Here is a 144,179-nt window from a genome sequence, read left to right on the forward strand (position 1 = left end):
GAAAAAGGAGCAGATTTATCTGATAAGATATATTACAAAGTTGCTTATTTTCATGTGTGCCTTTAACCTACTAAATAAAAATTAAAATGACGACTACTCTTTAAGTCAATTTTGCAATTTTGTTTCATTAAACATTCCGCACTGTTTGACTTTTAGAAACTCTTTGGACATTGCATGCTGCAGAATGAGAATCCCCTAATTTTTTTTAAAGCAAAAATGATAGTAAAACACTTTAGAAGACATCTGTGTGTGTTTTGAATTTTCCCTTTAACTTGTATTGTAAAGTACAGACAGTCTTCCAAGTGGAAAATGCCAGAAAAATGTCACTTCTTTTAACTGCTTGACACTTTTAAAATACTGAAGGGGTTAAAGTGTATATGTTTTTGTTATATAATCTGGCAGCAGCATGATGTAGGGACTGAGACCCTGATTCCAGCTATGTAACACTTAGTTTACTGTGTGCAGCAGTTGAGATAGAATCACAGTTTTCTCTGCTGCAGATCTAGCAGAGCCCTGAATGCTGAGCTGTGTGTAACCCCACCCACACCACTGATTGGCTGCTTTCTGTGTACATTATATATTGACAGAAAGTTGCTAATCAGTGGTGGGGGCGGAGTTGGACCAGGAGGCACCTAGTCCTGTAGTGATAATCTCCTGCTGATAAAACACTGATTGTACTGACACAGTAAACGCAGCCTAGTAAGTGACACATCACTGGAATAAGGGTCTCTTCCTCTACATCATGCTACTCACAGATTAAATATCAAAATCCTGCTGACAGATTCCCTTTAAAAGACACTCAAAAGCCTGAGCATATGCCCCAAAAGTCGACTTTACATAGAAGTACATATGTTCATTCTTCTGAGCATTTCATGATAGGTTTTTCAGGAGGTTTCCGTGGCAGAATCTGCCTGAAAAATACATTGTGTGCACATACTCTTAAAGGACATTTACGCCATAAATGTTTAACAGGTGAGAATCATTTCTCAGGGTCCCCCATCTATCAGAAGAACAGGGGTCCCTTGACATCCCAATCAGTCATAAGAATGAAATGAAGAGAGGCACAGACGTGCACCGTCACCTCTATATTTTTTCCCCCCATTCAATCCTTTTCAGTGTCCGCTATATGTGTGTGACAAGACTTTTCCTGCCGTCCTTCAGTATTTTTTGTGCTGCCTATTCTATATTGATAAATGCCTGCACAGAGGACAGCCGGCGCCCATTGTTAGCAGTGAGGGTATACTGGCCTGTGGCGGTGCTGCAGGGGGTCTGGTGATAATGAGCTTCACCAGATTCTCTGAATGTGTTCTGTCACTCGCTAACAATACTTCCTGCGCCTTTTCCTTTCATCTGCTGAGCTGCCGCATTACTCAGGACATTTGTCCCCGGATAGTTGTCTGTGTCTCCCCGTGGTGATGTTAAATTACGTCTGGAATTCTACAGGATTATTCCTTTCAATTTACTTTCTACAGCTTTTGCCGTCCATTTCTCCTTCTTTTTTTTTTCTGGCGTTTACAGAAGACTTAACTTTCACGCCCTGTTAAGAAAATATTTGGCTTCCCGGAGAAACAATAAATCGAATCACACTTTTAGTATCTCTTCCAGGGATAAATATTTAGATGTGACTTTTCCGTCTTTTCTAGGAAACCTACAAATGTATCAGGCTGTGTGCCCACGTAGCGTTTTTCAAGCGTTTATGCTGCGGAATTTCCGCAGCGTAAACGCTTGTGAAACGCTAGGTAATCCGCACCCCATGGTCTCCAAGGGGATTCCGCATGTTCTATGCACATGCTGCGGATTTTTCCGCAGCGTTTATGCTGCGTACAAAAATCTGCAGCATGTCATTTAATTTTGCGGAAGCGCAGCGGAACTCCCGCCATTGACTTGCATTGAGACGCATAGAAACCGCGACTGTACATTTTTACAAGCGGCTTCTATGCGTCTCTATGTGCGGATGGTACCCAGTTCTGGAGGAGAGGAGACTCTCATCCAGACCTGGGTACCATTGTACCTGTAAAAAAAGAATAAAATAACAAATAAAGTTTATATTCACCTGTCCGGCGGCTTCTCTCTGAATGCCGGCATCGCTTGAGGACCTGCGGTGACGTCACAGTCATGTGACCGCAGGCCCTTCACCGCTCTGTCTCGCGATATCCCGGCAGCCAGGAACCAGACAGGAACGAGCGCTGCTGCCACGCCGGGGCCTCGGGGGTGAGTATAGCTTTATTTGTTTTCATTTTTACGGTCACACTGTATAAATCCATGCTGTTTGCAGGGATTTATACAGTGTGACCTAGTTGTCAAGCACTTTCCAAGTGATGCTATCGCCTGGAAAGCGCTTGTCAATCTGCATGCGGAAACGCATGTGAATCCGCATGTATTCTGCAGGAAAAACGCATGCACAATCTGCATGCGTTTTTTCTGCCAGGGAGATGCAGAAATGCTGCAGAAATTTTCTGCTTCATTTCTGCATCGTGGGCACATAGCCTCAGGCTGCGTTTTTCAGAACTAGAAGAGATGAGTTTTTATAAGTAGTAGAGCTGGGACTGTCATTTGTTTTAAAGTCTGCATCTGTTTTGTAAGTAAACCAAGAATGTTATCTTAACGGCTTATACACACATCAGTATTTGGTCAGTATTTCTATTCCAGGAGTGAAACTTACAGAGAAAAACTATGATTGAAAGATTGACACCTGGTCTGTGTTTTGGAGTAACTCCTGGTTTTGGCATAAAACACTGATGAAATACTGATCAAAAATTCTGATGTGTTAATAAAGCCCGTGTGCTATGAGTTTTTGACGCTGCGTATTTTCCTGGTGTCTAAAATGCAGGATCTTACAGTTTCAGCAAAGTGGGTGGGATTTCTAGAAATCGAATGCCCACTGTTCTTTTTTAGCGCTGAACGAGCATGCTCACCACTGCTCGATACTCGATCATCACGGGTGCTTGAGCGCCATACTTGAATTAGACAGCCAATAAACATGCGGGAATTGCTTTCCATGCACGGTAATGCTGTAGCCATGTTGGACACTGGCATTATTGTGATTGGCCAGCCGCATTGTGTCATCGGGTCTTATATAAGACTTGCATTAGATGGGGTAAATCAGCTCTTAAAAAAAGCAAATACATTGTAAGTGCATTTACGCAGGTGTTTTTAGCCTGGTTTAACCCAATAAATAAAAAAAAAGATGTAGGTTCCCCCCTTTTCTTGATAACCAGCCAAGGTAAAGCAGACAGCTGCAGGCGCAGCCAAGGTAAAGCAGACAGCTGCAGGCTTATATTATCAAGCTGGGAAGGTCTCGGGTTATTGGGCCTTTCCCAGGTTCCCAGCAAAAATAAAAAATACCAGCCATCAGCCAACCCAGAATTGGCTCATCACATGAGATACGAAAATTCTGGTGCTTTGCCCGGTTCTTCCTGATTGCCCTAGTGCAGTGGCAATTGGGGTAATGGTAGTTGGAGTTAAAGGATGAAGAAATGGCGCAGAAAAAAGCTGCAACATCAAAAACTCACCAAAAGCTCATAGTGGGAACGTAGCTGCAATGTAAAGATTTTTTTCTATAAAACTGGATTGTGCTGTGGCTGCACAATTCTGTGGCTAAATGAGGGTACTGGTGTCAAAATTGTGGGGCCACTTGCCTCTTTATGAAGGCATGGTTTAAGCTGCAGGTGCAGCAAGGAGGCTCAGCCTTACGATTTCTGCACTTCAGTAAACATCACAGGTTCTCGTTCATTGACAGCAAGTAAAGATCATGAAAACTATAGGGATCTGGTAGATAATTTATATTGAAAGAGAAGGATTTATCTGGAACTTGTTATTCAATGGCACTGAAAGTAAATTCTGCTTTACATCCTGTTTTAACGGTAAATTTTACAAAAAAAAAAAATTACATAAACCTAGGCTTCAAGATTTGTATATAACGTGATTGCATATTAGAAGTCTGCCTTGATGTATTGCCTTCTCTCTAGTGACAATGTTGTACTGGGTAAGTCACTCTCTCTTAATTCGCCTCAAATCGAATTTTTGGGAAAATTTGTCGAATTCGATTTTCAAAAGATCTTCTCTTGAAGAGAAGCTTTGCAACATATTTATTAATTTTTTTCCTTAAAATCACTGATTAAACACTGGCCAAATACTGATACCATTTTTTTTTGGCGCACATGAAAAATCACTGACTTCTGACTACGGCCTAAAGAGTGAGTGAACTCATGAGTCCAATTGTTTTCACTCTCCACCCACCCATCCTGACAGCTGCAGCTTATACTGAGCAGTGTAAGATCTCAGCAGGGAGGAGGATCACTGTCAATCAGACAAAGTGGGCGGAGATTAAGTTCAAACTTTGAAAACTTTCTAAAAGATCTACTTAATAATGTATGCAGTTTGTATTGTGAAATCTTGTGACAAGTCTACTTTAAATGGACAGCCCCAAAAATACTTTTCTATTTAATAACCTCAGATATGTGCACAGTGTCCTGTTTTGTTCAGTGCTATAAAAAATAACAGCTACCATTCCTTCCATTATGTCAGCGGCTCCAGATCTCTGGATCATGTAACTTTTAAACGGTGTTTAAGCTTCAAAAGACAAGTTTTAAATTACAACCCATTCCTATATACTTTGTCCTTCTAAACCTCACACCGGGTTATTAACATTTGCTATTAGCTGGAATGGATCATCACACTTAGAGACATGTGAGATCTTGCTGTGGAGCTAATGGGTATACTTTGCGTACAGTGCGTTACGATTTGGAAAAACTTAAAATATTATTCTAAAAATTATTAATAGTTTTCTGCAGTCTTTATATTAATGGCTCTAGTGATCCACCTAAACCTGTATTTAAATATGCAACTTGGATTAAAAATGAAAGTTTTGTAATTCAGAATTACAAACTGAGTGTTGCACACTTCATCCTTTCCATTTTGGGACAGAATAGATAGAGACTTGACTTACTGAAGTCCTTTACTTCTTCCCTGGTGAAAGTTAATGAAAAAACCCTGAACGGTCCACATAGGAGCGGTATACACAAAACAATACAATATTTGTCATCAAAATGACTTGCAAAGCTGCATTGTTTTGGCTTACAGCGTAACTACAATATTAATTGAGATTGAAAAAAAATGTAATAAATCTTATCAGAGAAATATTCTTCATTACCCATGTATCAGTCACTTCTCCGCTGCACTGATTATTCACTCTGAAAAAATGCTGAAATCTGTCTTCACTGAGGGATCACATTACAGCTGACGCCTATAGATGTATAGGGAGAGGAGAGGGTGGGAAAAGTTAAAGGGAGATAGAGTCAAAGCCCAAAAAAAGTGCTGCAGCTTCTATTGATTAGAGACTGCGGATGTAAAAAATGCAGGATATACAGTTAGGTTCAGAAATATTTGGACAGTAATCGTATCTTTGTGATTTCAGCTCTGCATTCCACTATTTTTTTTAATTTAAAATGAGATGCAATTGAAGACTAGACTTTCATTAGAGGGGTTGAACAAAAATATCCTGTGAAACGCTTAGGAACTGCAACCATTTTTCTACAAAGCCTCCTCATTTCAGGGGCTCAAAAGCAATTGGACAAATTAACTTTATCATAAATAAATTGTTCATTTTTAATGCTTTGTAGAGAATCCTATACAGGCAATGACTGCCTGAAGTCTGGAAGCCATGGACGTTACCAAATGCTGTGTTTCCTCCTTCGTGATGCTTTGCTGCCTTTACTGCAGCTGACTTCGGTTGTTGCTTGTTTGTGGGTCTTTCTGTCTTAAGTTTTGTCTTAAGCCTGTGAAATGCTGCTTGATGGGGTTGAGATCTGGTGATGACTCGGCCATTGCAGAATAGTCCACTTCTTTGCTTTAGCATTATGTTTTGGGTCACTTTCCATCTGTACCTTGATGCATTTGGTTGAATCTGAGCAGAAAGTATAGACCTGTACACACTGGATTCACCTGGCTGCTTCTGTCTTCAGTCACATCATCAACAAACACTATTGACATGGTGCCATTGGAAGCCATGAATGCCCGTGCTATCACACTGCCTCCACCTCTGTGTTATAGAGGATGTGTGCTTTGGATCATGAGCCGTTCCAAGCCTTCCCAATACTTTTTTCTTCCCATCATGCTGGTACAGGTTGATCTTCATTTCATCTGTCCAAAGAATGCTTTTTCAGAACTTGGCTGGCTTCTTCAGATGTTTTTTTGGCAAAGTCTAATCTGATCTTTCTATTTTTAAAGCTGATTAATGGTTTGCACCTTGTGGGGACCCTTCTGCATTTGCTCTCATGAAGTCTTCTCTTTATGGTAGACTTGGACACTGAAAACCTACTTTCTGGAGACTGTTCTTCACTCGGGTAGATTTTGTCAAGGGGTTTTTCACCATGGAAAGGATTCTGCGATCATCCACCACTGTTGTCTTCCATGGACGTCCAGGCCTTTTTGAGTACCCCAGCTCACCAATGCTCTCTTTTTTTTGCAGACTGTACCAAACTGTAGATTTGGCCACTCCTAACATTTATGCTATTTTTCTGATTTGATTTCTTCATTTTTTTCTGCCTAATGATGGTCTATTTCTCTTCCACTGAGAGCCTCTTTGACCGCATGTTGTGGGTTCACAGCAACAGTTTCCAAATGCAAATGCCACACCTGGAATCAGTTGCAGACCTTTTACCAGCTTAATTGATGATGGATTAACGAGGGAATAGCCCATACAGCCCATTAGAGAGCTTTTGAGATCATTGTCCAATTACTTTTGGTCCCTTTAAAAAGAGGCAGGTACATATTAAATAGCTCTAATTCCTAAACCCTTACTCCAATTAGGATGTGAATATCCTCAAACTAAACCTGAGAGTCGACACTTTAAGCCCATATTGATTATATAACTGTATCTTGACTATGCTTTGGTAAACATGTTTTGTATGTCATGTAATGGCCAGAATTAGTGTTATTCCTCATGAACACACACACATGACGGCTAATACTGAAAAATCACTTAATCTGTAATGATTCAACATTGAAAAGCAGAGTACAGCGATCCGCTATATCCGACTATGACATACACAATGAATGGAACAGAGGTCGAGCATGCGCATCTCCACTCCATTCAATACAGGGCACTAGAGTCCTGTTCTCGGGGTCCCAGAGCTTCGATCTGCGGTCGGACCCCCAGCGATCAGCACCTTATCTCTCATCCTATGATTAGGGAATAACTTGATTTTTGAGAATAACACTGTAAAGCTAGTTAAAAATAATGACAGAAATGATCAACGTCACCTGCGGGGGGATTGATAAAGGTAGATAATACGTTTTCCATGGGAAGGGATTGAAACATTGTTTTTTATGCCAAATTTCTCCATGGTTCTTTTATAGAGCAATCAAAAAGCCTTACAATTAACAAAGGAAGTGGGTTTTTTTTTGCCTATTTTTAGATTTAGCGCCCACTGATGCTATAATTTAAGGTTTAGGTGCAGCGTATAGCATGCAGTGGTAGCTGGAAATCACTTCCCCCACAGCAGTCATAGCTCTGCTGAGGACGTAGTAGTGGAAGTCAATGCACCACATACAGTTTCTAAGCTTTGAAGAGGTGGGAGCTCGGCACGCTGTCTGGCATCAGCAATATAGAGATTACATGTTGGGGAACACAAGTAGAAACTCTGCCAACTTCTAGTGAATGACATATTTCCAAGGCAGGACGTCTGGGAAAGAAAAATGACTACAGATATTCCACTATTATCCGGTCCAAGACAAGAAAATGGTGAAAGTATCAGATTTTGCCGGCACTTTCTGCTTTTTTACATATTTTTTTTAGCACAAACTCATCTGCTTCTTTTTTTTTTTTTTGCATATTCCCATTAACCCCTTCCCACCATAATCATTTTTTTTTTTTTTTTTCTTTTTCTCAGTTTCATTTCTTCACTCATTTTTCCCACAATCCATAACTTTTTATCCTTCTTTTGACGTAGCCGTATGGGGACTTGTATTTTGGGAGCACAAGTTAAAGTTTTGAATGACACCATATAATGTACTGAAAAATGTGTAAGAAAAAAAAAACAAGTGCCGTGAAATGGTGAAAAAGCATCATTCTGCCAAAGTTTTTTTTTGCTTTTGGCAAAAGGATTCTTCAGGTCAGTACGATTATGGTGATACAAAAGTTGTAAGGTCTTTTGTATGGTTTAGTTGTTAAAAAAAAAATCAGAACATTGATTTGTGTCGCAGTTTTCAGAGACCCGTAACTTTTTTATTTTAATAGGATGAGGGCTTGTTTTTTGTGTGGCGAGCTGTCATTTTTATTGCCACCATTTTAGGGTAAATTTGATGTTTTGATCACTTTTTATTGCATTTTTAGTGGGAAGTGTTGATGTTTTTTTTTTTTCTTTACGACTTTTGTCTTGAGCGGAATTTTACAAGCATGACCGGACCAAATATGTTTCTTTTTTTTCTGTTTTAAATTTCTCTATTTTTGAATTGGGAAAAGTGGGTGATTTCAACTTTAATTTTAATATATTTTTCAAGTAAAGTACACTTAAAAAAATAATAAAGTACATTTTTATTTTTTTAGTCTCCCTAGGGGACTTGAAAGTCCAATTGTTTCATCACTTGTGCTATATACTGTTGTATTGCAGTATATAGGCCAAGTCTTTTGGAACCCTACGTCTACCCGCAGTCTCATGGAGGCTACTTTTAGGACTGACACACTTCTTGGAGGCTAGACTCGGACTTATTCCATTCTGAGGCCCTTCCCAGGTTCCTCAGATAACTCATGTTGCCTCCTCCTGTTAGACAGCGGCCAGTGAAACAGAAGCACAAATGTTGTGGGGGCAACACATCACATAGCATCAACAGTGGAGCAACAATGAACATGTCTTAAAGGGTAGGGGTGATGAGAAAAATGACCTATTATTTAAGGCAAATTTTCATGTTAAATGTGTTAAAACTTTTTTATATATATTTTTTTCCATTTCATGATCTATATTAAATATGCAAATTGCCTCTTCAGAGAAGAAGAAGACTTGAACTCCACTGCCACCTACTGGAAGTATCAATCCTAAAAGTCAAAAAGTCAATATTGACTCTTTAATGAGTATTATTGACACATTACTTAGGATAAAAGCCAAACCAGAATCTCTATTTGCAGACACATGTTTTGGGGTGTTGCCCCTCCTCAGTGCAAAGCAAGCACTCTGATGTGACTTTATGAAAGGCCTCTGACTGGGTGTCTAAGGGATAACATCTCTCCTTGTGGAGAGTGACATGCCAGTGTAAGGAGCATCCTCCTCAGTGCAAAGCAAGAGATCCAATTTGGCTAGGTGAGGACAATTTGCACATTTATTTTCCCAGAGGAGCACTGTATGGCCTATAAGTCTCCTTACACTAAAATGTTAAGCATGTCACTCTCCAGAAGGAGAGATGTTACCCCTTAGAGCCTCAGTCAGAAGCCTTTCACCTAGCTAAATCAGATCTCTTGCTTTGCACTGAGGAGGGGTCAACACCCCTTAACATGTGTCTGCAAACAGAGATTCTAGTTTGGCTTTTATCTCAAGTCATATTGCAATGCTCGTTAAAGGGTCAATCTTGACTTTTAGGATTGCTACTTCCAATAGGTGACACTAGAGTTCAAGTCCTCTTCCTCTATGAAGAAGCAATTTGCATATTTAATTTCCCAGAGGAGCATTGCATGGCCTATAAGTCTCATTACACTGGCATGTCACTCTCCACAAGGAGAGACGTTACCCCTTAGAAGATCTATATTAAAAATAAAAAATCTTGTCATTTTCACACTTGCCAAAATACACTGATATTTCCTGTTCAGTACTTTTCAGCAGTCTCATTATCATCACAGACAGGATTACAATGAAAGGTAACACTTCCATATACAGTAAATAATATAGGATTCACTATTTCAAAGAGATGATTTCACAGCTCACCTCCTCCCCTTCCCTTCACAATCACCTTACACAGGTTAGAGCATACTCAGAAAATAATTCTATACAAAAGATAGGGTCTGTGTCAGTCTATTGCTGCTCATGTAAATGTGCTCCCACAGGAAGTCTTAAATTAGTCTCTGTGGGTAATATGAAAACGTCAAAATTTTTATATAGATAGTGATATAAAATGAAAAACATCAAACATTTAAAAATATATATTTAAGATAAAAACTCGGTTTAAACAATAATTGTTTTCTGAGGACACACTCCATGTGATGGACGAACGCTGGAGAAAGTCTTTCCTCCCACTAGTGACCTGTCTTACCTCGGAGCCCTGCCAGCTTCATTTCTAAAAACATGTAGGTTAACCACCATGGGCCACGTTGACTTTAATGGGATCTGTTGGGGATTTCAGAGTTTTTGAAGACCAGACGAGTGTTACAGACTGGCTTATTCTTGCCATCAAAAATTCCAGAGGGTCCTGAAAACAAAACTTCAATGGATTCAGATGTGAATTGAGTCAAAGACTGATACAATCAGCCCTAAAGTTATTTGTTTCATCTTTTTTTTTTTGTGATGTTTCTTTTATAGTCTTTGTGATTCACAAAGTGCAGAATATCAACTTCCAAAAAAATTCTAAGCCCTGGAAAAAAAAAAATGTGAAAAATGTGCCGCATATAGGGGAGGATCTCACGGAAAATGATCACCTTTTTCTTGCCGCAAGCCAAATATTTTGGATTAAAACTCCAAGTAGGATTTCTTTTCTCCGAAGCCTTTTTTTTCTTTTTCTTGTTTAGTCCTGACTCTCAGGAAAATGATTTATATGCAATCCAAGAAGCACTGATACATGCCGAGATGCACAAACCAATTAAGGCTCAAAGGTTTTTACAGCAAACTTCCATCATGGACTGCATGCTAATTAGATGAGTGCTAAATCTCCGCAGGAAGACTTGAATGAACAACCTTCATGTTAATGTAGCTTCTGCTAGGAGAACATCACTGTTTTCACTCTGAAATGTTTCAATAAACCAAATTAATTTCAGAAAATGTGCAATTTTTAACCCCTTCCTGCACATATCTGGCACAGGCAGGAGCTACTTCCCGCATGTAACTAGTGCTCGTATATGCTGCACGACTGGCAACCTAAAACGACAAACATATAGGCCGACTGCGCGTCCGATACACACAGAACGATCCCATCTTCCAAGATCAGAACAGAATGTTGCCATTTTTTTTATAATTGTTGTTGGAGTCCAAACTTAATCCCCTTAAGGACGGAGCCAATTATGTCTAATTTTTACAATTCTGACCACTGTCACTTTATGAGGTAATAACTCTGGAACGCTTCAACGGATCCCCCTGATTCCGAGAATGTTTTTTCATGACATATTGTACTTCATGATTGTGGTAAAATTTCTTCGGTATGAATTGCGTTTATTTGTGGAAAAAAAAAACGGAAATTTGACGAAAACTTTGAAAATTTTGCAATTTTCAAACTTTGAATTTATATGCCCTTAAATCAGAGAGATATGTCACACAAACTAGTTAATAAATAACATTTCCCACATGTCTACTTTACATCAGCACAATTTTGGAACTCCAATTTTTTTGTTTGTTAAGAAGCTATAAGGGTTAAAAGTTGACCAGCGATTTCTCATTTTTTGAACAAAATTTACAAAACCATTTTTTTTAGGGACCACATCACATTTGAAGTCACTTTGAGGGGTCTATATGACAGAATATACCCAAAAGTGACACCATTCTAAAAACTGCACCCCTCAAGGTGCTCAAAACCACATTCAAAAAGTTTATTAACCCCTCAAGTGCTTCACAGGAACTGAAGCAACGTGAAATGAACATTTAACTTTTTTTCACACAAATTTTACTTCAGGCCCCAAATTTTTAATTTTTTCAAGGGTAAAGAGAGGAAATTGGCCACAAAATTTGTTGTGCAATTTCTCCTGAGTAAGCCAATACACCATATGTGGGGGAAAACCACTGTTTGGGCGCACGGCAGGGCTTGGAAGGGAAGGAGCGCCATTTCACTTTTTGAATGTAAAATTTGCTTGAATAATTAGTGGACGCTATTTCGTGTTTTGGGAGCCCCTGATGTGACTAAACAGTGGAAACCCCCCCACAAGTGACACCATTTTGGAAACTAGACCCCTCAGTGAACTTATCTAGATGTGTGGTGAGCACATTGAACCCCCAGGTGCTTCACGGAAGTTTATAACATTGAGCCGTAAAAATAAAATTTTCACATTTATCCCAACAAAAATGTTTTTCAGCCTCCAATTTTGCGTTTTCATAAGGGTAATAGGATAAATTGCACTATGCAGTTTGTTGTGCAATTCCTCCTGAGCAAGCCGATACCCCATATGTGGGGGAAAACCACTGTTTGGGTGCACGGCAGGGCTCGGAAGGGAAGGAGCGCCATTTCACTTTTTGAATGTAAAATTTGCTTGACTAATTAGCGGACACCATGTTGCTTTTGGAGAACCCCTAATGTGCCTAAACAATGGAAACCCCCCCCACAAGTGACTCCATTTTGGAAACTACACCCCTCAAGGATTTTATCAAGGGGTATAGTGAACATTTTGAACCCAGAGGTAAGACACAGAATTTGATAACATTAGGTCATTATAATGAATAAGTTGTCATTAGTCTTGAGCGCAACTGCTCGCTACTTGAGTTTGCATGGGGTGCTTCGGTATTCACCAAGTATTGTGGGTGCTCAAGTGACATGCTCAGTCCCCGCACCGCATGTTTCACAGTTATTAGACACCCAAAAAAAAAATACGGGGATCGCTCGTGTATGGCAGGCAATCCCCGCCTGTTTTTTTTTTGCTCTATAACAACCGCGAAAAATGCGGCGCGAGGACTCGAGCATGTCACTCGAGCACCCGCGAAACTCTGTGCATACCCGAGCATCCGATGCAAACTCAAGTAGCGAGCACTTGTGCTCAAGACTATTCGCCATATCGTCATGTTTTTTCTTTACTTTTGAAAAAATCCCAACACAACTGTAACCCTAGCCCTAATCCTAACCGTAACCCTAACACAATCCTAACCCTGGGCTAATCCTAACCCTAACCCTGGACTAACCCTAACCCTGGGCTAGCCCTCACCCTAACCCTGGGCTAGCCCTAACCCTAACCCTGGACTACCCCTAACCCTAACCCTGGACTAAGCCTAACCCTAAACCTGGGCTAACCCTAAGCCTGGGCTAACCCTAACCCTGAGCTAACCCTAACCCTGAGCTAACGCTAACCCTGGGCTAACCTAACCCTACCCCTGGGCTAACAATAACCATGGACTAACCCTAACCCTAACCCTAAACCTGGGCTAACTCTAACGCTGGGCTAACCCTAACCCTGAGCTAACCCTAACCCTGGGCTAACCCTAACTCTGGGCTAACCTAACCCTAACCCTCGGCTAACCCTAACCCAGGGCTAATCCTAATCCTGGGCTGACCTGGGCTAACCCTAAACCTAACCTATTTTTTTTTTACAGGAAAATGCCGGGGAGCCGGGGGACCGTCAGGAGGAGATAAGAGGACGGCGGGTGGGCTCGGGGGGGGGGTTTAATTTCTCTCTCCTCTGACATGTATATCATGTCAGAGAAGAGAGAAATCATTGCAAGCACTGGCACACTTTTTTTTTTCGTGATCGCCGTTATTCACAGATTGGGGGGATCATATTTTCTGGTAGCTGAGACCCCAGAGAATTTCCGACTCTGGGGGGCGCTACAGCCTTATTCCTCAGCGTTGCACTTTCACGGCGCTGGGGAATAAGTACCCTTAACTGCCGTCGTGAAAATACGTTAAAGCAGTCGTTAAGGGTTTAAACCCCATAGGGATCACGCAACTTAAATGCCACTGTGCAACATTTAACTGTTCAAACAGCAGCGATCAGTGCTAACTCGGGTTGCTGCTGACAATGGTGGGTGCTAAGACAGCCAGCATCCTCCGGGTATGAGATGAGCCTTCTTCATGATGTAATGGTATATCATAGGGTGCAAAAATGTTAAATGGGAACTGCACTTTCAAACAAACTTTGCATAAATTAATAGTTCAGGCGATTCCAAGAAACTTTGTAATACATCCAAGAAATGTAGTAATCATTTTTCTTAAATGTCAGAACTGTATTTTTGTACATCTTGAGTTGTTTGGATATTATTCTCACTTTAACAGATGAAAATAAATAATTCAGATGAGGAAATTTACATTTTCAATTTAGCTGTATTATAATTCTGCATGAGGGATGAACGGACATGTGGAAGTTTGGGTTTGTTGGGGTCAACTTTGGCTCAGGTACCAAAACTGTCCCGGAACGTGAATCTGGACCCCATAGAAATCAATGGGAACCCAAACTTTGAAGCTGGAAAATCTCTTTCTCTCCTAGGAAAAGTCCATGTTCGGAGTTTAACACCAGACACTAGATGTCCGGTGTGAACCCCAAACTTTACAGTTCGGGTTTGCTCATCTCTAACCCTAAGGCTACGGTCAACCGAGCATATATTTTCTCATCCGAGAGAATCGGCACGGTTATGCAAATCACACTCTGATCAGAGTTTGATTAGAGTGTGATCATAGTGTGTTTCGAGAAAAAAATGCCTTTATCTTCTCCATTCTTTCAGTCTGTGGAAATCGGACTGCACTCGGATGTCATCCAAGTGCAGTCCTATGGTTTCCATGGATGCATTGACTTGCATGGCCGAGAGCGATCAGAATATCAGATCAAACTCGAGCATACTGCGATTTTTTTTCTCTACCCCCCCCCCAAAAAAGGACATGTGCTCAGCCCCATAGCAAAATATTGATCCCAGTGCGATCTGATGTTTTTTTTTGGATCACACTCGGATCTATACAGTCGTTTTCATGAGATCAAAGAAAGACAAAACTTCACTTTTACTTCCTTAAATATTCAGGTTTTTTAACCTTTTAGACTGACAGCACTGTAGTTGTTCAATAATAAAATTAATCATCAAAAATACTAATTGCCTAATAATTGTGCACACAATTATGTAATAAAGCCTCCTCCACCCTGTCACGCTTATGTCTCCAATAATAGATGTTAGCTCGTCGCTGTAGCATTAGTCAGATGATAATGTCTGTAAAGTGCTGTGGAAATGAATGGCACTATAAAAGTAAAAATAAAGACGTGTACCGCCTCCTATGTGCCATTGTGCTTCTATTGTACGCAGCCAGAACTTTGTGGTTCTTTATGGAGTTCTTTTTTGTTTATTGAGACACTTTCTTTGTGTGAATACAGTGACGACCACACAGCAGCCGGGAAACATGAGTAAGAGGTACCGAACAGAAGAGATTATAATTATGCCGGCTGCTATTTGCTTGAGGTTTTTGCTGCGTTTCATGCAGAACTGGGTGGAGGTGACTCATTCTTTCGAGTCGTCACATTGATCGGCTTTGCTGTCTGTTATGAGTCAGCGCTCTCCGTCCGTCTCCCTCCGATCAGGAGATGATCCCACTGATATCTAAAATTACAGAGAAATATGAATAAAAAATATAGAATGTGCACAAAGCAGGGAGGATCTAAGGTTCCAGCCACATATCAAGGGGCTTGTCCCCGGAGAAACTTTTCTGACGTATTGTTTTTATTTTATTTTATCTTAATATCAGAAAGATCAATAATGATTTTTGCGTGATCTATCATGAATCGGGATGAGCGGACCTGTGGATGTTTAGGTTCAACTGAACTTTTGTCCAAAGTTTGGTTCAGGTACCAGAACTCTATAGGAACTTGATACCGAACTCGAACCCCATAGAAGTCAATGGAGACCCGAACTTAGGTGCTGTAAAAGGGCTGTGGTCATAGCAAGGGCTAAGGGGTCTCTCTCTCCTTCCAGAACTCCAAACACTAAAATGAACTTCCGGGAGAAGTCCGTGTTCAGATTTCGGCACTGGACAGGTACGCATCTCGAACTTTACCGTTGGGGTTCGCTCATCTCTAATTATGAATGTCTGATCAGTGGGGTCTGACTGCTGTAACCCACTGGGATGAAGATGCTAGGAGATCCTGGTGCACCATTGTTTATCTTTTTCTTTGTTTTTAATATTTATTCTTTATTTATTGTATGTGACAAGAAAAAATAAATATTAAAATTACATATTTGTAGTTCCATAGTTTGGTTACATTTTATCTTTCATCTACATGAATGTTTAAAAACATAAAGATCATTCCTATATTTGTAAATATTAGAAAAAAAACATAGGACAAGTAATGGTTAATTTTTGCTACGTTTTTTCCAAATCCCCGATCTGATCAGCGGCATCAGTCACCGGCTTGTAATAAGAAGTGTTACTTGTGGTTACCAGTGAAGTTGCTGAAATCAGTATGGTACTGGACGGCGTCCAGATGACATCACAGTTTCCAGACAATGACAGGGAAAAGCCTCAGACCCTATTTGGAGAAAGTACAGTCCGGTTATTTGTGCCTCATTACGGACGGAGAAAGTGGCAGCAGCATTAGAAATCTTGTATTACAGGAGCAGGAGTGTCGTTCGCATGTGGTGTATTGCAATCTGATCTTGTGGGAGATCATGGTATGGATTCACATGCAATACGTTACCCCGATAATATACAGTGCTGTATATTTTACAATCACGACATTTGGGACATATTTTTTGTTATCGTGGGCTCATGACTTCACATGTACAATGCATGAAATATTGGAAAGCGAGCTCGCCATTAAACACCGGCTCCTGACCGTTAGACCATTCTTTGTATATCGTTGGTCTATATATTACATCTAGTGATGAGCGAGCATGCTCGCAACTGCTCGGTGCTCGCCAAGGTTGCTCGGCTGGAGCTCAGGTCTCCTCCCTGCATGTTTGGCACTCTTTACAGAGCCAATGAACATGCAGGGATTGCCTGCCACTCACTGTAATGCCGCAGCCATGGTGGTTGTGGCATTACAGTGATTGGCTGGCCGCTCAGCGTCATCAGGGCTATATCACACCTGGTACTGTCATGCTCGTCACAGTCACTCCGGAATCAGGCAGTGTAGGGAGAGCTGCCGCTGAGCTAGGGAGAGATTTGCTTGTTTCTAGTTAGTGTAGGTATACCAGACTATATTAGAGACACATATCCATCTCAACAAACAGTCCTTCTAAGGCCTAATCCAGCTGCAGAGATATCAGGCAGGCAGTGTATATAGGCAGGAAGAGTATATAGAAGACTGCAGTGCACATAGCACAAGATGCTCCATTTCAGTTCTGTCTGCTGCTGCTTTTACAGATATTTGGAGAAATAGCCCCAGGTATCAGGGGCCAGGAATATTTTTTTTTTATCTTAATACTGATTATTTGCTTAAAAAGCAATCCAGAGAACACAGTTTTTCTGTGCCACTAGCTTGTTGGCACTGCAGAATACAGCCAGGTCCTTTCCATATTACAGCGCTAAAAATCCAGCTAGTTAAAACTGTGTTTTCTCCGTCACAAGGATCACATATACGTTTTCAGAAAATACTGCCATTTCTGGCCTCCATTTAAATTTTGTTTCAGTGTGTCAGTGAAGTTATTGACACCGGTTTGCTGTTAAAAATAGTTACCTACAGTCCAGCTATTTAAAACTGTGGTTTGTCCGTCACAACGATCACATATAAGTTCGCTCCAAATTCAGCCATTTGTAGGGAGCGTGGAAGACATAGTCCTCCATATAAAAGGGACAAGACACGTCGCAAGGGACAGGGAACTGGACGTGATGGTGATGGTGCATGCAGAGGCCGAGGCCGTGGGCAAGCTTAAATTGTGCCACAACAAACACCCATATCTTCTCGCTCGATCTTCCTGTCCCAATTAATAGGGGACCGCAGCACACCACTATTGAACCCAGAGCAGTGTCAAAAGGTTATTGGTTGGATAGCAGATAATACTTCCAGTCACTTAGCCACCAGCACCACCACCACCACCCTGTCTTCCACACGGTCAAGTCTCAGTAGCCGTGAGTCTGGACCACAAATTCCTCACCCTGATCCTTCTTCCTCCCACCATGCCGAGTGCCCAGACACAACTGATCCCACACTTGGACACTCCGAAGAACTGTTCACTTTTCCATTTATAGATTCAGGCCTCTCGCCCAGCCCACTTGAAGCTGGGCAAGAGGAGATTGCATGTAGCGATGCCCAAATATTTGAGCAGCCACGATCACACGAAGGTGACGGTGGGAAAGTGTCACAAGCGGTGGACTATGATGAGACACAATTGCCAAAAAGTCAGGAGGAGGACCAGAGTGCGGAAGTGGAAGACGAGATGGTGGATGATATAGTAACTGACCCAGCCTGGCAGGAGGACATGCAGAGTGAGGACAGCAGCACACAGGGGGAGGCAGAGCACCCCAACAGGCAGGAAGAAGCAGTGTGGTGGCCGCAGACAGAAGGCGGGCAATTGTTCCCCGTAACACCAACACAACGGACATTGCCAGTACAACTGTTAGGTCTTCCCGAGTCTGGTTGTTTTTTAAAGACTCTGCCGATAACCCCAAAAAGGCCATTTGCACCACCTGCCAGGCCAGCATCAGCAGGGGTAGCAAAACTACCAGCCTGAACACCACCAGCATGATCAGGCACATGGCAACAAAGCACCCGAATTTGTGGGCTGAACCCCAGGGTCCAGGAACAGTGTCTGCGGGTGACACCACTACATCTTCTGCTGTTGTGCGTGGAAGCCAATCCCCTGTCTATAGTGCATGCGAAGATGCCTCCTGCCCTGCACCTGTCATTGCACACTCTCAACTAGCACCGTCAGCAAGCACATCCTTGTCCCAGCGCAGCGTTCAGTTGTCCATACCCCAGTCCTTGGAACGCAAGCGCAAATACGCAGCCAACGCCCCACAGGCCACACTACTAAATCCCCACATTTCACTACTGCTTGCGCTCAAAATGTTGCCTTTTAGGCTCGTGGAGACAGAAGCTTTCCACACCCTGATGGTGGTGGCCATCCCTCGGTACTCAACCCCCAGCCATGACTATTTCTCCTGATGTGCCATCCCCGCATTACACAAGCACGTGTCCCACAACATTAGCCGTGCCCTCAACAATGCAGTTACAGGGAAAGTCCACCTAACCACGGACACGTGGACAAGTGCTTGTGGGCAGGTACATCTCGCTGGGATGGAACACATCCTCCCGACGCTGAGGATTGCGGGCCCTAGGTCAGTCAGGGTTGCCCCCACAGTCTACAGCTCCTGCACCTCATCCACCTCAGCCTCCTCCTCCTCTTCAGCCTCCATCTCTGAAATGACCACATCAGTCACAAGCTGGAAGCACTGCCTCGGCCAAGCGGCAACAGGCTGTGCTGAAGCTAATATGCTTAGGTGACAAACCGCACAATGCTGAAGAGTTGTGGACAGCCCTGAAAGAGCAGGCAGATCGATGGCTGACACCGCTGAACCTACAAACAGGCATGGTCGTGTGTGACAATGGCCGGAAACCTGGTGGCGGCTCTGAGGCGAGGCAAGCTCACACATGTGCCATGCCTGGCCCATGTGCTTAACCTCGTGGTTCAGCGGTTTCTCAAAAGCTACCCGGAGATGCCGGATCTGCTTGTCAAAGTACGCAGCCTGTGTGCCCATTTTAGTAAGTCAGCTACAGCTTCCGCCGCCCTTGCCGTGCTTCAGCATTATTTGCAGCTTCTGGCTCACCGACTGGTGTGTGATGTCCCCACACGTTGGAACTCTACACTGCAGATGTTGGGAAGGATTTGTGAGCAGAAGAGGGCAGATGTTGACTACCAGCATCAACAAGGCCGTTGGTATTCAGTTCAGACTCCACACATAAGACCTTAGGAGTGGACATGGATGTCAGACATCTGTACCATCCTCCAAAACTTTGAGGACTCCACCAAGATGGTGAGCGGCGATGACGCCATAATTAGCATCACCATCCCGCTTCTCTGTCTTCTGAAATGCTCTCTGCTCACAATCAAAGAGGATGCATTGCAGGTGGAGCACAATGAGATGGTGCAAGGAACCATACAGGGTGAGTACACACAGCCCAGCCTCATCTCATCCCAAAGTGGATTGGGTGACAATGAGGAAGAGGAGGAGGAGGAAGAACAGGAGCTAGTTTCATGCGCTATAGACGGTACTACCTGCACAACTGTCATACCATCTGTTCAGCGTAGATAGCCAGAGGACAGAAAGGAGGAGGAGGAGGAGAGCATGGTCAGTCATCCTCTTGGTGAGGACACGGAAGTCTTGCCTGTTAGAAGTCTGGCACGCATGGCTGAGTTTATGTTACGCTGCCTTTCCGGTGACCCTTGCGTTCGCAAAATGTTGGGTGACAGTCATTACTGGTTGGTGACACTTCTAGGCCCACGCTACAAGGAGAACTTTATATCTCTTATTTCTGAGGCGGACAGGTCTACAAAAATGGGGCAGTACCAGAAGGCCCTTGCTGCGGAACTATTAAAAAATTCCCATCTGAAAACGCTGGCAGCAGAGGTCACAGTTCATTGGACAACCAAGGAGTACAGCCGAGAGAGACACAACTCCAATCCAGCAGAGGCAGGGGAACACTGTCAAAGTTCTGGGAGAGTTTTCTCAGCCCCTCCCATCGCACAGGCCCTGAGGCGCGGGGTACTCTCACAAGGCGTGCAAAGTTTGGGAAGATGCTGAGGGAGTACCTTGCCGACCATACCAACGTTCTCCGTGATTCTTCTGTGCCTTATAATTATTGGGTATCCAAGCTAGACATGTGGAATGAACTGGCTCTCTACACCTTGGAGGTCCTCGCCTGCCCTGCCGCTAGCGTTTTATCAGAGCGGGTTTTTAGTGCCGCTGGTGGAATTATAACTGATAAGCGCATCCGCCTATCAACTGAAAATGCTGACAGGCCGACTCTTATAAAAATAAACAAGGGCTGGATTGGGCCAGACTTCTCAACACCACCGAATGATAGCAGCGTAACATAAACTCAAATCCAGTGTCTTTTTTTGGGTGGTGTGTTCCCATGCACCTCTTCACACCCACACATGGGTACATGCTTCCTGATTTTGGCTATTTGCTCCTGTCCTCCTCCTTCTCCTCATCCTCCACCACCAGAGTGACCGTGGTCTGTGAGGCAACACCCACATATTTTTTTTAAAGGGTGTTTATGATGCCCGTAAAATTTTTTTTTATACAGTATGTTCATGTATACCCACCAGGGGTAAACGTTTGTCAGCCCATACACTTAGTGCATGGGCATTACAAGTATAGGAGACCCACTCCTTTCTAATGGGAACATTTTTTTTATCCACGTCTTTTCCAAGGTGCATTGGAGTGCCTCCCAATTTTTGGCAGCCCTTGCATTCACTGCATAGGCCAACACTATGGGAGACCCACTTCCTAATAATGGGATCATTTTTTCATGAGGCTCTCTACGTCTCTTCCAAGGGGCATTGGAGTGCCTCCAAATTTTTGGCAGCCCTTGCATTCACTACATAGGCCAACACTATGGGAGACCCACTTTCTAATAATAGGAACATTGTTTTCAGGAGGCTCTCTATGTCTCTTCCAAGGGGCATTGGAGTGCCTCACAATTTTTGGCAGCCCTTGCATTCACTGCATAGGCCAACACTATGGGAGACCCACTTCCTAATAATGGGAACATTGTTTTCAGGAGGCTCTCTATGTCTCTTCCAAGGGGCATTGGAGTGCCTACAAATTTTTGGCAACCCTTGCATTCACTGCATAGGCAAACACAATGGGAGACCCACTTCCTAATAATGGGAACATTTTTTTTCAGGAGGCCCTCCTCTACGTCTCTTCCAAGGGGCATTGGAGTAGGTCCAAATTTTTGGCAGCTCTTGCATTCACTGCATAGGCAAACAGTATGCGAGACCCACTTCCTAATAATGGGAACATTGTTTTCCGGAGGCCCTCCTCTAAGTCTCTTCAAAGGGGTATTGGGGTGCGTCCAAATTTTCAAAGGGGTATTGAGAGGGGTCCAAATTTTGGGCAGACCTGCCACTCACTGCATATGCAATAACAGTATAGGAGACCCACTCTTTAGTAATGGGAACAACAAAGCATAGCAGGCTGATGGCTCGCTAAGAATAGCGAGGGCCGACTGCTGGCCCTTTAAGAATAGTAAAGGCCGCCTTATGGCCCTATAAAAATAGGTTTTGTGACTTTCAGAGTCCCTCCTTCATAAATGAAATAGGATGTGTCTGATCATGTCTGACACACCACATGGCCAGATAAGGTTGTAAAATGTTAAAATGACATTTCTGGGTGAATGCATTTGTCACGGTTGAAAGCAATGCAAAAGTGCAAAAACGCATCAAAAATGCTACGTGTGAACATAGCCCAAGGTGTGGAGGATTATTTTGGGTTTTGGTTATTTATTTTGCCTTATATACAAGTCATTACCCTGGAAAGGAAGTTCCTTAACATATTTCCCAGGAAATCCATTTTGGTTTCATTTTTGTATGTTTTATTGTGAGTCCGGAAAAGTGTCATAATACTCTGACAACGTTGTTCACAGCAGTGACCTGGGAGTCAGAAATGCTTCCAGAGGTCTTCCCCATGCTGTTCCCATGTCATTTGAGCACTGTTCCTGTGGCGCCCCTGAGGGTTCAGTCGCCACAGGGGTACTGCACCTCAGATCGAGGTGTGGTATCTCCTCTCCGAGGTAAGGATGGAGCATCTCCCGGGACTCAGCCATCCATTCAACACTACACCACTCCTGTCCTGAGGGGGGCTTTAAGGCACCATAGTGCTGCCCCAGCCGGGATAGAGGAGATGGGGGGAACCAAAGATAGGGGGAACCATGTAGTGGGTGAGGGTGGAGGATGCACCTTTAGGTTACACTTACTAATTCATATTTAAATAACGACCATCTTAGGTTCAAGGTCTTTTGATTGTGGTCTTCATCGCTGAATGTGGCTTTCTGCTAAGAACCTGCAGCCTGTTGAGGATACACGGTCCTCGTTCTCTGGCCTTGAGACGAGGAGCGTTCTAGAGTTAACCGCTGTCTCTACCCGGTCAAGGTCCCTACCTAAGAAGGCCTGGAGGGGAGCGGAGGAGATAGGCTCCACAGGCAAAAGGATCCCAGGGGATGCGGACGCAGCGGCGTACGCCACCTGCTACCCTCATTCTGGCCAAGTCAGAGGGACTCCTGCTGCAAGAGGGGTACCAGCCCCCAGATATCTGGCTTTGCTACTTCACGTCTCAGTCAGAAAAGCCTGGCGGCTTAGAGGATCCCACCGGGTAACGGACGGAGTGGAGTCGCCACCCGTACCCTTGTTCTGTGTATAGCCAGAGGGAGACCCAGCCTTGTAACACGCACCACATACGGACAGGAGAGGACCTAGTGGGAAATTCTAGGAACACTCTGGTGCGGGGGTCCTGATTGATGCACCCGAACTACCCGGAGTGTGCTGAACCTCTTCCTGGTGGCTGCAGCGCGCCGTGAGGAGCGAGGAGAAGCCTTGCAGCTGACACCTAACAACGTGAGTAAAGTTTGGAAGACTGCATCCATTGCCTCCGGTCCCTTATTTCAACGCGGCACTACACCTCACCACACCACCCACTACTACTCCCCTGATTCCCTCTTCTCTGCCCTGAGGACCTGCTCCGCCTGTGGGGAGTAGTACCATCTTCTGCTGCCACGACATCCCGCCTCAGAGGACTGCCGCAGCGCTGGTGGAGGATCACCAGAAACCACAGGAGGCGTAGTCATTATATCCACTCGATTACCACCGTCCCTCCTAGCCCCTTATTTTGACTGTGACGACCCTGGGCATGGGCCGGGCCTAGGCCACGACTGCATCCACCCTCCACCAGGAGGCCCGGTTCCGAGTAACCCCATCTCTCAGGGTAGGGCTAGCGAGCGGGAGAGCGAGGCGTCACATTCCCATCGATTTGAGCAATTTTTAGGCTCTCTGCAGACCGCCGGGGGGAGCCGCCTGAAAAATGCTCAAGTTTCCCATAGACTTACATTGGGCTCGTTGCTTGGGTCGAGCTCCCGAGTATTCCAATGTGCTCGACCCGAGCATCGAACACCCGAGCATTTTAGTGCTCGTCCATCACTAATTACATTCTATAATATCCTTGTTAATAATGTTGGTGCCTTTAACGAAGTTTATTACCAGGTTGACGACTGCATCTACAGGTATTTATCACCTAACCGAGCGCGGAGGAGAGAGCGGTGCAGTATGCGAGCGCGAGGGAGATAGCGGCGCAGTATTCGAGTGTGGGAGAGAGAGCAGGGCAGCATGCGAGCGAGGGTGAGAGAGCGGCACAGTATGTGAGTGCGGGGGAGAGAGCGGCGTGGCATGTGAGCGCGGGGGAGAGAGCGGCACGGCATGTGAGTGCGGGGGAGAGAGCGGCACGGTATGTGAGCCAGGGGAGAGAGCTGCGCGGCATGTGAGTCAGGAAGAGAGAGCGCTACGCCATGTGAGAGCGGGGGAGATAGTAGCATGTGAGTGCCGGGGAGAGAGCAGCGTGGCATGTGAGTGCGGGGAAGAGAGTGATGCGGTATGTGGGCCAGAAAGAGAGCGGTGCGGCATGTGAGAGTGGGGGAGATAGTGGCATGTGAGCCAGGGGGAGAGAGCAGAGTGGCATGTGAGCCAGGGGGAGAGAGCAGCGTGGCATGTGAGCCAGGGGGAGAGAGCAGCGTGGCATGTGAGCCAGGGGGAGAGAGCAGCGTTGCATGTGAGCCAGGGGGAGAGAGAGCGGCACGGCATTTGAGCCAGGGGGAGAGAGCAGCGTGGCATGTGAGCCAGTGGGAGAGAGCAGTGTTGCATGTGAGCCAGGGGGAGAGAGAGCGGCACGGCATTTGAGCCAGGGGGAGAGAGCGGCGCGGCATGTGAGCCAGGGGGAGAGAGTGGCGCGGCATGTAAGCGCAGGTGAGAGAGCGGCGCGGCATGTGAGCCAGGGGGAGAGAGTGGCGCGGCATGTAAGCACAGGTGAGAGAGCGGCGCGGCATGTGAGCGCATGCCTTAGACTGCGAGAAAGAGAACCGTGATATGCCATGGAGTTCCAGAGCCCCCACCCTGGATGTGCCTCATCCATCGTCCCCACAGTCCCTATCCCTATTGTACACTTGCTTTGACAAAACGAATGTGTTTGGTCCTGCCAATAAAGCTTCTAGAAATTTGAATTGGGATGGATGGATGGATAGATATGAACCTATTAAGTTATCATAACTTTCACTCACCAACAAGGCACAAAAGACTAAGTAAATTAAAAATTCACTTATACACATAATGACAGACAGACTAGATTTTGGAGAGAGATATGAGATATTAGATGGATATATATAAGGTAAATGGCTTAGGATCAGCCTGTAGCTGTATCAGACCCTAAATAGAAAGAGTAGCATTAACTTGCAATTGAAAAGTAACAAATCATCATTCATGCTGTAGATAGATAAGAGATTAGATAGATATAGTCATAGATAATAGGTGACAGATGACAGTCCTTCCTTCCTTCCCTCTTTCCTTCCTTCCTCCCTCCCTCCGCCTCCTGGTCGCTCACCTGTATTACAGGTAAGGGCGTTGGGCAGGTGAGTCTGGCGCCTGCGCACTGTCGACTTCTTGGTTACGTTGCAGCCGCCTCTCACCTGGGTCCAGCAAAGCGGAAGCGCCATCCGCAGCCTCCTCCGCTCCGGGGCTGTCACCGCTGCCGCCACCTCCAGCTCCTTCCTCCGCCCGGATCCTCCCTTGTCACCTGCCTCCCCCAGCAGGGTCCGTGCGGCCGGCACACAGCGGTCCAGGAGCAGAGCCGCCGCCGTCCATCACTGTGAGTACAACAACTTCCTACAAACTTTGTGACTTCATGTACGAGGGATGATCGGTGGCAGGAGCCGTCTATACACGGCACAGCGTGCGGACTACAACTCCTAGCGGAGTCAAGAGAGTCGTAGTCTTACACCAGAAGTAGAAAGCCACAGGTCGCCGAGCCCTGATGTAGCTGTCAGTGCGGTGTGACCGCTAGGGGCGGTATACATGGGGCTGCAGTGGAGGCGATATATACTGTACACTATGTATATACTGTACGCTATGTATATGTCTGTGTACTGTGTATATACTGTGTACTATGTACTATGCATATACTGTATACTATGTACTATGCATATACTGTATACTATGTACTATGCACATGCTGTATACTATGTACTATGCACATGCTGTATACTATGTACTATGCACATGCTGTATACTATGCACATACTGTATACTATGTACTATGCACATACTGTATACTATGTACTATGCACATACTGTATACTATGTACTATGCATATACTGTATACTATGTACTATGCACATACTGTATACTATGCACATACTGTATACTATGTACTATGCACATACTGTATACTATGTACTATGCACATACTGTATACTATGTACTATGCATATACTGTATACTATGTACTATGCACATGCTGTATACTATGCATATACTGTGTACTATGTATATACTGTGTACTATGTATATACTGTGTACTATGCATATGCTGTATACTATGTATATACTATGTATATACTGTGTACTATGTATATACTGTGTACTATGTATATACTGTGTACTATGCATATACTGTATACTATGTACTATGCACATGCTGTATACTATGCATATACTGTGTACTATGTATATACTGTGTACTATGCATATGCTGTATACTATGTATATACTATGTATATACTGTGTACTATGCATATGCTGTATACTATGTATATACTATGTATATACTGTGTACTATGCATATGCTGTATACTATGTATATACTATGTATATACTGTGTACTATGCATATGCTGTATACTATGTATATACTATGTATATACTGTGTACTATGTACTATGTATATACTGTGTACTATGTATATACTATAATAATAATAATAATAATAATAATAATAATAATAATAATAATAATAGTTTATTTTTATAGCGCCAACATATTCCGCAGCACTTTACAAATTTTAGGGGGGACTTATACAGACAATACAGAATAAGCATATCTCATATCGAACGGAGTGAGGGCCCTGCTCGCGAGCTTACAGTCTATGAGGAAGTGGGGGAGACACAAAAGGTAAAAAGTACATATATTGTATAATGCAGCCTTGATATACTGAATAGGATAAATAATAATACATGGACTGGTCGCCAGCCAGTATGTGTGCAGTCCTGACAGAGGCTTTTATGTGCATGGTTGGTTTGAACCCGAAGTTGAAGAAGATTTTAATATGGGGGAAAGCTGGGATGGACAGAGTGTGTTTAGGTGATACGCCAGTCTAAAGAAATGTGTTTTTAGGGTTCGCTTGAAACTGTGGGTATTGGGAATTAATCGAACTGTCCTGGGTAGTGTATTCCAGAGAATTGGCGCAGCACGCGAGAAATCTTGGAGACGGGAGTGGGAAGTTCGGATTATGGAGGATTTTAGTTTCAAGTCATTTGCAGAACGGAGGGCACGTGTAGGGTGGTAGACTGAGACAAGGGAGGAGATGTAGGGGGGTACTGAAGCATGGAGCGCTTTGTGGGTAAGCGTGATAAGTTTAAAACGAACTCTATATTGGATGGGCAACCAATGCAATGACTGGCACAGGGAAGAGGCATCTGAGTAGCGGTTGGCGAGGAATATGATCCTGGCTGCTGCGTTCAGGACGGATTGGAGAGGGGAGAGTTTAGTAAGAGGGAGCCCGATAAGTAGAGAGTTGCAATAGTCAAGACGAGAATGAATAAGAGCGACAGTAAGAGTTTTTGCCGAGTCAAAGGTGAGAAAAGTCCTGATTCTTGAGATGTTTTTGAGGTGTAGATGACATGAACGAGCGAGTGATTTGATGTGAGGAGTGAAGGAAAGATCTGAATCAAAAATGACCCCAAGACAGCGGGCTTGTAGCTGGGGAGTAATGGTTGAGCCACAAACGGAGATGGCAATATCGGGCACAGGTAGATTAATGGAGGGAGGAAAGACGAGTAGTTCAGTTTTTGACAGATTCAGTTTTAGGTAGAGGGAGGACATAATGTTAGACACAGCAGAAAGACAATCACTGGTCTTTTGTAGTAATGCAGGGGTGATGTCCGGAGCAGAGGTGTATAATTGGGTGTCATCAGCATAGAGATGATACTGAAAACCGAATCTACTGATTGTTTGTCCAATAGGAGCGGTGTATAAGGAGAAAAGAAGGGGGCCTAGGACTGATCCTTGAGGAACCCCGACAGTAAGAGGAAGTAGGGAGGAGGAGGAGCCGGCAAAAGACACAGAGAAGGAGCGGTCCGAGAGATAAGAGGAGAACCAGGAGAGAACCGTGTCCTTGAGGCCAATAGTGCGGAGCATAGTGAGGAGGAGCTGGTGATCCACAGTGTCAAATGCTGCAGAGAGATCCAGGAGAATCAGCAGGGAGTAGTGACCATTAGATTTAGCTGTTAGTAGATCATTAGAGACTTTAGTGAGGGCAGTTTCAGTAGAATGTAAAGAGCGGAAACCAGATTGTAAAGGGTCAAGAAGAGAGTTGTCTGAGAGATAGCGGATTAGACGGGAGTGGACCAGGCGTTCCAGGAGTTTAGAGATAAAGGGAAGATTGGAAACAGGTCTGTAGTTGGCCGTGCAGTTCTGGTCGAGGGATGGTTTTTTAAGTAATGGTTGTATGCTGGCGTGTTTAAAAGAAGAGGGAAAGATACCAGATGAGAGGGAAAGGTTGAAAATTTTAGTTAGGTGAGAGGTGACAGCTGGAGCAAGGGACTGAAGGAGATGTGAGGGAATAGGGTCGCTGGTGCAGGTGGTAGGGCGAGAAGATGCAAGGAGCCTGATCACTTCATCTTCCGTGACTGGTTCGAAGTCAGAAAATGAGCAAGATACAATGTGGCGGGGGGGAGCATGCATAACATTTGGGGATTGGGAGAAAATTTCCTGTCGGATATGGTCAATTTTTTCTTTGAAATAGTTAGCCAGATCGTCAGCGCTGAGGTCGGTGGTCGGGGCCTGTGCTGTTTGATTGAGGAGAGAATGAAACGTGTCAAAGAGTCGTTTAGGATTATTGGAAAGTGAGATGATGAGGTTGTTAAAGTAGGTTTGTTTGGAGAGGTGAAGGGCAGAGTTATATGTTTTCAGCATAAATTTATAGTGGAGGAAATCTTCGGGCAGATTTGATTTTCTCCACAGCCGTTCAGCGCACCTGGAGTACCTCTGGAGAAGACGTGTTTGAGGCGTGTGCCAGGGTTGTCGCCGTCTATGCCGAATTGTTCTTTGTGTAGGAGGTGCGGCTTCATCCAGGGCGCATAGCATTATTTTGTTATAATGCTTCAATGCAGATTCGGGACATGAGAGGGAGGAGATTGGGGCCAATGATGATTGCAACCTTTTTATAAATTTCTGGGTGTTAATGGCGCGTAAATTTCTATAAGTGTGGACGGTGGGAGTGTCTTGAGTAGAGTCACAGTTCTTGACAGAGAATGAAAGAAGATTATGGTCAGAGAGTGGAAGGGGAGAGTTAGTAAAGTCATGTACTGAGCAAAGCCGGGAGAAGATCAGGTCCAATGTGTTCCCGTCCTCATGTGTAGGAGAATTAGCAAGCTGTGAAAGGCCGAAGGAGGAGGTTAATGATAAAAGATGCGTGGCAGATGGGGAAAGAGGATCGCCAATTGGGATGTTAAAGTCTCCCATGATTATCGTGGGGATGTCGCAGGATAGAAAATTTGTAAGCCAGGCAGCAAAGTGATCCAGGAATTGACGGGGGGGACCTGGGGGGCGATAGACAACCGCCACTCGCAGGGAGAAGGGCCGGTAGAGTCTGACTGTGTGGGCCTCAAAGGACGGGAAGATAAGGGAGGGTACAGGGGGGATAACCTGAAAAGTACATTTTGTTGAAAGAAGCAGACCAACACCTCCACCTGATCTGTTGTCAGGTCGCGGGGTATGAGAGAAATGTAGGCCACCATAGGAGAGAGCTGCAGCGGCGGTGGTGTCCGACTGCTGGATCCAGGTTTCAGTGAGAGCCAGAAGGTTGAGGGAATTAGAGAGGAAAAAGTCATGGATGTAAGAGAGTTTATTACAAGCTGAGCGTGCATTCCAAAGGGCACAGTTGAATGAGACAGAAGATATGCAGGGAATATTAATGAGATTAGCAGGGTTTCTGAATGTAACAGGGAAAGAGTTAGTGTTATTATTACTGGAGGGTCCTGGGTTGGGAGAAATATCACCTGCGACTAATAGAAGGAAGATACAGAGAGTGAGCAGATGATTGAGTGATTTGTGAGAGCGTTTCCTGCGTTGTATGGTGGGAATGAATGGATCTGCGTGGTATAACATTGTGAAGAGAGCATGACAACTGTACATAGGAGAAGAGAGGAGTGAGGGATTAATATGGATGAAGTGTGCCGCATTTGTGGGTGAACGGTGAATGTGGATGATTGTAGCAACCAGAGTATAAATGGCACAGATACAAATGGTGAATACTGTTTGCCAAAAAGATGACCTGGAAGCAAGTTTGTTGGTTTGTCTTGCATGTCTTACCTGTCTCCTGCCCTGTCCAACTGCCATTTTCTAACTGCCAGGGCACTTTGCTAAAATATGGCACTTCGATAAAGTATGCATAAATGCTATATGCATAAATGCCCCCGCATAAATGCCTCCCCTTAACTAAGTCTCAATATATAGGGACGTATCTGCTTAGATCTGCACAGATTTAACTCATTAACAATCAATCACTAGCTTAAAAGACAACAGGAGACCATAAAGTGCAGGGAAAAAAAAAAAAAAAACAGACTAGTAAACTCGGCATGGATCATAAACTCTTAAAGTAAGTGTGATGACCTTTAAGTATCATGGAATAAAAAAGCTAGAGGAGTGAAAAGATATATACCAGAAATTGATAGGCTGCAGAGCATTGCATGGAGATATAATGCAGTTTTCAGGACAGATCACGCAAGCAGTGAAAAATATATACCAGAAATTGATAGGCTGCAGAGCATTGCATGGAGATATAATGCAGTTTTCAGGACAGATCACACAAGCAGTGAAAAATATATACCAGAAATTGATAGGCTGCAGAGCATTGCATGGAGATATAATGCAGTTTTCAGGACAGATCACACAAGCAGTGAAAAATATATACCTGTAAGAAGAGAAGAAAGATGAATATTAGCAATGCCATTTTCTAACTGCCAGGGCACTTTGCTAAAATATGGCACTTCGATAAAGTATGCATAAATGCTATATGCATAAATGCCCCCGCATAAATGCCTCCCCTTAACTAAGTCTCAATATATAGGGACGTATCTGCTTAGATCTGCACAGATTTAACTCATTAACAATCAATCACTAGCTTAAAAGACAACAGGAGACCATAAAGTGCAGGGAAAAAAAAAAAAAAAACAGACTAGTAAACTCGGCATGGATCATAAACTCTTAAAGTAAGTGTGATGACCTTTAAGTATCATGGAATAAAAAAGCTAGAGGAGTGAAAAGATATATACCAGAAATTGATAGGCTGCAGAGCATTGCATGGAGATATAATGCAGTTTTCAGGACAGATCACGCAAGCAGTGAAAAATATATACCAGAAATTGATAGGCTGCAGAGCATTGCATGGAGATATAATGCAGTTTTCAGGACAGATCACACAAGCAGTGAAAAATATATACCAGAAATTGATAGGCTGCAGAGCATTGCATGGAGATATAATGCAGTTTTCAGGACAGATCACACAAGCAGTGAAAAATATATACCTGTAAGAAGAGAAGAAAGATGAATATTAGCAATGCCATTTTCTAACTGCCAGGGCACTTTGCTAAAATATGGCACTTCGATAAAGTATGCATAAATGCTATATGCATAAATGCCCCCGCATAAATGCCTCCCCTTAACTAAGTCTCAATATATAGGGACGTATCTGCTTAGATCTGCACAGATTTAACTCATTAACAATCAATCACTAGCTTAAAAGACAACAGGAGACCATAAAGTGCAGGGAAAAAAAAAAAAAAAACAGACTAGTAAACTCGGCATGGATCATAAACTCTTAAAGTAAGTGTGATGACCTTTAAGTATCATGGAATAAAAAAGCTAGAGGAGTGAAAAGATATATACCAGAAATTGATAGGCTGCAGAGCATTGCATGGAGATATAATGCAGTTTTCAGGACAGATCACGCAAGCAGTGAAAAATATATACCAGAAATTGATAGGCTGCAGAGCATTGCATGGAGATATAATGCAGTTTTCAGGACAGATCACACAAGCAGTGAAAAATATATACCAGAAATTGATAGGCTGCAGAGCATTGCATGGAGATATAATGCAGTTTTCAGGACAGATCACACAAGCAGTGAAAAATATATACCTGTAAGAAGAGAAGAAAGATGAATATTAGCAATGCCATTTTCTAACTGCCAGGGCACTTTGCTAAAATATGGCACTTCGATAAAGTATGCATAAATGCTATATGCATAAATGCCCCCGCATAAATGCCTCCCCTTAACTAAGTCTCAATATATAGGGACGTATCTGCTTAGATCTGCACAGATTTAACTCATTAACAATCAATCACTAGCTTAAAAGACAACAGGAGACCATAAAGTGCAGGGAAAAAAAAAAAAAAAACAGACTAGTAAACTCGGCATGGATCATAAACTCTTAAAGTAAGTGTGATGACCTTTAAGTATCATGGAATAAAAAAGCTAGAGGAGTGAAAAGATATATACCAGAAATTGATAGGCTGCAGAGCATTGCATGGAGATATAATGCAGTTTTCAGGACAGATCACGCAAGCAGTGAAAAATATATACCAGAAATTGATAGGCTGCAGAGCATTGCATGGAGATATAATGCAGTTTTCAGGACAGATCACACAAGCAGTGAAAAATATATACCAGAAATTGATAGGCTGCAGAGCATTGCATGGAGATATAATGCAGTTTTCAGGACAGATCACACAAGCAGTGAAAAATATATACCTGTAAGAAGAGAAGAAAGATGAATATTAGCAATGCCATTTTCTAACTGCCAGGGCACTTTGCTAAAATATGGCACTTCGATAAAGTATGCATAAATGCTATATGCATAAATGCCCCCGCATAAATGCCTCCCCTTAACTAAGTCTCAATATATAGGGACGTATCTGCTTAGATCTGCACAGATTTAACTCATTAACAATCAATCACTAGCTTAAAAGACAACAGGAGACCATAAAGTGCAGGGAAAAAAAAAAAAAAAACAGACTAGTAAACTCGGCATGGATCATAAACTCTTAAAGTAAGTGTGATGACCTTTAAGTATCATGGAATAAAAAAGCTAGAGGAGTGAAAAGATATATACCAGAAATTGATAGGCTGCAGAGCATTGCATGGAGATATAATGCAGTTTTCAGGACAGATCACGCAAGCAGTGAAAAATATATACCAGAAATTGATAGGCTGCAGAGCATTGCATGGAGATATAATGCAGTTTTCAGGACAGATCACACAAGCAGTGAAAAATATATACCAGAAATTGATAGGCTGCAGAGCATTGCATGGAGATATAATGCAGTTTTCAGGACAGATCACACAAGCAGTGAAAAATATATACCAGAAATTGATAGGCTGCAGAGCATTGCATGGAGATATAATGCAGTTTTCAGGACAGATCACGCAAGCAGTGAAAAATATATACCAGAAATTGATAGGCTGCAGAGCATTGCATGGAGATATAATGCAGTTTTCAGGACAGATCACGCAAGCAGTGAAAAATATATACCAGAAATTGATAGGCTGCAGAGCATTGCATGGAGATATAATGCAGTTTTCAGGACAGATCACGCAAGCAGTGAAAAATATATACCAGAAATTGATAGGCTGCAGAGCATTGCATGGAGATATAATGCAGTTTTCAGGACAGATCACACAAGCAGTGAAAAATATATACCTGTAAGAAGAGAAGAAAGATGAATATTAGCAATGCCATTTTCTAACTGCCAGGGCACTTTGCTAAAATATGGCACTTCGATAAAGTATGCATAAATGCTATATGCATAAATGCCCCCGCATAAATGCCTCCCCTTAACTAAGTCTCAATATATAGGGACGTATCTGCTTAGATCTGCACAGATTTAACTCATTAACAATCAATCACTAGCTTAAAAGACAACAGGAGACCATAAAGTGCAGGGAAAAAAAAAAAAAAAACAGACTAGTAAACTCGGCATGGATCATAAACTCTTAAAGTAAGTGTGATGACCTTTAAGTATCATGGAATAAAAAAGCTAGAGGAGTGAAAAGATATATACCAGAAATTGATAGGCTGCAGAGCATTGCATGGAGATATAATGCAGTTTTCAGGACAGATCACGCAAGCAGTGAAAAATATATACCAGAAATTGATAGGCTGCAGAGCATTGCATGGAGATATAATGCAGTTTTCAGGACAGATCACACAAGCAGTGAAAAATATATACCAGAAATTGATAGGCTGCAGAGCATTGCATGGAGATATAATGCAGTTTTCAGGACAGATCACACAAGCAGTGAAAAATATATACCAGAAATTGATAGGCTGCAGAGCATTGCATGGAGATATAATGCAGTTTTCAGGACAGATCACGCAAGCAGTGAAAAATATATACCAGAAATTGATAGGCTGCAGAGCATTGCATGGAGATATAATGCAGTTTTCAGGACAGATCACACAAGCAGTGAAAAATATATACCAGAAATTGATAGGCTGCAGAGCATTGCATGGAGATATAATGCAGTTTTCAGGACAGATCACACAAGCAGTGAAAAATATATACCTGTAAGAAGAGAAGAAAGATGAATATTAGCAATGCCATTTTCTAACTGCCAGGGCACTTTGCTAAAATATGGCACTTCGATAAAGTATGCATAAATGCTATATGCATAAATGCCCCCGCATAAATGCCTCCCCTTAACTAAGTCTCAATATATAGGGACGTATCTGCTTAGATCTGCACAGATTTAACTCATTAACAATCAATCACTAGCTTAAAAGACAACAGGAGACCATAAAGTGCAGGGAAAAAAAAAAAAAAAACAGACTAGTAAACTCGGCATGGATCATAAACTCTTAAAGTAAGTGTGATGACCTTTAAGTATCATGGAATAAAAAAGCTAGAGGAGTGAAAAGATATATACCAGAAATTGATAGGCTGCAGAGCATTGCATGGAGATATAATGCAGTTTTCAGGACAGATCACGCAAGCAGTGAAAAATATATACCAGAAATTGATAGGCTGCAGAGCATTGCATGGAGATATAATGCAGTTTTCAGGACAGATCACACAAGCAGTGAAAAATATATACCAGAAATTGATAGGCTGCAGAGCATTGCATGGAGATATAATGCAGTTTTCAGGACAGATCACACAAGCAGTGAAAAATATATACCAGAAATTGATAGGCTGCAGAGCATTGCATGGAGATATAATGCAGTTTTCAGGACAGATCACGCAAGCAGTGAAAAATATATACCAGAAATTGATAGGCTGCAGAGCATTGCATGGAGATATAATGCAGTTTTCAGGACAGATCACGCAAGCAGTGAAAAATATATACCAGAAATTGATAGGCTGCAGAGCATTGCATGGAGATATAATGCAGTTTTCAGGACAGATCACGCAAGCAGTGAAAAATATATACCAGAAATTGATAGGCTGCAGAGCATTGCATGGAGATATAATGCAGTTTTCAGGACAGATCACACAAGCAGTGAAAAATATATACCTGTAAGAAGAGAAGAAAGATGAATATTAGCAATGCCATTTTCTAACTGCCAGGGCACTTTGCTAAAATATGGCACTTCGATAAAGTATGCATAAATGCTATATGCATAAATGCCCCCGCATAAATGCCTCCCCTTAACTAAGTCTCAATATATAGGGACGTATCTGCTTAGATCTGCACAGATTTAACTCATTAACAATCAATCACTAGCTTAAAAGACAACAGGAGACCATAAAGTGCAGGGAAAAAAAAAAAAAAAACAGACTAGTAAACTCGGCATGGATCATAAACTCTTAAAGTAAGTGTGATGACCTTTAAGTATCATGGAATAAAAAAGCTAGAGGAGTGAAAAGATATATACCAGAAATTGATAGGCTGCAGAGCATTGCATGGAGATATAATGCAGTTTTCAGGACAGATCACGCAAGCAGTGAAAAATATATACCAGAAATTGATAGGCTGCAGAGCATTGCATGGAGATATAATGCAGTTTTCAGGACAGATCACACAAGCAGTGAAAAATATATACCAGAAATTGATAGGCTGCAGAGCATTGCATGGAGATATAATGCAGTTTTCAGGACAGATCACACAAGCAGTGAAAAATATATACCAGAAATTGATAGGCTGCAGAGCATTGCATGGAGATATAATGCAGTTTTCAGGACAGATCACGCAAGCAGTGAAAAATATATACCAGAAATTGATAGGCTGCAGAGCATTGCATGGAGATATAATGCAGTTTTCAGGACAGATCACACAAGCAGTGAAAAATATATACCAGAAATTGATAGGCTGCAGAGCATTGCATGGAGATATAATGCAGTTTTCAGGACAGATCACACAAGCAGTGAAAAATATATACCAGAAATTGATAGGCTGCAGAGCATTGCATGGAGATATAATGCAGTTTTCAGGACAGATCACACAAGCAGTGAAAAATATATACCTGTAAGAAGAGAAGAAAGATGAATATTAGCAATGCCATTTTCTAACTGCCAGGGCACTTTGCTAAAATATGGCACTTCGATAAAGTATGCATAAATGCTATATGCATAAATGCCCCCGCATAAATGCCTCCCCTTAACTAAGTCTCAATATATAGGGACGTATCTGCTTAGATCTGCACAGATTTAACTCATTAACAATCAATCACTAGCTTAAAAGACAACAGGAGACCATAAAGTGCAGGGAAAAAAAAAAAAAAAACAGACTAGTAAACTCGGCATGGATCATAAACTCTTAAAGTAAGTGTGATGACCTTTAAGTATCATGGAATAAAAAAGCTAGAGGAGTGAAAAGATATATACCAGAAATTGATAGGCTGCAGAGCATTGCATGGAGATATAATGCAGTTTTCAGGACAGATCACGCAAGCAGTGAAAAATATATACCAGAAATTGATAGGCTGCAGAGCATTGCATGGAGATATAATGCAGTTTTCAGGACAGATCACACAAGCAGTGAAAAATATATACCAGAAATTGATAGGCTGCAGAGCATTGCATGGAGATATAATGCAGTTTTCAGGACAGATCACACAAGCAGTGAAAAATATATACCAGAAATTGATAGGCTGCAGAGCATTGCATGGAGATATAATGCAGTTTTCAGGACAGATCACGCAAGCAGTGAAAAATATATACCAGAAATTGATAGGCTGCAGAGCATTGCATGGAGATATAATGCAGTTTTCAGGACAGATCACGCAAGCAGTGAAAAATATATACCAGAAATTGATAGGCTGCAGAGCATTGCATGGAGATATAATGCAGTTTTCAGGACAGATCACGCAAGCAGTGAAAAATATATACCAGAAATTGATAGGCTGCAGAGCATTGCATGGAGATATAATGCAGTTTTCAGGACAGATCACACAAGCAGTGAAAAATATATACCTGTAAGAAGAGAAGAAAGATGAATATTAGCAATGCCATTTTCTAACTGCCAGGGCACTTTGCTAAAATATGGCACTTCGATAAAGTATGCATAAATGCTATATGCATAAATGCCCCCGCATAAATGCCTCCCCTTAACTAAGTCTCAATATATAGGGACGTATCTGCTTAGATCTGCACAGATTTAACTCATTAACAATCAATCACTAGCTTAAAAGACAACAGGAGACCATAAAGTGCAGGGAAAAAAAAAAAAAAAACAGACTAGTAAACTCGGCATGGATCATAAACTCTTAAAGTAAGTGTGATGACCTTTAAGTATCATGGAATAAAAAAGCTAGAGGAGTGAAAAGATATATACCAGAAATTGATAGGCTGCAGAGCATTGCATGGAGATATAATGCAGTTTTCAGGACAGATCACGCAAGCAGTGAAAAATATATACCAGAAATTGATAGGCTGCAGAGCATTGCATGGAGATATAATGCAGTTTTCAGGACAGATCACACAAGCAGTGAAAAATATATACCAGAAATTGATAGGCTGCAGAGCATTGCATGGAGATATAATGCAGTTTTCAGGACAGATCACACAAGCAGTGAAAAATATATACCAGAAATTGATAGGCTGCAGAGCATTGCATGGAGATATAATGCAGTTTTCAGGACAGATCACGCAAGCAGTGAAAAATATATACCAGAAATTGATAGGCTGCAGAGCATTGCATGGAGATATAATGCAGTTTTCAGGACAGATCACACAAGCAGTGAAAAATATATACCAGAAATTGATAGGCTGCAGAGCATTGCATGGAGATATAATGCAGTTTTCAGGACAGATCACACAAGCAGTGAAAAATATATACCAGAAATTGATAGGCTGCAGAGCATTGCATGGAGATATAATGCAGTTTTCAGGACAGATCACACAAGCAGTGAAAAATATATACCTGTAAGAAGAGAAGAAAGATGAATATTAGCAATGCCATTTTCTAACTGCCAGGGCACTTTGCTAAAATATGGCACTTCGATAAAGTATGCATAAATGCTATATGCATAAATGCCCCCGCATAAATGCCTCCCCTTAACTAAGTCTCAATATATAGGGACGTATCTGCTTAGATCTGCACAGATTTAACTCATTAACAATCAATCACTAGCTTAAAAGACAACAGGAGACCATAAAGTGCAGGGAAAAAAAAAAAAAAAACAGACTAGTAAACTCGGCATGGATCATAAACTCTTAAAGTAAGTGTGATGACCTTTAAGTATCATGGAATAAAAAAGCTAGAGGAGTGAAAAGATATATACCAGAAATTGATAGGCTGCAGAGCATTGCATGGAGATATAATGCAGTTTTCAGGACAGATCACGCAAGCAGTGAAAAATATATACCAGAAATTGATAGGCTGCAGAGCATTGCATGGAGATATAATGCAGTTTTCAGGACAGATCACACAAGCAGTGAAAAATATATACCAGAAATTGATAGGCTGCAGAGCATTGCATGGAGATATAATGCAGTTTTCAGGACAGATCACACAAGCAGTGAAAAATATATACCTGTAAGAAGAGAAGAAAGATGAATATTAGCAATGCCATTTTCTAACTGCCAGGGCACTTTGCTAAAATATGGCACTTCGATAAAGTATGCATAAATGCTATATGCATAAATGCCCCCGCATAAATGCCTCCCCTTAACTAAGTCTCAATATATAGGGACGTATCTGCTTAGATCTGCACAGATTTAACTCATTAACAATCAATCACTAGCTTAAAAGACAACAGGAGACCATAAAGTGCAGGGAAAAAAAAAAAAAAAAACAGACTAGTAAACTCGGCATGGATCATAAACTCTTAAAGTAAGTGTGATGACCTTTAAGTATCATGGAATAAAAAAGCTAGAGGAGTGAAAAGATATATACCAGAAATTGATAGGCTGCAGAGCATTGCATGGAGATATAATGCAGTTTTCAGGACAGATCACGCAAGCAGTGAAAAATATATACCAGAAATTGATAGGCTGCAGAGCATTGCATGGAGATATAATGCAGTTTTCAGGACAGATCACACAAGCAGTGAAAAATATATACCAGAAATTGATAGGCTGCAGAGCATTGCATGGAGATATAATGCAGTTTTCAGGACAGATCACACAAGCAGTGAAAAATATATACCTGTAAGAAGAGAAGAAAGATGAATATTAGCAATGCCATTTTCTAACTGCCAGGGCACTTTGCTAAAATATGGCACTTCGATAAAGTATGCATAAATGCTATATGCATAAATGCCCCCGCATAAATGCCTCCCCTTAACTAAGTCTCAATATATAGGGACGTATCTGCTTAGATCTGCACAGATTTAACTCATTAACAATCAATCACTAGCTTAAAAGACAACAGGAGACCATAAAGTGCAGGGAAAAAAAAAAAAAAAACAGACTAGTAAACTCGGCATGGATCATAAACTCTTAAAGTAAGTGTGATGACCTTTAAGTATCATGGAATAAAAAAGCTAGAGGAGTGAAAAGATATATACCAGAAATTGATAGGCTGCAGAGCATTGCATGGAGATATAATGCAGTTTTCAGGACAGATCACGCAAGCAGTGAAAAATATATACCAGAAATTGATAGGCTGCAGAGCATTGCATGGAGATATAATGCAGTTTTCAGGACAGATCACACAAGCAGTGAAAAATATATACCAGAAATTGATAGGCTGCAGAGCATTGCATGGAGATATAATGCAGTTTTCAGGACAGATCACACAAGCAGTGAAAAATATATACCTGTAAGAAGAGAAGAAAGATGAATATTAGCAATGCCATTTTCTAACTGCCAGGGCACTTTGCTAAAATATGGCACTTCGATAAAGTATGCATAAATGCTATATGCATAAATGCCCCCGCATAAATGCCTCCCCTTAACTAAGTCTCAATATATAGGGACGTATCTGCTTAGATCTGCACAGATTTAACTCATTAACAATCAATCACTAGCTTAAAAGACAACAGGAGACCATAAAGTGCAGGGAAAAAAAAAAAAAAAACAGACTAGTAAACTCGGCATGGATCATAAACTCTTAAAGTAAGTGTGATGACCTTTAAGTATCATGGAATAAAAAAGCTAGAGGAGTGAAAAGATATATACCAGAAATTGATAGGCTGCAGAGCATTGCATGGAGATATAATGCAGTTTTCAGGACAGATCACGCAAGCAGTGAAAAATATATACCAGAAATTGATAGGCTGCAGAGCATTGCATGGAGATATAATGCAGTTTTCAGGACAGATCACACAAGCAGTGAAAAATATATACCAGAAATTGATAGGCTGCAGAGCATTGCATGGAGATATAATGCAGTTTTCAGGACAGATCACACAAGCAGTGAAAAATATATACCTGTAAGAAGAGAAGAAAGATGAATATTAGCAATGCCATTTTCTAACTGCCAGGGCACTTTGCTAAAATATGGCACTTCGATAAAGTATGCATAAATGCTATATGCATAAATGCCCCCGCATAAATGCCTCCCCTTAACTAAGTCTCAATATATAGGGACGTATCTGCTTAGATCTGCACAGATTTAACTCATTAACAATCAATCACTAGCTTAAAAGACAACAGGAGACCATAAAGTGCAGGGAAAAAAAAAAAAAAAAACAGACTAGTAAACTCGGCATGGATCATAAACTCTTAAAGTAAGTGTGATGACCTTTAAGTATCATGGAATAAAAAAGCTAGAGGAGTGAAAAGATATATACCAGAAATTGATAGGCTGCAGAGCATTGCATGGAGATATAATGCAGTTTTCAGGACAGATCACGCAAGCAGTGAAAAATATATACCAGAAATTGATAGGCTGCAGAGCATTGCATGGAGATATAATGCAGTTTTCAGGACAGATCACACAAGCAGTGAAAAATATATACCAGAAATTGATAGGCTGCAGAGCATTGCATGGAGATATAATGCAGTTTTCAGGACAGATCACACAAGCAGTGAAAAATATATACCTGTAAGAAGAGAAGAAAGATGAATATTAGCAATGCCATTTTCTAACTGCCAGGGCACTTTGCTAAAATATGGCACTTCGATAAAGTATGCATAAATGCTATATGCATAAATGCCCCCGCATAAATGCCTCCCCTTAACTAAGTCTCAATATATAGGGACGTATCTGCTTAGATCTGCACAGATTTAACTCATTAACAATCAATCACTAGCTTAAAAGACAACAGGAGACCATAAAGTGCAGGGAAAAAAAAAAAAAAAACAGACTAGTAAACTCGGCATGGATCATAAACTCTTAAAGTAAGTGTGATGACCTTTAAGTATCATGGAATAAAAAAGCTAGAGGAGTGAAAAGATATATACCAGAAATTGATAGGCTGCAGAGCATTGCATGGAGATATAATGCAGTTTTCAGGACAGATCACGCAAGCAGTGAAAAATATATACCAGAAATTGATAGGCTGCAGAGCATTGCATGGAGATATAATGCAGTTTTCAGGACAGATCACACAAGCAGTGAAAAATATATACCAGAAATTGATAGGCTGCAGAGCATTGCATGGAGATATAATGCAGTTTTCAGGACAGATCACACAAGCAGTGAAAAATATATACCTGTAAGAAGAGAAGAAAGATGAATATTAGCAATGCCATTTTCTAACTGCCAGGGCACTTTGCTAAAATATGGCACTTCGATAAAGTATGCATAAATGCTATATGCATAAATGCCCCCGCATAAATGCCTCCCCTTAACTAAGTCTCAATATATAGGGACGTATCTGCTTAGATCTGCACAGATTTAACTCATTAACAATCAATCACTAGCTTAAAAGACAACAGGAGACCATAAAGTGCAGGGAAAAAAAAAAAAAAAACAGACTAGTAAACTCGGCATGGATCATAAACTCTTAAAGTAAGTGTGATGACCTTTAAGTATCATGGAATAAAAAAGCTAGAGGAGTGAAAAGATATATACCAGAAATTGATAGGCTGCAGAGCATTGCATGGAGATATAATGCAGTTTTCAGGACAGATCACGCAAGCAGTGAAAAATATATACCAGAAATTGATAGGCTGCAGAGCATTGCATGGAGATATAATGCAGTTTTCAGGACAGATCACACAAGCAGTGAAAAATATATACCAGAAATTGATAGGCTGCAGAGCATTGCATGGAGATATAATGCAGTTTTCAGGACAGATCACACAAGCAGTGAAAAATATATACCTGTAAGAAGAGAAGAAAGATGAATATTAGCAATGCCATTTTCTAACTGCCAGGGCACTTTGCTAAAATATGGCACTTCGATAAAGTATGCATAAATGCTATATGCATAAATGCCCCCGCATAAATGCCTCCCCTTAACTAAGTCTCAATATATAGGGACGTATCTGCTTAGATCTGCACAGATTTAACTCATTAACAATCAATCACTAGCTTAAAAGACAACAGGAGACCATAAAGTGCAGGGAAAAAAAAAAAAAAAACAGACTAGTAAACTCGGCATGGATCATAAACTCTTAAAGTAAGTGTGATGACCTTTAAGTATCATGGAATAAAAAAGCTAGAGGAGTGAAAAGATATATACCAGAAATTGATAGGCTGCAGAGCATTGCATGGAGATATAATGCAGTTTTCAGGACAGATCACGCAAGCAGTGAAAAATATATACCAGAAATTGATAGGCTGCAGAGCATTGCATGGAGATATAATGCAGTTTTCAGGACAGATCACACAAGCAGTGAAAAATATATACCAGAAATTGATAGGCTGCAGAGCATTGCATGGAGATATAATGCAGTTTTCAGGACAGATCACACAAGCAGTGAAAAATATATACCAGAAATTGATAGGCTGCAGAGCATTGCATGGAGATATAATGCAGTTTTCAGGACAGATCACACAAGCAGTGAAAAATATATACCTGTAAGAAGAGAAGAAAGATGAATATTAGCAATGCCATTTTCTAACTGCCAGGGCACTTTGCTAAAATATGGCACTTCGATAAAGTATGCATAAATGCTATATGCATAAATGCCCCCGCATAAATGCCTCCCCTTAACTAAGTCTCAATATATAGGGACGTATCTGCTTAGATCTGCACAGATTTAACTCATTAACAATCAATCACTAGCTTAAAAGACAACAGGAGACCATAAAGTGCAGGGAAAAAAAAAAAAAAAACAGACTAGTAAACTCGGCATGGATCATAAACTCTTAAAGTAAGTGTGATGACCTTTAAGTATCATGGAATAAAAAAGCTAGAGGAGTGAAAAGATATATACCAGAAATTGATAGGCTGCAGAGCATTGCATGGAGATATAATGCAGTTTTCAGGACAGATCACGCAAGCAGTGAAAAATATATACCAGAAATTGATAGGCTGCAGAGCATTGCATGGAGATATAATGCAGTTTTCAGGACAGATCACACAAGCAGTGAAAAATATATACCAGAAATTGATAGGCTGCAGAGCATTGCATGGAGATATAATGCAGTTTTCAGGACAGATCACACAAGCAGTGAAAAATATATACCTGTAAGAAGAGAAGAAAGATGAATATTAGCAATGCCATTTTCTAACTGCCAGGGCACTTTGCTAAAATATGGCACTTCGATAAAGTATGCATAAATGCTATATGCATAAATGCCCCCGCATAAATGCCTCCCCTTAACTAAGTCTCAATATATAGGGACGTATCTGCTTAGATCTGCACAGATTTAACTCATTAACAATCAATCACTAGCTTAAAAGACAACAGGAGACCATAAAGTGCAGGGAAAAAAAAAAAAAAAACAGACTAGTAAACTCGGCATGGATCATAAACTCTTAAAGTAAGTGTGATGACCTTTAAGTATCATGGAATAAAAAAGCTAGAGGAGTGAAAAGATATATACCAGAAATTGATAGGCTGCAGAGCATTGCATGGAGATATAATGCAGTTTTCAGGACAGATCACGCAAGCAGTGAAAAATATATACCAGAAATTGATAGGCTGCAGAGCATTGCATGGAGATATAATGCAGTTTTCAGGACAGATCACACAAGCAGTGAAAAATATATACCAGAAATTGATAGGCTGCAGAGCATTGCATGGAGATATAATGCAGTTTTCAGGACAGATCACACAAGCAGTGAAAAATATATACCAGAAATTGATAGGCTGCAGAGCATTGCATGGAGATATAATGCAGTTTTCAGGACAGATCACACAAGCAGTGAAAAATATATACCTGTAAGAAGAGAAGAAAGATGAATATTAGCAATGCCATTTTCTAACTGCCAGGGCACTTTGCTAAAATATGGCACTTCGATAAAGTATGCATAAATGCTATATGCATAAATGCCCCCGCATAAATGCCTCCCCTTAACTAAGTCTCAATATATAGGGACGTATCTGCTTAGATCTGCACAGATTTAACTCATTAACAATCAATCACTAGCTTAAAAGACAACAGGAGACCATAAAGTGCAGGGAAAAAAAAAAAAAAAAACAGACTAGTAAACTCGGCATGGATCATAAACTCTTAAAGTAAGTGTGATGACCTTTAAGTATCATGGAATAAAAAAGCTAGAGGAGTGAAAAGATATATACCAGAAATTGATAGGCTGCAGAGCATTGCATGGAGATATAATGCAGTTTTCAGGACAGATCACGCAAGCAGTGAAAAATATATACCAGAAATTGATAGGCTGCAGAGCATTGCATGGAGATATAATGCAGTTTTCAGGACAGATCACACAAGCAGTGAAAAATATATACCAGAAATTGATAGGCTGCAGAGCATTGCATGGAGATATAATGCAGTTTTCAGGACAGATCACACAAGCAGTGAAAAATATATACCTGTAAGAAGAGAAGAAAGATGAATATTAGCAATGCCATTTTCTAACTGCCAGGGCACTTTGCTAAAATATGGCACTTCGATAAAGTATGCATAAATGCTATATGCATAAATGCCCCCGCATAAATGCCTCCCCTTAACTAAGTCTCAATATATAGGGACGTATCTGCTTAGATCTGCACAGATTTAACTCATTAACAATCAATCACTAGCTTAAAAGACAACAGGAGACCATAAAGTGCAGGGAAAAAAAAAAAAAAAAACAGACTAGTAAACTCGGCATGGATCATAAACTCTTAAAGTAAGTGTGATGACCTTTAAGTATCATGGAATAAAAAAGCTAGAGGAGTGAAAAGATATATACCAGAAATTGATAGGCTGCAGAGCATTGCATGGAGATATAATGCAGTTTTCAGGACAGATCACGCAAGCAGTGAAAAATATATACCAGAAATTGATAGGCTGCAGAGCATTGCATGGAGATATAATGCAGTTTTCAGGACAGATCACACAAGCAGTGAAAAATATATACCTGTAAGAAGAGAAGAAAGATGAATATTAGCAATGCCATTTTCTAACTGCCAGGGCACTTTGCTAAAATATGGCACTTCGATAAAGTATGCATAAATGCTATATGCATAAATGCCCCCGCATAAATGCCTCCCCTTAACTAAGTCTCAATATATAGGGACGTATCTGCTTAGATCTGCACAGATTTAACTCATTAACAATCAATCACTAGCTTAAAAGACAACAGGAGACCATAAAGTGCAGGGAAAAAAAAAAAAAAAAACAGACTAGTAAACTCGGCATGGATCATAAACTCTTAAAGTAAGTGTGATGACCTTTAAGTATCATGGAATAAAAAAGCTAGAGGAGTGAAAAGATATATACCAGAAATTGATAGGCTGCAGAGCATTGCATGGAGATATAATGCAGTTTTCAGGACAGATCACGCAAGCAGTGAAAAATATATACCAGAAATTGATAGGCTGCAGAGCATTGCATGGAGATATAATGCAGTTTTCAGGACAGATCACACAAGCAGTGAAAAATATATACCAGAAATTGATAGGCTGCAGAGCATTGCATGGAGATATAATGCAGTTTTCAGGACAGATCACACAAGCAGTGAAAAATATATACCAGAAATTGATAGGCTGCAGAGCATTGCATGGAGATATAATGCAGTTTTCAGGACAGATCACACAAGCAGTGAAAAATATATACCTGTAAGAAGAGAAGAAAGATGAATATTAGCAATGCCATTTTCTAACTGCCAGGGCACTTTGCTAAAATATGGCACTTCGATAAAGTATGCATAAATGCTATATGCATAAATGCCCCCGCATAAATGCCTCCCCTTAACTAAGTCTCAATATATAGGGACGTATCTGCTTAGATCTGCACAGATTTAACTCATTAACAATCAATCACTAGCTTAAAAGACAACAGGAGACCATAAAGTGCAGGGAAAAAAAAACAAAAAACAGACTAGTAAACTCGGCATGGATCATAAACTCTTAAAGTAAGTGTGATGACCTTTAAGTATCATGGAATAAAAAAGCTAGAGGAGTGAAAAGATATATACCAGAAATTGATAGGCTGCAGAGCATTGCATGGAGATATAATGCAGTTTTCAGGACAGATCACGCAAGCAGTGAAAAATATATACCAGAAATTGATAGGCTGCAGAGCATTGCATGGAGATATAATGCAGTTTTCAGGACAGATCACACAAGCAGTGAAAAATATATACCAGAAATTGATAGGCTGCAGAGCATTGCATGGAGATATAATGCAGTTTTCAGGACAGATCACACAAGCAGTGAAAAATATATACCAGAAATTGATAGGCTGCAGAGCATTGCATGGAGATATAATGCAGTTTTCAGGACAGATCACACAAGCAGTGAAAAATATATACCAGAAATTGATAGGCTGCAGAGCATTGCATGGAGATATAATGCAGTTTTCAGGACAGATCACACAAGCAGTGAAAAATATATACCTGTAAGAAGAGAAGAAAGATGAATATTAGCAATGCCATTTTCTAACTGCCAGGGCACTTTGCTAAATTATGGCACTTCGATAAAGTATGCATAAATGCTATATGCATATATACTGTGTACTATGTATATACTGTGTACTGTGTACTATGTATATACTGTGTACTGTGTATATACTGTGTACTATGTACGTACTGTGTATATACTGTGTACTATGTACGTACTGTGTATATACTGTGTACTATGTACGTACTGTGTATATACTGTGTACTATGTACGTACTGTGTATATACTGTGTACTATGTACGTACTGTGTATATACTGTGTACTATGTACGTACTGTGTATATACTGTGTACTATGTACGTACTGTGTATATACTGTGTACTATGTACGTACTGTGTATCTACTGTGTACTATGTACATACTGTGTATATACTATGTACATACTGTGTATATACTGTGTACTGTGTACATACTGTGTATATACTGTGTACTATGTACTATGTATATACTGTGTACTATGTACATACTGTGTGTGTACTGTGTATATACTGTGTACTATGTATATACTGTGTACTATGTATATACTATGTACTATGTATACTATGTATATACTGTATACTATGTACTGTATATATGTGCTATATACTCTGCTATCTACCGTATATATGTGCTATCTACTGTATATATGTGCTATATACTATTATGTACTGTATACTATGTGCCATGTATTGTGCTATATACTGTGTATATACTCTATACTCTGCGCTGTATACTAGGTGCTATATACTGTATATGAAGCTCGCTCTCCTCCTCCCTCTAGATAAGTTGAATTTCATAACTTTGTGTCACTTGTGTAAGTTCCTTTTTTATTCAATATAACTTTTTTGTTACTAGTTAACCCTTCCTGTGCCTCCTCCAGGTGGTAGGTTACATAATATTGTGTGTTTTTATTTTAGCTGTGTACAGGTGAGCTTGTCATTTATTGTGTCAGTAATACTCTTTGCTGAAATCAATGACTAGCTGGCATGTACAAATTGTTCCTAAAATCTGGACACATACGCAAAAATTAATATTTTCTAGAAATGAAATTTGACAACATTTTATTCAATTGGAATATTAAATATCTTCTTCAATATGATTTCCATCATTTGCGATGCAAATGTTGATGCGCTTCGCAAAATTCTATTTAAAGTAAATTAAATTAATTAAAATTATAATTAATGAGAATTCCTATGTATCCAGACTTAAGGGACAGCCTGTACAGTCACCTCTCTGCTAAGAATAGGAATTGGTACCTCCCCTTTAATTTTGGCATTAGTGAGGAACCTGGTTGGTGACTCAGATTGATCATCTTCTTCTTTTTTATAGTATTTCTGATTGATGTGTGATACAAAGGATTTGTGACAACTTTTTATGGCTGCCAGCGATAATGCTGCAGTCCTATGTAAAACAACTGATTAAATGACAAACGCTTTTCTGATACATTAGACACTGAAGCCGGCGTCACACATCCGCGTATCACTGTCTGACTACAGAACTTAATGCATGGACCGGCCACAGGTTCTCCCGACCTCCTCATACCCTATGTGACTATGAAGCTGCTGAGGTGTGAAGAGACCTAATGGCCGGATCAGGACTTTTTCTTTTTTTTTCTTTTTTTTTTAAAGAGGTTGGCCAATCAAAACGAGTTATTACCATGAAAACTGATAGGTGGGTGTCCCGCACCAATTGAGACAACCAGTAATTTTTATCCCCTCCAGGGCACTTTTATTTCTGTTGCAAAATATTGCCGAAAAATTTTCCAGTCATTCTCTATGGAGCTGCTGGAAAAAGCAAGAGTCCAGAGCTCGGCAGCCCCATAGGGAGTGAGTGGAGCAGCGGTGGAGCATGAGCCCTGCCGTCCATTCTAATGGCGATAATAGATCCCCTTTCTGATGATCAGATTGGATCCCACTGATTCACTTTTGCTCCCCCATCCTCAGCCTGGCACTCTGGACGTCTCTGGCGCCTACTAGTCTGCACCCTGGACGCTCGGCACGAAAGTGAAGACCGGCTGCCATGGCGGATCGGATTGGATCCTAATCTAATAGCTCATCTCTATTAGCCTGTTCTGAGATTTAAAGACTCCAAACACATTGTCTGTTTCCAAAAATGTTTTGGGGTGATTACCCCTCATCAGTGCAGAGTAGAGTCTGGCTGAATGCGACGGTCTCTGACTTCTTCTGGCATTTTCAGTAAGTTTATCTATAGGACATGCTACAGAGGTAACAAAAATCATCAAATGCTCCTAGGAAAACGAGTTGAATAATTAAAAAAAAAAATCTTAAAATGATTGTCCAATAAAAACAAGTTATAACCTATCCATTGGATATGTGATGACTTTTTGATTGGTGTGGTCCGACCGCTGGGACCTGAAGAATAATTCCCGTAAGAATGGAGCGTCAGTGCAAATGCTGGACCCTCGCTCCATTCATTTGCGATGTGGCTGCCAAGTGCTGCACTTGTGTTTTTCTGGCAGCAGCATAGAGAAGGAATGGAGCAGCGGTCAGGCGTCCACCTTTCTGCTCCATTTTTGAAATGAAGGGGGATAAAAATGCCCGGTTAGGTATAAAAAAATTTCCCATTCTGCCAGTTTGGTGTAGATCAAGCCCAACGATCAGTAAGTTATCACAACTTTTTTTTTTAATTGGAGAACTCTTTAATAGTGATGAGCTCAAGTGCTCGTTACTCTAGTTTGCCGAGTCTCTGTGGCTGCATGTTTCATGGCTGTTAGACAGCCATAAAATATGCGAGGATTTCCTGACAAACACGGGCAATCCCCGCATGTTTTGTGGATGTCTTACAGCCGCGAAGCATGTGGCCACAGGAACTCGAACATGTCACTCGAGCAGCCGTGATACTCCGTGCATACCCGAGCACCCTCGGCAAACTCGAATAATGAGCACTTGTGCTCATCAGTCATCACTACTCTTTAAGCTTTATTTTCATACATCCAGAGAGCCTCCTTTTGTTGTAAAAACCCTTTAAAGTAAAAGTTCACATAATTACTACAAGGTTAGAAAATACAGAACGTCGTGCAGGGTGGATATTCTTCTGTCCACCAGTTTTGTGACCCTGCTCATCCTGTAACTGATGCAGCTGTTTATCTGACGGCACAATTAGCCTTTTTTCACTTTATTTTTGGTCCCTTTTTGTCATTTTTAGTGCTGAGGTTATTTCTTTTTTTCATGCATCAGATTGGTGAGTTGTCATCAGACTGTGTTGGATGGTGGCACGTGTCCCTGATGCAGAATACAGTCATTGTTCTCCGCTCCCGTGTACACTGGTGACATTGTTACTAGGAGCACTGTCGAGAATAGACCTCATGTCGCCTCCTGTGTTTTTCCATGATGGTGATTGTCATTGATTGTGCTTGTCAGATAGGGTGAGTTTGTACATATATGTAAACCCATGTTAAAAATAAATATATACACTGCTCAAAAAAATAAAGGGAACACTTAACATAATGTAATTCCACGTCAATAACACTTCTGTGAAATCTACCTGTCCAGTTATGAAGCAACACTGATTGGGAATCAATTTCTCCTGCTGTTGTGCAAATGGAACAGACAACTGGTAGAAATGATGGGAAATTAGCAAGATACGCCCTATAAAGGAGTGGTTCTGCAGGTGGTGACCACAGACCATTTTTCTGTTCTCATCCTTTTTGGCTGTTGTTTTGGTCACTTTTTCATTTTGCCATTGCTCTCACCCCTAGAGGTACAGTAGCATGAGGCGGTGTCTACAGTGCAACCCACAGAAGTTGCTCAGGTAGTGCAGTTCATCCAGGATGGCACATAAGTGCGAGCTGTGGCAAGAAGGGTAGCTGTGTCTGTCAGCACAGTGTCCAGAGCATGGAGCAGATACCAGGAGATATGGAGGGGGCCGTAGGAGGACAACAACCCAGCAGCAGGACCATTACCTCCTCTTTTGTGCCAGGAGGAACAGGGGGAGCACTGCCAGAGCCCTGCAAAATGACCTCCAGCAAGCCACAAATATGCATGTGTCTGCACAAACTGTTAGAAACCGACTCCATGAGGTTGGTATGAGGGCCCGACGTCCACAGATGGGGGTTGTGCTCACAGCCCAACACCGTGCAGGATGCTTGGCATTTGCCACAGAACACCAGGATTGGCAAAGTCACCACTGGCGCACTGTACTCTTCACAGATGAAAGCAGGTTCACACTGAGCACATGTGACAGAGTCTGGAGACGCCGTGGAGAGCGATCGGCTGCCTCCAACATCCTTCCGTTTGGCAGTGGGTCAGTAATGGTGTGGGTGGCATTTCTTTGGAGGGCCGCACAGCCCTCCCTGTGCTCGCCAGAGGTAGCCTGACTGCCATTAGGTACCGAGATGAGATCCTCAGACCCCTTGTGAGACCATATGCTGGTGCGGTTGGCCCTGGGTTCCTCCTAATGCAGGACAATGCCAGACCTCATGTGGCTGGAGTGTGTCAGCAATTCCTGCAAGATGAAGGCATTGAAGCTATGGACTGGCCGCCCGTTCCCCAGACCTGAATCCGATTGAGCACATCTGGGACATCATGTCTCGCTCCATCCACCAACGTCACGTTGCATCTCAGACTGTCCAGGAGTTGGCGGATGCTTTAGTCCAGGTCTGGGAGGAGATCCCACAGGAGACCATCAGCAACCTCATCAGGAGCATGCCCAGGCGTTGTAGGGAGGTCATACTGAGCCTCATTTTGACTTGTTTTAAGGACATTACATCAAAGTTGGATCAGCCTGTAGTGTGTTTTTCCACTTTAATTTTGGGGGTGACTCCAAATCCAGGCCTCCATTGGTTAATAAATTTGATTTCCATTGATGATTTTTGTGTGATTTTGTTGTCAGCACATTCAACTCTGCACAGAACAAAATATTCAATGAGAATATTCATTCATTCAGGTCTAGGATGTGTTATTTGAGTGCTCCTTTTATTTTTTTGAGCAGTGTATATACACACATACTTTCTTGCAACTAGCACAAGAGTCAGTGGATGCCTCCTTGACAATTACCCTGTGATCCACGACCTGGCATCAGAGTATGATTTTATGACTGATCTGGAAAATCGCATAATAGGGAATTGCTTTTTAAGCAATCCCCCTGCTCTAGCTGTTTAGGTAACGCAAACCTATCATAGTAAAGTAACTTATCATTCCTTTTCCCATACGTGTATTCAGAGATGTGGTAACATAGGTGGCACCTGTAGAGAACGGGTTTCTTCCATCCACTTATAGACGTCGCCCTCTAATGACCCACTCGACTCGTCATCTTATTAGTTTCTACGTTGATTAAAGCACATTCCTGCATCTCTGATAGTTACAATCTCATGTCTCTTTTCAAATTAATTGGTAACATAAATCCCGTGATTAAGCCCTTGATATCGACGACTCTGACACTGAAGTTTGTGTCGTGCACATGTGCTTTCCCCGATCATTGATCTCCATTGTAGAAGCTCTTTTTTTTCCTTTTTTGTTCACCTTTTGGTTTAGTAAGAACAATAGCTTATTTTTCTTCTTCTTCTTCTTTAACATCAATAGCACGACGACTCACCGAGGATGGAAACCTCACCGTATTCCTGAGGTTCCACCGACGTCCTGCATGTAAAAAATTGCAGCAGGCGCCAATTGGATTCGTATTCCGGAACAGATGCGTCCATAATAGGTCAATGGGGACGCAAAAAATGGATCACATACGGGATACCATGTGTATGTCATGTGTTTTTCACGGATCTGTTACAATTATTAAAATAGGAAATTGTATTTGACCTTTTATTAACTCGTTTATGTAAAAAAACGGACACACCAATGTAAAAAATGATCAAACGGATAGCACACAGACATAAAGAAATGGACACACGGATGAAAAATAAAAAAACGGACGCATAAATAACAATACAGATGAAAAATTGTAATTATTTTTTTCTGGATAAAAACCGGACCATTTTGAATACGCTTTTCTGACCTGGCTCCAAGCTGCGGAAAGTGACTGTCTGCTTTCACCCATCCTGCTTTGCCACTATGGTGTCTGATGAGTTACTATCTGCCGCCTGTCCACCTAGACGCCACACGTGGGGTTGCACTAGTCACTCGGTATAGCTGTTCCCCTGTGGATCTTAGTGGGTTCTTGCGACTGTATTGTTATTACCTGTTGTGGAAAACCAAACCACCCATGGCTACGAGCAATGTCAGACTGAAGAACATTGGGCCTACCAGAAGATTTGATTCTGAGGGCCCACCTTTCTCCCCCACTCAAAAGCCCCATAGCAGCTGCATGGCTTGCACTATGAACTCTCCTGAAGGAGAAGCCAAGGCCCACCGGAGGATTCTCTAGTTCTCTAGTCCAACCCTGGCTACGAGCAACGTGCAGGGAAAGGTTTGCAAAAACCACTGCATAACATAATGGGTCCTGTCTAAGTGAAAAAGTCCATTGTCTATTTAAAGGACTGCTCAACGTAAAAATTGTTGCCACAAGGTATGTTCCCACGGGGAGAATCTGTAGGTGACATCTGCAGTATCATGCTATATACAGGAGCATCTGTCAGTTTATTCTGTGGATTTTCTCTGCAAAGTGTGATTGAAATTTGCTGAAATCTCATTCACAATGCTGGTAAATATAGTTTGTACGCCCAGTGTCGGACTGAGGTGACAAAGGCCCACCAGTAACATTGACTCTGGGGTCCACTGCTCAGCTACATGCATATATTACATTACTCTCTTTCACAAATTTACTTCTGCTTCTATAAAATAAAAAACTAGGTGTGGCGCCCTGCTGCGCATTGGTGCCACAGATCCCAGAGGGGTGCATGGACGGATTCCTCCACAAGAGACCCTCATAGCATTCGCACACCTCCACCTTCCACCTCAGACCACCAGAGGGAGCCCGGATAGGGATATAAAAAGGGATGGTGGAGCTAGGCAGTTGAGTCTGGAGTCCACAGAGAGTGGAGTCTACAGTCAGTGTGCTGCAGCCAGAGAAGTTGTCAGGTCAGTACAGACACAGTGAGCTCAGTTAGTGAGCCTAGGGCGTGCTGACGCCAAAAGAGCGGTGAAGAGTAGCGAGGCCTACTGCCCGTGTGAAGCCTAGCGAGGACCCCGAGCATGGCTGAAGGCAAGTGGAGTAAGCAAGCTACATAGGGGGCAGAGGAGCTTAGCCAGCTCACCCCAAGACCATTTACCGGACACCGGGTCCGCGTCTGCAGGGATCTCTACGCACAGCAAAAACAACCGGAACCCCTGGCGAACTATATGTCCCAGGAACACCAAAAGCTGACTGTTTTACCAGGGTCAGGAGTCACGGAGGCCCAAGAGACCGGGGAGTGTGATCTCCAATAGAAGGCCCTACCACCAGGTCAGCAGGTGCAAGACAGAGACCAAGTTAGGCCTAGCTCCAGGCAGGTCATAAACTTATCAGGAAAAGGCAAGAAACAGGAGGCCCCACACCTGCTCACTGGGGAGAGTCCTGATATGCACCCTTCACCCTACAGTGCCCTGGATCGTGCCTGTAACACCACCAGTAAAGGTACTGAAGTGAACTCCGGTGTGCGTGCCTATTCTTCTACCCTTCCTCTGACCCGGCTGGGTCCCCTCTGTCCTGCATCTCTCCTTCCTACACTGTCCTGAGGCCCTGCTCCACCTTTGGGGAGCCGCACCAACTAAGCTGCCTGAACACCGGCCTCAGAGGACTGTCGCAGCGCTGGTGATCCTCACCAGACACCACGGGTGGCGTCACAAACAATTTCCCCTTTCCCATACACCTTTTCCCCCATTCCATTCCTTCCCTTGCTTTTAAGAGTGACCCCAGGGTACGGGCCCGGGAGCCGGCCACCGCGACATCCCCCAAAACCAACGGCAAGGCCCGGGCGCCGAGTAGTCATCCCCATCCCCTGGGCGTGTCACTAGGTATCTTGAATGAATGATCTGCTGCTTTTGTCTGTACATAGTGTAAATGTATTGGGCCAAGTGCTGCTCATCTTGGGGAATAACTGGCTCACTCCTGTGAAGGGGCCCACCGGGGAATTCTCCTGTTCTCCTGTGGGCCAGTCCGACCCTGTGTACGCTCCATTAGAACATGCCCCACCTGTAGTTTGCGTTTCATACAGGTCAATTTTATCTGAAACTTTACACAAGTTTCTATTTTTACTTGCAGTACAAAATAGAACACCGTCCCCCTTAAGGCCTCATTCCGATGTCAGCGCTTTTTCTCGTACGCAAAAATGGGATCTTCGAGGTATTTTTTCTTCTTCCCATTGACTTCTATTATAAAGCCTATAGCGCAGAGCAGGAGAATGGTTCTCTCATTTCTTTAAACTGTTTAGCATTTTTGGAAATCTGAAGCCATTATCGCGCTCCAAAGCCTGAACATATGAACATCAAAATTGTTTCTAAAGTGTCTTTTTACATTGAAATAAATAGGGGAATTCTTTGGAGCTTTTTTTTCTGAGCGGACCCTCATTTAATCCCCCCTGAATAAAATGTGAACATACCCTTTATGAGACAAGATGATGATTTCAATCGATCACAGATTCAAGACTTTAAGACCAGGTCCACAAATCTGTGTAAAGCCTGCATGTGTAACTACAAAGGTTGTTGTGTTTTTTTATACAGCATTTACCCACCACATTTAAAAAAGGAGAAAATCTGCTTAAAAAAAATGGAATTTTAAATTCCATGGGAAAATTCTGCAGGATGTGGATGAGCTTTGTAAATCATGCCTGCAGTGGATTCACGTAGGTAATTAAAAGCTGAATAATTTTGGACATATAATTGTGGCGCCCCTGAGGGTTCGGTCGCCAGAGGGGTACTGCATCTCTTTAATGAGGTGTGGTATCTCTCCTTCGAGGTAAGGATGGTGTAGCTGTCAGGACCCCACCTCTACATCCAACACTACACCTCTCCCTCCTGAGGGGGGCTCATATGCACCAGGGTGCGGCCCCACCCGGGATAAGTGGAGATGGGGGAACCTAGTAGTGGGTGAGGGTGGAGGATGCACATTTAGGTTACACAACAAAAATTCATATTTAGTAAACAGCCATCTTGGGCTTATGGTCTTTGATTGTGATCTTCATCACTGAACGTGGCTTTCTGTGTGAACCTGCAGTTGATGGGGACACGGTCCTCGTACTCTGGCCTTGAGTCGAGGAGCGGGCTAGAGTTAACGGCTGTCTCTACCTGGTCAAGGTCCCTACCCATAAAGGCCTGGAGGGGAGCAGAGGAGACAAGCTCCGCAGGCAAAAGGATCCCATGGGGATGCAGACGGAGCCGTATACGCCACCTGTCCTCACTACTCTGGCCTAGTCAGAGGGATTCCTGCTGCAAAAGGGGTACCGGCCCCCAATATCTGACTCTTGTCACTTTAAGTCTTAGTCGGAGAAGCCCGGAGGCTCAGTGGATCCCACCGGGTAACGGACGGAGCGGGTTGCCACCCGTACCCTTGTTCTGTGCATAGTCCAGAGGGAGACTCGGCCTTAGTACATGTACCACACACGGACCGGAGAGGACCTAGTGGGAAAAGTCTAGGAACACTCTGGTGCGGGGTCCTGACCAAAGCACCTGAACTACTCGGAGGTTGTCGACCCCGGGTCCTGGTGGCCGCAGCGCGCCGTGAGGAGCAGGGAGAAGCCTTGCAGCTGTGCATTCTACCGTGAGTAAAGCTTGGAAGACTACCCCTATGGCCTCCGGTTTCTTATTGCAACGCGGCACCGCTCGACACCGCACCACATCTCCCACTACAACTCCTATCCTCCTGTTTCCTCTGCTCTAAGGCCCTGCTCCGCCTGTGGGGAGTAGTACCATCTGCTGCTGCCACTACATCCCTCCTCAGAGGACTGAACGCAGCGCTGGTGGAGGATCACCAGAAACCACAGGTGGCGTAGTCTTTCACTCCACTCGGATCACTGTCACCGTCCCTCCTAGCCCTTAACTTTTTAATGTGACAACCCTGGGCACGGACCGGGCCTAGGCCGCGACTACATCCACCCTGCACAATGGCACGGCTTCCGAGTACCCCAACTCTCAGGGTGGGCTAGCGAGCGGGGAGGGGAAGGAGAGGCGTCCCCCTAGTCCAACCGACTCGGACATATTATTATCATCCATCTCTCTCTCCTCCACCCGGACGTCACACATAATCACACCCCAAAACTAATTTGTAGAAATCAGCGGATCGATCCATGGAGGATCAGCTTCGAGTTAAATTTCCTAAAGTACGATCACTTTGCGATTTTTATTTGCGAGGACAGCAAAAAAAAAAAAAAAGACCAGCACCTTTTCACACACTGTTGAAGCATCTGAGAGCTGGCTAATGACACTTTGTGCATCCACGCGGTCTATCCCTTACAGCCCTGCAGCTATGACATCACATGGTTGTAGTGTAGCCAATTAGGGGGTCTATTTAGGACCACTACATAAGATACTAAGCTATGCCCCTTTCATCAGCCTTCCTGATCTAAAATGAATGGCTTATGTTAAGAATAGTTAATCAATATTAAAGAGTTGTTCCACTGAGGATTCCCAGCAACATAGTCGGTGGTCATGTGTAAGCAGTTGTGCAGCCGTACTCCCCACTGATCAGCTATCCTCAGCGTCGGCTGTGTACAGGCGTAAGCAGTTGTGCAGCCGTACCCCCCATGATCAGCTATCCTCAGCGTCGCCTGTAGTCAGGTGTAAGCAGTTGTGGGGCTGAAACCCCCCCCGCCCCCACCGATCAGCTATCCTCCGCATCACCTGTGGTCAGGTGAAAGCAGTTGTGGAGCTGAACCCCCCCACCGATCAGCTATCCTCTGCATCGCTTTGGTCAGGTGTAAGCAGTTGTGCAGTTGAACCCCCACTGATCAGCTATACTCAGCGTCGCCTGTACTCAGGTGTAAGCAGTTGTGGAGCTGAACCCCCTCTGATCAGATATCCTCAGCATCGCCTGTGGTCAGGTGTAAGTAATTGTTGAGCTGAACCCCCTCTGATCAGCTTTCCTCAGCGTCACCTGTGGTCAGGTGTAAGTAGTTGTGGAGCTGAACCCCCACTGATCAGCTTTCCTCAGCGTCACCTGGGGTCAGGTGTAAGTAGTTGTGGAGCTGAACCCCCACTGATCAGCTTTCCTCAGCGTCACCTGTGGTCAGGTGTAAGTAGTTGTGGAGGTGAACCCCCACCGATCAGCTATCCTCAGTGTCGCTGGCGGTCAGGTGTAACCGCTTTTTGAGCTGAAACCTCACAACTCCATCAACTCTTTAGTGGTCGCTGCCAGATTCTGTAGATCAGCTCCTGCTGAAATGAAATGCACCACTCTGTCAACACATGCTTATTTTGTTTCCACCATAGACATCCGGCACCCTTCTTGATTTTTACGCAAGTAACTTTCTTAAATTTCACAGTTGAATGAACTGTTTATCCGAAGTGTTAAGGAGAAGACATGCTTCTGCAAGTCATTCCTGTGTTTTATATGGGTATGATACCTTACCGTGCATCTACTAACCATTGCATAAAAGGGGCTTCTTCTATGACGGGGGCTTAAAGTGTACACTATCTATATTTATAAGTGTCTATATTTTTTCCCAACTAAAAAAAAAATGATAGAGTATTGTGAGCATGCTCTGTGAGCTGTGCAGAGGTCACTGTGCAGGGAGGAACAAGAAAGGGATGAAATGTCTGTAACCTATTTGGTCAGATCTCCACAAAACTTCTTTGTTTTCCTCCCTGTGATTACAATCAAAGGTAATGTCTTTATTTTAGGTGTTACCTTTTATTATAATCTTGCCTGTGATGGTAATGAGACTGCTGAAAAGTGATAGTCTATTATTTGACTAAGTAGCCAGAGTTAAAAGGTTTTAGGATTATATTTTATGATAAATGATGACATGAAAAATAAGCATTTGTGCAGCTATTTTTTTTTCCTGTCCGTTCTGACATTAAGCATGTGGACTGTTCAATCCCAAAACAGGTAAAATAAAGGGGTAAATAAAGACCCCCCCTATAGTGAACAGTATTGATCCTAGCAGTGAAGCCACCAACAATCAGACCTTTTTTGACTCCTATCATATGGATAGGTGAAAAATGTCTTTTGTTCAAAAAAATTCCTTTTAACATCTCATTTAGCAAGACCTCCTATAGATAAATGATTTGTTACTAGGATGACCTTAACACACATAAATTATAAGCTAAAGACTAGTGTTGAGCGATACCTTCCGATATCAGGAAATATCGTATCGGATTGGATCGGACCGATACTCAAAAAGTATCGGATATCGCCGATTCCGATACCGGAAACCAATGCAAGTCAATGGGACACTAATATCGGAATGAAAATAAACCCTTTCTTTCCTTGTAGGTTAATTCTACATGAAGTAAAACAACTAAGAATAATGTAGAATGTATGCGAAAAGCCGGCAATTCATCAGCGCATACACCGGTACCCGACAATTTATAACAGACAGAATAGAGCTTCACACATAGATTAGATAGATAGAAACATGTCAGTCACATATATATGAAGTACAGTGACAGTGTTGGTTACTGTAATTGTCATTTAGTGTAAAGGATTTATTTAAAAAAATAATAGTGTTTTCATGCACCGTCTCTTTAAGAAAGCCGGCCGGCAATTCAGCATCTGTACCCGACAATTTAGAATAGAAGGAATAGAGAATCACACATAGATTAGATAGATAGAAACATGTCAGTCACATATATATGAAGTACAGTGATAGTGTTGATTACTGTACTTGTCATTTAGTGTAAAGGATTTATTTTAAAAAAAATTAGCGTGGGGTTCCCCTTAATTTTAGTCTCTAGCGGAGGTTAAGCAGATGGCTGGGGCAGATGTTTGAAGCCTGGGAAGGGGGTAATACCCACGGAGCTTCCCAGGCTACTAATATCAGCCCCCAGCTGAATACCTAGCCTTTACTAGCTATTAAAATGGGGGACCCCCCCAAAAAAATGACGTGGGGTCCCCCTATTTTAATAGCTAGCAAAGGCTAGGCAGACAGCTGGGGGCTGATATTAATAGCCCAGGAAGGGAGCCATGAATATTGGCCCCCTCCCAGGCTAGAAACACCAGCCGTCAGCCGCCCCAGAAATGGCGCATCCATAGGATGCGCCAATTCTGGCACTTAGCCTCGCTCTTCCACTGCCCTGGTGCGGTGGCAGTGGGGTAATAGTGCTGGGGTTGATGTCAGCTTATAATGCCAGCTGACATCAAGCCCAGGTTAGTAATGGAGAGGCGTCTATAAGACACCCCCATTACTAACCCCATAGTGAAAGTTAAAAAAAAAACACAAACACCCAGAATAAAGTCCTTTAATTGAAATAAACACACAATTCTTTATTGTTCTAAATTAAACCATACTTACCGTCACGCCCATTCCAGCTGAAGCCAACGATCTCCTGCAATAAAAGAAAAATAATAAAGCAACCTCATCCTTACCTTTCCATGGTTCCCACGACGGCTCCAGCTCTGCTACATCGAGATGACAGGCTGGACCGCAGCAGAACGCTGCCATCCAGCCTGTCATCCCGCAGACACTGAGAAGCACAGGCATGCTTGCGCTCCTCAGTGTCTCTCTGTGACGGCATCCAGATGAGCCGACAATGAACTCGGCTCACCTCATGCACGTCACTGACAGCGTGGGAAAATTCTCCTGCACTCAGCGCTTCAGCGTGAGAATTTCCCCACGCTGTCAGTGACGTGCATGAGGTGAGCTCATGTCCAATGAACTCAGCTCACTTCATGTACCTCACTGACAGCGTGGGAGAATTCTCACGCTGAAGCGCTGAGTGCAGGAGAATTTTCCCACGCTGTCAGTGACGTGCATGAGGTGAGCTGAGTTCATTGGACATTAACTCGGCTCATCTTTATGCCGTCACAGAGAGACACTGAGGAGCGCAAGCATGCCTGCGCTTCTCAGTGTCTGCGGGATGACAGGCTGGATGGCAGCGTTCTGCTGCGGTCCAGCCTGTCATCTCGATGTAGCAGAGCTGAAGCTGTCGTGGGATCCATGGGAAGGTAAGGATGAGGTTGGTTTATTATTTTTCTTTTATTGCAGGAGATCGTTGGCTTCAGCTGGAATGGGCGTGATGGTAAGTATAGTTTAATTTAGAACAATAAAGAATTGTGTCTTTATTTCAATTAAAGGACTTTATTCTGGGTGTTTGTGTTTTTTTTAAATACTTTACTAGAAATTCATGGCGGTCATGTCTAATATTGGCGTGACCCCATGAATTTCGGGCTTAGGGCCAGCTGATAATGCCAAGCTGGCCTTAACCCTTTTATTACCCAGTGAGCCACCGCACCAGGGCCCTGGATGAGTTGGGTACAGCGCCAGAAGATGGCGCTTCTATGAACGCGCCATTTTCCGGGGCGGCTGCGGACTGCAATTTGCAGCGGGTGGGGCCCAGAAAGCTTGGGCCTCCCTGCGCTGCAGATTCCAGCCCCCAGCTGCCTAGTTGTACCTGGCTGGACAGAAAAATAGAGCGAAGCCCCACGTATTTTTTTTTTAAATTATTTCAAGAAATTCATGAAATAATTAAGAAAAAAAGGGCTTCCCTATATTGTTGTGTCCGGCCAGGTACAAATAGGCAGCTGGTGGTTGGGGGCAGCCCGTTCCTGCCTGCTGTACCTGGCTGGACACAAATATAGGACGCAGCCCCACATCATTTTTTTTTTTAATTATTTCATGAATTTCCTGAAAAATTTAATTAAAAAATAAATAATAATTTAGGGACTGCATCTTTATTAACTCCTCAAATGTCATTTAGTGTTAAAATAAAGGATTTATTTAAAAAAAAAATTGGCGTGGGATCCCCCATAATTTTAGGCTCTAGCGGAGGTTAAGCAGACGGCTGGGGCAGATGTTTGAAGCCTGGGAAGGGGGTAATACCCACGGAGCTTCCCAGACTACTAATATCAGCCCCCAGCTGAATACCTAGCCTTTACTAGCTATTAAAATGGGGAACCCCCCCAAAAAAATGACGTGGGGTCCCCCTATTTTAATAGCTAGCAAAGGCTAGGCAGACAGCTGGGGGCTGATATTAATAGCCCAAGAAGGGTGCCATGAATATTGGCCCCCTCCCAGGCTAGAAACACCAGCCGTCAGCTGCCCCAGAAATGGCGCATCCATAGGATGCGCCAATTCTGGCACTTAGCCTCGCTCTTCCACGCTGCCCTCGTGCGGTGGCAGGGGGTAATAGTGGTGGGGTTCATGTCAGCGCCAGCTGCCATGAAGCCCAGGTTAGTAATGATGGGCGTCTATAAGACACCCCCATTACTAACCTACAAAGTGTTAAAAAGAAAAAACACACTACACCCAGAAAAAAATAATTTATTTGAAATAAAACACACCATTTTATTTAATTCTTAGTTTACTAAAAAAAAAATAGTTACCTGTCCACGTTCCTGCGCTGATCTCCCATGCACAGCTGTCACATCTGGAGATGGTGACAGCTGTGCATGGCTGCTGTAAGCTCACGCTGCCGGGAACACGTCCGCTCCCGGCAGCAGGAGCCACTGACTGAGGTCACCGGAGTGCATTCAGTCAGCGCAGCTCCGGAGACCTCCTTTACGGCACTGCTGCACCGTGGGAATTTCTCACGATACAGCAGGGCCGTAAAGGAGTTGACCGGAGCAGCGCTGCCTGAACTCCGGTGAACCCGCTTATGCAATGACGGGGCTGCTTTACGGCCCCGTCATTCTAGCGGCGGCAGCGGTTCAGAGCGGTCACATTCTATGTGGCTGCTCTGAACTGGAGATCTTCGTGGGACACTCGTGGACTACTACGGAGGGGTAAGGATAAGGTTGTGGTTTATTATTTTAGATTTTATTACAGGAGATCGATGGCTTCGGGGAATTAGGTGTCTAGGTGAGTATAGGTGTAGTTTTTTATTTTTTACTTTATTTTAGGTGGCGATCGGCGGGGACAGGTAATGTATGAACTAATTTATTGTAGGTAACCACTGGCCACCAATGACATGTATTTAAAATTTATTGGGGACACAGTAGGGCAATTTATATAGCAGGATCAGGCTGATGGGAACTACTGCTCCCATCGAGCTGATCCTGCTGGCACGAGTGGACGGGGGACAGACATAGGCCGATGGGAGTAGTAGTGTCACATCGGCCTATGTCTGCCTGCACGCACACACCCGCACACATCACACAGACACCGTGCACACCCGCACACATCGCACAGGCACCGCGCACACCCGCACACATCGCACAGGCACCCCGCACACATCGCACAGACACCGCACACACCCGCAGACATCGCACAGACACCGCGCACACCCGCACACATCACACAGACACCCACACACACCAATCATGACGGGTCTGGGAGGTGAGGCTGACCTGTGCGACCGTGGGAAAGTTCATGTGAGTTCATGCAATGCAGTCAAGCATGAACTCACATGAACCCTCTGAGGGCACCGCGGCTACTTCAAATGAACAGCTGATCGGCATCACCTGATACCTCAGCTGTTCATTTGAAATAACAGGCGGGAAAGCGCAGCACAGAACGGGAAAGCCGGCGGTGAAGTCTTTTCACTGCCGGCTTCCCCGCCCGGGTCCTTCGCTCCCCGCTCCTTGGTGCTGCGCTCCCCGCCCGGTCCTAACTTACGATCGGGATGGGAGGTGGCGAGGGGAGCGGAGGATCAGGGTGGGAGGCTGCGGGGAAGCAGTATGGGGTTGTGTGATTGTTTAAAAGCCGGCGGCTTTTTACCGCGCGCCGGCTTTTAAACAATCAGGAGAATTCTCCCACGCTGGGATGGCATTCTGATGACAGGCTGGATCGCAGCTGAGCGCTGCCATCCAGCTTGTCATCCTTCAGAGAAACTGCAGAGCGCAGGCATTATGGGAACTTCCGATTCCGGTATTCGATATTGTAAAAGTATCGGAATTAAGTATCGGAATTCCGATACCGCGAATATCGGCCGATACCCGATATTTCGGTATCGGAATGCTCAACACTACTAAAGACCCAAGGGAAAACTTTGCATGTTTCTGCATACTCCCTAATGAGAACCCTTCAGGGGAAAGAGTATAACACCTTGCTACTACTATCAAATTTACATTTCTTAAGTTGCTTCATAAAAATGTCTCTTCTATAACTTATTGAGGTAAATAGAAAAAAAAATCGGAACCTCCCCAAAGCACCTCACTTTTTTTTAATTTTATTAATTTTTTTAATCTTTATAGTCAGACGACTCGTAAAGCAATTTACCATATAGGATATTAAGAATATATACATTTATATAGATAAAACTATTGTTTTCTCCCCCAAGTTGTGAATCTGGAGCCCTTTCCTCTTCTCTTCCAGCTTTGTTTCAGACTTCCTACACTTGGCCGTAATAAGTCTTCCAGGTTCATTCATCCAATGATCTCTACATGACGTTTGTGTGTTTGCATGAATTTCCTGTACATATCCTAGTTTCTTCTGATAGCGCAGATTTACTGTATGGGCTTTTGAGATACTTCCTCCATTTCACCTACAGGAGCTATATCACATATATTGACAGTGAGGGTGATCAATGAGTGGAGCAGGCGGCCTCGAGAGGTGGTGAGTTCTCCTTCAATGGAAGTCTTCAAACAGAGGCTGGACAGACATCTGTCTGAGATGGTTTAGTGAATCCTGCATTGAGCAGGGGTTAGACACGATGACCCTAGAGGTCCCCTCCAACTTCAACATTCTATGACATTCTAAATCCATCGATCTTACGTAACATGGAGTTGGTTCTTTTGCAGGTATAAGTAGGGATGGGCAGACCGGTGGAAGTTCGGGTTCTGGTGCCCGATCTGGACTTTATTTTAAAGTTTGGTTCGGTACCAGAACAGTACCTGAGCTTCAACCAGACCCCGGATCTCTCACACTCACTCACTCCGGATCTCCGAACATTACTACAGACATCCAGGGAAAGTCCGTGTTCAGTGTTTTGCACCGGACAGTAACTGTCCAGTACGAACGCCGGACTCGTAAGTTCAGGTTCGCCCATCTTTAGCTATAAGAGTTTCCACTTTTCTGGGAAGGTTTTCTACAAGATTTTCAGCTGTGTTTGTGGAATTTTATTTTTTTGCCCATTCATCAAGAAGAGCATTTTTGAGGTCACTGATGTTGGCGTAAAGGGCCATGCTAAATTATCCCAAAAGTATTGGATGGGGTTGAGGTCGGGGCTCTCTGCGGCCAGTCATGTTCTTCCACACCTCCAAGCTTCACCCAACTATGCCTTTTATCGATTTTGCTTTGTACACTGAGTCACAGTCATGGTAAACAGAAAACTGTATTTCCCCAAACTGTTTCCACAAAGTCTGAAGCAATACAATTGTATATGTAGCTTCCGGCAGGGGTGCAGTGTTTGTGCAAATGTTAATACCAGAGGATCCATAAAAAAAATCACTTTTACTATGACATATTACAATCCATGTAAAAAAAAATCCATCCACCACCATAGGAAAAAGCAGACGTGTTTCAGGCACAGTCCTTAGTCATTTCCTTATACAAAGCATTTAAAATGTGGCTCATATCTAAGTAAATTTCTGTGAAATCGCATACTAACGACTCAATAATAAAAATACTAGAAAGGATAAATATAAAAGATAAAATAATTAAATACACATTGAAGAAAACAAAGATTTATTTCTAATAATAAATAATGTCGTGTCTCATATTCATACCATGAGGAACACTGCCTGGTTTGTAAAACATAAATCCACCATGATTCTCTCTCGAGAGAGAGAATTTTTGCAGCTCAAAAGTTTGGGTCCGGGTTCAAGTTCAGGTACAATTCTGGTAACCATACTGAACTTTGGAATAAAGTTTGGGTTGGGTACCAGAACCTGAACTTCCATGGGTACTCCTAATGTAGGTGCTTTTTTGGCAACAAAATTCACTGGTGTATTAAGAACCTGATTTGAGTTTCTTAATTTGATAAAGCATGGAGATATATTTTTTTGTTTCCACAATTTCCTTTTGTCACAAAAATAAAGGAAACTCACCTATTCCCACCACTGCGTTTTTTGTTTCTTATCACTTAACATGGAAGATCTATTGATTTTGTCAACCACTGCATTGGCTCCATCCAACATCTGCTGAGGATATTGTCCTTCTCGAAATTTATTACACATTTTTATGTTCTCTGACAGAGTAGATGGAACAGTAGTATTTCTTTATATCCTAAAAAGCAACTCCCCAATATTTTTGATGGCGTGTTTAGGACATACATGTCAAACTCTGGCCCGTGGGCCAAATCTGGCCTGCAGCGTGAATATACAGGGTGGTCCAAAAGTAGGTGGGCAGAAAATAATATTTATTTTGATTTATATATAAAATTGTATTTACGAACACAAGCATAACATTGACAATTAAATGTTATTCTGAACAATAATACAAAAGCCCTTAAATTTTATCAACGCAGGTGCTCAAACTGTTTTCCATTACAATTTGCACAGCTTTGAAGTCTGCCTCTTACTCTTCGACAAACTTTTTTGCACAAGTCTCTTTGGGTATTAATTTCTTGAAATGCATCTCTTATGTAATTTTTCAAGTCACTGACACTTTTTGGTTTTCGACTATAAACTTTGTCCTTGAGTACTCCCCAAAAGAGAAAATCCATTGGGGTCAAGTCTGGTGAACGTGCCGGCCAATCAAGTGGGCCTCTTTGGCCAATCCATTTATTAGGAAATGTTTCATCAAGACACTCGCGGACCACTCTTGAATAATGTGCAGGGGCCCCATCTTGTTGGAAATAAACACTTTTTTTTTCAAAGAGTCTGTGAGGAATGAAAAGTGGAATCTGATTGGTTGCTAAGGGCAACTGAGCCAGTTTTACTTTACACCATGTTTGATAAATCTCCCCCTTCATAACCTTATTACACTTTCTGTCCACCTACTTTTGGACCACTCTGTATTTGGCCCTCGACACCAGAACCACCACCCCTATGTTGGGCCATTATTCTGCATGGAGGACTATGTGGAGCCCGTTATTCTGTATGGAGGACTAATGGGCTCCACATAGTCCTCCATGCGGAATAACGGGCTCCACATAGTCCTCCATGCGGAATAACGGGCTCCACATAGTCCTCCATGCGGAATAACGGGCTCCACATAGTCCTCCATGCGGAATAACGGGCTCCACATAGTCCTCCATGCGGAATAACGGGCTCCACATAGTCCTCTATACAGAATATGTAGAGCCCGTTGTACTGTATACTGTTTGGCCTGCAACTTTGTCCAAGTTTATCATTTTGGCCCTTTGTGTGTATGAGTTTGACATCCCTGTTTTAGAATGACATGAAGAAGCCAATAAAGTAAAATTAACCGTAGGAAACCCAAGTAAGAATTCTGAGAACATACAAACTTCTTGCATACATTTTCCATGGTGGGATTTGAACCCAGGACCCCAGCGCTGCTGCCACTGAGCCACTGTGGTTCCCTCTACTTCTTCTCAATAATACCATTCACAGGGGTGGTGGAATATTTAGGAGATTTTTTTTTCGAACTGATTACACTGGTGGCTCTTATTACAGAACCGCATTGGTATCAGTGAGCTCTTAACCACCAGCCATTCTGTCATATGTTGGTAAAGGCAGACTGCATGGTGAGGGGCCGGATGTTATATACTGGAGGTGAGGGGCCAGATGAAAAACCTGAATTCAAGGTTGCTTGTCTTAATTCATTCGTCTATACAGTGTGTATATATTGATTAATTGGCTTTCTGTAAAATTGACCCACGTGTGAGATTGGGAACTGAAATGATAAACTCCGTTGAAGAGAAGCACGTGATTGGTGACCATCTCTGTACTTTTTCTGCGATGTCCATGAAGCCTAGCTTTTCCAACCCTGAGTTTTCAGCATGATTTCGTCCTCAGTTAAGGCATCTCTAGCAGATCAAAAAAAGCATGAGAACATGAAGGCCATATTCACACAACCATGTTCTTTTCGTGTCCTCAACAATGTTGACTGTTTTTCCATTTTTGCCATGGTCTGTTTTTTATCAGTTTGTGTTCCATGTGTCCGTTTCTACAATCTGAGTGTCATTTATTTTTCTCATATGCCAAAAAAAAAAAAAAAAAAAAGGAAACTGATTATGTTTCCCAAGTGTCTCCCACTAACAGGTGAGAAATAAACAGTACTGATATCCAGGTGTGTTTTTTTTTTTTTTGCAAACCCATTCACTTTTTTTAAGCAAATATGATCTGCACATTACACCACGGTAGGACGTACCACCATCTCTTTTTTATGCAGTCCATTAGTCCAGAAAAATGAAGCAGATGTTAAAAATACCCTTGAAATGTAAGATGACGCACAACTATGATGTGGTTTCTGGACAATATTTAGCCCTAAATGAAAAATACATTTGTAGAAGAGCAAAACCTCCTCTAATCTTCTATCTCAAAGGTAAATACGATACGGTCATCGCCTCTTGTAGGCCACACCATTATTTTTTTACAGCTGGTTGTGTTTGTATAAGGGTTTGGCTTAAATAAATAGAGTTTTCATGGATCATATAGAGCCATATTCCATTACTTGAAAATTATGTACCAAGGCACTTTTGAGAACTATGTAACAATAAAAACCCAAAAAACAATAAGAGAATTGTGTGGGTTTTGTTTCTTGTTTTTCACTGCACTTGCAATTTTGTTTCCCACTAAGGACATTGTATGGTATAATTAATGGCATCATTCAAAACTAACTACAACTCATCACTGAAAAGAAACACAAAAAAATCCGCACATACAGTACAGTCCAAAAGTTTGGACACACCTTCTCATTTAAAGATTTTTCTGTATTTTCATCACTATGAAAATTGTACATTCACACTGAAGGCATCAAAACTATGAATTAACAAATGTGGAATTATATACTTAACAAAAAAGTGTGAAACAACTGAAAATATGTCTTATATTCTAGGTTCTTCAAAGTAGCCACCTTTTGCTTTGATGACTGCTTTGCACACTCTTGGCATTTTCTTGATGAGCTTCAAGAGGTAGTCACCGGAAATGGTCTTCCAACAATCTTGAAGGAGCTCCCAGAGGTGGAGGCCAGGTCATCTGGCGTAGCACCCCATCACTCTCCGTCAAATAGCCCTTACACAGCCTGGAGGTGTGTTTGGGGTCATTGTCCTGTTGAAAAATAAATGATGGTCCAACTAAACGCAGACCGGATGGAATAGCATGCCGCTGCAAGATGTTGTGGTAGCCATGCTGGTTCAGTATGCCTTCAATTTTGAATAAATCCCCAACAGTGTCACCGGCAAAGCACCATCACACCTCCTCCTCCATGCTTCACGGTGGGAACCAGGCATGTAGAGTCCATCCGTTCACCTTTTCTGCGTCGCACAAAGACACGGTGGTTGGAACCAAAGATCTCAAATTTGGACTCATGAGACCAAAGCAGAGATTTCCACTGGTCTAATGTCCATTCCTTGTGTTCTTTAGCCCAAACAAGTCTCTTCTGCTTGTTGCCTGTCCTTAGCAGTGGTTTCCTAGGAGCTATTTTACCATGAATGCCTGCTGCACAAAGTCTCCTCTTAACAGTTGTTGAAGAGATGTGTCTGCTGCTAGAACTCTGAGTGGCATTGACCTGGTCTCTAATCTGAGCTGCTGTTAACCTGCGATTTCTGAGACTGGTGACTTGGATAAACTTATCTTCAGAAGCAGAGGTGACTCTTGGTCTTCCTTTCCTGCGGCGGTCCTCATGTGAGCCAGTTTCTTTGTAGCGCTTGATGGTTTTTGCAACTGCACTTGGGGACACTTTCAAAGTTTTCCCAATTTTTCGGACTGACTGACCTTCATTTCTTAAAGTAATGATGGCCACTCGTTTTTCTTTACTTAGCTGCTTTTTTCTTGCCATAATACAAATTCTAACAGTCTATTCAGTAGGACTATCAGCTGTATATCCACCAGACTTCTGCACAACACAACTGATGGTCCCAACCCCATTTATAAGGCAAGAAATCCCACTTATTAAACCTGACAGGGCACACCTGTGAAGTGAAAACCATTTTCAGTTGTTTCACACTTTTTTGTTAAGTATATAATTCCACATGTGTTAATTCATAGTTTTGATGCCTTCAGTGTGAATGTACAATTTTCATAGTCATGAAAGTACAGAAAAATCTTTAAATGAGAAGGCGTGTCCAAACTTTTGGTCTGTACTGTATTAGGCTATGTTCATACATCTTGTTTTTGTCTGCGTTTTTTGTTTGCTTTTTTTATGCAAATTTGCAGCTCCGTTTTACAGTGCCAGCAAAGTCTGAGATTCCAGAAATCTCATGCACACATCTTGTTTTTTTTATCAGGATTTTATGCTTTGTGTGTTTATTTTTTGCAAAATAGAGCATGTCTCTTCTTTCAGCATTTTTTAAGCCATTGAAAGTAATGGGTAGTGAAAAACGCCTAGTGTGAACATGGGTATCAGGGTTTGCTGCATTTTTAGTGAAAATAAGCACGTACAACAGTATGTGAAACACATTTATCTTTGCGATTTTTTTTCCATCTTCTCTTCCTCACTGAGATGGCAGTTTGGATTAGGACAGTTTAATTAAATTAGTGATGTGTAAAGTTTAAACATTGGCTGAGCCAGGTGTGAGACTGAACAATACCCTGAGCAACTGAATGGTAGACCATAGTGTGAAAATAAATAATGTCATACAAACTCAATGCACTACCAGAGTCTTAGGTAAACTATTCCTAAACAATTCACCTCCCCCCACTGTTACATTTGTAATTCTGGCTAATATAATTTCACATATGTCTTGCATTGGTGACCTGTGTTCATGCTTCTGTGGTGGAAGCACAGCTGAACTTTGGGATCCTGAAAAACGCACCAAAACCTGCGTTTTTGATGCAGCTTCTTTCCTGTCAAGAGATCAGGTTTTGCTGTTGAAAAAACACAATGTGTGAACTTAACCTTACAGTGGATGGGAAAATATTATGACTCTCTGGAGGATAAAGGAAAAAAAAAAGTATTGTTCGTGGCGGGATGGGGTTGAATTAAATGCATGCAATACTTGTTTTTAGAAATGTAATAAAAAATCAACCATTTCAAGTAAAAAAAACAAAACAAAAAAACTTTGGTATCTGAACGACCCTTACAATATGTACACATTTCCTAAAAACAAACAAACAAGACATCATATAGTATTGTGGATGCAAAAATAATTGCATATAATTTAGGCTGTGTTCACACATGGTGGTCATTTTGTTTTTTCCATTGTTTTTTTTTTTTTTTTTTTTTTTCCACAAAATCATGTCCAAACCAATGTGACCAAACCAAATTATAAAAACACCACTTTAAATCCAACCATTACACATGGATATCTTTCTTCTCTGCTTATTTCTGCAGGAGTCTTTGTCAGACAGCTGTGGTGGGCAGGAGGGTGACGTCTGACATGGGCACACCTGTCTAACCTTCTCGCTCTGTACATAGTGCCCTGCTGGGGCTGGAAACTATTACAATGGCAGAATGGAAATTGCTGGGGAATGTTGACTCATGTCTGAATTGAGCCGTGAAGTCTTAGCTTTGTACGTTGCTTCCAGCTAATTTTCATGGAACTTTTCTACATACATTTACTATTGGGCTTTGTCCACATGGAGTTTTTTTTAAAGCTGTCAAGAATGACGCGTTTTCTAGTTGAAATCCATTTCAGGAAACATTTCTCCTTTGGGGAGTTTTTAGAGGAGTTTTCAATTTCCTTAAGTAGTTTTGAAGAATTTTTGATGAATTGTTTTAGAAAAGGTGTTTTTTTTTTTTTTTTTTTCAGCTTTTTGATTGGGCAGTGCCTGGTTTGGAACAGATTCCATTAGGAGACTCTTCATAGACGTGACAGGCACTTTCTTTTCAAAACTTGAAGCAGGAAAAAATGCATAAAAGACTGAACATATGAGCAGCAAAGTGGTTTTACAGTAGTATTTGATAGGAAGAGTCTTTCAAGCGATGATTTAGATGATATTTGGAGCAGGCCCATTTAAAAAAAAAAAAAAATTCAGTATGCACTTTCTCTTATAATTCAGGTTAATCTATCATGTAACAATAATATTAAGCTGGGTTCTGGGACTTGCATTACTCACAAAAAGTTAAGGATATTTGGATTTTGGACAAAATTTCAGGATGAACCTAAAATGCACTCTAACATTTTCAGGTGAACTTAATGTGACCTTCTCTAAACTTTTGAATGCACACGTCCAACTATTCAATGTTTCAGTACTTTTTGCACAACTTGCTGTTCTCTAACATGGAGCCATGAATCGGCCAATAAATTTCGGGGTTCAATTAGAATTGGTATTAAACAGTCCTCCACATCATGTTGTTCACATTTTGATATCATGAGACCAAGACGACACATAACAAATGATCACCAGTACCTTGCAAAGTCGCGGGCCAACCAGCATACAGTACAATGGGCCTCACACTGTCCTCCATACAGTATAATGGGCTCCACGCAGTCCTCTATACAGAATAATGGGTCCCACATAGTCCTCCATACAGAATAATGGCCCCACATAGTCCTCCATACAGAATAATGGCCCCACATAGGGATGGCTGTTCTGGTGTCGCGGGCCAAATAAAACCACCCTGCGGGCCAGATTTGGCCCACAGGTCAGAGTTTGACATAAGTGGTTGAATGTCAAGAGTGTCATCAGCAGATTGCAACAGAGATACAGAGAGACAGGAAGAGTCACAGAAGGGCAGAGAAGAGGAAATCCTTTGGCCACATCCCACACTGACCGCTTCATTGTGATGGATGCCACACAACTCCAGGCACATTTAAGGGAGGTGAGAGGCAATCAAGATTCATGTCAGACCATTTGAAACTGTTTGCATCAGTGTGGTCTGCGTGCTAGACGACATGCTAGGGTACCTGACCACACGCACAGGTGTCATCGTCTTGCATATACAATGGACGAGGGACCAAGTGGGCCTTAGTGCTGTTCACTGATGAAAGTCAATTCCCACTGAGCAGAAATGATGGCTGCCAATGATGTTGGAGACGTCAAGTAGAGCGCTTTGTATCAGCCACTGTTGTCACCAAACGAGCATTTGGTGTTAGTGTGGGCAGGTGTGTCTAATCAATACAGAACTTCCCTACAATTTGTGACAAACCCCTACTTCTTGAATCTACTCTTTGCACAAACAACACAGGCCTAATTTCATCTTCATGGATGACAATGCTCCAGCTCATCGAGGTCGCATCATTAGGGAACGGCTGCTGGAGACTGGGGTACCTCAAATGGAGCAGCCTGCACTTTCTCCAGACCTAAATCCCATAGAAAACCTATGGGATCAGCTGAGTCGCCGTGTAGAGGCTCGTCACTGTGTACCCCAGAACCTCAATGACCGAAGGGTCGCGCTTCAAGAAGAGTGGGACGCCATGCCTCAGCAGACTATAACTCCACTTGTGAGCAGCATGTGACGTCGTTGTCAAACTGTAATTGTTGCTCAAGGCCACATGACAAGTTATTGAGACATTGACATTTTTTGTTGAGGTATCTCCACCACTGTTGTTGGCTTTTGTTTCAATAAATTGTTTGCGATGAGGAAGTCACCATTACATGCTTATATGTTAATGCCCTACTTTCATTATAAAAAGTTCCCGCTTCAGTGATATTTTAAGTTTTCCATAAATTTTGCCCGAAAGCCAAATATCCCTAACTTTTTGTGAGTAGTGTAAGATTGGTGGGGGGGTCCAACTCTGGACACCACCACGATCAGTCTATGGAGTCTATGGTGCACTGCAAGTGGCACAGCTCTTTACATCGAGTAGTGGCCGTGGATGGTACTGCAAGTTCTCCCCCATTCATTGTTATGCGAGAAAGCTACGTACCATTTACATCCACCACTCAATGTGTGTTTCTGTGCCACTTCCATGAACCTCTCACTTCAGATAGGTGGGGGTCCAGCTCTGCTGATTCAAACGAACTTCCAGAACAAAAGTTATCAATAATAAAGTCCCAGAAAGCCCATTTCTCATTTTATCCTGAAGTTTTATAATATGTTTTCCTTTGTTATCCAAGGGCCCATGTTGGTGTCCACCCTCTAAGCAGGGTACATGTGGTGTAGGGCAGGCAGATGCAGAAGTTGTCCCCAGGCTCTGGTTCTTGAAGGAGCACAAAAGCCTTTCCTCCACCATAAGATGGCGGCATTACTAATGGTACATGTTAGGTTGGGGCCCTATGATTGATATTGCATTGAGGCTCAAAAACTTTTACATTACACCCCTCCCAGTAGGACACGTGCCAGGTTGTAGGCACGTCCTGTACTTGAAACCATAGGTCATGTTGCACTGGCATGGCGCCCTGCTTATCTCCTTACTATTGAAATCCGGTTTAATTTGCTTTGATGCACTTCACTGGCAACAAAATGGCCGTGAATATCAGGAAATAGCAGCGTTGCAGAATGGAACAAAAAGCTATGACTGCTTCAAAGAACATTATATAACACTGGCTACATTCTTTTTCTCCCTCTGCGGCAATAGTGCAGCTTTCTGCTGTATTGTTACGTGGATGTACCCAGTAGTCTGTGTCCTTACAATGTGTAACGGCCTCAGTGCCTTTTTCTTCGAGAAACATCTTGAACCCAATTAAAGGAGTTTTCCATAACATATATGTATATTTTTAAAGAGCTCGTATTAATATTAACACATAAAGTCATACTTGCCCATTACAGATCTCCTGCGGCTTCTTTCCTGAAGCTTTCTCTGTCCTTATTGGTCTCTACATGATTGATCATGCACTTCTGGTAATTTCCAATGTGTCGAGATGAGATCAGAAAGTAGAAACCAATAGGGGCGCTGGAATTGGGGAGGTTTATCTGTTTCAACCTAGATGCAAGAAGTTTGGCTTTATCTTTTGACAATGACAGGTCTCTGATGAGATCATTTAATTCATGTTGAGTAAAGCGTTCTGGCTGCTCCATCAGGTACATACTCATCTTGACTTGAGGTCTCCATGCCTTCACTAGTAACTTCAGCTCCATATTCTTCTTCATTTTCATCTAATCCAGAGAATGGTGGTACAGGAACTGGCAAGGTATCCTCATGTGGAGCTGGCCTAATCGCAGATTCAAGTTCAGGGTAATTCATCTTATGTTTGTTCTTTGTAGAAAAGCCCTTCAGTTTGACAAAACAAAAGTAGCAGTCATCACTATGATTTTTGGGTTCTCTCCAAATCATGGGAACCGCAAATGGCATAGCCACTTTCCTCATATTCAACCAGTCACGAAGACCATTTGAACAACTTGAGCATATCACATGAGGGGTCCAGCTTTTGCCTTGATCACCAAGTGGACAGTTAAAGTACATCTGGTACATCATTTTAATATCATGAGTGATTGAACGTACTTGGCCTTTCCACACACATAGCAGAATTTGTCCGGATGACTGATACACTGTGGGGGCATTTTCTCCTTTAAATCAGATCAAACAGTAGAGTAAGTTCAGTTCTATGGTGGTGACAAACTCAGACAAAAATGCGAAGAGCCGGTATGTAGATATTTCCCCAGAGATGACAGAGGCAGCTTGTATTTAGAATAGTGTTGAGCGAGTATGTTCTGTCCGAGTATGCTCGGGCCGAGCTCCGAGTATTTACAGCTGCTCGGTGATATGGTTGAATCGCTCCCGTGTGCATGATTTGCTACTGTTTGACAGTTTTATTACATGTGAGGAATGTGTAAGAAATAGACATTCCTCACATGTATTAAAACTGTCAAACAGTTGCAAATCATGCACACAGGAGCGATTCAACCATATCACCGAACAGCTATAAATACTCTGAGCTCGACCGAGCATACTCGGCGAAAGGGTTAATAGAACATTCTCGCTCAACACTAATTTAGAACTGATTTTACTGGAGGTAATCTGGTAGATAACTATATACAGGTGTGAGGTAAACGGGTCAGCCTGTTCTTTACAGATGAACACTTGCAGACAGGCAGTTTCTCAGTGTGATATTGGCTGCTTTCAGGTTCTCTCTCTGTGGAGACCCTCACTCAGTTACACCTAAGGGGAAGAGGTCTGTAGAGGCCGGTCTCCTGTCAGTCTCACATACCAGTCCTTGCTGCCATCACCATTCTTTTCTGACTGACTCAAATCTTACCACCTCATAACAGTTAGCTCCTCCCTGTAACATGTGACTTTTCTAGAAGCAGTCATTGGCTGACTGCACTGTCAATACTCCTTCCCATAAAACTCACAAAAAACTTTACTGATGTTGTCCCTATAAAAAAAAATTTACAATTAAGTACGACAAGCAAAGAAATGGGAATAACATAGAAAAACTACATACATTGAAAATGTAGAAATAACGTAATAACAAAAATGCTGCTAAATCAGAAACTTTGTGATAGAGCAAAACTAAGCAGATTTTTGGAATCAGCACATCAAACTCCATAAAACAGACCTATTACCTTTGCTGATGATATTTTTTGTGTTGACCAGTGTAATGCTAATCAGGGTGCGATTCCTTATATTGTCACTCTGTAGAAATTGGTGCAGTCCAATTTTTTTTACATTTTTTTTTTCCACTAATCCATAAAGAAGAATGGGCGAGTGCCATCCATTTCTCAGAGGCAAATTGTGCATGCTGCATTTCTTTTTCTTTTTTTCTCCTCCCCTTGGACCACTTGGTCCGAGGAAAAAAATCGGACATGTGCACAGCCCCATAGAATAACATGGGCATGAGCGCTATCTCTCAAAACCACAGATGGCACTTGTGCTCAGTGGTACTTCTGAAACGGGAAAGTCAGGAGAAGTGTGGTAGTCACTTTTCCGTCCCTGAGTGGTGGGTCACTTTGACTCGTTTTAAGGGGAAATATGTTTTAGTATAGCTATTGAAATGGAAGTCTATCCATGTAGTACATGAAAGAGTGCTGTCTCTTACCCACATACCCACTGCATATTGACTGCTTTTACTCATAAAGGATTCTCTGACTCCGGGATGAGGCAACGCCTTTCATTTAATCTTTGCCATACAGAATCAATTTTGCCCCCATGATCCTTACTTTTATTCATGAGAACATTCTAAAATATTTACGTTTGTGTCAATGAAAATAACTGCTTGTATTTTAGCTGTACCGATATTTAATTTTAGTGGTCTTTCTTTATAGAATTGCTTGAGTTCTTTATATTCACTTGTATTCTTCATTTTGACAAATCAAGAATACAGTAGATTATAAGACACTTTGTAATGTATGTCTTCAGAGAAATACGTTACTTTCTCCACTTACGAGCCACTTCTTCACTCCCCTCTAATTCCTGAGTTTACCATTCACACTTATAAACTGTCAAAATCTGTCTTGGTTAAAACAAGACGGACTACTAGCTCACTGAGGGATCAGATCAAAGCTGACAAATGAATTCTGTGAAGAGGGAAGGAGTGAGAACGGTAGAGACACAATTATGCTACTGATTGCTAATAAGTGTTTTTTCTCATCTCCGAGCTGGATTCACAGCAGCACTGCTCAGTGTTCTTGTATAATGTCATCCATGCTACTGCTGCTTCTGAACACGTATTAGGTAAACAGAGGAGAGCAGGAATCCCTAATATATGTGTATAATAGATATGGGAGACATCATAGCTTCTAGTCTCTACCCACTAGCTCAGAGAGAACTGAAAATTAGAGAGAGCACCTGGAGAGGGGAAAACTGGTGAACAATGCAGCATACAAGACATATAATGGGCAGATATAGTGTCATTCTTTATGTACACACAGGACAGATTATGTGCTTAATTTTTTTTATATATATTTTTTAAATTATTTTTCAGGTCTGGAACAGTGACTGTTCTGCATCCGTGATGACCCTTTCTCAGTAGACCACATTTTTTCTTTCCAGCCCAAGAAGCCAAAAAACAAAAATGACAAACTTTAAAAGGCTGGTGTTGGGTCAGCGCTTCTTGCGCTGGAAACTCGGTGCAGCAACTCTTATTTTTATGGGATTTGTGTTTTTAATCCAAAAAGAGGTAGTAGACCGAGAGATGGACGAGCTGACGGGACATGGAGGGTCTCATGTCAAGAAGAAGAAAATGTTTGACATGGTGATGGATGCTGTAAATAATTTGAAAGACTCTGTGCCAAAAATGCAGATTAACGCACCTGAAAAACCGCAGGACATTGATGGCAAAAGGCATTGTCTACCTGGTTATTACACTGCGGCCGAGTTGAAGCCTTACCTTGAGCGGCCACCTCTGGACCCTCATGCACCTGGAGCATCAGGGAAAGCATTTAAAGTAGATAAACTTGGACCCAAGGAACAGAAAGAAAAGGAAGAAGGAGACAAGAAACATTGTTTTAACGCATTTGCTAGTGATAGGATCTCACTCCACCGAGACCTGGGACCGGACACGCGGCCTCCTGAGTATGTATCCCTTATTGCAATTTTTCAAAAATGTTTGCTTGTGACCTGGCTGAAAATTTAGTGCAGAAATTTTTTTTTAATCACGGGAGTGATATATTATAATTAACCCTTTCCTAGTCAAATGGGCGGAACATTCCTCTGAATAGTCATGCAGTCCAGACTGGAACCATGATGTTCAATTTTGCACACGTAGTGGCTCAACAGCCCTATCTTTATTTTTTGGGGTACCAAAATAATTTTTTTACACCCTTTTTTATAATCTTTCTTTCATGAATTTTTTTTTTTTTCGTTTTTATTTGAAGTAAAGTGTACAAAAAGTAAAAATCCTGATTTATAGTCCTTTTTATTCTTTAAAAAATATCTGACTGCTGATTAATCCTGCCGGAACCATGACAAAAGAAAATGATAGACCAGCCCTGTTGTTGAATCTGTTATTGCAACAGTGCATGTTAAAGCTATCCGAATACCGGGTGACTAGGATGACTTCTCCGAGGCAGATCCCGAAGGCTTCTCTTACCCTCCACTCCCCTAGACTGACAGGTCTCTCTGTGTGTGTGTGTTTGTAAAGGGAGAGATCTGTCAGTCATGGAGAGCAGGGTGTGTAGAAGCGGTCCGAGACCCTTCTCGGATTACTCATTCTAGACTCATCACCGGCTTTTCAAAGTATATTTTCTTATAACTCCGACGCGTTTTAGAGTAAAATGTCCACTGCTACAATAGCAGAGCTGATCTCTAATCCTGCCAGAACCGTGAGTGGCATCAATCAATCGGCTGACAGGTTACTTTGAAGTTTTCAGACGACGCTAAAATAAATTACTATAATGAGTTCTCTGTTTTGGTTTGATAATTTTGACACCATATATGAATAGTCTGGTGTGAACATAAAGCCAGAGTTTTGGATTATTCTTTATTTGTGTTTACATTTTGTAATTGTATTAACTGTAACGAGCATCCATTGGAGGCCCAGTTACCGGTGACAACACCCCCCTGTGGTGCCATTAGGACCCAGCATTCATGCCAATCCCAGGGCACCTGGCGATTATGTAATCGCTAGATCCAGTAGAGGCCACACCATTGCTGCTATCACTACATGGTGCTCAAGGAGACTTCTAAAGAGAAGATGGCGCTGCAGACTTCGGACCTTTGCCACTTGGCAAAAGCTACTAGGCAATCATTAAGGGATTAAATTTCATTTATTTTATTTTCAGTAACTGTTTTCATTATTGGAATTGTTCATCTTTTACCTTCTTTATAGGTGCATTGAGCAAAAGTTCAAGCGCTGTCCTCCACTGCCCACGACCAGTATCATAATCGTGTTCCACAATGAAGCCTGGTCCACGCTGCTCCGCACGGTGCACAGCGTCATGTACACATCCCCCGCCATTCTCCTAAAGGAGATTATTATGGTGGACGATGCCAGTACAGATGGTAAGCTGGGAGGAGTAGAACCTGGGAGGGTTGAATAAAATTACAATTTTTTTTTTTTACTTTTGATTTAATGTTTCTTAGAGATCTGTCTTCTTATTGGTAGTTGTGTAAAAAAACAAAAAAAAACAACTTTCATTCAGTCTAGTGATTTTTAAACTTGCGGCACCTACTTGAATGAATATCCAGCCTCAAATAGTCTGGAAAAAATAACATTGTCCAATCTTTTAAAATACAAATTGTTTCCATGTGTAGATGTGTAGTCTACAAAATACAAGCATCTAATATCCCATAGTGTCTAATAGTGACATCAAAACAGATCAATCAAAAAGTCCGTAGATCCCAAAAATCTTCCAAGTGGAGGCCGGTGTACCGCTAGGTCAGGATGATATCTCTGCTGCACAGTAAAGACCGCCCGGTGCCGCAGTGGTGACCTGCACTGCTACTTCTGTTTTGTCACTTTTACCCATGGGCTTTTTCTTTTCTTTTTTTTGTATTAGAAAACTTCTTTAACTTAGCAGTAAGGTAGTGTGCAGTGTAATCCTAAGCTTACTCATGTGGTGGCTTCAGACCATTTAGTAGGAATATTTTACATCATGAAATTAATCAGTTTTACACATAAAAATGACTTGTTGGTTTCAGGTGGAGAATCACTAAATGTGCAGCGGAAAGGAGTGTTAATTTTAATTAAATCATAAAAAATGATACAGTGATAGTTGATTATATTTTTTTCAGGTTTACCTCTGAATATAAGCAGGAAAAGTGTCAGTCATAGTTGGAGGCTGCAGAGTTTTCGCCAGTTTTTTATATTTTAATACATCATATAAGTAATAGGAAAACTTCAGTAAAATACTCCTTACAGAATCCACAAGGGTCATACACAACGTGCCTCCATTTCTAGCCAGAATACACTTCATGGTCATCCACATTGTGCTCCCAATTGCCATCTAAAATGCACCCCAGTACTGTTCACATGGTCCTTCCCCCTATTGCTCAGCTGAATGCACCCTAGTGTTATTACCATTGTCTTCTAAAATGCAACGAACTCCCATCAACATTTTGTTTCTTCCCCCATTTCACTCTAGAGTAAGACCCCACTGTTCTTCACATTTGTTTCCCCCCATTGATCACCAGAATACACCCCAATGCCGTATAAAGATGACCATGGCACTACTGTATAATGGTGCACAAAGCAGGATCCAATCCCCTTCAATGATGCATAAGAAAACTTGGCACTCAAAGTAGATGAAATTTAAATAAAGGATTTAACATGCAATCCAGCCATAAAGGTTCACAAACGTTTCGCTCTACATTAGACCTTCCTCAGTGTGCCTATTGTCCAATTGAAAAAATATCAGATTGCCTTTTATCCCCTGGGTCAGCTAGGAAGCTCTGAATGCAGTGTCCACCTGAGACCCAGGGGATAAAATGCAATCTGATATCTTTTCAATTGGACAAATAGTCACACTGAGGAAGGTCTAATGTAGAGCGAAACGTTTGTGAACCTTTATGGTGGGATTGCATATTAAATCATTTTTTAAAATTTCATCTATGTTGAGCGCCAAGTTTTCTTGCGTACACCCCAGTACCATCCAGTGGTGCTCCCTCTAACATTGCTATCTAGAATGCACCCCGTGTCCTTGTTGCTCCTCCATTGTTCACCAGAATGCACGCTGGTGTAATAAATACAGTAATAAAGACTCAAGTTTACAACACAGTAACTTATTTTTTTGTCAGACTATTTAAAGGATAAGCTGGATGAGTACGTGAAGCCGTTCCAGATTGTAAAGGTGGTGAGACAGAAGGAAAGGAAAGGACTCATCTCTGCACGTCTGCTCGGAGCCTCGGTAGCAATAGGAGACACACTAACATTTCTGGATGCACATTGTAAGTAACAGTGCTAACTGGTTATCGTATATGAGAGAGAGATGAGCGAATCTTTTGACATCTCAATTCACCAACTTGGCCAAATTTTAAAAGGAAAAAAAAAACTGCAAGTACTCCAAATGCCCTGAAAAAAGTCGTGTGTAACGCTCTGAGGTTTCCTAGGACTGTAACCAGCCCCTCTCAAGCTCCTTCATGCAAACACAGCTTTAGTAAAGTCAAACTAATTACTACATACTCTATATGGCTGTGGATAAGCAGACGATAACCATTTTTCATTGCTGGGCTGTCACACACTGTCTTAAAGTTTTATCAGTGTTTTATGGGGGATTTTTTTAACAAATTTTGGTATTGGCATAATGGTAATTACCTGGAGAATCGTGTTGCCCAGTCATTTTAGCCCATGAGAAACTAAACTCAAAAACAATAGTGAATTTGAAATTTTTTTTTTTTACCATCTTGTCAAACTTTTTCCAGTAAATTTATATGGTAATGTAAATGGTGACATTCAAAACTGCAGCTTGTCCCATAAAACACAAGTTGCCAGATATCGGTTAGTGTGAAAAAAAATGTTATGGTTCTTGGAGGAAGGTCAAAAATTAGCAAAAATGAAAAATGGCCCAGAAGTGAAGGGATTAATAGGAATACACTATGCAGTGAGCTCCCAGTAGTGGTAGCAGCTGACATGTTTGATATTTTGTTTGTGCCGGGGATTTGGGGCTGGGATTTTTAGAAGGCTTTTTAAAAAAAATAAATAATTTTATGGTTAATGGTGAAAATTCACTTTAATGCTTTGAAGAATTAGAGCCTCGGCTGTCTGTGTAAATGCGGTGAGCAGGACTCACTGCCCCTGGTGTACTCTATAACCCCTCTCACCTTACAGTGGCATGAAAAAGTTTGAGCACCCCATGTCAAAATGACTGTTATTGTGAAGTTAAGCAAGTTGAAGATGAAATAATCTCTAAAAGGCCTAAAATTAGAGATGACACATTTCTTTTGTATTTTAGGCAAAAAAATATATATATTGTCATCTTTTACATTTTAAAAATTGCAAAAAGGAAAATGGGCCGATGCAAAAATTTGGGCACCCTGCATGGTTAGTACCTAGTAGCACCCCCTTTTGAAAGTATCACAGCTTGTAAATGCTTTTTGTAGCCAGACAAGGGTCTTTCAATTCTTGTTTGAGGGATTTTCATCCATTCTTCCTTTGAAAATTCTTCCAGTTCTGTGAGATTCCTGGGTCATCTTGCATGCGCTGCTTAAATAGGACAATATTCACACGGGTGGACACCACCAATTGCACAATCAGTCATAAGGGAAGGAGAAAGGAGAGGAAAAAAGTTGTGAATAAAAATTTACTTTTATTGATTATATAAAATCTTTATAAAATGTGAACTGAACCATACATCCTGTAGGGATGTACAGTACAGGCCAAAAGTTTGGACACACCTTCTCATTTAAAGATTTTTCTGTATTTTCATGACTATGAAAATTGTACATTCACACTGAAGGCATCAAAACTATGAATTAACACATGTGGAATTATATACTTAACAAAAAAGCGTGAAACAACTGAAAATATGTCTTATATTCTAGGTTCTTCAAAGTAGCCACCTTTTGCTTTGATGACTGCTTTGCACACTCTTGGCATTCTCTTGATGAGCTTCAAGAGGTAGTCGCCGGAAATGGTCTTCCAACAATCTTGAAGGAGTTCCCAGAGATGCTTAGCACTTGTTGGCCCTTCACTCTGCGGTCCAGCTCACCCCAAACCATCTCGATTGGGTTCAGGTCTGGTGACTGTGGAGGCCAGGTCATCTGGCGTAGCACCCCATCACTCTCGTTCTAGGTCAAATAGCCCTTACACAGCCTGGAGGTGTGTTTGGGGTCATTGTCCTGTTGAAAAATAAATGATGGTCCAACTAAACGCAAACTGGATGGAATAGCATGCCGCTGCAAGATGCTGTGGTAGCCATGCTGGTTCAGTATGCCTTCAATTTTGAATAAATCCCCAACAGTGTCACCAGCAAAGCACCCCCACACCATCACACCTCCTCCCCCATGCTTCACGGTGGGAACCAGGCATGTAGAGTCCATCCATTCACCTTTTCTACGTCGCACAAAGACACGGTGGTTGGAACCAAAGATCTCAAAGATCAGACCAAAGCACAGATTTCCACTGGTCTAATGTCCATTCCTTGTGTTCTTTAGCCCAAACAAGTCTCTTCTGCTTGTTGCCTGTCCTTAGCAGTGGTTTCCTAGCAGCTATTTTACCATGAAGGCCTGCTGCACAAAGTTTCCTCTTAACAGTTGTTATAGAGATGTGTATGCTGCTAGAACTCTGTGTGGCATTGACCTGGTCTCTAATCTGAGCTGCTGTTAACCTGCGATTTCTGAGGCTGGTGACTCTGATAAACTTATCCTCAGAAGCAGAGGTGACTCTTGGTCTTCCTTTTCTGGGGCGGTCCTCATGTGAGCCAGTTTCTTTGTAGCGCTTGATGGCTTTTGCAACTGCACTTGGGGACACATTCAAAGTTTTCCCAATTTTTCGGACTGACTGACCTTCATTTCTTAAAGTAATGATGGCCACTCGTTTTTCTTTACTTAGCTGCTTTTTTCTTGGCATAATACAAATTCTAACAGTCTATTCAGTAGGACTATCAGCTGTGTATCCACCAGACTTCTGCACAACACAGCTGATGGTCCCAACCCCATTTATAAGGCAAGAAATCCCACTTATTAAACCTGACAGGGCACACCTGAGAAGTGAAAACCATTCCCGGTGACTACCTCTTGAAGCTCATCAAGAGAATGCCAAGAGTGTGCAAAGCAGTCATCAAAGCAAAAGGTGGCTACTTTGAAGAACCTAGAATATAAGACATATTTTCAGTTGTTTCACACTTTTTTGTTAAGTATATAATTCCACATGTGTTAATTCATAGTTTTGATGCCTTCAGTGTGAATGTACAATTTTCATAGTCATGAAAATACAGAAAAATCTTTAAATGAGAAGGTGTTTCCAAACTTTTCGTCTGTACTGTATATAGGGTCACTGCTAAATGTATATACGTTGAATAGCTGTGACCCTGTAGATCCTGGAATATGTAGGATAGCAAATAGAATTATGTGGTTCCACAACCAGTCTCCCTTTAATTAAATGGTTGGGAAATGTATCCAACTAGGAATTATTATTATTATTATTTATTATTATAGCGCCATTTATTCCATGGTGTTTTACATGTGATAGGGATGTACATAGCAAAAAGCTTTACATAATCTTAACAAAACGAGTCAGCGACTGGTAAAGGAGGAGAGAGGACCCTGCCCGCAAGGGCTCACAGTCTACAAGGGATGGGTGAGGATACAGTAGGTGGGGGCAGAGGAGGTCATGCAGTAATGTGGTGGGGCAGCGGTTACTGCAGGTTGTAGGCTTGTCAGAAGAGGTGGGTCTTCAGGTTTCTTTTGAAGGCTTCCACGGTAGGCGAGAGTCTGATGTATTGGGGTAGAGAGTTCCAAAGTAGGGGGGAAGCGCGGGAGAAAGCTTGTATGCGATTGTGGGAAGAGGAGATAAGAGGGGAGTATAGAAGGAGATCTTGTGAGGATCGGAGGTTGCGTGCAGGTAAGTACCAGGGGACTAGATCACAGATGTATGGAGGAGACAGGTTGTGGATGGCTTTGTATGCCATGGTTAGGGTTTTGAACTGGACTCTCTGGGCAATGGGGAGCCAGTGAAGGGATTGACAGAGGGGAGAGGCCGGGGAAAAGCGGGGGGACAGGTGGATTAGTCGAGCAGCAGAGTTTAGGATAGATTGGAGGGGCGCAAGAGTGTTGGAAGGTAGGCCACAGAGCAAGAGGTTGCAGTAGTCAAGGCGGGAGATTATGAGGCCATGCACTAGTGTTTTTGCAGAGTCTTTGCTGAGGAATGCACGGATCCGGGAGATATTTTTGAGTAAGAGTCGGCAGGAAGTGGAAAGGGCTTGGATATGTGGTTTGAAGGAGAAGTTAGAGTCCAGGGTTACCCCAAGGCAGTGAGCTTGTGGGACTGGGGAGAGTGAACAGCCATTGATGTTGATGGATAGGTCAGATGGGGGATATGAATGAGAGGGTGGAAAGATGATGAACTCGGTTTTACCCATGTTGAGTTTTAGAAATCTGGCAGAGAAGAAGGATGAGATGGCGGACAGGCATTGTGGGATTTTGGTTAGTAGGGAGGAGATATCGGGTCCAGAGAGGTAGATCTGTGTGTCATCAGCATAGAGGTGATACTGAAAGCTGTGAGACTCTGAGCTGTCCCAGGCCAAAGGTGTAGATGGAGAAGAGCAGAGGTCCTAGAACTGAACCTTGGGGGACACCGACAGATAGGGGTCGAGATGAGGAGGTGGTGCGTGAGTGGGAGACGCTGAATGTACTGTCTAAGTATGAGGAGAACCAAGATAGGGCCAAGTCCGTGATGCCAAGAGATGAGAGAATCTGTAGTAAAAGGGAATGGTCGACTGTGTCGAAGGCAGATGACAGGTCCAGAAGTAGGAGGATGGAGTAGTGTCGCTTGAATTTGGCGGTTAGTAGGTCGCTGGTGACTTTGGTCAGGGCAGTTTCAGTCGAGTGATGCGGTCGGAAGCCAGATTGTAGGCGGTCGAAGAGGGAACAGGAGGAAAGGTGGGAGGACAGTTCAAGGTGCACATGTTGTTCTAGTAGTTTGAGGCAAAGGGGAGAAGTGATATGGGGCGGTAGCTAGTCAGAGAGGATGGGTCAAGGGAGGGCTTTTTGAGGATGGGTGTGATTGCGGCATGTTTGAAACATGAGGGGAAGACACTGGTTGTTAGTGACAGGTTGAAGAGGTGAAGTAGGGTTGGGATGAAGACTGTGGTGAGGTTAGGGATGAGGTGGGATGGGATTGGGTCAAGTTCGCAGGTGGTGAGGAGTGATTTGGAGAGTAAAGAGGAGACTTGACCTTCTGTAATGGTGGAGAAGTGAGGTTTGGAGGAGGAAGGTTGAGTAGATATGAGGAGGGGTTGTGCAGACTTTAGGCAAAAGCTTTGTCTGATGGTGTCAATCTTCTGCTTGAAGAATGAGGCAAAGTCATCGGCTGAGATGAGAGAAGAGGGAGGAGGTGCTGGGGGACGAAGGAGAGAATTGAAAGTGTTAAATAGCTGTTTAGGGTTGTGAGACAGGGAGGATATGAGAGATGAGAAGTAGGTTTGTTTTGCTGTAGTGAGTGTGGACTTGAAAATAGTGAGGGATTGTTTGAATGCAATGAAGTACTCGATGGAGTGAGACCTTTTCCATCTCCGCTCTGCAATCCTGGAGGCCCTTCGCAGTTCTTTAGTAAGTTTGGTGTACCAGGGTTGCCTGTTGATTGTGTGAGCTTTGGTATGTGTGAGAGGGGCGATCAAGTCGAGAGCTGCAGCTATTGTGGTGTTATATAAAGCGGCAGCAACATCTGCATTGTGTAAGGAATTTGTCTGTAAGAGGGAGGAGGGATTCAGGGAGTGAGTGTAGGTCAAGGTGTTTGAGGTTTGTGCGAGCGTGTGTAAGTTTGTGGAGTGGGGATTGTGCACCTGGAGAGGAGAGGGTGGAGAATGTGAGGAGGTTATGGTCAGAGAGCGGGAGAGGTGAGTTCGAGAGGTTAGATAGGGAACAGAGGCGGGTGAAGATGAGGTCCAGTGTGTGGCCATCTTTATGAGTAGCTGCAGAAGACCATTGAGCAAGGAGGAAGTGAGGGATAGGAACTTAGAGACAGACGAGTGGGAAGTGTCAATGGGGATGTTGAAGTCACCCATTATGATAGTGGGGATGTCAGCGGAAAGAAAGTGAAGCAGCCAGGTGGTGAAGTGGTCTAAGAAAGTGGTGGCTGGCCCTAGGGGTCAGTTAATAACGGCCAGTTGGAGGGCCGAGGGGGAATAGATGCGCACACAGTGCACCTCAAAAGAGGGGAGTGTAACGGAGGGTGTCAGTGGGATTTGGGTGAAAGCGCAGGTATCTGACAGGAGAAAACCTACGCCTCCGCCATGTTTGCCGTTGGGGCGGGGGGTGTGGGAAAGGTGGAATCCGCCATATGAAAGTGCAGCTGGGGAGGCTGTGTCGGAGGGGGTGAGCCAGGTTTCGGTGATGGCGAGGAAGGAAAGTTTGTTAGTAATGAAAAGGTCGTGGATGTAGGAAACTTTGTTGCAGACAGAGCAATCGTTCCATAGAGCTCCTGTTAGTGCAACTGAGGAAGTGGGTATTAGTTGGATGGGTATGAGGCTAGAAGGGTTGCGACAGTTTGTGGAGGGTCGTGGATAGGAGGTAGAAGTAACTGTGGGGATATGGCGAGGAGGACCAGGATTTGGAGAGATATCTCCAGCAGTGAGGAGGAGCAGAGAAAGTGTTAGGAGGTGGGAGCAAGAGAGAGCATGAGGTGGCTGTCTGTGTTTGGAGATCCAGGATTGAATGTTGAAGAATAATTTGGAGGAGGAGGTGAGATGAATGGGGAGGATGGAGGGAGAGATGAAGAGTTCCTTACTAGGTGTAGGGATTTGAGGGGTTAATAGAAAGTGGAGGATTATAGAGGAAAAAGTGAGAGCTAACAGAAACATAGTTAAAAGAGAGTAAGTGGTCAAAGTGTTGGTTACCTGACTCCTGCCCTTACTAACTGCCTCTGAAATAACTGCCACTTATCTCCGAAGCCACTTTGCACAAGAAGATGCATGCACAACCCAGCACGCGTGCACCCCTTAAGGCACTTCTAAATATATAGGGCACACTAAACCATCAGGTGAGGGGCATTGTGGGAGCTGCTTGTGGCTAAATTAGCAGCTGGTGATCAAAGACAGAGCTAGGACTCTGTAGGCTCTGCAGTTTGGCACCTCTAAACATCAGATAAAATCTACAGTGGGGAAAGGACAGACATATGAGAGTATTGAATGGAATGGCACAGATAAAGCAGAAATATCAAGCGGAGAATTCTACCAGTAAGTTGAATCAGGGGAGCAGAGCATTAGATGGCGACATATACAGCAAGCAGAGGAATGTGCAGGAATCTAGATGTACCTATCCCCAAAATTATACAGAATACAAGTGACACTAATATCGCGGGGAACTATGTATAATGAGAGCACCTGCTCCAATCCTCATGTACAGGTCGGAAATTACCTGTGGATCGCTATCATATATAGTCACTATAATGTTGCCGATATTCTAGGAGCTGACACGTCATTAGTAGGGATCGCACCTGTATTACATGCAATCATACATGTCAATTATGCGGGGCCATGAGTCTCAATCACCACAGTGATCACACAAGGCAGACGAAGCACCCTGTCATCAGATGGCTGAACACCCGTCCACACAATAGTTCCTGACAAGAAGCAGTGCGGTCTCCTAGACTGATCATGTGCACGTGGTACGCAAGCTGTCTGTATAGCCGGAGACAATCAAGCTCCGGAGAGACACTGCAGCAATCTGCTATTCATGTCAACTGGCACGCCAGAGACATGAACGGCACATGGGGACAGGACATAGAGAGCCTAGTGAAGCTGTCACATATATTCACAGGACAGATCGTACCTGACGCGCATTTCGCCGAGGGTACCGGCTTTTTCTAAGGGTGGAGTCGGCCACATATTCAAACTATTTATACACCCTGTCATGATTGACGGGTATGGCAGCCAATCAATTACAGTGACTTTATATGATAGCGATCCACAGGTAATTTCTGACCTGTACATGAGGATTGCAGCAGGTGCTCTCATTATACATAGTTCCCCACGATATTAGTGTCACTTTTATTCTGTATAATTTTGGGGATAGGTACATCTAGATTCCTAGTTGGATACATTTTAATTAAAGGGACACTCGTTGTGGAACCACATAATTCTATTTGCTGTCCTACATATTACAGGATCTACAGGGTCACAGCTATTCAACGTATTTACATTTAGCAGTGACCCTATATACATCCTTACAGGATGTATGGTTCAGTTCACATTTTATAAAGATTTTCTATAATCAATAAAAGTTAATTTTTATTCACAACTTTTTTCCTCTTCTTTCCCCTTCCCTTATGACTGACTATTTTGAGGTCTAGCCACGGATTTTCAATGATGTACAGATCAGGGGACTGTGAGGACCATTGTAAAACCTTCAGCTTGCTCCTTTTGAGGTAGTCTATTGTGGATTGTTATGTGTGTTTTAGATCATTATCCATTTCTAGAAGCCATCCTCTTTTCAACTTCAGCTTTTTTACAGATGGTGTTATGTTTGCATAAAGAATTTGTTAAAATTTAATTGAATCCATTTTTCTTTCTACCCGTGAAATATTTCCCGTGCCATTGGCTGCAACACAACCCCCAAAGCATGATTGATCCACCCCCATGCTTAATGAAATTCTGAAATTCTTTGCCATTTTTTTATCCACACATACGTTTGATCATTGTGGCCAGAGTTCTATTTTAACCTCATTGGTCCACGGGACTTGTTTCCAGAATGTATCAGGCTTGTTTAGGTTTTCTTTTGCATACTTCTGACCCTGAATTTTATGTTGAGGACGTGGGAAAGGTTTTTTTCCTGATCACTCTTCCATGAAGGCCATATTTGTGCAGGTGTCTCTGAACAGTAGAACAAAGTACCACAACTCCAGAGTCTGCTAAATTTTTCTGAAGGTCTTTTGCAGTCAAGTGGAGGCTCTGATTTGCCTCTCTAGCAATTCTTCGAGCATCTCTCATTGAAATTTTGCTTGGTCTTCCAGACCTTATCTTGACCCCCACTGTTCCTGTTAACTGCCATTTCTTAATTACATTTCGAACTTAGGAAAGGGCATCTTGAAAACACTTTGCTATCTTCTTGTAGCTTTCTCCTGCTTTGTGGACCTCCACCATTTTCATTTTCAAAATGCTAGGCAGCTGCTTAGAAAAACCCATGGCTGCTGTTTTTTGTCACAAGGTTAGAGGAGGCCGGGTTTTTAAAAAAGCTGGTAAATTTGCATCACCTGGCCTTTCCCAACGATGATAGTGAACAAGGTTATCTAGCAGGCTAATTAAGGTGTGAAACCTTGGTCAAAGTTATCTGAGCACACAAACCTCCAAGGGTGCCCAAACTTTTGCATTGGCCCATAAATTTTCTTTTCGTAATTTTTAAAATATAAAAGATGACCATATATATTTATATATATATATATATATATATATATATATATATATATATATATATATATATATATATATATATATATATATATATATATATATATATATATATATATATATATATATATAATTTTTTTTTTTTTTGTTTCTTCTCCCAAAATACAAAGGACATGTGTCGTCTTTAAACATAGGCCGTTTAGAGATCATTTCATCTTCAACTTGCTTAACTGTTCACAAGCACAGTAATTTTGACCAGGGCTGCTCAAACGTTTACATGCCACATGGTCAGTCAGTAGATTTTGCACCCTCTGTAGTTACTTCTTTTTACCACAAGGTACAAGAGGTTTGTTCTTTTGATCATCAGATGTTCTTTGTGTCTCGTATAACCACGTCAGGAATTTATTGCAGAGAACATGTAATGTAAGGCTCAGCATTGCCATCATGATGGCACAAAGTGAAACCCAAGAAGATAATTATAGATGTAAAGTAAGCACTAAGAACTCAAAATAGTACAGATTACCCAACACCTGGCAGCTACAAAGTGAAGAGCCGAGCTCTGTATTCCATTCCCATGCTAATCCCCCCGTATGTTCTTAGGTGAGTGTTACTACGGGTGGCTGGAGACACTGTTGGCAAGAATCGCTGAGAATTACACCGCGGTTGTCAGCCCAGATATTGTCACGATCAATCTTAACACTTTTGAGTTTGCCAGCCCATCGCCATACGGAAACCACCACAACCGAGGGAACTTTGATTGGGCCTTAGGATTTGGATGGGAGACTGTCCCGAGTTTGGAGAACAAGAAAAGGAAAGATGAAACTTACCCAATAAAGTAAGACGATAGATCTGTATATACAGTGATTGATAGTCAGTATTCTTCAAGACAGATCAAACTAAAGGCCCCCATACACAATAGACTAATGTAGACAATTACGCATTTCCGATTTCGGACTGCCAGATGCATTTTTCTACTGGAGATAAGCCGCCAGCCGACTTGTGAGTCCATGACTTTCTGAACGAGCGCTGCTGTGTATGGGAGAGTCGGCTCAGATGACTGTCTGCCGAACGATCGTCCAAAGCATCGTCCAGCTGGCAGCCATCTAATGTGCATGGCCAGCTTAAAAGCCCCCATAGACATCAGGTAAAGTAGTACTAACCTGCTGAAATCGGCGGGATCTAGCTAAAGTCTAATGTGCATGGGGGCCTCCCGTCTCTCCCTCAACAGATGCTGCGGGGTGAAGAGAAGGATCCGGCTGCTAAATTTAAGCAACTGGTTGTTTTGTTTTCATGGAGATAATACGCTACCAGACGAATTTAGCAGCGGTAGACACAGGCGTGCACGTCAAGCCCAGCGATCCTGTGACGGCTGTCCGACAAATAGCGATCTAATGTGTATGGGGGCGTTAGCAAAGATGGTAATATGATAAGTAATGCAATGTCCTTATGCCTGAATAGTAAGTGCCCCCCAGGTACCCTATGGCTAGCAGATGAATAAATATACCCACATCTCAATTCAATCTCACAGACCTAATTCTTACTTTGAAAATGTATATATATTTCTTTCTTCCTTTCTTTTTCTCTTCCATTCTTTTTCTCTTCCTTTCTTTTTCTCTTCCTTTCTTTTTCCCTTCCTTTCTTTTTCTCTTCCTTTCTTTTTCTCTTCCTTTCTTTTTCTCTTCCTTTCTTTTTCTCTTCCTTTCTTTTTCTCTTCCTTTCTTTTTCTCTTCCTTTCTTTTTCCCTTCCTTTCTTTTTCTCTTCCTTTCTTTTTCTCTTCCTTTCTTTTTCTCTTCCTTTCTTTTTCTCTTCCTTTCTTTTTCTCTTCCTTTCTTTGTCTCTTTCTCTTTTTGTCTCTTTCTTTTTGTCTTTCTCTTTTTGTCTCTTTCTCTTTTTGTCTCTTTCTCTTTTTGTCTCTTTCTCTTTTTGTCTCTTTCTCTTTTTGTCTCTTTCTCTTTTTGTCTCTTTCTCTTTTTGTCTCTTTCTCTTTTTGTCTCTTTCTCTTTTTGTCTCTTTCTCTTTTTGTCTCTTTCTCTTTTTGTCTCTTTCTCTTTTTGTCTCTTTCTCTTTTTGTCTCTTTCTCTTTTTGTCTCTTTCTCTTTTTGTCTCTTTCTCTTTTTGTCTCTTTCTTTTTCTCTTTATTTCTCTCTCTGTGAGTTCTGTTTATTTTTCCGTGATTATCCCTGAAGGTTGCTGAATATTCTTTGCTTCCTTTATTTATCTATTACTATTATAACTACACTTCTTTAATTACTATTGCATCTACTTTTCTTGACTTAGTTTAGTTTAATTGCTGTGTGTAACCTCGGGCTGTTTGCTGCGTGTAACTAGATGACACCTTGTTCTATTACTCCACTGTCTGAGCCATGTATACCAGTGTGCCTGGAGACTGAGTGAGAAGGCTGCACAATAGGTAGAACTATCATTTGGCCAATATCTAGTGCATATGGGGCTCTAGTCCCCGCGTCAGGTATTGGAGACCATCCGTATTTTATTTTAAATTGTTATTTGTTGCTCTTCTCAACAGTTCTACCACAGATGTTTTTTTTAATTTGTTTTCTAATGATGATTATTTCTTAGAAATTTTTTTTTAAATAAATCAGCCTATAAGTGACCTTCTTTAGCAAAGCTGTTACCATGGGGAAAAAAGCTTGTAATTGTTTGTTTCCATGGTTACACGCTTATGAATTATCATTTTATCCTATTGGAGTGGAGTTGCTTTCTGATGTAAACTCCATCCGCTAGTTGCACTTTCTTCTGTGCCAATATCTAATGGGTTCTCTACTTGATGCCTCTTGCCAGGAAAGTATTAGGCCACAAGGTGTATTATCCACGGATCAGGGATTTATAATTCTGTAGAATAGCACAAAGTTTGCACTGTGTATGCCAGCTTTTAGTACAAAGAGTATGTTATAGGTAATAAACCTATGTCTTGTTCCTGACTCTTAATCCTGACCTTGTTTGCCCTCTAAATCCTCCAGACTTTGACCTCAGCTTGTCTGACTTTGCTCTTGACTGACCTCCTGGTATCTGACCGGCTTTTTCTCCTGATTTTGTCCCTGGTTCGGTTTCTTCAGTTACTGACCCGACTAGTTTGATTACTCTTGGCTCATTCTCGCTCCTCCGGCCAGCAACTACTCCATGTCCCCAACTCAGGGGGCCCTGTTTTAAGTCTGGGTAAAGGGTGCGGTTTCTCTTGGAGCTGCTAAGTTACATGGCTAGCTCCAAGACTGTCCAAAGTCGCCATTTTGAGCTGACAGCCTCAGACACACTTTGCATTGTCTTTTTACAGATTGAGTGTCACCATTAATGGACGCATCTACATTGTAATGCATCGTCCTGTGCTGGAAGGAAGTAAAGCAAAATGTGCATTACAGTAATGAAGGAAAAAAAATTAAGATATTTAGAGACTTTTTAGTTTGATATATTACACATTTAGGGCATAGAAATAGAAATTTACCCATCAACTCTAAATGTCTACTTTCCTGTAGGACACCAGCTTTTGCCGGCGGTCTCTTCTCAATATCCACGGAATACTTTCAACACATTGGAAGTTATGATGAAGAAATGGAGATATGGGGCGGTGAAAATATAGAAATGTCTTTTAGAGTAAGTACATACATATATCTGACATTTTGTTAACTGGAGATGCCTTATATTTGTTGACTTTGCTGTAGACCTTATTGTTGATCATCAAGCCATCTTATGTCATTGTCCGCTAATATTCCCTTTTATTATGCCCAGGTATGGCAGTGTGGAGGGCAGCTGGAAATTCTACCCTGTTCTGTTGTCGGCCATGTGTTCCGCAGCAAGAGTCCTCATACTTTTCCTAAAGGTACTCAGGTGATCATCCGGAACCAGGTCCGCCTTGCCGAAGTGTGGATGGATGGCTACAAGGAAATATTTTATCGGCGAAATCGGGAAGCTGCACATATTGTCCAACAGGTAGACGAGTCCAACTTCTCATACTATGCAAATAAAAAGAGTTCCTCTAACTTTTTTTTTCTAACAGAAATAATTTTATTGAAGTCTGGAAGCCTAAATTACAGATAGTATAATGGGATACCCTCATGTCCCAGGATTGCATGCAGTTTTCTGTGTATTCTATATTTATATGGGCTCATTGGACAGATCTAATAATTCAGCTTGACTCTTCCTTTTATGTATTTTTTGGGACTTTTGACCAAATTATGGGTCAGAGGCTGATCAATAAATGGCTTATTCTTGTCTGTGCTGAACTCCGAGCACTGGCTTCTCCTGGAAGTCTGTTTTACAGTTTGGGAGTCCGGAGAGAGAGATTTTCCAGCTCCAAAGTTTGGGTCCCCATTGATTTCAATAAGTTCGAGTACAGTTCTGGTACCGTAACCAAACTTTGGACTAAAGTTCGGTCAGGTACCGGAACCCGAACTTCCATGGGTCCGCTCATCCCTTGTCTTTACTAAGCGGGTGTTGCTGATAAAATTCTCTGGGCCCTTCTCTTTAGGCTGCTCCTCATAATTGCCCTGTGAGCAACTTTTTGTAAAAGACCATAAAAATTATCACTAAATAAATAGGCTCCTGTCCCTGGAACCGTACGGCAGCTTATAAAAATGGAAAAAAAGTGGAGTATTTAGAGTAGCAGTGGGAATAAAATAAGAACAAAAACTGGATACTTTTGACTTTCTGACAGGTCCTTTAAAAAAACATGCAAATCTGCACGCTGAGACATCTGTAATGTAAAAAGTTTGTCTTGTGAATACGATTCACGCTAAGCTGTTCTGCTCTTTATCATGTTAAACTTTACATGTATTTTTTTTTTTAATAGAAAGCCTATGGAGATATATCAAAAAGAAAAAGTTTACGAGAAAACCTTCAGTGCAAGAATTTTACATGGTATCTGAATAATGTCTATCCTGAAATGTATGTGCCAGACCTGAGCCCACTCATCTATGGAGATGTAAGTTCGAAATCACAATCATTAGCTTTTTCTGAAATCGCTTAGGTCTATCTGTATAACAAATATATATACACGTGTGTAAGTGTATGTATATGTGTGTATATATTATAGTAAAGGAAATGATGCATGGTTTTCTAAATATTAAAAAAAAATGATTTAAAATTGTGACGTGCATTTGTATTCAGCCCCCCTGAGTCAATACTTTGAGGGATGACCTTTCACTGAAATTACTACTGCAGGTCTTGTCACAGATTCTCAATGGAATTTAGGTCTGGACTGTGACTGGGCCATTCACACACATGAATATGCTTAGAACTAAACCATTCCATTGTTGCTCTCACAGGATATTTAGGGTCATTGTCCTACTGTAAGGAAAACCTACACCCTGGTCTCAAGTCTTTTGCATCCTCTAACAAGTTTTCCTTCAGGATTTCCCTGTATTTTGCTCCATCCATCTTCCCATCAGCTCTGATCAGCTTCCCTGTCCCTGCTGAAGAAACACCTCCCCACAGCATGAGGCTGCCACCAACATGTTTGATGGAGAGGATGGTGTTTTCAGGCGATGTGCAGTGTTAGTTTTCTGCCACACATAGTGTTTTGCATTTAGTCTAAAAAGTTCTCCTTTGGTCTCATCTGGCCAGAACAGTCTTCAACATGCTAGCTGTGCCCCCTACTTGACTTTTTGAAAGCTGCAAATGGGACTTATTCTCGCTTGCTTTAAAAATGGCTTTCTTTTTGCCACTCTTCCATATAGGCCAGATTTGTGGCGTATACGATGAATAGCTGTCCTGTGGACAGATTCTCCCTCTTGAGCTGTGAATCTCTGCAGTTCCTCCAGAGTGACCATGGGCCTCTTGGCTGCTTCTCTAATTAGTGCTCTCCTTGCTTGGGATGGCAGATTAGGTGACTTGGTAGATTTTCAGTTGTGCTATATGCCTTCCACTTTTGGATGATGGATTGAACAGTGTTCCATGAAATGTTCAGAGCTTGAGCTATTTTTTTATAACCTAACCCTGCTTTACTCTTCTCCACAACTTTATCCCTGACCTATCTGGAGTGTTCCTTAGTTTTCATGATTCTTTTTGATCCCTAATATTCTCAAACAAACCTCTGAGGCCTTCACAGAACAGCTGTAGTTATACTGAAGATAAATCACACACAGGTGGACTCCATTTACTATTTGTGATTTCTGGAGGCAAATGGTCACTCAAAATTTTATTTAGGGGTATCTGACTACAGTGGGCTGTGTACAAATTCGCTTCACAATTTGCAAATTTACATTTTTAAAATAATTAGAAAACCATGTATCATTTCCTTTATACTTCACAAATACTTGCTACTTTGTGTTGGTATAGCACATAAAATCCTAATAAAATACATTTAAGTTTGGGTGTAACGTGAAAAAATGTTGAAAGGTTCATGGGGTATGAATACTTTTTCAAGGCACTGTATATGTTTATAAATATGTTAGTATAAATAGTGTGTGTATATGTATGTGTGTATGCAAACATTTACACACACAGTATGTATGTACAGTATGTATGTGTGTATACATGATATGTTCATATGTGTATTTTGTTGAAACCGCTCCAATGCATTTAGTAAAATAAAGAAAAATCAAGCAACTTTTCAGTCTTAATTTAACAAAATGCCAGAGTTTTGTGTATGCGGTTCCTATACAGACCTCTTTCTCTCCATAGATGCATGCTTGCATACAAACCCCATATATAATCCGATCCTGCAGCTTTGTGAGATGCAGATGGTAGAGCGTGACACATGAATGCTTGGTCTGACTACATGTTTTCTTTGTAGTCTGTAACCATGGACACAGTCTGTTGCAGAAGCTGTGGAAGCAATAATAATAGATTGCTATAGTAGAAACAGTAATGTGAGCCCTGTGAAATCACTGCAGGGGCTACATTCTGCCTTTTGCATAGAGAAAATCTGAATTTGCAATATCCTCATTACTGTAGTTTGGGATGATAGGGGAACTGTCTTTCCAGTATAGTGGAGAGGGATGTAACCAGATAAAGACACCATACTACGTTCTCTAATTGGTTTCCCTTTACAGATTCAAAATGTCGGCAAGCAATGGTGTTTGGATGCTGGAGGAGAGAACAATCATGGGGGCAAACCTCCGATCCTGTATAGCTGCCATGGACTTGGGGGTAACCAGGTAACATTTCTATATCCTCCTATTTCTTATTTTCTAGGTCCTAATGCAGATGCTTCTAGTCATTTATTATGAAGATCACCCATTCATCTATGAAATTAAAATGTATACGTTTTTTAGATTTTCGTGGTAGGAGAATCTTAAGAACTTAACATTTACAGGTGCTTCTCACAAAATTAGAATATCATCAAAAAGTTAGTTTATTTTAGTTCAATAAAAAAAATTAGTACGTACTGTAAGAGATTTTTTTTTAAGTTCTGTTCATCCACCTCCTAACAACCAACATTTTAAACCACATAGTTTCCAGAGGGCACATATACAAATGCTTCTCACAAAATTAGAATATCATCAAAAAGTTAATTTATTTCAGTTCTCCAGTACAAAAAGTGAAACTCACATATTATATAGAGTCATTACAAACAGAGTGATCTATTTCAAGTGTTTATTTCTGTTAATGTTGATGATTATGACTTACAACTAATGAAATCGCAAAAGTCATTATCTCAGTAAATTAGAATAATTAGCAAAACACACCTGCAAAGGCTTCCTAGGCGTTTAAAAAGGTCCCTTAGTCTGTTTCAGTAGGCTCCATAATCATGGGGAAGACTGCTGACTTGACAGATGTCCATAAGGCAGTCATTGACACACTCCACAAGGAGGGTAAGTCACAAAATGTTATTGCTAAAGGAGCTGACTCTTCACAGAATGCTGTATCCCAGCATATTAATGGAACGTTGAGTGGAAGGAAAAAGTGTAGTAGAAAAAGGTGCACAAGCAACCGGGATAACTGCAGACTTGAAAGGATTGTTAAGAAAAGGCCATTCACAAATTTGGGGGACATTAACAAGGAGTGGACTGCTGCTGGAGTCATTGCTTCAAGAGCCACCACACATAGACGTATCCAGAACATGGGCTACAAGTGTCGCATTTCTTGTGTCAAGCCACTCATGACTAATAGACAACGCCAGAAGCGTCTTACCTGGGCCAAGGAGAAAGACCTGGACTGTTGCTCAGTGGTCCAAGGTGTTGTTTTCAGATGAATGTAAATTTTGCCTTTCATTTGGAAATCAAGGTCCCAGAGTCTAGAGGAAGAGTGGAGAGGCCACAATCCAAGCTGCTTGAGGTCTAGTGTGAAGTTTCCACAATCGGTGATGGTTTGGGGAGTCATGTCATCTGCTGGTGTAGGTCCACTGTGTTTTATCAAGACCAAATTCAGCTCAGCCGACTACCAGGAAATTTTAGAGCACTTCATGCTTCTGTGGCGCCCATGCGGGTTCAGTCGCCACAGAGGTACTGCATCTCACCCAGAGGTGTGGTATCTCACTCTCAGGTAAGGATGGAGTACTGCCCGGGACCCAAACACCTGCATCCAACACTACACTACTCCAGACCGGCAGGAGGGGCAAGATGCGCTGCTGAGCCCTGTCCCTGGCTGGAGTGAGGGGAGCCAAGAGAGGGGGAACCATGTAGTGGGTGTGGGTGGAGGAAGAAGATCAGGGGAGCACTAGAGAAGAAGGATATAAAAAGGGAAACTATCTTGAAAGGACAGTTCAGTCTGAGAGGAGAAGTAGTGGAAGCAGGAGCTCTGCTCAGGAAGAGCGGGCCTGAGTGAGAGAGGCCCAGGAGGTGAGACTGAAGAGAGGAGAGGAGCAGAGAGGAAGGCTCCAGAAGGAAAGAAGGGATCCTAGGGGTACGGGAAGTGCTGGAGGCCACCCGTACGCCCGAATCTACCAGGAGTGGAAGGATCAGGCTGCAAAGGAGACCGGCCCCTAACTAGTGAGAATTATAACATTCAGCTAGAAACCGGTGGCTTCTACATTTCCAGGGTGTAGTTGCCACAGCCGCAATTAATCGCCAAAAAGGTAGCCACACAGGATCCAGGGAACTCCAGGTTGCCCGCCAAGATCTGAGGCTACCGGCTTGGGACACTGTTTGCGAGGCGCAGGGCAGGAGGGTGAGAGCCAGCGCAGGAAGACGACCAGGAGAGGCACACGGAAAGGGGTCCCGTTAAGTGCTCTTGAATTACCTGAGGGATTGCTGAACCCCTCCCTGAGTAAACACCGGACGACGTGGGTGGTTATGAACTGCAGTTGTAACCAGGAGAAACGTGATAATCGTGAGTAAACCCTGAAGACTGCACCCCACTGTCTCTGTGAATTATTGCTGCGCCATCATCCCCTGCACCACACTGCGCAACAACATCTACCTCATCTATAATCACCACAGCAACGCCCTGGAGCTAAGCTCTACCTGTGGAGAGCTGAACCAACTCTGCTGCATTACCAACCGCTCCAGAGGACCTGCTCCGCAGCGGCGGCTCCATATGACCGCATACCACAGGTGGCGCCACGAACACTAAACAAAAAAACTATAATCCTTTTCTTTAAAACCTCTTTTATTGACCGCCCTGGGTCACGGACCGGGTCACCGCCACTGTGACATTTTCCCTAGCAACGACCGGCCCGGCTACCGAGTACCCCATGGCCCAGGGGGCGCGTCACTTCCCTCTGCCGACAAGCTTTTTGGAGATGGAAATTTCGTTCTCCTGCAGGACTTGGCACCTGTCCACACGGCCAAAAGTACCAATACCTGGTTTACACACAACAGTATCACTGTGCTTGATTGGCAGCAAACTCGCCTGACCTTAACCCCATAGAGAATCTATTATAGAGAATCTATAGGGTATTGTCAAGAGGAAGATGAGAGATACCAGACTCAACAATGCAGACGAGCTGAAGGCTGCTATCAAAGCCACCTGGGCTTCCATAACACCTCAGCAGTGTCAAAGGCTGATCGCCTCCATGCCACTCCACATTGATGCAGGAATTGATGAACAAGGAGCCCCGACCAAGTATTGAGGGCATTTACTGCACATACATTTCAGTAGGATAACATTTTGGATTTTAAAAACATTTTTCAAGCTGTTGTTATGAAGTATTCTAATTTACTGAGATAATGACTTTTGTGTTTTCATAGCTGTAAGCCATAATCATCAACATTAACAGAAATAAACACTTGAAATAGATCACTCTGTCTGTAATGACTCTATATAATATGAGTTTCACTTTTTGTATTGAAGAACTGAAATAAATGAACTTTTTGATGATATTCTAATTTTGTGAGAAGCACCTGTATGACCATCTGAAATGGATTTTCTGCTTTCCAATCCCTACTTACTAGAAGGTTCCAATAAGAATTCTCACAAAGGGTCTAGCGATCAGATCTAATATGTGGGGAAACTTGGCAGTAAATGTTTAGTTTTTCTGCAGTCCCCCCACCGGGAGAAATAAGCACTACCCCGGAGAGGTCCTCCAGAGCGAGAGACACCATTGGATACCACCGATGAGGATCCTATATATGATTGTGTGTATGTCTAATAAATGGGTCACCTGTTTAGTGATTCTTTAAAAATAAGGATACGGCTGGTATAAAGGAACAAGACTTGCTCTGCTGTTCAGAGGAGTCTCTAATAACGTCTTCACATCGCTGCCAAGGTGCCGCACTCCCGGCTCTCTGGATGAGCTGTGGGCTGCTCAGCATGGGCCTTGGAATGAAAATTATAAGGTATCACTTGTCACATTCCTAAAGCTTTAAACAATCAGCTGGTCTTCTGCCATGTACACATGAAACAGGGGGAATGTGTCATTTAGCACAACTCCGATATCCTAATAATAGGTTAGTGAGTTTATTTGGATTCCAATAAAAAAGCCTAGAAAAAACTAACATTATAACTAATGATCAGTGGTCACAATAGAGAGATACTTTACAAATTCCGCTCTGCTGCACTTGTTTTGTGTACGGAAATAATAGTGGAAACTAAACATCTATAGGGCATTTTATAGACATTGATGATAATTATACCTCACACATGCATTGTACTGCATGCACGTTCACTTATTAGATATTAACCCCTTGCCAACATGTGACACATAGTACATGTTTGGTGCTGGTTTATGGAAGGTGCTATGGAACTGAGCCCCCTTCATACATATCAGAAGCTGGCTGTGTTACACAGGTCACTACCACCTGCAACTACTACTGATGATTGTTAAAGGAAGTCTGTCAGTACATAATAACTGTTCAAACCCAGCACAAACTTTTTTAGCAAAAACTTCCAGTCATCTTTTAAGCCTTCCAACCGGAAAATGGCAGCAAAATGGACATTACTCCTTTTACCATTTAGCATTTTTAGAAACCGGAGATCAAAAGATGTTTTCACATGGACATGCATATCTTCATTCTTTTGACAATTTTCTAATAGATTTTTCAGGCGGTTTCCACACTGTGTGCACATGCCCTTAATGCTTAAAGAGGTTGTCCACTACTTTTACAAGATGACCGATCGGACCCCGACCGATCAAACATTGATGACCTTTCCCCATACTCATCAGGGGAGAAAGGGTTGGGTGGGTAGCCACTATAACGGGCTAGGGCTCGATAATTCCCACTAAAAACGGGGAGCCAAGAGTACCTGTCAAGAGCCCCATGTTTTTATACTTATATCAATTAAAAGCTATGTTTTATTAATTTACACTCTATATACAGTATGTCTGCCCAGTAATTGTGAGATCTTTGCTAGGAGACCAACAATTGGCCTAGAGAATAGACTGCGAGGGTTAAGCTCTCTCCATATTATTCCTGTTCCTACATCTAAGTCCCAGATGAACCTTTAGGTCCTGTTAAACACTTGCACTTAGTTAGTTTTGTTACTACTTTACCAAAGCAGAATGATACTTGATGCTTGTGTAGAGCATTGGGCATGCAAATACTTCACCATAGACAAATATTGAATTGGGCACATACTTCTCTGAGCCCAAACAATGCACACCCTATTTTGGAAGACAATGACATTAGCAAGTCCTTAACTAATTCATAAGATTTCTGTCCAAATATTACCAAGTAATGACACAGTTGGCAAACTATACATGAATATAATGTATCTGGTACTGCAGTATATCCGAATTATCAAGACAATAGAGCCGAGCTGCCCTATGACAGATACCCCATGGCCAAGAGTAGAGATGTCCATGGGGGATTAAACTGCCAACCACTTGTTACTAATCTTTTTTGACCCCTTTTTTTTATATTTCTTTTTCTTCGATCATAACATTATAACACACATAATTTCATTGTTGTTTTTTTTTATAAATATATATAATATATATTTTTTTCTACTTTTTGCTCATTTAGTACTTTGAATATACTCTAAGCCATGAGATTCGTCATAATGTCCAAAAAGAACTGTGTCTTAAAGCTGGTAAAGGGCAGGTTCTCCTTAGCAAGTGTAATTACAAAGGCGGAAGCACAACTGTTCTATCTGAGGAAAAGTGGGAATTTCAGAAGGTAAGCTTTCCTAATTCTTAACTGGAATGTCTAAAGGGTAAGGTGGTAAGGTTTCTCCTTAAGGCAATCAACAAGCTGGCATATGGAAACCTATAGGGAATGCAATGCTCTCTGGGAAATAAAATATGCAAATTGTCTCATCACATAGGAAGAGAAGAGAATCTCTAGTGCCACCTATAGGAAGCAGCAATCCTATACGTCAATGTCAAGCCTTTAAAGAGCTTTGCCAATCAGTCTTTTACTTTTCACTGATGAGTGGCAAGAACCCCAAAACAGCATTTAAAGCCAAATTAGAATTTCTATTTGGCGAGACTCTTTTTAAGGGTTGATAAAATATCACAGATTCTGTAGAGGTTACATTTAGAATGAACCATTAATGAAACAGAAAATCTTTCAGCATCAGATAAATATTTCTTTACATCACCCAAATATTTAACCATTCAACAGCCAGGCTTGAGAGTGTCACGCAGCATTCAGCAGTCCACATTACTACTACATACAAAATACAGATAAATGATGGCAGACCATAACCTTCATAGACTGACTGACAAAAAAACAAAACTTCATCTACCAAGTGGCGTGTAGGGGTAAATGGGTAACATTATTGCCCCTTATATGGTATAGGATAGTAAAGGGGTGGATCCCAGAGTCCCCATTGTGGTAGGGAAATAGAGGTCAACATACTTGGTGGTCCAGGGGCATAATAAGGTTAAAGCTGCACTTCAGTGTTTTTTCTTTTTTTTTTATTTCAGCGCTAGAGTCGTGCTACTAATCTAAGTTCCCTGACCCTTGTCTTATACTTACCAATCACTGTCTTCAGCTCTTCCCAGCACCGCTATTTTGTGACCGCAACTTCTGACTGACCATAAGTCAGAGGAAACGATCACAAGCTCTCCGTGTAAGTCTGAGATCCTCATTCCGGCCTCGCTCTGGCTCTCATAGACTTTTTTTAAAATCAAATGTTTTTTATAAAGATTTACACAAAGGAAAAAACAACAACAACCAGACTAACATTGGAGAAACACCGTTCTCCACCCCCCAACCTTAAGAAGCATTAAACATGAGTTATTTATACTGTATATATGGCTCTGCAAAACCAGCATAATTAGATGAACAAATATTTGAACATAGTAACAATAGTCAATCCAATTACATATAACTTGTGGACGTACTAATAACATTTTAATTAATTTTCAAAAGTTTAATTTGAGGCATCATACTGGTACTCATAGATTTACATAGAGTTGTGACTTCTGGATCATCCAGCAAACACTGGAGCGATCTGCAGGTCACAACATGCGGAAGCCCGACGAGAGGCGCCAGGAACAGCTGAAATCAGCAGCTGGCAAGTGTAAGACTAGGGGCAGAGAACTAAGATTAGTAGCACCACTCCAGCTCTTCAGTAATAAAAACAAAAAAACAAATGCTGGAGTAGTTCATTAATGATGACATTCCTTTTAATCTAAGGGATAAATTAGGTTAATGATGACATCTCTGGTGGTCTAGGGTCAGAGGCGTAGCTAGGGTTTTGGTTCAGGGGGGGCAAAACTTCTGAGTGGGCCCCTAACCAGGTAACCCTGATTACAAAAATAGTGGCGCACCCAGATAGTGGATGTAGGAGAACCTCAGCAGATGATGGTGCTGTTACAGAAAATAATCTCTATACAAAGACCAGCTCTACTATTACCGCCATATGGTGACATATTGCTAGATACCAGTCCTGCAGAACATATTAGAGATCACAGCACGGTTATATATAGTGACTCACAGCTGATGTTCTTTCTGATTAAATTGTTCACTTTTCCCGTCTTTTCCATCTGGCCCAGACCGACACGATGACTTCTCCATCCAGGACTCAGAGTCTCAGGTCTGCAGAGATCACAACAAAGATACATTTGACTCCTTACATTTCAGGCCCCGTCCCCATCTATTCCCAACCTGCACAAACACCTTTTCCTGCTAATACCCCAATACTGAGCCTCTGTTGCTGTACGTGTCCCTATTACTGCACCTGCTGTGTGCTCTCAAGATGGAAAATCAACCGTCTAGAATATAGTAATACCATGTGCAAGTGTCCTAGAAAACAGTGCCCACATTTTTCCCCCTAGTAAGTAATAATACCCTCTGTGTGCCCCTCTGACAGTCACAATAACCTGAGTTCCCGTATAACGATAAGTGCCCACTTAACATTTAATAATGTCCTGAGTCTCCACCATGTACAGTTCCTCTATACACAGTATGATGCTCTCCTATACATAGTATAATGCCCCCTCACTGTATAGTACCCCCAACACAGTATACTGACCCCTTAGTAGCCTCCAAACTGATGTCTCCTACACTGTATGATGGCCCCCACACTGTGCAAAGACCCCACATTATCTGCCACACTGTATGATGGCCCCCACACTGTGCAAAGACCCCACATTATCTCCCACACTGTATGATGGCCCCCACACTGTGCAAAGACCCCACATTATCTCCTACATTGTATGATGGCCCCTACACTGCTCAAAGACCCCACATTATCTCCCACACTGTATGATGGCCCCCACACTGTGCAAAGATCCCACATTATCTCCCACACTGTATGATGGCCCCCACACTGTGCAAAGACCCCACATTATCTCCCACACTGTATGATGGCCCCCACACTATACAAAGACCCTACATTATCTCCTACACTGTAAAATGGCCTCCACAATATACAAAGACCCTACATTATCTCCCACACTGTATGATGGCCCCCACACTGTGCAAAGACTCCACATTATCTCCCACACTGTATGATGACCCCCACACTGCACAAAGACCCCACATTATCTCCCACATTGTATGATGGTTCCCACACTATACAAAGACCCCACATTATCTCCCACACTGTATGATGGCCCCTACACTGTGCAAAGACCCTACATAATCCCCCACACTGTATGAACCTAACTGTAATCCCCACACTGTATAAATAACCTCCATATAGTATAATGCGCCAGATAGTCCTCAATATAGTATAATGCACTCCCCATAGGCAGAGTCTGTAGGATAATTCCCCCCCCCCCCCCCATAGGCAGTCTGTAGCATAATCCCCCCACCCCTCCATAGGCAGTCTGTAGCATAATCCCCCCACAGGCAGTCTGTAGCGTAATCCCGGTAAATGATGATATCCCTGGTGGTCTAGGGTTATGATAAGATTACTAACATCACTTTAACAATAACATCCTTAGTAGTTTAAGCCAATGACATGGCTAATAATTTCTTTGGTAGTCTAGGATAATAAAGGGGTTAATACTAAAGTCTTTTTTGGTTGTTATTGAAGGGGAAAATAGCAATATAAACCCTCATGGTTTATATTGAAAACTATAATGCCAAGGTGCCGAGTGGAATATGGTAATAATGAGCATAAGTGTAATTTCCCTGGTTACCCAGGACAGTAATTTGTATTGTAAAAAAAATGTTATTTTATTTTTATCATGTTGTTCTATATTTAATACCAACATTCCTTGTTGTTTCTCAGTATTGACGTGGTTACTGATGGATAAAAATGGAGGTTTTGCCTGATCACTTAGAGAATATCTGTCCTGTGTGACTCCCTGAGACACACGGAGTATTTTATTTAGTTTACTTCTATAGCGCCATCATATTCCACAGCGCGTCACAGACATTATCATGGGGAGCGACATGGCTGAGCAGACTCGTTGCGTAATAGGAGCGATGGTTAGACATTATAGTGTATTTTAGAAGTGGAAGTCAGTCCCAGCGCGATGCCAATAAAGGTTCATGTTTCTTCCGTCCTCTCTTTCCAGGATCAGCTCCTCTTCAGTGTTGCATATAATATGTGCCTGACTGGAAATGGCCCTAATCCAAGCCTCGTCCCTTGTAACCCTTCAGACCCTTTTCAACAATGGATTTTCCGACAAGGCAATTAAGAAAACTATTAACACTTTCTCTTTAACACTGTGATAGGAGGATACACTGTAACGTTTCCTGCAGTCGCAGCTGACATCGTGTTACAGAGGAAAGAACACTCCGAACGTTGTGTCGACTGCAGATGCCAAAGAATGTTTTTAAATCTTTTATTTTGTACTTTATTTTTTTTTTTTCCTCTCTGTGTGTTTACATGATAGTTGTTAATCGGTCAAGTGGGGTCTCGTAGTGTTTACAATGGCAGCATAGAGTACAGACCGGATGACGTGCTCCGAGTCCAAACACCACGGGCTATTAAAATCATATGCACCTCAGCAAAAAAAGGGGGAACTTGCCTTAATGAAAACTGCACTCAAAAATGTTATTTCTGGGCCTTTATACAGTGTAAATATGTGTTCCTTACCTCGACATTGTAAAGGCTTTGTATTTACTGTTACAATATGGTTTCTACATTGTATCAACTGGTGGCTAAACTTTCTCACACTCCACAACTTTTTGATACTCTGTTCTAGATGGTTTGTGATACGCAATAGCTAAGCACCACATAGGAATGGAGGGATCGCCAATTGGGGTCTTACTAAAATTAAAAAAAAAGAAGGGATTTAAGGAATATCCTTCCTGCTGTTTTTAAGATCTGTATTCTAGTACAAAATGATCAGAGTTGTTCTTTTTAGGGAAACTCCACGGAGATAATCTGATTGTTTGATTGTCCCTAGACAATAGTTAGTGCATATATGAGACCATCGCTCCATTCAAGTGGTGAATTCCCATTTATGGGCCGGTTTGGGGTCAGTAAGTTGTCACCTATGCTGTTCAATTTATGGTACAAGCCCCTTTTTAATGGAATTTAGTAAATTAATTGTATTTCACATAATGTAACAATTTTGGGGCATTTTTTTTTAGAACTCTAGCTTCTCTCATTCCTCTGTTATGAAAAAACTTGTACCAGGATGTTACCAGTTGAGAGTTGTATCTACAGCTGGGGTGCCCAACTCCACTCCTCAAGGGCCAACAACAGGGCATGTTTTCAGGATTTCCTTAGTATTGCACAGGTGATAATTTAATCACCTGCAGAGGTGATGATTCCTTCACCTTGTGGGATGCTAAGGAAATCCTGAAAACATGACCTTTTGTTGGCTCTGAGGACTGGAGCTGTGCACCCTTGCTCTGCATCATTTGACAGTTTCAGCTGTGCTTAGACAATGTTATGGAGCAGGCAGATGGCCGTATAAATCGTAACACAATGCTTGAACTGGCCGCTGGCTCTCCCAATCGGAGCGTGACCATTCAATATATTTCTATGCAGTTGTCACACTCAGGTCGGGAGAGCCGCCGGCCAGTCCGTGCACTTAGTTTAGGTCTTTGTCCCATTTATACGGCCGTCTGACTGTGTAGAGACTCGCACCTGTATTATTCCACCCAATTGCTTATCCATAAATTTCTAGGAGTAACAGAAGGACCGAACACCCGGAAAAGGGGCTCCAGAATTGTGATTCCTTATAGAATTCTGGTCTTCACTAAAATGTTTTTTTTTTTAAATAGTTTAAGAACACCAGGCTTTTCCATTTTTAATGTATTTTTTTTATATTTGATAACGACCTTATATTTAATTTGATATTTAATGGGAAGCTATAAACACTGCCAACTTTTCACTTTCAGAAAGTTTTTCTTGTAAGTAGCGGTAGGGTCTATAGTGCTATTGTCCAATGAAGTCTGTTCTACTAACTGTACTTTTTGCATACACTTCTCTTGGACGCTTTTGTAGGGGCTTGAAATCCCATCCAGAAAAGACTGCGGACTCCTCTTTGTTACAAACTCCTTTAAAACCAGTATATAATTGTACCCTCTTGGCTAATTGCAGCAGCTTTATTAATGCGCTGACACTTGACTGTTTTGGATATACATCATTGTGGTGATCTGACTCAGGGACGCACAGAACTGTTTGTCGTTCATTTTTTAAATTTGTGTTTGTCATTGGCTTTTTTTTTCTGTCTAGCTTAGATATTAGATGGTTGTGTTATTTAACTCTGTTTTTTTTATCCAATGTTTTAGGGGACATTAATAGTGATGAGCGCAAGTGCTCGTTACTCGACTTTGTTGAGGGTGCTCGGGTATGCACAGAGTAGCGCGGGTGCTCGAGTGAGATGTTTGCATCGCCGCGACCTCATATTTCGCGGCTGTTAGACATTGACAAAACATGTGGGGATTGCCCATGTTTGTGAGGCAATCCCTGCATGTTTTTTGGGTGTCTAACAGCCATGAAACATGCGACCGCGGGAACTCGAACTTCTCACTCGAGCACCCGCGCTACTCTGTGCATACCCGGGCACCCTCGACAAAGTCGAGTAACGAGCACTTCCACTCATCACTAGTTATTAAATGTGTTATAAAAAATTCTTAGGGTCTGTGCCTTCATCCAAATTGGAATGCATTAAAGGGATTGTCCAAGATGAGAAAAACATGGCTGCTTTATTTCAGAAACTGCCGCACCCCTGGCCATGGGTTGTTTTGCCATATTGCAATGAAGCCCCATGGAAAAGGGAGCGCAGCTGGGCTGCAATATCACGCTATGGTCAGGGGTGGCGCTGTTTCTGAAAGAAAGCAGCAATGTTTTATTAATTCTGAACAAATCCTTTAATATCTCTATACGGTGGAGCTAATAGTAACCTGGGTTATTAGAAGAATTGAGGCAAAAAAAATAAAAATAGATTTTTAAAGGGTTGCCTCATCCAGACTACCTTTTTTCAGATGTCACATTAAGACATGTAACAGAGGTGAGTCCTCTGTGAGCCATTAAATAAAAATGCCACACTTGTTTGTCCATGCACTGTATGGTCACTATTTGCAGTGTCTGGTTTATGGCCTCATTAAAGCCCTACGCGCGATAACTTGGGTAGATTCCTTTGGAAATCTTGCTGCACAGTGGAAATTAGTGAGAACCACAAAATAAAGGAGGTAAATTAAGATGAGGGAAAAATCCAAGAAGACATCTTTAAAGTTAAAGGGGCTGTCCCAACCAATCCTATTTCACGGGCCGAGTACAGAACTGGATTTCTAGGCCAACAGAAGATCTCCTAACCCGAACTCAATAGTCTCATATACGCCTATGTGGCTGTGGAGTTCATGTCAGGAGATCCGCAGCCAGTCTTAAGCATTCATGGCCGTATTCAGACCGTAAGACTCGGATATTTGAATCCAGCATTGGCAAATTATCACTTTATAGCAGTGTTCCATCAACTCCGGTTCTCAAGAGCCTCCAACAGATCATATTTCCAGGATTTCCTTAGGATGGCCATCGCCTGTGCAATTCTAAGGAAATACCAAAAACATGATCTGTTGGTGGCTCTTCAGGACTGGGGTTGGGAACACTGACTTGACTTGTAGGATATGTGATAACCTAATGATCATTGGAGGTCCTCACTGATCCTAAGAATGGGGCACTGAAATGCCCTGTTTGGATGAAGCTATTGCCACGCATGAACATCAAATTCTATGGAACACCAATTGCCACTCATGGGCACCGGTCTATGGGACTTGCAAGGGACAGTTCTGCCAAAAGCACTCGGCATCCCATCCATATTGCCAGATTAAGTGAATTAAGTGCTGAATTTGGTGGAATTTTACTGCATTCACTGCAGTTTATTCATCTTATGACTCCCAGGATATTATATTCATCTTGTTGGTATGAGTGTCTACAATTGTCTATAATAAATCACCAAATGGTAAATTTAAAGGGGCTAAATACAATGTTGATTCAGGGGGCTTGGAATCTCTGAAAATAGCTAAATCTCCTATCTCAACTGGATACAGAGCAGATTTCTCTTTGGTCTCCGTCGGAAGTGATTGTCCTCACAGGACGAGCTGTGATTGTCTGCAGTGGTGCAACTCGTTGTCAGATGTTTTTCTGATGGAACCGTGTTCAAGTCACTTTGCCGCTGCCACCAATCACAGGTCGCAGTGGTCCTGTAACAAGGGATCGTTCTCACTTCCGTTGCTGGCACTAACCACGAAACGACCTGTCCCGCATTCATGGAGATGGCAGCATGGGACTATGGCAGTAACGTATTTAGCCCAGACAGCCCCTTTAAGGCTTCATATACTGTAAAATGTTTCTTTAAATATTTTTCTTAGAAACTAAAATGGCAAATATATAATCCTATTTCTTTAATGATGATGCGGTAACTTGATTTCTGGATTTCTAAATTGCTGGTTATTGAATTATTTTAAGGTCACGTTGAAGCTGCCGGTAAAGGTTATAGCAGAAATATCAATGTCTGTGTTTATTCTTACTATTAGACCTTCTAAAATCTCTGTTCCAAAATAATTGGCAATGACATTTATTTTTTAGGATTTAAACGCCTTCCGATAAGATTATCATGGAAGATTTGTTTTATTGTTTGTGAGTTTGCTGTATTTTGTCTCATTTTTTAAAAATTTGTGTCATGCGTTCCCATTGTGAGCTGAGACTTTCTTAAGTTTTGTGATTGTTTTCGAGGACTTTTTTTTAATTTTAATTCTATAGAATTGGGGGTTGGCTCGCTGCCCCTCTCGTCTGCACTTAGTTTGTGTTAAGTTGTCCACTTTAAGGAAGGTGAACATCATGTGATGTAAAATACCTAGACTTGCCCTCCTTAGGTCCAGTGATGGCTCCCAGCTGCAGATCCGGTCTCGGTGTTTTGGATGCACTAGTGACATCATGTTGACAGTATCCATCACTGCTGTAGCCGATCACTGAGTCCAGCGGCTCGTACCATCTTCCTTGCACAGACACAGAGCTGAGCTATTTGCTAAAGTGGTGATGTGAGCTTTAATGAAATGTTGTCCCTGCTGCAGCCAAAACACTGAAACCGGAGCAGCGGCGGGCGGCTGTTGATGGATCCGGGGAAAGTGACCAACTACTCAGCTTATTTTAGGTATTTTACAACGTATGGGGTACACTTTCCTGAAAATGGCCAATCCCTTTAAAATCTCAACCTCTGACCTATTAGGCTCAAGATGAACTTAACCTCAATTTACTAGTCTGGCAAACATATCAGTCCATAACCACTTTCTTTCTATTGCCATCTCTATCCCTGAACAGAAGGATTCACCCTCTTTCTTGTCCCCGGTTGGTAAGTATGGTACGAGCATTAGCCAGTTTTGTTCTTGGGTTGCAGTGGTAAGAGCCGTATCACTAACAATACCCATGAATATAGTAGGATTGGGAAAACGTGGATAGCATGGAAGGTTCCTGATCCATGGTTCTCACAGTCGCTTAAAGCGAAACTGTTATGTCCCCCAAATATTAATAATCTGCAGACATGGGGTTAATCTGTTTTACAATGCTGTCCGGGTGCCTCATTGAAAGTCCGGCTATCGGAAGAAAATTAATTCTCTTCATCCCAGGAGCAGCCGGCTTTCAGTCATAGAGGCGGAGTTGCTCCTGGCTGCGTCTCTATGACTGAAAGCCGGCGGCTCCCGGGAGGAATAAAGTTAATTTTCTCAGGGTAGCCATGCTTTCAGTAAGGAGGCCGGATAGCAGTGAAACACTATTAACACTATATCTGCAGGTTACTAGCTTTTTGGGAAATGACGGGTTCCCTTTCAAGGTGTAAACCGTGGTATGCATGTAGAGTTGAGCAAAATGATTCATACGACCCTGATCTATCAGCCATATTGATAGTTCATGGCCTTTAAACCAGAGCCCCGCAAACGTTGTTACCTCCTCGTTGGCTATTCAGATTAGTAGATCCGATGATGTCATGTTTCGGTATGTGACGCTCGTATGATGTCGCAACAGGCAAATTGAGGGTTCTGTGAATCTCGGTCAATCCTATATGCATGCCCATGCTGCTAATACCCAATGTAATACACACAGAGGTCCAAGAAGCTCCGCTATGGGGACTTTTGATGATCTAATATAGGATGCATTGTGGACACCTTTCCCTGACTCATTAACAAGCATCCGTTGGAATGGCTCATCAACCAGGAGCTCTGAAGCTTATAGCTCTTGATATTAAGCTGCTGCTGCAAATAGATAACCAGCGGGCTCCACTTTTGTCATTATTAAAAATTAGAAATTCTTTTTAATGGCCTTCAAATAAGGCCACATGGTCACCAATGAACGACCTACTTTTATTATCAGTTATACACGTTGATTTTATCCCAGATCCATATATTTTTTTAAATCTTTTAATAAACATGCAATTTTCATACTGGCCACTAGGCCTAATCATATTTACTTCGCTTTTCAGCAACCACATGAACATAGGCTGCAATAGACTGGCTCTGACTCATTGACTTCTATTGAAGTATTTTCTTGGCATGCTTTGATCTGGGCAAAGATTTTTGTGTTGGGAAGGGGGTGGAGGTGAGCTCTGACATCTATGGTGACTGATGGATCTTGTGTTACCCACTGTATATAGAGGCGTTGCCTGTCATTAACCTGTCTGTGATGATGATGAGACTGCTGAAAAATCTTCTTTACAGAACAGGAAGTATTAGTCTGGTATTGGGCTTTTTGGACAGTATGAATTTTTCAATTTTCTAAAAAAATTTCTTAAAGATACTGATATGAAAAATACCCTATTTAAACAATAGGTTATTTTTTATGATGCCTTCCCATTAAAGGATCATTCTAGGAAAAAGGACACGCTTATGCCCTATGCAGTGATTGATGGGGCTGTGCATGGCAAATAGAATAAAAGGACACTACAGAGAGATTGTCTGTGTCATGTCCCTACAATAGTTAGAATACCAGAATCTGTTTTTTTTTATGTTGTGCTCTGCAGCAATAATTACTCATTGAATCATGAGAAATATCACTAGTGATGAGCGAGTATGTTCTGTTAACCCTTTTGGCGAGCATGCTCGGGTGCTCGCCGAGTATTTGCAGCGTGTTCGAATGTTATGTTTGAGTTACTGTGTGTGCATGATTTGCGACTGTTTGACAGCTTTAATACATGTGAGGAATGCCTAAGAAACAGTCATTCCTCACATGTATTAAAGCTGTCAAACACTCTCAAATCATGCACAAGGTGACTCAAACATAACATTCTTGCACACCGAAAATCCTCGGAAAACACCCGCGCATGCTCATAATTCTCAAGTAACGAGCATGCTCGCTCATCACTAAATATTACCAATCTGTTTGCATTTATTTGCCTTTATTTATTACATTCTAGTTTATTTTATTGCTCTTACCTAAATCATATATTAAAGGGACTTTTTCTATGTTATTTCTTATTTCAAGCAACTGGTCTTTCCGTTCCGTTTGTACAAGTGTGATTCGTTTTATTTAATGTGGCCTTGACTAATGTGTAAGGGACTTAAAACTGCAATAATTAGGGGAGAGGTTTTATATGAATTTTACTATAAATGTATATTTTTACATTTTTTTGAAGGATACATTAAAGGTCATATTGGCCAAAGGGTAAAAAAAAAATTGAAAAATTGAGCATAAAATTAAATTCATTTTAGGATAAGCTGATTTTTTTTTTCTGTTTTCAACTGTGTAACAAATAATGGTGGAAATAAACTGATATAAACAGATAACTATTGTGATTTTTTTTTTTTTTATTGCTGCTTTAAGTGGTTGTTGTTCAATCTTAGGAACCCTTCCAAGTTCTGCACATGATATCAATAGCGTCTTCCTTAAATGTGAACTGTAATTTGAACAAACTTTATTTAAATCAGCAGTACCATTTAATATAAGAAACTGTGTAATATCTCTCATCAGAAATCTGCTTCCTGCCCCACTTATGAGCCACTTCTTTCCTCTCAGCTACCTCCTAAACTCATCCACTCTGGGGGGGAAAAAAAAACAAAACTTCTCAAGTCTTGCATCATTACGGTGTCATGTTACACAGCCCATTATACTCTATGGAGAGGGGAGGAGTAATGAGGAGCAGAGTGAGGAAACAAGCAGAGACAGACACAGAGAGATCATGCTGAATTTTCTGACAAGTCTTTTCCCTTACCTCAGAGCTGGAATCACATCTACACAGCTTAGTATTGCTATGTATTGTCCTCCATGTTGCTACTGTTTGTCTCTGTGTGCTAAGGAGTGAAGAGCAGAAATCCATCCCTGTGTGCTGTGCAAGGGAGACGACATAGCAAATAATGTCCTGCCACTGGCTCAGTCCATTGCAAATTAAAACCTAAATCCTGCAGAGGGAAAAGCTGGTGAAAATGCAGGATTACAAGTCTTATAATGGACAAAGTGTTGCACACACAAAAACTTTTTCTAAAGTTACTTGACAGTACGGTTATCCTTTAAGCACTTTTTAGTGGCTTTCCTATCTTGTAGGGGTGGATGGTTCACCTCTATTACCTTTGCTCTTGTCTCTGCATATCACAAGATGTGGTAGTGTGAGACTACAAGCTTAAATTTTTTTTAAAAAATGGTGAGGCTCTGTCTGGAGATATTTATTCCATGTGTGCCATGTATAGCCACCCAGTGGTTGTACTGTAAATTGCTCCCTGTTATGGATTTTATGGCATGTTGTGATATTGTTTGAGAATTTTCATTGAGAAATTCATACCCTTAACCAAATTAAAGTAGAGGTAAGGGTGGACACATCTTTACTTCCCTATGTCCTATGGGGCATGATGTCTCATAAACTTAACCCCCTGCAATAGCTGGCTGCATAACTCAATCTAAACTGGCCAAACAAGAAAGCAAGTTTTCGTAAAAATAAAAATTAGTACGTACTGTATGAGATTTTTTTAAGTTCTTTTTATCCACTTCCTGGCAACCAACATTTTAAACCACATAGTTTCCAGAGGGCACATATACAGGTGCTTCTCACAAAATAACAATATGATCAAAAAGTTAATTTATTTCATTTCTTCAATGCAAAAAGTGAAACTCATATGTTATATTATATTTCTGTTAATGTTGATTATGGCTGGACATCTGTCAAGTCAGCAGTCTTCCCCATGATTGTGGAGCCTACTGAAACAGACTAAGGGACCTTTTTAAATGCTTAGGAAGACTTTGCAGGTGTGTTTTGCTAATTATTCCAATTTACTGAGATAATGACTTTTGTGTTTTCATTGGCTGTAAGCCATAATCATCAACATTAACAGAAATAAACACTTGAAATAGATCACTCTGCTTATAATGATTCTATAAGTAAACAATGGTGCAGCGGTCTCAGGGAGCGCCAAAGGAATACTGGACAATATAATAGATGGCAACTGACTTTTATTCTTCCTCCAATACCACTGCCACAACGCGTTTCAACGGTCTAAGCCGTCTTCATCAGGTGGGGTAAAGGGGAATGTTACAATGACAGCTTTATAAAGGGGTGGTATTTTACATAATTTAGACCACGTGTTGTAATCAATTAACCCTTTCATTGAAAAACTCCATATAATGCATTCTTAACCAATTAACCTAAGACCGTTGAAACGCGTTGTGGCAGTGGTATTGGAGGAAGAATAAAAGTCGGTTGCCATCTATTATATTGTCCAGTATTCCTTTGGCGCTCCCTGAGACCGCTGCACCATTGTTTACTTGTGAAATATCTCCATTCGGAGCCAAAGCGGCAGGAGCAGCCTGGTCTATGTGGATGTGTGAGGACCTGCGGTTATCCAGCCACCGGGTTAAACTACTGAGGACCTGCGGTGACGTGGTATCTGGTCCGGCAGGATCGTGTGACCACTTGAGGAGCACGGAGTTGCGAGGCAAACACCGACAGGACGGTACTACAAATAGAGGCGACCCGGAACCTCATTAATCAGACGCTTAATCTTGGTTGTGTAGACGTACACAACCATCACAGGTGAGTGTACTGGCACTTTTTAAATTAATTAAATAGCCCTGTGAGTCTACACATGCGCCCTTTCTTTTCTTTTCACATATAATGATTCTATATAATATATGAGTTTCACTTTTTGTATTGAAGAACTGAAATAAATTAACTCTTTGATCATATTCAAATTTAGTGAGAAGCACTTGTATCAGAATGAGACTGATAGATATATTACTAAATAACTAGGAAGAAAGCTGAGCGATGGCCTCCGTGGAAGCCACAACAGTAGTTACTATTTAGTTGTTGCCCAAAGATAAAATAAGAGATAACCGAGAAATTTTAACAAACCTTCTGGTTTGGAAGAACTGAAGAATTCCTATTTGCTGTTAAACCTGGGCAATGCTCTTAAAGGCTTTTATATTATCCCAGTTAATCTATAATAAAGCAACTTTTCAAATAGTCTGGAATAAAAATATCCACTGTTTTTTGTTTTGGCTATAGCTCCTACACAGACCAGAGTGTCTTCATGGTAACAGACCATACATAAACCCCTTGAAGGGGTCATCAGCATCTTAAAGGGAACCTGTCCGCAGGTTTTATGATGTAGCGGAAGAGAACCTGATTCAAGTGACGTGGCACTTACTAGGCTGTGTTGTTTTTTCAATGAATTCAGTGTTTCATCAGCAGGAGATTATCACTACAGGACTAGGTGTCTAGTGACGTCTGGTCCAACCCCCACCCCTCCCACTGATTACCAGATTTCTGTCAATATACAGTGTACATACAAAGCAACCAATCAGTGGGGTAGGCGGGGTTATACACAGCTCAGCATTCTGAGCACTGCTAGATCTGCAGAAGAGAAAACTGTGATTCGATCACAACTGCTGCACCCAGTAAACGAAGTGATACATCGCTGGAATCGAGGTCTGTGTCCCTACCTCGTGCTGCTGTCAGTCTTCTTTTAATGTTAGCAGATGAATCTAAAATCAGTAAGAAGCAGAGAATAACATTAACCATTTCAAAGCTGAATTCTCAGAGCTTTCTAATGCCGAGTTTTCATAATGGCAGACATTAAATGTCCGCCACTTCAATGTACACAGAACGATCGGTGATATGATCATTCTGTGCGCAAAGAAAATCACATTATTGGCAGCACATCACCTGTGTATATAGGACGATATGTTGCTAATAACAAGGATTTTTAAGCCAGCTAGATAATCGCACATGATGAACGTGTTTTGCTTATTTGCCTGTTTAGATGGGCTGATAAATAGAGTAATGAGTATTTATACAACTGCTCATTCCCTTATTTATCAGCCTGTCTAATTACACAAGTAATAAGGAACTGTTCTGTAAAATTATTGGTTTGGAAGATAGTTGAGTGTTATATTGGTTAGAATGACTTTCCAGATAGTATAAAAGAAGAAAATTGTGCCCAATTGATAGATGACTGGATTGTTGAGAACATCGGCAAAGAAGGGGTCAAACTGTTAAGATCTGCAACATAAACTAAGGAAAGAATGGGAAAAGCTGTCCCTACAGTAAGACTAAGCTGAATCCCTACGATGTAGCGGGCAACCTGTTCCTTGTGAACAGACCCGCCTTCGTCCTCTGCTAGTCTGAACGGAGACCTATAGAATAAAGGGAGGGGTCCCTAAAAGAACTAAGGACTGGGACAAAAATGGGACACCTCCTAACAGAAGTTGTTGCAGAGCAAAAAGACAAACTGACAAAAAGTACTAGAGGTCCCAGAGGACCAAGCGAACTAGACAGAGATAGGCACCGAAGCACCTGGCTAGAGAGACAGGCAAAAAACACTGAAGTCCAGCAAAACCAGAAGGGCGGAGCTGGAATATATAGGCAGCTGGTCACGTGACCGCAAAACACAAGATAGCAGGAGGGTTCTAACACAAACTTCTTTTTAATGGAGGAGACACAAACGACCATTCAAGTCTTCACCTCCTAGTGCTTCCTTTAGGACAGAACTTGCTAAATTTCTGATATTAAGGATATCAAGAGATGCATCACTTACCCGGAATAACGATGAGATCAGTTTTCTTACTGATTACTCGCTTGCTACTCTGCGAAAACGCAGTTGCTTTCAAGATGTTAAGAAGAGATTGGGTCGAGCAATTGGAACTTTGCATTTTTGTTTCCTTCAAATGTACAAATTATTTACAAAGGAAAATCTGTGTCTGTCTTCTCTAAAAAAAAAAAGAAGCAGAAGAATGGTTTACAATAAAAGTTACATGTCTGTATGCTTAATCCAGAGACCCACTTTGCCATGTACCTGTTCTATTGGTAATCTGTTGTCATTTTTGGCTTTGTGAGATTGGGTGGTGTCAGGGAAATATTAATGTCAGGAAAATGTTCTTCCTGTTATAGATGTTCACTCCCCCGCCCTTATTCCCCTTTTGCTCAGCACAAAAGCCCCAATTAACAAATATATTTCCTCTTACCACAGACCTGAGACAGATTAACACCTTCTCCCAGGCCAGAGTTTGGAGGAAAGAGGAAATGGTTTAAGTTCAAAGGCACTGAAAAGCAATTCCCGGCCACCAGCCATAGCCAGGTCGACTCCGATATGAAATATGAAATATTGTGAGTTTCATAAGTCCGGCGATAACGGGATCCATATTTTTAGAGGTAAAATCAGCGATGGGATGATAAAGATATTTTTCTGGCACGGAAAAACGCTACATAGCGCTGTAGTGCAAAAACACCAGAATAGCAGACTACAGCTATGCGATGTGTGGTCTCTAACTGAAGATAAAATCATAAGGGTAAAAATGGCATAATTTTCAAGCTTCTGCGATCAACAAGCGATGAGTTATCACAGAAGTTAGCGTTTTTAATAAAAATGTACAGGCTGGAGACCGGCCCATATGATGTCACCACAAGGGGCGTGTGGCCGGATCTCCTCTTAGGTATAAGAGAACTCATGGACAGTACAGAAGCATTCATTGCCAGGGGGGAATAAGAATTATAAGCAACGGGTCCTGTTCGATACATATACATACCCCCAGTCATTCAGCACTGCCTCGCTCAATACACTTGTGTAGTGACGTGGACAGCCAGTGGGAGCATCCCACTAGAAGGCGCGGCCTTGCTCAATACAAGTGTATGGAGAGTGAGGCCGTGCCCACTGTCCGGGAGTATGTATAACTCATACATACCTTCCGTTCCCGGGTCTCATACCGGCGAATCCCCGCAGCACACAGTGCGTGCGCTGGGGGGAATCATAAATCATCAGTCACACAGGGTGACTGCAGACTTACCACTTTTGACCGGACAACCTGTTTAAACAGGACTTCCGGGAGAAGCGAGTATTCAGACTTTAGCACCGGACACCAAGTCTCCGATATGAACCCCGAACTTTCGGGTTCGCTCATCTCTAGTAAGAATCCTTATAAAATATATAAATACTACTGGAACCAAAAGTAATGACGTCATGATCACCGAGGCCACTAAATTGGCTGCAGGAGTTGGGTGAAGATTGGAATAGAATATAATCGCTTCTATTGCTGGCAATGACAGCGCTGGAGCAGCGAATGGATTCCAGTGGCAAGTATGTGTTTTGTTTCTTTTAGAAGCATCCTCTGTAAACTTTAAAAAAGTTTGTGGGAAACACCCCTTTAAACCGCCAATTCTAGATCGTATAATTTCTAAATAGAGAAGATTAATGCTGCTTCTTTTTATTTTAGCCTCCGTAAAAATATCTTGTGTGGTTCCAAATTGTGGACTTGATACGGAGTTGGAGAAGACTGAAGGTTAGTAAAAAAAAAAAAATAAAAAAAAAAAATGGATATTTGATTGATGCATCTTATTTGGTAAAAGTTAGATTGAAAGAGTTTTTGACCTGATTCGACTCCTTGTTTTGGACACACAGTATATGGGCACCTCCGGGCTACTATTGAGGCGCCTGAATATGGTAATAGCGTAAAAAGGCAAATATTAGTAAATATAGAAATGTTTTATTTAAAGATTGCAAGTTGGGAATAACTAGGGAGTAAGTAACAACTAAATTAAGAAATTTTCTTTATTAAGTTTTTATTTTAAGAGATGCTTTGAAAAATTAAAAGAATGAACCCAAATACCTTGGAATAATGCGGCAAAGGGAATATGACTTCAGGATCAGACTAGACTGAGTTTGCTAAACCTTCTGGTCGTCTTCGGAGCTGTAAACCCATAACTGTAGGACATTTGTAAATTTGACTAATTTTGTATTGTAAGTGCATTGAAGTAATAAAAAAGAGAAATGAAACCTTCATATTCTACCGATAGTAGACAAATGTTTGGGGTTTGAATTACTCTATTATGTTTTCCGTTAATGCAGAATTGTAAACTTTTTAGGCTGTGCAGTGCCTTCCTTTTTTTTTGGGGACTGTTTTTGTAAGACAATTACTTTTTGTTGGGACTTTTTCACATATTTTTAACTTGAACCTCAAGCAGTGGTTATAGATAGTTTCCTCCCATCCGGCTGTGTTTGATGTAACTTCTTTCTCACAGTAACCAGACACATTCGGCTGTTGTTTTGTGGTTTCTTCCACTTTTGTAATTGACCATTTCCTCTCTCCCTAAACTAGGAACCATGGCTCTTCTATGTCAGAACATTTGTAATCCTGAAAATAAAACAAATGCCTAACACAGAAAGAGGCTTAAATTAGAAGTTGGAGATGTCTAAATGTTATGTTTTCAGTGACTCTCACAAAAATAGGTTGGTGCGATCTTTCCGCTTGTGCGCATGTAATAAAGGTAGTTTTATTTAAGTGAAATAATTACAGACTGCTGCTATTTGCTTTGTTGTCTTGGGTTCTACTTTTCCAAAAGTGTTTATGGTGCAGACTTGAAGTAGCTTGTTTAATTAATGTGTTACTTATTGTACAGACAATATTTGAATCTGCATTTGTTTAAAAAAACAAAACAAAACACTTGCTATTTGTTTTTTGTTTTTTTACACAGGTTTTTTTTCCTTTTTTTTTTGTTACATGTTACATGCTTTTTTTTTTTTCTTTTTTTTATATACATGTATTCTTTTCAGGCTCCCCATAGAGGCCTGTAGAGAGAAAAAAAGCACCAAAATATCACAGTTTGTGATGGGCGAGCACTAAAATGCTCGGGTCAAGCACATTGGAATACTCGGGTGTTCGACCCAAGCAACGAGCCCAATGTAAGTCTATGGGAAACTCGAGCATTTTTCAGGCGGCTCCCCCCGGCGGTCTGGAGAGGGCCTAAAAATTGCCCAAATCGATGGGAACAGTGCTCAAATGACATGGGAACAGCATGGGGAAGACCCCTGGAAGCATTTCTGACTCCCAGGTCACTGCTGTGAACAACGTTGTCAGAGTATTACGGACTCACAATAAAACATACAAAAACGAAACCAAAATGGATTTCCTGGGAAATATCTTAAGGAACATCCTTTCCAGAGTAATGACTTGTGTATAAGGCAAAATAAATAACCAAAACCAAAAATACTCCTCCACACCTTGGGCTATGTTCACACGTAGCATTTTTGATGCGTTTTTACACTTTTGCATTGCTTTCAACCGTGACAAATGCATTCACTGGGAAATGTCATTTTAACATTTTACAACCTTATCTGGCCATGTGGTGTGTGAGACATGATCAGACACATCCTGTTTCATTTATGAAGGAGGGACTCTGAAAGTCACAAAGCCTATTTTATAGGGCCATCAGGTGGCCTTTACTATTCTTAAAGGGCCATCAGTCGGCCCTCACTATTCTTAGAGAGCCATCAGCCAGCTATGTTTTATTGTTCCCATTACAAAAGAGTGGGTCTCCTATACTGTTGTTGCGTATGCAGTGAGTGTCAGGGCTGCCCAAAATTTGGCGCACCACAATAGCCCTTTGAAGAGACTTAGAGGAGGGCATCCTGAAAACAATGTTCCCATTATTAGGAAGTGAGTCTCCCATTGTGTTTGCCTATGCAGTGAATGCAAGGGTTGCCAAAAATTTGGACCTACTCCAATGCCCCTTGGAAGAGACGTGGAGGTCAGAGGGCCTCCTGAAAACAATGTTCCCATTATTAGGAAATGGGTCTCCCATTGTGTTTGCCTATGCAGTGAATGCAACGGCTGCCAAAAATTGGGAGGCACTCCAATGCCCCTTGGAATAGAGGTGGAGGAGGGACTCATAGAAAAATGGTCCCATTAGAAAGGAGATGGTCTCCTATACTTGTAATGCCCATGCACGAAGTGTATGGGCTGACAAACATTTATTTACCCCTGGGGGGTATACATGAACATAATGTCTAAAAAATTTTTTTACAGGCATCATAAACACCCTTTAAAAAAATTATGTGGGTGTTGCATCACAGACCACGGTCACCCTGGTGATATGGTGGTGGAGGATGAGGAGAAGGAGGAGGACTAGAGCAAATGGCTAAAATCAGGAAGCGTATACCCATGTGTGGGTGTGAGAGGTGCATGGGAATACACCTCCCAAAAAAAGACACTGGATTTGAGTTTGTTACGCTGCTATCATTCGGTGGTGTTGAGAAGTCTGGCCCAATCCAGCCCTTGTTCATTTTTATAAGAGTCAGCCTGTCAGCATTTTCAGTTATAAGTTCACCAGCGGCACTAAAAACCCGCTCTGATAAAATGCTGGCGGCAGGGCAGGCCAGGACCTCCAAGGCATAGAGAGCCAGTTCATTCCACATATCCAGCTTGGATACCCTATAATTATAAGGCACAGAGGAATCACGGAGGACGATACGGTCGGCAATGTACTCCCTCAGCATCTTCCCAAACTTTGCACTCCTTGTGAGAGTAATCCGCGCCTCAGGGCTTGTGTGATGGGAGGGGCTGAGAAAATTCTACCAGAACTTTGACAGTGTTCCCCTGCCTCTGCTGGATTGAAGTTGTGTCTCTCTTGGCTGTACTCCTTGGTTGTCCAATGAACTGTGACCTCTGCCGCCAGCGTTTTCAGATGGGAATTTTTTTTAATAGTTCTGCAACAAGGGCCTTCTGGTACAGCCCAATTTTTGTAGACCTGTCCGCCTCAGGCATAAGAGATATAAAGTTCTCCTTGTAGCGTGGGTCTAGAAGTGTCACCAACTAGTAATGACTGTCACCCAAAATTTTGAGAACGCGAGGGTCATGGGAAAGGCAGCATAACATAAACTCAGCCATGCATGCCAGACTGCTAACAGGCAAGACTTCCGTGTTCTCACCAACAGGATGACTGACCATGCTCTCCTCCTCCGCCTCCGCTCTGTCCTCTGGCCATCTACGCTAAACAGGCGGTATGACAGCTGTGCAGGTAGTACCGTCTATAGCGCATGAAACTACCTCCTGTTCTTCCTCCTCCTCCTCCTCTTCCTCATTGTCACCTAATCCACATTGGAATGAGATGAGGCTGGGCTGTGTGTAATCACCCTGTATGGTTCCTTGCTCCATCTCATCGTGCTCCACCTGCAATGCATCCTCTTTGATTGTGAGCAGAGAGCATTTCAGTAGACAGAGAAGTGGGATGTTGATGCTAATTATGGCGTTATCGTAGCTCACCATCTTGGTGGAGTCCTCATAGTTTTGTAGGATGGTACATATGTCTGACATCCATGTCCACTCCTGAGGTCTTGTGTGGAGTCTGAACTGAATACTGATGGCCTTGTTGCTGCTGGTACTCAACAACTGCCCTCTTCTGCTCACAAATCCTTCCCAATATCTGCAGTGTAGAGTTCCAATGCGTGGGGACATCACACACCAGTCTGTGAGCCGGAAGCTGCAAACGCTGCTAAAACACGGCAAGGGCGGCAGAAGCTGTAAGTGACTCTCTAAAATGGTCACAGAGGCGGCGTACTTTAACAACCAGATCCGGAAGTTCTGGGTTGGATTTGAGAAACCGCTGAACCACGAGGTTAAGCACATGGGCCAGGCATGGTACATTTGTGAGCTCTCCTTGCCCCAGAGCCGCCATCAGGTTCCGGCCATTGTCACACACAACCATGCCTGGCGGTAGGTTCAGCGGTGTGAGCCACAGATCTGCCTGCTCTTTCAGAGCTGTCCACAACTTTTCAGCATTGTGTGGTTTGTCACCTAAGCATATTAGTTTCAGCACAGCCTGTTGCCGCTTGGCCGAGGCAGTGCTGCAGTGCTTCCAGCTTGTGACTGATGTGGTTATTTTGGATATGGCGGCTGAAGAGGAGGATGAGGTGCAGGAGCTGTAGACCGTGGGGGCAACCCTGATTGACCTAGGGCCCGCAATCCTTGGTGTCGGGAGGACGTGTTCCGTCCCAAGGTCCGACTGGGTTTGGGCTTCCACTATGTTAACCCAGTGTGCCGTTAGCGAGATGTAAGGTCCCTGCCCACAAGCACTTGTCCATGTGTCCGTGGTTAGGTGGACTTTCCCGGTAACTGCGTTGTTGAGGACACGGATAATGTTTTGGGACATGTGCTTGTGTAATGCGGGGACGGCACACCGGGAGAAATAGTGGCGTCTGGGGATTGAGTACCGAGGGACGGAAGCCGCCATCAGGTTGCGGAATGCTTCTGTCTCCACGAGCCTAAAAGGCAACATTTCAAGCGCAAGCAGTCGTGAAATGTAGGAATTTATTAGTGTAGCCTGTGAGGCGTTGGCTGCGTATTTGCGCTTGCGTTCCAGGGACTGGGGTATGGACAACTGAACGTTGCGCTGGGACAAGGACGTGAATATGGTTCCTGAAGCTGCTACTTGAGAGCGTGCAGGGCAGGAGGCATCTTCGCATGCACCATGGACAGGGGATTGGCTTGCATGCCTTCGCAGTGACCATTGCTGCTCAAATATTTGGGCATCGCTACATGCGATCTCCTCAAGTGGACCGGGCGAGGGGCCCGAATCTATAAATGGAAAAGTGAACAGCTCTTCAGAGTGTCCAAGTGTGGGATCAGTTGTCTCTGGGTATTCGGCATGGTGGGAGGAAAGAGGATCAAGGTGAGGAATATGCGGTCCAGACTCACGGCTACTGAGACTTGACTGTGTGGAAGACAGGGTGGTGGTGGCTAAGTGACTGGAAGCATTGTCTGCTATCCAACCAGCAACCTTTTGACACTGCTCTGGGTTCAATAGTGATGTGCTGCGGTCCCCTGGGAATTGGGACAGGAAGGTTGGCCGAGAAAATGTGGGTGTTTGTTGTAGCACAATTTCAGCTTGCCTACGGCCTCTGCCTCTGCATGCACCATCACCATCACGTTCAGTTCCTTGTCCTTTTCCAAGTGCCTTGCCCATTTTAAATGGAGGACAATATCTTAAACGCTCACTACAAATGGCTGAATATGTAGCGAAGTTATATGTAATCCGTGTGATGGAGAAACCACAGTTTTAAATAGCTGGCCTGTAGGTAACTATTTTGAACAGCAAACCGGTGCCAAAAACTTTGCTGACACACTGATGGAGGCCAAAAATGGCAGTATTTTCAGCGCAATAATATGTGAATGTGATCCGTGTGATGGACAAACCACAGTTTTAAATAGCTGGATTTTTAGGGCTGTAATATGGAAAGGACCTGGCTGTATTCTGCAGTGCCAACAAGCAAATGGCGCAGAAAAACTGTGTTCTCTGGATTGCTTTTTCAGCAAATAATGAGGATTAAGATCCAAAATAAAAGTATTCCTGGCCCTGAGACCAGGGCCTTTGTCTAGAAATGTCTAACAGCAGCAGAAGGCTGAACTGGAATGGAGCCTCTTGTCCTATGTGCACTGCAGTCTGCTATATACACTGCCTGCCTGCCTATATACACTGCCTGCCTGATATCTCTGCAGATGGATTAGTCCTCAGAAGGACTGTTTGTTAAGATGGATATGTGTAATGTACGGTTTTTCTCCCTACACTACCTAATACACAACCAAATCTCTCCATAGCTCAGCATTAGCTCTCCCTACACTGTCTGATCCGGAGTGACTGTGACGAGCATGGCGGCGCCAGGTCTGATATACACCTGATGACGCTGTGCGGCCAGCCATTTACTGTAATGCCACAACCAACATGGCTACGGCATTACAGTGAGTGGCAGGCAATCCCTGCATGTTGATTGGCGCTTTAAAGAGCACCAAACATGCAGGGAGGGGACCCGGGCATCCTCCTGAGCATCTCGCAAGTACTCACTCATCACTAATCACAGTTCACTAGCAGATTTAATTGCACAGTGGTCAGGCGCTATTGAGAAATCACATCCACTTTGCTCAGACAGTGAAAATACAGCAGAATTAAAGCAGGATTCATGCTACATGTGAACACGGCCTAAATGGAAAGTGGATGTGATTTCATGAAAACTACTGCCCACTGTGTGTCAAAATACACTGCTGAACTGTGCCGTTTTGGTGCATTTTTTTCCTTTATGAGCTTCTATAAAAAAAAAAACATGTAAAAAAAAACTCCTTTTCATTTTTAAGCATAGTCAAAGCTTTTCTGTACTATTTAAAAAAAAAAAAAACATTAAAAATGTTGCTTCAAAACTACAACAAAAACCCATCAAATAAAGGGGAAAAGGCATAAAAAATGCTACAGAAATGCAATGATCAGAGAAGATTGCTACTGTGGTGTGGATACATGCAGAAAAAACACAGCATTTACGCTGTGTGTGAACAGAGCCTCAGGGTTACATTTTTATTAAATTTTTAATGGGTTTGCAGGATAAAAAATCAGTGTTAAGATTATAATGGTACCATTTACTTATTTGTGTGCTGATTTTTTTATGTTTAGTTTTTTTTAAATGTGTATTAAAAATTTAATTTTTTGTAATTTTTTTTCATTTTTTTTTTTTTATGTTTTATAGAAAGAAAAAAAAAATCGGACTTTATTTTTCCTTATGTACCAATACAATCTGCCAATGATTTAGGAGACTGCAATGCACATTCAAGTATAGAAAATGTTCCCATATGTGTCAATGCAGGTTATGGCTCATAGATTTTGCTGCTGCCTACAATGATACAGGTTGGTGGTTTGAATCCTGGTGAGACCAGATCTCCAGAAAAGAGAAGAATTGTTTATCGTGAACCCTCGCGGGCAGGGTCCTATCTCCTCTTGTACCAGTCAGCGATTTCTATTGTCTTAGATTATTGTAGTGTAATAATAATAAATAATAATAATAATAATAAAAGTATGTAGAGAGTAGAGAGATTCCAGCTCTGCTCCCTGATGAAGAGGAGCTACATAGCAATGAAGATACCAGGAGAAAGACATCTCGCACAGTGAGTGGAAGTCGGGACACAGCCCTGACCTCCCAGGACAGCAGGGCAGCTGCCCCTAATTGGGACAGTATCGCTGGATCCAAGATGGTTGGGAGCTGTGTGTGTCTTTGTGTTGCCCATGCGCTATCCGAGCACCTTGTAATTAGCTGACACACACTGGTACATAGTGGGGCCGCCATGACCTTAGCTAGTGTTCAGAAAGGGTAAATATTAATGTTGAGCGAGCACTAAAATGCTCGGGTGCTCGTGTAGCACCCTGCTGTTCACAGGTACCACAGGACGCAAAAGGGTGCATGGACGGACTTCTCCACAAGAGGCCCTCATTACATACAAACACCTCCACCCTTCCACCTCATACCACCAGAGCTAGGCCCAGTTGCAGGCTGGCCAGGAGCTTAGAGAGAGGGAGACACGGACCAGGAGGCCTTATACCCGCTCACCGGGGAGAAGTCCTGAAGTGCACCCTTCCTACCGAGTACCCTGGACCGTACCTGACATCCGCACCAGTAAAGGTATTGAAGCGAATCCCCTGTCTCTGTCAGTTACTCCTGCTGCGCCATCCCGACTGCACTACAAGCCCCAGCATCACCACCCACCGTCAAACTCTACCTGTGGGGAGCTGTTCCATCCTAGCTGCCTATCAACTGCCTCAGAGGTCTGCAGCAGCGCTGGTACAAATGACCAAAAACCACAGGTGGCGTCACGATCAAACTACAAATTCCATATAAACTATCCCCTTTTTGCTGACCGCCCTGGGCCACGGACCGGGCCAGCCACTGTGACATATTCCCCCCCCCAGCATCCATAGGTCCGGACACCGAGTACCCCACTGCCCTGGGGGCACGTCATGAACAGGATTTCGTGCCCGTTGCCACCGGGTACTGTGTGCCGTAATTGAACGGTGTTTGTACTGTGGTGAACATCGCCGCCATTACCGCGCCGCCACGCGGGAAGAAGAGGGGCGTAACTGCGGGAACCAGAGAGGCGTGACTGTTGGAAGCGCGCAAAGCTCAAGCCCCGCCTGGCGCTCTGACACAGCACCAGGAAGCGTCAGGTCCTGGAAGGAGACCATAGTCTGCAGAGCTGCGGCCTACCCGAAAAAAACAAACAAAGAGGAGGTAGGCTACGGTTCACTAGGGGGCGCAACCATGGCCGACGACCAGCGAGACGCCGGAGCACCGGGTAACGCTCCTGGTGCTCAACTTGCGCCCGGCGCTGCTTAGGCCGGAGCAGCCGCCCCACCAGCAGGGGTCATGACTCCGTTAATACCCATGGCTCTGCCGTATATCCTTGGAGCAAAATGGCTTCCCCAGTATGAAGGCAAACCAGACACCCTGTCTGGATTCAAGAGAAAGATATGCGGAGTATTGGACATGTATTCAATGACTGGTAAACAGAGCCGCTGTTGTGCTGGGACAATTGACTGGTGCCGCAGAGCGGGAAGTTGAAACCTGGCGAGCCGCAGACCAGGAATCAGTATCCATTATCTTTAAGAGACTGCAAACTGTCTTTGAAAACCACACTGAGACAGATCTTCGGATGAGGTTCTACCACTGTACCCAGAAACCTGAGGACAGTATCCGGGACTATGGCTGGCGTCTACAAGAAGCCCTGCGGGCCCTGAAACAGGTTAGTCCAGCCAGCATACAAGATGAGAATAAAATGCTGACCGAACAATTCATCCGGGGGTTGAGGTCCCAGGAGACGAGCAGAACCGTATGGTGGTGGCCCTTAGATCATCCAAATGCCACTTTTGACACCTTGAAGGACATGGCTATTAAGGGCCCTCAGCACCTGGAAACATCAGGGACTGTTATCCAGCGTTACCAGGGTGGGGCCACCCCAGTGCCCGTAGCACCCACTGCTCCTTCATTAACGGCTGAAACAAAGATGCAAACTGCCCCCTAGCGAGCTGGACAGCCTGCGCTCTGAAGTGCGTCAGCTAAGTAAAACCCTGGCCACTGTCCTGAGCACCCTGCAGCTACAGACGGAGTCCAAGCCGGAAGGAAGGATCCTACTCGCCGACAGTCCTGAGGATGTCCCTTGGATGAGGAGAAGGAGGACAACGCCACCCCGTAGGAGGACAACGCCACCCCATGGGAGAACCAACGACCAACGTCGCCCTCCAGGAGATTTCATCTGCTACCATTGCCACAAGGCAGGCCACATCGCGCGGAACTGTCTTTTAAACGGGCAAAACCTGGGGCCGAGGGCCGACACCCAGAAGTAACTCAACCAGGCCCATCAAGCTGGTATGACCGGTTCGTAGGAGGAAGGCCTTTCCTGTCCATCGTGCTGGACAACATAGCAACACCTGCGTTACTGGACACCGGCTCACAGGTAACCATCATACCTGATGTCCTCTACAAAAGGTACTGGTCCATAGATTAACTCCACCCGCCAGCCCGATCCTCTCTGTGTATGCCTCTAACGGCCTTCCTCTTAACCTCGTAGGGGTTAAGGACGTGACAGTGAAGGTGGGGAGAGTGGAACTAAAGGACCAAGGACTAATTGTTATAGAATCTAACCCTGTTGATACCAATCCGTATATGATACTTGGTACAAATATTGTTGGTAACTGTTTGGGAGAAGTGTTGTTTTTACTCCAACAGATTGCTGACACTGCCAAACCAGGGCAGAGGAAGGTGCTCCAGAGAGAAATTCGAGCTCTCCTGCACCAGCAACAGGTAAAATTAACAGGCGGTGAGATTGGTAATGTACGGGTGACAGACCCAATACCCATTGTGATTCCCCCAATGAGTGAAATGCTGATTTGGTGTAGGGCAGCAATAGGTCTCAAGGGACAGAACTACCAGGCGGTAGTGGAGCCCATTAGCTCAGAGCACAGGCCTACACTCTTAACTGCTAGAGGGGTAGTTGATGTATGCAATGGGAGGGTACCTATACGTCTCCTAAATTGTGGGGAGGAGGAAGTTAAATTGCCAAGATATGCCACTGTTGGCAGATTGTATACTGTGAATAATGATGCCATACACACAGTGGAATCCTTGACCCCACCAGATACAGTGGAGGACAATGACTCCGAAGCTCAGCTGGAGGATTGGTGTCAACAACTCCATGTTGGGACTGACGCCACTCCTGCCCATCAAAAACACAGTGTTTACAGAGTATGAACAAGTGTTTAGTAAGCACCCACTTGATTTTGGAAGGGTTAAAGGGGTACAACACCACATACCCACAGGTAACCATCCACCCATTAAGGAGCGTTACAGACCCGTACCACCAGCACATTACCAAAAAGCCAAGGAAATGTTGCATGACATGAAAAAGGCGGGGGTAGTAAGGGATAGCTGTAGCCCCTGGGCAGCTCCCCTGGTCCTGGTCAGAAAGAAGGATGGTAGCATGAGGATGTGTGTAGATTATAGACAAATTAAGATGCATACCCTTTGCCCCGTATAGAGGAATCCCTGGCTGCATTAAAATCTGCCAATTACTTCTCTACATTGGATCTCACTAGTGGGTACTGGCAAGTCTCTGTTGCTGAGGAAGACCGGGAGAGGACAGCCTTAACCACGCCGATGGGACTGTGCGAATTCAACAGCATGCCGTTTGGACTCTGCAACGCACCGGAACGTTCCAGAGGTTGATGGAGTGTTGCTTGGGACACCGGAACTTTGAGACAGTGCTGCTGTACTTGGATGATGTTATCGTGTACTCAATGACATATGAAGACCATCTGAAGCACCTGACGGAGGTATTTGAAGCATTGTCCCGGTATGGGATGAAACTAAAACCTTCTAAATGCCACTTGCTCAAGCAGAAGGTTCAGTACCTGGGACACGCAGTCAGCTCAGAGGGAGTAGCGCCAGACCCGGAGAAGGTCACTGCCATCCAGAAGTGGCCTGAACCGAGAAGCATCAAAGAGGTACGGCAATTCCTGGGACTGGTCGGGTACTACAAGAGGTTCATAAAGGACTATACCAAAAAGGTAGCACCTCTACAAGACCTCCTGGTAGGACAGTCCAAAAGAGGAAAGAGTCCCCCATTCCAGTGGGGCAAAGAGCAGACTGAGTCCTTTGCATCAATGAAGGAAGTCCTAACCGGTGAAGAAATCCTGGCTTACCCTGACTACAGCCAGCCTTTTCTGCTGTACACCGACGCCAGCAACGAGGGACTGGGAGCTGTGTTGTCCCAGAAGCAAAATAGCAGAGAAAAAGTAATTGCGTATGCCAGTAGGAAGATTCGCCCTACTGAGAGGAACCCGGAGAATTACAGTTCCTTCAAGCTGGAGCTCCTGGCTTTGGTCTGGTCTATCACTGAAAGGTTCAAGCATTACCTAGCCTCAACGAAATTCACAGCCTTTACTGACAATAATCCCTTGACACACCTGGAGACAGCCAGGTTGGGAGCTATGGAACAGCGTTGGGTGGCCAGACTGTCGAATTATCAGTTCACAATCAAGTACTGGGTAGGTCACAAGAATACCAATGCTGATGCCTTGTCAAGGATGCCCCACCAGTCAGACACGGAGGATGAAGTGGATGATCTCGAAGAAATTGAACTACCTGCTTTCCACAGAAATGAAATGGTCCACGAGCAACACGCCTCCAGAAGATGTCATGGTAGGACGCCAAACCCTCTACCTCATCACAGCTGGAAGGAGACCCAGGACAGTGACCCGGTTGTCAGCCTCATCAAAAGACTGATAACCCAAGAAGGTTCTCACCTGGAGAAGGATGCTCCTCTACAAGCCAAAAACCTGTGGAATGAGAAAAGCCGGCTGTTCATCTGCAGAGAGAAGCTGTGCAGAAGGTATGTCAACCCCAAGACCCATGAAATGGTGTGGCATATTGTGGTACCCAGGACTGAAATCCAGATGGTGTTAGAGGCTTACCACGACCAAGCAGGTCACTTTGGCTGGAAGAAGCTGGAAACCCTGCTGAAGGACCGGTTTTATTGGGTTGGAATGCGGAGCTCCATAGAGAGGTGGTGCCGAAATTGTGGACCCTGTAGCCTCAGAAGGAAAGACTACGGCAGCCAGAAAGCACCATTGCAGTCCATCAAAACAACCCAGCCCCTGGAGATCGTCGCTCTGGATCACGTCAAGCTGTCACCCTTCAGGTCAGGCTATTCCTATGCACTGACCATGGTGGATCATTATTCCCGGTTCCTGGTGGTAGCCCCTGTCAAGGATCTGACTGCAGAAACTGCAGCAAGAACGTTCCAAGCATACTTCTGCAGGCCCCATGGATACCTGGACAAAGTGCTGACGGATCAAGGCCCTGCCTTTGAAGCTGAGCTGTTTAAGGAATTCTGTCATCTGTATGGGTGCAAGAAGATCCGGACTACGCCGTATCACCCTCAGACCAATGGTTTGTGTGAGAAAATGAACAACATCGTCATAGATCTGCTGAAAACCTTACCCTTGGAAGAAAGGAACCAGTGGCCAGACAAACTACCTGACCTGGTAGATCTGTACAATCACATACCTGTGAGTTCTACTAATTGTACCCCAGAGTACCTCATGAGAGCAAGACCCGGAAAGTTGCCCATGGACCTGGAACTCGGAGTGGTAGAACCTGAAGCAGATATGTCCACTGAAGACTGGGCAAATCGGCAAGAGCAGTACAGGAAGGTACAGGCCTGTGTCGAAGACAGTCTAAACAAGGTGAGGGAAAGACAGGAAGAGCAGTACAATAAACATAACCAGCAGAGTCCTTGGCACCTGGAGAGATAGTGCTGAAGCGGAAAAGAAGAGGTCACAAGCTCGATGATCAGTGGGAAAGAGAGCCCTACATTGTGTTAAACTCAAGATTTGACAACAGTAAAACCTGCCTGATCAGTAAAGATGGAGGTAAAACGACCGCAACAGTCTCAAGAGACCATTTGAAAGTGTGCCCAGGTCTACGGAAGACAACGGAGGAAGGAGTACCTCCTATAGCACCAGAAGAACCCAAGGAAGAAGTACTTCACATAGTTCTAGGAGATTTCCCTGCGGACTGGCCTCAACTTAATGGAGCAGTTATTATACCAATGAAGTAAGGGATCGCTTCACTGTCAAATAAACGGGTGCTCTGAAGTAATATATTACTAGCAAAAATAAAAAAAAACAGTTATTATACCAGTAATACACTTCTATCAACCACAAGAAGAACTTGTGAGCGACCTAGAGGAACCTGCTCAGGAACAGGAAGTGTCCCCAGTAAGAGGAGAAGCACCCATTGAAGCCGAGCCTGAAGGCCCAGTGGACAGTGCACTTGCCAGTCCCATAGAGAAATTAAGGCAGTTGTATAATCTACCAGCACGTACACTTGCTAGATTAATAGAAAGTGCATGCACAGACACTAGTAACACCCCAGTGCTACGAAGGTCCACACGCAGTACACAAGGACAAATCCCTGCCAGGTTTAGGGAATAAACACAAAGTGCCCACATTATAAATAGTTACCCAGTGGGGTATTGTCTATTGTTTATTGTGTAAACTGAAAATATATGTGCATTTAGTTACCCGTGAGGGTATAAAGACTTGTAGGCTGAGGACTGTGAGCAGCCAAAACCTGTCCCTGTAAATAGTTGCAATCACTAAAAGTGCCCCCTTAATTGACCACTGAACAAAAACACGTTTGGCGTGGCCGAAGACTTGGTCCAGCACCTGGATCACTTATGCCCTGTAGTCATGCCCAGGGCCTACGTTGAGGGTTTTCAGGCGGGTCCCTCATGTTACCCATGTTACACTTTCTTCGGTGAAATGGACACCTGGTTACGGGACATACTGTAACTTTATTATTGTTATTATTATTACTTATTATTACCTGTTTTACAAAATGCTTCAGTCCAGGAGTACTGAATTGTACTAGGGGCGAATGTGGCACCCTGCTGTTCACAGGTACCACAGGACCCAGGGTACATGAACGGACTTCTCCACAAGAGGCCCTCATTACATACAAACACCTCCACCCTTCCACCTCATACCACCAGAGGGAGCCCGGATAGGGATATATATATGGAGGGTGGAGCCAGAGAGTGAGTGAGAAGTTAGTTAGTCTGAAGAGAGCAGCGAAGACGCAGCACGTCTGCTGCCGTATTGAGAGCCCCGAGTGTGGCCGATGGAAAAGAGGAGAGGAGAGAGGAGTTGAGGGGGCAGAGGAGCATCATAGGCTCACCCCCGTGTATACAAACCGGACACCGAGTCCGCGCCTACAGTGTCCCTTTATACCCAGTAGGGATCACCGGCATACCAGGACGACTACAAGTCCCTGGCCGACCTGAAGCTAAACCTATTACAGGACCAGGAACCACGAAGGCCCCGGTGCCCAGGGATAGTGGTTGCCAGCGGAAGGTCCTACTACCAAGCGACAGGTGAAGGAACAGCATGACACAAAAGCTAGGCCCAGTTGCAGGCTGGCCAGGAGCTTAGAGAGAGGGAGACACGGACCAGGAGGCCTTATACCTGCTCACCGGGGAGAAGTCCTGAAGTGCACCCTTCCTACCGAGTACCCTGGACCGTACCTGACATCTGCACCAGTAAAGGTATTGAAGCGAATCCCCTGTCTCTGTCAGTTACTCCTGCTGCGCCATCCCGATTACACTACAAGCCCCAGCATCACCACCCACCGTCAAACTCTACCTGTGGGGAGCTGTTCCATCCTAGCTGCCTATCACCTGCCTCAGAGGTCTGCAGCAGCGCTGTTACAAATTACCAGAAACCACAGGTGGCGTCACGATCAAACTACAAATCCCATATAAACTATCCCCTTTTTGTTGACTGCCCTGGGCCACGGACCGGACCAGCCACTGTGACATATTCCCCCCCCAGCATCCATAGGCCCGGACACCAAGTACCCCACTGCCCTGGGGGCGCGTCACTCGAAGCTCTGGCTGAGCTCACCATGATACTCGGGTGCTCGACCCGAGCAACGAGCCCAGTGTTAGTCTATGGGAGACCCGAGCATTTTTGCGGCGGCACCCCCGGCAGTCTGTAGAAAGCCTAAAAAGTGCCCAAAACGATAGTGACAGTGCTCAAAAGACATGGGGACAGCATGGGCATCGCCCCTGGAAGCATTTCTGACCCCCAGGTCACTGCTGTCAACAACGTGGTCAGAGGTATTAAGCCACTTTTACGGGCTCTCAATAAAACGTTCAAAAACGAAACTGAAACGGTTTTCCTGTGAAATATGTTAAGGAACTTCCTTTCCAGGGTAACGACTTGTGTATAAGGTAAAATAAATAACCAAGAACAAAAATACGCCTCCACACCTTGGGCTATGTTCACAAGTAGCATTTTTTATGCGTTTTTGCACTTTTGTATTGGTTTCAACCGTGACAAATGCATTCACCGGGAAATGTCATTTTAACATTTTACAATCTTATCTGGCCATGTGCTGTGTGACACATGCATACAGTGCTGAAAAGACATGGGAAGACCCCTGGAAGCATCTCTGACACCCAGGTCACTGCCTAAAAGTGTGCCCATCAGAAGTGATCCTTGCCGCATCAGAAGATGCAGACTTGCAACTATCCCTGTGCAAGTCCTTGTCCCAGGGCAGTGTTCAATTGTACCTACCCCATTCCTTGCAATGTAAGCACATGTATGCAGCCTGCCACCCACCCACCCCCAGGCTGCAATACCATACTGCTAGTTTGCACTTAAAATGGGGCCTTTTAGTTTGGAGGAGGCCGAAGCTGGCCACTACCTCATGGCTGCTTTGTCAGCGAGGTATGCATACTCAGTCCCCAGCCGCCCAGCGGCCGGGTGTCCACGCTCGGTCCCCAGCCCACAGGGGGCGGCCCGGTGTCCACGCTCGGTCCCCAGCCGCCAGGGGACGGCCGGGTGTCCATACTTGGTCCCCAGCCGCCCTGCGGCCGGGTGTCCACACACGGTTCCCAGCCACCTGGGGGCAGCCGGGTGTCCATAAACGGTCCCCAGCCGCCCCTATTTCTCCTTGGAACTTTCCCCCACACTTTTCTTAGCCCGGCCTGCTTTAGGGCAGCATTGGACGAGCCCACCAGAGAACCAAACTCCTCCGGTGGGCCCTGGCTTCTCCATCAGGGAAGTTGAGCGTGCCAAGGTGAGGAGCATGATGATGATGATAGAAGTTAGCATCTGCTTTGTTTTCTTGGAATGCAAGCGCATGTATGTAGTAGCGGCTAGGCCTGAGGTGGTCATCGTTTTGGCGCATGACCAGGATTGCTGGATGTTTTCCTGCTACTATCCCAGTTCTATGACTCCCGTTAAAACAAAGCTTCAGGTGATAAATGATGGATGAGGTGGTGGCAAATGAGAAAGAGCAGGAGGAACAGGGACCATTCACATCAATATCAGGCCAGTCAGCCACACATGTCTTGTAGGATATGTTTCTGTACCAAAAGGAGCGGTTTGGCTACACAGTTATAGGGCATGCAGTGAGTGTAATGCCTACCAAAAATTTCGAGGCACTCCAATGCCCCTTAGAAGTGACATGGAGATCACAGGGCCTTAACTAAACCGCTTTTTCCATTTATAGCAACTGGGTCTCCTGTGCACTGTTGGCCTAAGCAGTGAATGGAAGGCTTTCCAAAAATTATGAGGAACTGCAATGCCCCTTGAAACAGACGTGGATTACAGCATACTAAAAACCTTCAACCCATTATTGGGGAGTGGGTCTCCCTTAGTGTTCGCCTATGCATTGAAAAGGAAAAGCTGACTAAAATTAGGAGGAAATGCAATGCCCGTTGGAAGAATGGTGGAGTTTGCAGTGGAATAAAAAGACAATATCAATGCCCCTTGAAAAAGTGGTGGAGGTCGCAGTAGCTTAGCAAGACGGTTTCAATGCCCCTGGGAAAAGTGGTGGAGGTCGCAGTAGCTTAACAAGACTGTTTTAATGCCCCTTGGAAGAGACGTGGAGGTCGCAGTGGAATAAAAAGACAATATCCATGCCCCTGGGAAAAGTGGTGGAGGTCGCAGTAGCTTAACAAGACTGTTTTAATGCCCCTTGGAAGAGATGTGGAGGTCGCAGTAGCTTAAGAAGACTGTTTTAATGCCCCTGAGAAAAGTAGTGGAGGTCGCAGTAGCTTAACAAGACGGTTTTAGTGCCCCTTGGAAGAGACGTGGAGGTCGCAGTGGAATAAAAAGACAATATCAATGCCCCTGGGAAAAGTGGTGGAGGTCGCAGTAGCTTAACAAGATGGTTTTAATGCCCCTTGGAAGAGACGTGGAGGTCGCAGTAGCTTAGCAAGACGGTTTTAATGCCCCTTGGAAGAATGGTGGAGGTCGCAGTAGCTTAACAAAACGGTTTTAATGCCCCTTGGAAGAATGGTGCAGTTCGCAGTGGAATAAAAAGACAAAACAATGCCCCTTGAAAAAGTGGTGGAGGTCGCAGTAGCTTAACAAGACTGTTTTAGTGCCCCTTGGAAGAGACGTGGAGGTCGCAGTGGAATAAATAGACCATATCAATGCCCCTGCGAAAAGTTGTGGAGGTCGCAGTAGCTTAAGAAGACGGTTTTAATGCCCCTGGGAAGAATGGTGGAGGTCGCAGTGGAATAAAAAGACAATATCAATGCCCCTGGGAAAAGTGGTGGAGGTCGCAGTAGTTTAACAAGACGGTTTTCATGCCCCTTACAAGAGCCATGCAGTACAGCATATTAAAAACATTATTCCCATTATTGGGGAGTGGGTCTTCCATAGTCTTTGCCTATGCCTTCCAAGCAAAAGCTGCCAAAAATTAGGACGGAGGAACTTTCAATAATGGCAACACGGACCACAGTCACCCTGCTGGTATAGCGGTGGTGGAGGCTGAGGATAAGGAGAAGAGCAAAATACAGCCGAAATGAGGAAGCATATACCCATGTGTGGGTGTTAAGCGGTGCATGGGAATACACCTCCCGAAATAACACAGTGGATTTGACTTTGTTACTCTGCTGTCATTTGGTGGTGATGAGAAGTCTGGCCCTATCCAGCCCTTGTTCATTTTGATAAGGGTCAGCTTGTCAGCATTGTCAGTTGACAGGCGAGTGCGCTTATCAGTTATAATTGCCCCAGCGGCACTAAAAACACGCTCCGATAACACGCTAGCGGCAGGGCAGGCCAGGACCTCCAAGGCGTACAGAGCGAGTTCATTCCAAGTGTCCAGCTTGGATACCCAATAATTAAAAGGCACAGAGGAATCACGGAGGATGCTGGTACGGTCGGCAAGGTACTCCCTCACCATCTTTTGAAACTTTCCACTCCTTGTGAGAGTACCCCGTGCCTCAGGGTCTTTAAGCTGGGCGGGTCTCAGAAAACTGTCACAGAAAGTTGACAGTGTTCCCCTGCCTCTGCTGGATTGGAGTTGCGTCGCTCTCGCCTGTACGCCTTGGTTGGTCAACGAACGGTGACCTCTGCCGCTAGCGTGTTCAGATGGGAATTTTTTTAACAGTTCTGCAGCAAGGGCCTTCTGGTACTGCCCCATTTTTGCAGACCTCTCCACCTCAAGAATAAGAGAGTGAAAGTTCTCCTTGTAGCAGGGGTCTAAAAGTGTCACCCAACATTTTGACAATGCGAGGGTCACGGTTAAGGCAGCGTAACATAAAGTCAGCCATGCGTGCCAGACTGGTAACGGGTAACACCAAGATGACGACTGACCATGCTCTCCTCCTCCTCCTCCTCCCCCCTGTCCTCAGGCCACCCACGCTGAACAGACTGTATGACCGTTGTACAGGTACTACCGTCTACAGCGCATGATACCATCTCCTGTTCTTCTTCTTCCTCCTCCTCCTCCTCTCCCTCATTGTCCCCCAATGCATGTTGGGATGAGATGAGGCTGGGCTGTGTGTAATCGCCCATTACAGGTTCTTGATCCATCTCATCATACTCTGGCTGCAATGCCTCCTCTTTAATTCTCTGCAGAGAGCGTTGCAAAAGACAGACAAGTGGGATGCTGACGCTAATGATGGCGTCATCGCCACTCACATTCTTGGTGGACTCCTCAAAGTTTGTCAGGATGGTACATATGTCAGACATCCAGGTCCACACCTGAGGTCTTATGTGTGGAGTCTGCGGACCTGAATATCGATGGCCTTGTTGCAGCTGGTACTCCACAACTGCTCTCTTCTGCTCACAAATCCTTTGCAACATGTGGAGGGTAGAGTTCCAACGTGTGGGGACATCACACACCAGTCGGTGTGCCGGAAGTTGCAAATGCTGCTGCATCACAGCAAGGGAGGCGGAAGCTGTAGCCGACTTGCAAAAATGAGTTGACAGGCGGCGTACTTTGATGAGAAAATCTGGCAACTCGGGGTATGATTTAAGAAACCACTGAACCACGAGGTTAAGCACATGAGCCAGTCATGGTATGTGTGTGATCTTGGCTTGCCTCAGAGCCGCCACCAGGTTATGGCCATTGTCACACACGACCATGTCTGGATGTAGGTTCAGCGGTCTCAGCCACAGATCTGCCTGCTCTTTCACAGCTGTCCACAACTCACAAGCAGTGTAAGGTTTATCACCTAAGCTTATGAGTTTCAGCACAGCCTGTTGCCGCTTGGCTGAGGCAGTACTGCAGTGCTTCCAGCTTGTAACTGATGTGGTGATATCTGAGATGGAGGTTGAACATGAGGAGGAGGAGGAGGATGATGCGCAGGAGCTGTACACTGTGGGGGAAACTCTGACTGACATAGGGCCCGCAATCCTCGGTGTGGGGTGGGTGTGTTCCGTCCCAAGGTCCGACTGGGTCCCGGCTTCCACTATGTTTACCCAGTGTGCCTTCAGGGAGATGTACTGTCCCTGGTCACAAGCACTTGTCCATGTGTCCGTTGTCAGGTGGACTCTCCCAGTAACTGCGTTGTTGAGGGCACGGCAGATGTTTTGGGACATGTGCTTGTGTAGTGCGGTGATGGCACCCCGGGCAAAATAGTGTCGACTGGGGACCGAATACCGAGGGACGGCCACCGCCATAAGGTTACGGAAGGATTCCATCTCCACGAGCCTAAAAGGCAGCATTTCCAATGCAAGCAGTCGTGAAATGTGCGAATTTAGGACTGTGGCCTGTGGGCGTTGGCTGCGAATTTGCGCTTTCGTTCAAAGCTCTTTGATATGGACAATTGAACGCTGCGGTGGGACGTGGACGTGGACGTTGATGCTGTTTCTTGAGAAACTGCCATAACAAGTGAAGACTGAAAGGAGGGGGCATCTTTGCATGCAGTTTGGACAGGGGATTGCCTTGTACGCACAACAGGAGGTTCTATTACAAGCACAACAGCAGAAGAAGCAGTGGTGACACCCGCTGACACTGGTCGTGGACCCTGGGGTTCGCCCCATAAAGTCGGGTGCTTTGCTGCCATGTGCCTGATCATGCTAGTGGTGGTCAGGCTGGTAGTTTTGTCACCCCTGTTGATGCTGGCATGGCAGGTGGTACAAATGGCCTTTTTGGGGTTATCAGCAGAATCTTTAAAAAAATTCCAGACTCAGGAAGACCTACCGGTTGTACTGGCAACGCGTTCCTCGTGTTGGTGTTACGGGGAACTGTTGCCCGCCTTCTGTGTGTGGCCACTAGAGTTGAGCCACCCCCGTAGTGTTCGAGTTCGGTTTGGTTCGTCGAACACCCGTATGTTCGTCGAACTGTTCGTCGAACACCGTTAAAACCAATGGCAGGCAAACAAAAACACATAGAAACACACAGAAAACACCTTCAAGGGTGTCCAAAAGCTGACAAACTGCTCAGAAGACACAACTAACACATGGAAAAGTGACAAGTACATATAGTCATGCGAAAAGAAAAGAGGTGGAGGAGTAAAAGGAGGGGAGACACAGATATAGGCATGTCAAGCCCTTCTAAAACCAAAAAAGTGCGAAGCTGACACGGCCAGTCTGTTCCTGCCCGTGCGACCTCCGTGTCGCCGGGTTTGTGCCAGAGCTGCGGTGGACCCTGACGGCCAGCCCCCCTCTCCCAATACTGGTGCCTGTCCGCTGGTGGGTCGAGCGAGCCCCCCTGTCGTGGAGGCAGGTCTAAGCTTTTTAATTTAAATTGTATCTGTAATTTGAATGAGTACACTTTAAATCCTTTTACAAGGATCTATTGGAGGGCAAGTCTGATGCCAGCAGCCGTGGTAATTCCAGCTCCAGTAGCGTCCACTAAAGCTGCTGCAGTTAAAAATCTTTTATAAGGATCGAGCTTGGCGGTCCACCGCAAGGTGTCCTACCGCCAGTCCCAGCCCCTGTGCCTTGGGTGCCTCCCCGATGCTCTTCACTGAGTGTCCCGGGGGCCCGAAGCATTTCCTTTGAAAAAATTAAGTGTTCAAACTACAGGTGGTGTAGCTTGCTTAACAGGTGGGATAATCCGCTGACTAGCAGACACTGCTACTAGGTCCAAAGTATTGCCTGGGCTAGATGCAGTTAAAAATTTGTAATTAGATACTCTCGTTGGATGCTGAGAAAGCATTCTATAGAGTCTCCTGGCACGCCATATATTATTCTCTTAAAAAGTTTGGGGTAGGGGTCTGGGGGACCCTTTTATAGCCAAAATCATGGCCCTGTATCGCAATCTGTCAGCTAGGCTAAAGATAAATGGAACATTTTCATCAACTATCATAATCACCAATGGGACAAGGCAGGGATGTCCTCTGTCCCCTCTCTTATACATCCTAGTGATGGAGCACCTGCTTTCATCAATTCGCGATAACCCCAATATTAGATGGATTGAGGTGGGAGGCACCGAGTACAAGTGCTCTGCATTTGCTGATGATGTCCTAGTATATATCACTCAATCACATATATCCATCCCTGCTGTTATGGCTGAATTAGATCACTTTGTTACATGGTCAAATTTTAAAATCAATGCAGCGAAGTCTGAGGCCCTCGATGCCTCCCTCCCCAAATCCATACAGGATTCCATCCAGTCCAACTTTCCCTTTGCCTGGCCCTCACAGGGTATCAAATACTTAGGAATTCGTATTCATAGAGACCTCTCCCGTCTATTTTATCTTAATTTTGGGCCCTTTAATGAACAACTCCATAAAGATCTTACTTCTTGGACGGTGAAGGATTTTTCCTGGTTCGGCAGAATAAGTATACTAAAAATAAACGTCCTACCTAAACTCTTATACCTCTTCCAAACCATTCCCGTGGTAATTCCCTCAAATTTTTGGAAAAGACTACGCAGTAGCTTTTAGTCTCCCCAGGATGACACAGGTGGGGCAGATGGTGGTTGTCCCGACCCGCTAGGCCGCATTGTAGCACAGTGAGCTTCGCACTGCAACTTATGCTTCATATCCATATGACGGTTCATGCGTGAAGTACTCAAACTATGTATTTTTTGGCCTCTACTTAGCTTTTGGTGACAAATGTTACAGATAACACGAGTTGGGTCATCCTTAGCGATCTGAAAAAATGCACAGGCTATGCAAGGTTTAGAGCCCATGCGACTCTGTTACTAGCAATACTATCAAATGATTGGCTGGGTTAGATGCAGAGCGTCTGGGTTTGGTTGGGGGTCCTCACAGTCTGCCTAGGCTAGATGCAGTTAAAAATTCTCATTAGACACACTGGCGGTGCAGCTTGCTTCGCAGCTGGGCTAATACGCCCAAAGTATTCGTAGACTCTATACTAAATAAGGAAGGATTCACCGACTGTGGTGTCCCCTCCGTGGGCCGTGGCGATTGGTGGATGATTATAGGAGAAAGCTCCTTAATAGAGAAAGTTGGTGGATTTATACTTTAAACCCGCTGGTACACGTGTATTTAAACATCAGACATGATTTGATGAATCATTATGAGTGATCATTTATAGATTATTATATTTATGTTCTTTTTTTCTTTTCTTTTTC

The 144,179-nt window shown here is 43.0% G+C and overlaps 1 protein-coding gene and 1 long non-coding RNA gene across 3 annotated transcripts; one reads left to right on the forward strand and one right to left on the reverse strand.

The window, feature by feature from the left end:
• Window positions 1-14,036: 14,036 nt before the first annotated feature.
• On the reverse strand, window positions 14,037-25,860 carry LOC141161751 (uncharacterized). Its single transcript, XR_012250679.1, has 2 exons — window positions 25,399-25,860; window positions 14,037-15,410 (listed from the first exon to the last, which is right to left on the reverse strand). It is a non-coding gene; the product is annotated as an uncharacterized lncRNA (long non-coding RNA).
• Window positions 25,435-115,049, forward strand: LOC141161750 (polypeptide N-acetylgalactosaminyltransferase 3-like). 2 transcript variants are annotated; one of them, XM_073647020.1, is made up of 11 exons: window positions 25,435-25,662; window positions 78,131-78,720; window positions 79,976-80,148; window positions 81,883-82,032; window positions 91,746-91,980; window positions 94,635-94,752; window positions 94,888-95,088; window positions 95,948-96,079; window positions 98,151-98,255; window positions 103,443-103,595; window positions 107,396-115,049. In XM_073647020.1, the coding sequence occupies exons 2-11, from the start codon at window positions 78,221-78,223 to the stop codon at window positions 107,516-107,518; spliced, it is 1,890 nt and encodes a 629-aa protein (XP_073503121.1). In that variant the 5' UTR covers window positions 25,435-25,662; window positions 78,131-78,220; the 3' UTR covers window positions 107,519-115,049. The 2 variants fall into 2 exon arrangements, with proteins under 2 accessions (XP_073503121.1, XP_073503122.1); XM_073647021.1 differs by lacking the exon at window positions 25,435-25,662 and adding an exon at window positions 75,424-75,441.
• The last annotated feature ends 29,130 nt before the right edge of the window (window positions 115,050-144,179 follow it).

The sequence above is a fragment of the Phyllobates terribilis genome, unplaced genomic scaffold, assembly GCF_046119375.1.
Source record: "Phyllobates terribilis strain yellow unplaced genomic scaffold, ASM4611937v1 Scaffold_9__5_contigs__length_417890890, whole genome shotgun sequence".
In the NCBI taxonomy this organism is placed as follows: domain Eukaryota; kingdom Metazoa; phylum Chordata; class Amphibia; order Anura; family Dendrobatidae; genus Phyllobates; species Phyllobates terribilis.

Coding starts and splice junctions, on each gene's coding strand:
- LOC141161750 (XM_073647020.1), top strand. CDS start 78,221: ATGACAAACTTTAAAAGGCTGGTGTTGGGTCAGCGCTTCTTGCGCTGG. Junction 82,033..91,745: donor AACATTTCTGGATGCACATT/GTAAGTAACAGT, acceptor GTATGTTCTTAG/GTGAGTGTTACTACGGGTGG. Junction 91,981..94,634: donor GATGAAACTTACCCAATAAA/GTAAGACGATAG, acceptor ACTTTCCTGTAG/GACACCAGCTTTTGCCGGCG.